This window comes from Cenococcum geophilum (assembly GCF_001692895.1).
Source record: "Cenococcum geophilum 1.58 unplaced genomic scaffold K441scaffold_15, whole genome shotgun sequence".
In the NCBI taxonomy this organism is placed as follows: Eukaryota; Fungi; Ascomycota; class Dothideomycetes; order Gloniales; family Gloniaceae; genus Cenococcum; species Cenococcum geophilum.
In genome coordinates this window covers 489,754-610,893 of record NW_027137573.1, presented here as the reverse complement: position 1 = coordinate 610,893, position 121,140 = coordinate 489,754, and the positions used below count along the sequence as shown (strand labels likewise).

Below are 121,140 nucleotides of genomic sequence, written 5' to 3'. Positions count from 1 at the left end.
TCCCTAAGTAGTCNTAANATTNTACTTAAAGCGTCCNTAANACCATCTCCCTCCTCTNTATNTTNNTCCTTAAAGATNNNAAATATCTCTAAGTTATTTACTAGAGGTATAATATCCGTCTAATTAATTTAGTTAATATTATTACTTATTATACCTAAAGCAATTTCTTCTTTACACGCCCAACGTTGTGCTCGCACTATTACTGTAATATTATCTCTTAGTAAGATTATACTATCTCTATATTCTCATTGTTCGAAAAAGGGGTTAGTTTATATTATATTGGCAAACCCATCTTTGCAATAACCGTCCTCTTACTTAAAGTGCACTAAAGTAAATATTTATTTGTCCTATAACGTTCGCTTTACGTCTAATACTAAATATACGCGACCTATTACTCTTAATAGCCGTCTAGTTCCCTAATTAATTTATCTTAGGGTCTTATATTTAATCTGCTGCTATATAGCTAGATAGTAAACTATCTTAAGCCCTTACTAAGTTAGAACGTTCTTATAACGTGAAATAGAAGGCCCTAAATGCTTAAATCGCGGCGTTTGCTTATTTACTTCGTCTTAAGAAGGTTTATAAGAAGGTTTGTTTTAAGGAGTAGAAACTTATAGAATAAGGTTTATAGGAACTTAGCAATAAAAGAATAGATTTTCTTTTAATAAAGAAGGAAATAGATCTAAGTAGCTTAGCAACTACTCTTCTTAGGTCCCCCTTAGGTGACTTATTCTTTAATAATCCTTCTTTATTAATACTGCCTAACCTAATCTCTTTTAATACTCCTATACCTTTCTTATAGCGTTCTTTAAATTCTCTAATAGCTCCTAGGTAGTCTTAGTATAGCCTATCTACTTAACCTCGTACTATATTTTATTGTTAATATCCTTATAACTAATAATCTTTAAAACTTACTATTTATCTTCCTTTTATCCTCTATATATGTCTACTTTATAAACTAGTGGCTTAATATTCCTATATACTGGCTCTAGTATTGCAATGTGCTGTATAGGGTAGATCTTCATTTTGGCTAGTAGGTTTAACTTAAACGTAACTAGTGAAATTTTCTACGTAATTTTAAAAGGTCCTAGTCTAACATAGTCTAACTTCTTGCTTAGTTATTAACTCTTAAAATTTTTATATAGTAGCTATACTTTATCTCCCTCCTTAAGATCTAGTCCCTTAGATCTCNTAGCATTATAGTACNTTTNTATTCNCTNTTATACTTTNTTTANTAATTNTATAAGGTCTATATAAAGATTTATTAACGTCTTTATCCTTTCTTTAGCTATGCTACTTATTTTCTTTACTTACCGTAGTAATAATGATGTTCTTAGCTTATATCCATAATTTACCTTAAATAGTAATATGTCTATTCCCTCTTAAGGTGTTATATTATATATAAACTATATAACTAATAATAGCAATACCTAATTATTCTATATATAATTAATATAATGCCTTAAATACTACTCTAGTGTCTAATTTAATCTTTCCGTTTAACCGTCTGTCTATAGATAATATATAGTGGAAGTTACTGCTTAAACTCCTTACTCCGCTAAGAATACTTCCTAAAATGCTACTATAAATCTTGGATCTCTATCTAATATAATCTTGCTTAGTACTATATATCTTATAAACACTTCTTTAATATAGATTCTAGTAACATCTTCTACTAATATTTCTTCTATATATGCTATAAAGTATCCCCACTTTATAAGCTTGTCTACTATTACTAAAATTATATTATAATCTTATCCGGTAATAGGATCTTTTAACTTTAGTAACTTAATAATAAAGTCCCATAATATAACCTCCTATAGTCTCTTTAGTATTTTAATAGGTTATAGCCCTCCGTATAGCTTATGCCTTATTAGTTTATTTCTTTAATAATCTAAATATTCTTTTATTACTTTTCTTGCGATATTCTAGATTTTATTAATAATATACTCTTCCTAGAGTCTTAATACTAAGCCTATAGCTCTATTATATCCTTAAGTTAATCCCTTATAAAATTCTTTTATAAATTGCTCTGCTATGCTTTTTAGGATATACTTTACTTCTTAATTTTCGTATATATCCGTCTATAGATCTTCTAGCTATGCTTCTAGAATTTTTTATGCCTAAAAGCTTTCTAGTATCTTGTAAACTTTCTCTAGTTTATTACTCTCTTAAGTTGCTATAATTTTCGGATAATTATACCTAATTAATCCATCTATATCTTTTCGCAGTAAAGCCCCTAATGGCTTTTTATTATTTTATAGTTTAGCTTTACGGCTTAAAGTATCTACCCACGTGTTGTCTATACCTTTAGTATACTAAATCTTAAAATGGTATTCTATAAGCATCTCCGCCTATCTAACCTATCTTTAGTTAAGTTCCTTTATTATTAGAAATCCTATTAGGTTCTTATAATCCATCTTAACTATAAATAGTTTCTCTATACCTTATAAGAATACTCTCTATTTCTTTAGTACTATAACTATACCTAATAACTCCTTATTATAGATGTTATAGTTTAACTCTAGTAGTATTATCTTTTAACTGTAATATACTATTAGGTGCTATCTATCCTAATGTTTCTATATAAAGCACGCCCCTAGTATATAGTCTAATACGTCTATTTCTACAACTATCTTTAGTCCTAGTTAATAGATTTTAAGAACTAGCTCCTAGGTAAATAATTTCTTAATTTTCTTAAAAAGTTCTTATTATTCCTCTCCCTATACCTATAGTTCTTCTTTCTTTATTAATCGCGTAAATAGTTTAATGTCTTTTAACCACTACGCTATAAACCTCCTATAGTAATTGCAAAACCCTAAAAATGATCTTAATTGCGTAACGTTCTCTAGTTTTTACTAATTTACTATAGCCTTAATCTTTTTTAGATCTATACTAAGTTGGCCTAGTTTAATAATAAATCTAATAAAATTAGTCTTCCTAGTAAAGAACTTGTATTTCTTAATTACTACTAGTATATATTCTTTCTATAGTTTCTTTAAGACCTATTTAACGTGTTCCCCGTATTCTTCCTTAGTTATTAAGTAGATAATAATATTATTAAGATATACCATAACAAATTCATCTAAGTATTCTCCTAATACATTATTAATACGCTTTTAAAACGTTGCTAATATATTTATAAGCCTAAATTGCATAACTAATAGTTTATATAGTCCTTCCTTTAACCTAAAGGCTGCCTTCTATTTATTGCCTTCCTTAATTCTAATCTAATGGTACGCCTATCTTAGATCTATCTTTATAAAGATTTACGCGTTACCTATCCTATCTTAGATTTCGCTAATTAAGGGTAAAAAATACCTATCCTTTCTGGTAATGCTATTTAACTATCTATAGTTGATATACAGCCTTAGTTTACCATTTTTCTTTAGTATAAATAGTACTAGATAACCCGCTAATAACTGTAATAGTCTAATATATCCTTTTCGTAAGTTTTCCTAGATAAACTCTTTTAATACTCTACCTTCTTCTTTGGTAAGCTTATAGATTGGAAAAAACTTTAGACTTATTTCTAGTTCTAATTCTATTTTATAGTCCTATACTATATATTTTAATAGCTTCTTACTTTCTGGTAACTATAGTTTCTTACTATACTTATAGTATCTCTTTAATATATAACTTAAGCCTCGCTTAGTCTCTTTATATATTACTCCAACTTAGTACTATACCATTTTAGCCTATTATTGTATTCTATGTTATTAAGTATCTCTAATATCGACCTAACCTGTAATCCAATTAATTTTTAGATTATATTCCTGTAACTAAGGCATTCCTAATACTGCCTTATTATTCCCTAATGGTAATATATTAAAAGACATCTTAATTTATCTTCCCTTAATAGTTAACTAAATAGGTCCTATTTTAAGATTAATAATTCCTCCTCCGTAGGCTATTGGATCTCCTAAAATTATAACTAATAGGTAAGGTTGTTCCTTCTATCTATAAGGTAATCCCATTCTTTTAACTGCTACTAGTAAAATATAGTTTTACATTACTCCACTATCTATTAGCGCCTTAAACTATTAATCTTGCTATTTAACTTATAAATTTAGGTGCCGTCCTTAAATTCCTTTAAGGGTCTAAGGCTCTACCACTAGCTCCCTCTAGTCCTGTAGGCCTCTACTTTTCTTAACTATTAGCTACTTAATCCTTATATACTTAGCTTACTCTTTAGCTAATGCCTAGTTCGCTTTTTATCTTTAATATACTATAAACACGTATTCTTTAGGCATTCCCACTACTATTATCCGTCTAAGTATTCTTCCGTAAGGAATTTTCCTAGTTAAAGTATTAAATCTCCTTCCTTTTAGACTTCTACTAGATGCTATCTATATATATATTTAGCATTCCTATACTATTACTTATCTATTATCTAGTATATCCTTATAGGGTATTTCTAATTCTTTTCCTTTAGATTCTTATATATTTTATATATATTGTCCACGTATATAATCCATAATAGCGTATAGTATACTAGGTGCTTTAGGTTAACTTTTAGCTTATCTTCGTCCTTAAGTTTAAACCTTTATTATGCTAATCTAAATGTTACGACTTTATTCGTAGGTACTAAGATACGTCTCTTATTTCTCTAGTTCTCTAATTGTTTCTCTAGATCCTTTAACGTTATAATTAAGGCTCCTTTAATGTAATTTATAGCCTTTTCTATAATTAGGTAGTCCTGGATAACCTTTTCATCTAACTATATATAGAAATCTTCCTACTTATTATTGTGCCTCTGCCTATACTACTTTTAGTACAGCTATTAAAGTGTATACGGCCTATCTATAAGGAAGTATCTTCTTATTACTGCATTATAACAGCCCTTTATGTGTCGTTCTTTAAACCTAGTAGGAATTCCTAAATCCTCTTTATTTTTTAGTTTGGTAAGCCACTTAGCTCTTAGTGTACCTATTCTAGGCCTATTAGTAATTCTTTATACTAGTGCTCTATCCTTTATACGTCCTAATATACTAGATCTCTTATCTAGTTTCTGTTCTTGCTATATAATGATTCTTTACCTAAACTCTTCTATAGTTTCTTTTAGTTTATGCCTCGCGCTCTAATCCTTAAAGTTCTCTTACTTCTTAATCTTGGTATTAATTCTTTAATCTTTAATTTAAACACTGTATTCTACTAGTAAGTCCTCTAGGTCTATATATCTGTCTCCTAGTCTAGTTGCTATTTATATTATAGATTCTCTAATCTATAAAGAAGCTCCTTGCCTCTTATCTATAGGTGTCCTAATTTATACTCTAAATTCTTGGTCCTTTAGATTCTTTAATCCTAAGCTCGCTTCTAACTTAAGCTTAGCTCTAGCCTTAGTCCAACTAGGCTTACTTAGTATTCTTATCTTATCTTAAGAGTCTTAAATTTTACTTATCTCGTTTTAAGAATCTTATACCTTTAGGAAACTTCGTCCTAAGCTTATTCGTATATTACTAAACTAAGCTACTACTCTGCTCTATCGGTTTTCGTCCATTATAGGTCTTTAAGCTTACCTTATCTCGTCTTAAGAATTTTAGTTGTCTCTTATCTTATCTTAAGAATCTTAAGCCTATGGCCTTTTGCCTTTATTAAGTGCCAAAGTAGTTTGCTATTCTACTTCTCTTACGTCTCGTAAAGCAATAGACATTATGTCTAGTGGGGTCTTAATCCCTACTAATATTCCTTACTCTATAGTGGAATTATCCTCTGCCTCTAGTATAATATCTCTAATAGCTATATATTCCTAGTAAACCGCCCTTATTACCTTATCGTTATAAAATATTTTGCCTATATTAAATTTATCGTCCTTAATATCCAATCTGCGAACTAGTTTATTAGTTCCTTTATATCTTGTAGGTGCTAGCTCCTATAGCTAGTAGCTTACGCTATACTTAGCGTCCTTATAAATTTGGTATACGTTATTATAATAAAACGTAAAACTCTTAATTAAATATTCTTTTATTCCTTATAGTATATTATCGTCCCTTTATATATATATATATCGTCTACTATTAGTCTAGTTCCCTTTATTATATAGTACTTCTAACCATCTTTATAATCCCTCGCGAAGTAACCTTGTTTTCTATAATTTATATAAGCTCCCTTTCTAAACTATTACTTTTACTATAGAGTCTACCTAAACGTCTTCTACTACTAAGATCCTTAGTTTGGCCTCTACTCCTTAAACCTTTAATTACTTAATCCTTATCCCCTAGGTTTCTACGGTTTCTTACTCTATCTCTTATAGGCTTCTCTAGTACCGCTTAGGTCCATTAGCTCTACGCCATACTATAGTTTTTAACTTAGCTTAGGTTATTACGTACTTTGCGCCTTATATAACTATAGAACTCTATTCTAACCTTTCTTAGCCTATTCCCTTTAGTAGATCTAATTATTAATCTTAATCGCCTAATCTATTAGTTCCCTTAGGGTGTCCGCATCTTCTATTAGAATAATTACGTCCTAAACTTTAGCCTTAAGTCCCTATTTATACTGTGCTATAAGCGCCCTATTATTCTACTTAACTTATATTGCCAACGTTTGGAACTATATTATATACTTAATTACTAAGGTTCGTTACGTAATATCTTAGAGTTTTCTTTCTACCGTAGTTACTGCCTCCAGGTCTCTAAATATTTGTGTAAGTCGCTTTATAAATCTATTCTAGCTTAAGAACATAAACCGTACCTCTTAGTTTGTAGTTGTTATTCCATTTACCTAGATTTCTATAAGGTAAGGCTTAAACCATTTAAGTACTCTTCCTATTAAGAACAATCCTGCGTACACTATTTAATCCATAAGTATTACCAGCTTTGCTCCTTCCTGTGCTACCTTAAAGTACATTTATATAAGGAATCCTTTAAGCTTTAATCTCTCTCCTAAGTATCTTTTAATTAATAGTAACTTAACCTTTACTACGCCTATCCCATTAATCCTATCTTCCAATATTGTATTATTTTCTATTAACTGGTTAACTATTTCTTATAGCTATCTAACCGTTATAGGTTGCTATAAGTTAGTGTCTACTATACTAGTGTCGTTACCTAACCTTAATATAGTTACCGCCGTCAATGGCGTTATAGTAGCTGCTTTTAGTAGCATATTATTCGACTTTTATACTTAATACTATAACTAGGTAGTAATTATATAACGGAACCTTGTAATAAGAACTACGATGGGTCCTATTATTAGGCTAGGTATATAGGTAATATAAGTTAAAGTTAACAACGTAATAATAACTAGTGGAGTAGTTGCCCAACAGATTAACTCTAATTATATTTTAAGAATTACTATAAAAAAGGAACTATCTAGGTAGGGATTAAGGGTCCTTAAATACACAACCGTACTCCTATAAAATCCTTTTTATACATAATATACGTCTTATATATAAGGTACGTAAGTTCCTTTTATTCCTCTTGTTTAATACGTAGCATATTATATAACCTTAGCTACTATTCCTCGTCACATGGTTTTATCGGTTCTATCCTAAACCGTGCCTAAATTAACTAACTAGCTTCTTCCGACTCTTCCCCAAGTAGTCGTAACATTGTACTTAAAGCGTCCGTAACATAGAGTAGGTATTAAAGGTAGAGTAGGTATTAGAGGTAGAGTAGGTATTAGCGGTAGAGTAGGTATAGGAGCTAGTTCTAGTAAGGACGTATTTAGGCTATCTAAAGTGCCTGTTCTACTATATAGAGCTTTATCTATAGTATATAGCGAAGGAGTAGGTAAATAAGCTTTACCCCACCAATTAAGAATACGGTGCTCCTATTATATTACCCTAATTATCTTCTATTATTAAGCTATTTTAGGGGTATTTTAACTGTTCTAGCCGCGAGGTAGGAAGGCGTTCTTAGTATTATTTTTAGGTAGAGTAGTTTGCTAGTGCCTTATAGGATAATTCTTAGTAGTAGAACCTAACTCTATAAGAGCTCTCCACTTATTTAAACTATATTTAGAGGCCTAGAAAAGTAAGTAGAAGTAGAAGTAATATATAGGGAAGACGCGCCTTTAACCGACATAACTGGCACAGCTTTAAAATCTTCTTTAAAGGGCCGTCTTTAATAAAGTTAAGGCGGGGCTTATAGATATAGCACTTACTATACTTAATTGTAGTAGGATCTGCCATGTATATAATATATATAGTAGTATTAATAGAGATGTTAACAAAAAGGAAGGTGCAATACTAAGATATTTTAATGTTTATAATATTTTAATGTTTGTTATATAAATTCTGCTATAACTTACCGCCCGCAACTTTTTTTCTAACTAATGAGAAGCTGGCTTTCTAACCAATTAGAAGCTGGCTTGGCGGGAGTTTAAATTCCAGGACACCCAATCCGAAAATATAGACCACTTGTACCTCGGGTTAATAACATAGCTATCATATATCTAGGGGGGTCATTTGGCGCGGTTACGACCCGGGTTAATACGAGGTTAGGGCCACCCCTACTGATAACGCGCCTGAACCCCGCACGAGGTCGCGCAGTGACCGCCCCTAAGTATTTTCGCACGCGATTTTGGGCGAAAAGGTACATAATTTAAGTTTAATCGATACTTCTAGGCGGTTGCGTAATGTTGCTCTAAATTTAAAACACTTATACTGCAGTAACCGAGACGCCTTAATATAGGACTATACTCTAGTGACCGAGACGTCTTAATATAGGACTATACTATAGTCACTATAGTCCTATATTAAGGCGTCTTAGTTACTATAGTCCTATATTAAGGCGTCTTAGTTACTGCAGTATAGTTATATATTAAGGCATCTTAGTCACTAGTGTAGTTATACATTAAGGCGTCTTAGTTACTATAGTAAAATAACTATTTAGATATTCTTATAAAGCCAATTTAAAGAATGCTAACCCTATAGCTGTTCTAGCTAGTTAATAGCCTATCTCTTATCTCTTGCCATACCGTCTTCTACGCGCCGTCTTATATCCTTAATTATCCTACGGCGACGGCTATAGAACATAGCCTCGCCGTTAACCCGCCAGCGCGCCCCCTAGCAGCAATTAAGAGCTTTAATTAACAGCCTACCCGCTAGCCCTAAAGTCTACTTAGCCTAGAGCTAGAACACCAAATTACCGCCCTAAAGCATCTTATATTTCCTTAGCGGTGCCTATAAGTTAAGAATAAATAGAAGAGGTTAAGCGTTAGCTTGCGGCAGTTATAGTAGGGGTATAGTAAAAGCTTACGGCAGCTGCTATAGGGGTATAGTAGACGTTATAGTAAACGGCTAAGTAGGCTCTACGGCAGTAGATAGTTAAGGACCCCTTAGTATCTTCCTAGGGGTCGGATATATAGGAGAGGGTTTATCTAAAGACGGAATCTAGCCGTTAACACGTTTAGGAACGGACATAGGTATAGGTACGGGTACGGGTATAGGTAAAGGTAAGGATATAGGGCCGTTTAAAGACGGCCGTATAGACTCCATAGGCCCTATCTAAATACCCGTCTTCCCTTACTAGATTTATATAGGTGCGAATAATACTAATAACCTTTTTATTTTGCTAAGGCGTTCTAAAATCGTCTATATGCGTAATTAAACCCCCTTTATTTCTAAGATCGCGGCCTTATATCTTAGCTTAGCTACGGCCTTATAGGCGGGCTAGTATTTCCGCATTATTATCTTATCTAGCATAACTATGCTAGCTAGCGAGCTTTTTACCCGCGTAGCGAACCTCTAGTACTCCTTATAGCTAAAAAGGGAGTCCTTCTATAGGGGGTAGAGCGGGAACTACTTATATAGGATTACTAAGTCCTATAATAGGATTACCCTAAGCGCGCGGAGGAGGCGTAGAAATCCTAAGCCTATAAGGTTAAGCCGTATAACCTTATTATTAGCCCTCTCTAGGTAGTAGGTCTCTATGCGTTTTAGCTAGACATTAGTCTTAGGCTATATCTTTAAGTAGAGGGCCTCCTCTAGCACCTCTCGCGCGTAGGGGAGAAAGTAGCCCTTTCCCTTCTTTAGGAAGCCGGCGATTAACCGTATAAACGCATAGGGTAAATAGCTAAGGTAGGCTCCCGTTATCGCGTCTGTATTTTAGCATCCAGCCTATCTAATTTAGGTCTCTTTAACGCCGCTAAGCTTAGTATACCGGACGTGTAACGGAGCCTTGTAGTAGGAACTACGGTGGACTTGTTAATAGGCTAGGTATATAGGTATTGCAAGTAAGTCAACAACGTAATAATAACTAGTGGAGTAGTTGCCTAATAGATTAACTCTAATTATATTCTAAGAATCACTATAAGGAAGGAACTATCTAGGTAGGGACTAAGGGTCCTTAAATACACAACTGTACTCCTATAAAATCCTCCTTATACGTAATATATATATTATACGTAAGGTACGTGTCATATATATCGTATACCGCGTATACTACGTATAACATTATATAACTCGCTTACTATTCTTCGTTATATAGTTCCACAGGTTCTATCCTAGACTGTACTTATATTAACTAACTAGCTTCTTCCAACTCTTCTCTAAGTAGTTATAATATTATACTTAAAGCGTTCGTAACACTATCTCCCTCCTCTTTATCTTTATCCTTAAAGATACCTAGTATCTCTAAGTTGTTTACTAGAGGTGTAATATCCGTCTAATTAATTTAGTTAATATTATTACTTATAATACCTAAAGCCTCTTCTTCTTTATAAGCACAACGTCGTGCCCGCACTGTTGCTGTAATATTATCACTTAGTGAAATAATACCATCTCCGTGTTCTCGTTATTTGAAAGAGGGGTTAGTCTATATTACGTTAGCGAGTCCTTTGTCTTAATAACCCTCCTCTTATTTAAAGTGCACTAAAGTAAACATTTAGTTGTCTTGCGATATTCGCTCTACTTCTAACGCTAAATATACGCGTCCTATAACTCTTAATAGTCTCTAAGTTCCCTAAGTAATTTATTATAGGGTCTCGTATTTAATCTACTGCTGCGAAGCTTAATAGTAAACTGTCCGTCGCCTTGGCAGAACTTCGTTATTCGCGTAATGCTAAGAAGGAGGCTGCCGATGCTTAATAATAGGCCCTTAATTCTCGTCTTGCTGCGTCTACTCGCTTAATTCATCTTAAAAAAGTTCGTAAAAAGGTTCGTTTAAAGGAGTGGAAACTTATAGAATAAGGTCTTTAGGAACTTAGTAATAAAAGAACGGATTCTCTTCCAATAGAGAAGGAAACAACTCTAAGTAGTTTAGCAGTCGCTCTTCCTAGGTCCCCCTTAGGTAACTTATTCTTTAGCAATTCCTCTTTATTAATATTACCTAACCTTTTCTCTTCCGATACTCCTGTACCTTTCCTATAGCGTTCTTTAAATTTTCTAGTGGCTCTTAGGTAGTCTCGTCGTAGCCTATCTACTTTACTTTGTACTATGTTTTATTATCTACGTCCTTATAACTAACAATCTTTAAAACTTGCTATTTGTCTTCCTCTTATCCTCTATATATGTCTGCTTTATAAACCAGTGGCTTAACATTCCTATATACTAGCTCTAGTATCGCGATATACTATATAGGGTAGATTTTTATCCTAGCTAGTAGGTTTAACTTAAACGTAACCGGTAAAATCCTCTATATAATTTTAAAAGGTCCTAGTCTAACGTAATCTAACTTCTTGCTTAGTTGTCGACTCTTAAAATTTTTATATAGTAGCTATACTTTATCTCCCTTCTTAAGATCTGGTCCCTTAGATCTCTTAGCATTATAGTACTTTTTTATTCTTTATTATACCACCTTAGCTATTTCCGTAAGGTCTGCATAAAGATTTATTAAACTCTTTATTCTTTACTTAGCTATACTATTTATCTTCTTTACTTAACGTGGCGATAATAAGGTCCTTAGCTTATATCCGTAATTCGCCTTAAATAGTAACGTGCCCATTCCTTCTTATGGTGTTACATTATATACAAACTATATAACTAGTAATAGCGATACCTAATTATTTTATGCGTGATTAATATAATGCCTTAGATACTATTTTAGTGTTTAGTTTAATCTTTCCATTTAGCCGTCTGTCTGTGGATAATATGCGGTAGAAGTTACTACTTAAACTCCTTGCTCTGCCAAGAATACTTTCTAAAATACTGCTATAAATCTTAGATCTCTGTCTGATATAATCTTACTTAGTGCTCTATATCTCGCGAATACTTCTTTAATATAGATTCTAGCGATATCTTCCGCTAATATTTCTTCTATATACGCTATAAAGTATCCCCACTTTATAAGCTTATCTATTATTACTAAGATCGCGTTATAATCTTGTCCGGTAATAGGATCTCTTAATTTTGGTAACTTAATAATAAAGTCCCATAATATGACTTCCTATAGTCTCTCTAGTATTTTAATAGGTTGTAGCCCTCTATATAGCTTATGCCTCGTCAGTTTATTCCTTTAATAATCTAGATACTCTTTTATAACTTACCTAGCTAGTCCCTAGATTCTATTAATAATATACTCCTCTTAAAGTCTTAACACTAAGCCTATAGCTCCGTTATGTCCTTAAGTTGGTCCCTTATAAAATAATTTAATAAACTCCTTTATAATAGATCTTGGTACATATATTACTTCTTAATTCTTATACTGCTCTAAGTCTAGATCCTCTGCCTATATATTCCGGATCTTTTATATCTAATTACTCTCTAGTAAATTATAGATCTGTTCTTCTTATATTACTATAATTTTCGGATAATTATACCTAATTAATCTATCTATATCTTTTTGTAATAAAGCCCCTAATGGCTTTTCGTTACTTTATAGTTTAGTCTTTCTACTTAGAGTATCTGCTTATACATTCTCTATACCCTTAGTATACTAAATCTTAAAATAGTATTCTGTAAGCATCTCCGCCTATCTAACTTATTTATAATTAAGTTCTTTTATTATTAGGAACCCTATTAGGTTCTTATAATCCGTCTTAACTATAAATAGTTTTTCTATACCTTATAAGAACGATCTCTATTCCCTTAATACTGTAACTATACCTAATAACTCCTTGTTATAGATGTTATAGTTTAACTCTAGTGGTGTTATCTTCCGACTATAATATGCCACTAGATGCCATCTATCTAGATGCCTTTATATAAAATATACTCCTAGTATAAAGTCTAATATATAACCGTCTCTAGTCCTAGTTAATAGATCTTAAGAACTAGCTCCTAGGTAAATAACTCTTTAATCTTCTTAAAGAGTCTCTATTATTCCTCTCCCTATACCTATAGTTCTTCTTTCTTTATTAATCGCGTAAGTGGTTTAATATCTTTTAACTACTACGCTATAAACCTCCTATAGTAATTACAAAACCCTAAAAACGATCTTAATTACGTGACGTTCTCTAGTTCTTGCTAATTTACTATAGCCTCGATCTTCTTTAGATCTATGCTAAGTTAGCCTAGTTTAATAATAAATCTAACAAAATCGGTCTTTCTAGTAAAGAACTTGCATTTCTTAATTGCTACTAGCATCTGTTCTTCCTATAGTCTCTTTAAAACCCATTTAACGTATTCTCCGTGTTCTTCCTTAGTTATTAAGTAGATAATAATGTTGTTAAGGTATACTATAATAAATTTATCTAAGTGTTCTCTTAATATATTATTAATACGCTTTTAGAATATTACTAGTGCGTTTATAAGCCCGAATTGCATAACTAATAGTTTATATAGTCCTTCCTTTAACCTAAAGGCTGCCTTCTATTTATCGCCTTCCTTAATTCTAATCTAATGGTACGCCTATCTTAGATCTATCTTCGTAAAGATTTACGCATTGCCTATCCTATCTTAGATTTCGCTAATTAAGGGTAAAGGATACCTATTCTTCCTGGTAATGCTGTTTAACTACCTATAGTTAATACACAGCCTTAGTTTGCTATTCTTTTTTAGTACGAATAGTACTAAATAACCCGCTAATAACTGCAATGGTCTAATATATCCCTTTTATAAGTTTTCTTAGATAAACTCTTTTAATACTTTACCTTCTTCTTCGGTAAGCTTATAGATTAAAAAGAACCTTAGACTTGTTCCTAGTTCTAATTCTATCTTATAGTCCTATACTATATACTTTAACAGCTTTTTACTTTCTAGTAACTATAATTTCTTGCTATACTTATAGTATCTCTTTAGTACATAACTTAATCCCTAATTAGTCTCCTTATATATCGCTCTAACTTAGTACTATACTAACTTAGTTTATTGTCGCATTTTACGGCATTAAGTATTTCTAATATTAACCTAACTGGTAACCTAATTAATCTTTAGATTATATTCCTATAACTAAGGCATTCCTAATATCGCCTTATTATTCCCCAATAGTAATATATTAAAAGACATCTCAATTTATCTCTCTTTAATAGTTAACTAAATAGGTCCTATTTTAAGATTAATAATACCTCCTCCGTAGGCTATCGGATCTCCTAAAATTATAACTAGTAAATATAGGTGCTCCTTCTCTCTGTATAGTAGTCCCATCCTTTTAACTACTACTAGTAATATATAGTTCCTTATTACTCTACTGTCTACTAATGCTCCAAACTGCTAATCTTACCATTTAACTTTTAAATTTAGGTGTTATCTTTAAATTCCTTTAAGGGTCTAAGGCTCTACTACTGGCTCCCTCTAGTCCTATAGGCCTCTACTTTTCCCAACTATTAGCTATTTAATCCTATTACGCTTAGCTTATTCTTTAGCCAATGCCTAGTTCGCTTTTTGTCTTCAATATACTATAGATAGGTATTCTTTAGACATTCCCACCATTATTATTTATCTAAGTATTCTTCCGTAAGGAACCTTCTTAGTTAAAGTATTAAACTTTCTTCCTCTTAGGCTTCTGCTAGATGCCAGCCGTACATATACTTAGTATTTCTATACTATTGTTTATTTATTATCTAGTATATCCTTATAGGGTATTTCTAATTCTTTTCCTTCGGATTCTTATACATCTTATATATATCGTCTATACATATAATCTATAATAGCGTATAGTGTGCTAGATGCTTTAGGTTAACTCTTAGCTCGTCTTTATCCTTAAGTTTAAACCTTTATTATGCTGATCTAAACGTTATAACTTTATTCGCAAGTACTAAGATGCGTCTCTTGCTTCTCTAGTCCTCTAATTATTCCTCTAAATCCTTTAATATTATAATTAAGGCTCCCTTAATATAAGTTATAGCCTTCTCTGTAATTGGGTGGTCTTAGACAACTTTTTCGTCTAACTATATATAGAAATCTTCCCACTTATTATTGTGTCGTTGCCTATACCACTTTTAGTACAGCTGTTAGAGTGTATACGGTCTATCCGTAAGGAAGTATCTTCTTATTACTGCGTTATAACAGCCTTTTATATATCGTTCTTCGAACCTAGTAGGAGTCCCTAGATCCTCTTCTTATTCCAGTTTAGTAAGCCACTTAGCTCTTAGTATACCTATTTTAGGTTTATTAGTAATTCTTCGTACTAGCGCTCTATCCCTTATACGTTTTAATGTGCTAAATCTCTTATCTAGTTTCTGTTCTTGCTATAAGGTAATTCTTGCTCTAAATTCCTCTATAGTTTCTTTCTTTTCGCGTCTTATAAGTGGATCCTTAAAGTTCTCTTGCTTCTTAATCGCTGTATTAATTTTTTAATCTTTAGGCTAAACTTTATATTCCCCTAGTAAGTCTTCTAGGTCTATATATCTGTTTCCTAGCCTAATTGCTATTTACATTATAGATTCTCTAATCTATAGTAAAGCCACTTACTTCCTACTTATAGGTGTTTTTATTTATACTCCAAACTCTTAACCCCTTAGATTCTTTAATCCTAAGCTTACTTCTAACTTAAGCTTAGCTCTAGCCTTAGTTTAACTAGGCTTTACTAGTGTCCTTATCTTATCTTAAGAGTCCTAGATCTTACTTATCTTGTCTTAAGAGTTTTATGCTATTAGGAACACTTATCCCAAGCTTATTTATATATTCTTAAACTAAGCTGCTACTCTACTCTATCGGTTTATATCTATTATAGGTCCTTAAGCATGCCTTATCTCTTCTTAAGAATCTTAGTCGTCTTTTATCTCGTCTTAAAAATCTTAAGCCTTTGGCCTTTTGCCTTTATTAAGTGGTAAGCTAGCACTAGCAGTTGTCTGCTTGCTTAATTGTTTCTAAATATTACTCCTTCCATCTTATAAAGCGATGGATGCCGTATCTAACGGTGTTATAATACCCGTTATTAAACCTTACTCTATGGCGGTCTCAGTCTTTACTTCTATTGCGTTATTAAGGTTTAGATACCCCTAGTTAGTTCCTTTACTATCCTCGTTACTATTAATTAATAAGTACTCTAACTCTATTGTTATTATTACCAATCATTATCCGTATATTACTATAATATCTTAATCTAGCTTATAAAGTCGATCTTATTCTTTATCTAACTCTTTAGTTCCTTTAAGTCCCTTTAACTCTAGCTCTTATGGCCAATAGCTTGCACTATACTTAGCGTCTTTATAAATTTAGTATACGTTATTATAATAAAACGCAAAACTTCTAATTAAACATTCTTTTGTTCCTTATAGTGTACTATTATCCCTCTATACGTATATATCACATACTATTAGTCTAGTTCCCTTTACTATATAATAACTCTAACCACTTCTATAGTCTCTAGCGAAATAACCCTATTTTCCGCAATTTATGTAAGCTCCGTCTTTAAACCATTGCTTTTACTATAGAGTCCGCTTAAACGTCTTCTGCTATTAAGATCCTTGGTTTAGCCTATACTCCTTAGTTCTATAATTACTTAATCCTTAACCTCTAGGTTTCCATAGTTTTTTACTCTATCTCTTATAGGTTTCTTTAGTACCACTTAGGTCTATTAGCTCTGCGCTATACTATAGTTTCTAACTTAGCTTAGGTTATTACGTGCTCTACGTCTTATATAACTATAAAACTCTATCCTAGCCTCTCTTAGCCTGTTCCCTTTAGAAGATCCTATTATTAATCTTAATCGCTTAATCTATTAATTTCCTTAGGGTATCCGCATCTTCCATTAGAATAATTACGTCCTGGACTTTAGCCTTAAGTCCCTATTTATACTGTGCCATAAGCGCCTTATTATTCCATTCGACCTATATAGTAAGTGTTTAAAACTATATTATATACTTAATTACTAAAGTTTACTACGTTAGGTCCTAAAGCTTTCTCTCTACTATAGTTATTGCTTCTAGGTCCCTAAATATCTGTATTAATCGTTCCGCGAATCCTACCTAGCTAGAAAACACAAATTGTACCTCTTAATTAGTAGTAGTTATTCCGTTAGTCTATATTTCCGTTAAGTAGGGTTTAAACTATTCTAGTGCCTAACCCGTTAGAAATAGTCCTGCGTAGGCTATCTAATCCATTATTATGGCTAACTTAGCCCCTTCTTGTATGACTTTAAAATGCATTTATATTAGGAATCCTTTAAGCTTTAATCTATCCCCTAAGAATCGTTTAATTAAAGGTAACTTAACCTTTACTGCTCTAATCCCATTAAGTCTTTCTTTAAGTGTTTAGTTGTTCTCGTTTAACCTATTAACAATTTTCTGTAACTGCCTAACCGTAACTGTTTGTGAGTTAGTATCTTATATACTTGTATCTCCACTTAACCTTAAAGTAGTTGCTGCCGTTAATGGCGTCGTAGTAGCTGCTTTTGGTGGCATGTTATTTGACTTATTAAAACCGTAACTATGGTAGTAATTGTATAACGGAGCCTTGTAGTAGGAACTACGGTAGACTTGTTAATGGGCTAGGTATATAGGTATTACAAGTAAGTTAACAACGTAATAATAACTGGTGGAGTGGTTGCCTAATAGATTAACTCTAATTATATTCTAAGAATTACTATAAGGAAGAAACTATCTAGGTAGGGACTGAGGGTCCTTAAATACACAACTATACTCCTATAAAATCCTCCTTATACGTGATATACGTGTTGTACGTAAGGTACGTGTCGTATATATCGTATACCGCGTATACTGCGTATAATATCATGTGACTTGCTTACCATTTTTTGTTATATAGTTCTACGGGTTCCATCCTAGACCGTGCTTGTATTAACCAACTAGCTTCTTCCGACTCTTCTCTAAGTAGTCGTAACATTGTACTTAAAGCGTTTGTAACAGAACGCTCTACTTATAGGCGCTATAGGTCTTCTCCTTTAAGTGAATTCCTACCCCCTAAAATATCTTCTTATTCTATTTAAACTGCGTATAATAGCTTAACGGCTATTACGGTACTTTAATGCTACTAGGGAAGATGTATAGGTTATAGTAGTCCTCTAGCTACTAAAAGAATAGGAAGCTCTTAGCGCCGTCTTTGCCTTAGTAGTTAAAGAAGTAAAAGGCTATTATAGAGAAAGGGCAGAGAATAGGGTTAGTATTACGTATACAGCCTATATACTTAACCTTACCGTGTTAATTCTACTTTCCTTATATTATTAATATAATTATATACGGCGCTAGCTTGTCTAGTTTAGGCCCTTTATTCTCCAGTTTAATAAGGATAAGGTTAGTAAGCTAAACGTCCCGTCTACTTTTACCCTAGGTAATAATACTATGGCCTAACAAACGGGTTAGAAAACGGTAGCTATATAGACTAGGTATCATTGTAGAGCGTCTCGCCACAGCTGTGGCTGTGTGGCTTATCAATGTCCGAGTGCCAAGAAGAGGTACCTTCTCCCTGTGGCGTAAATCATTAAAATGCTTCCCATAAGAGCGCACATTGTTATAAGGGCTAGTAGACGTGCCAGAAGTTTGATTAAGTTGATATTCATATTATAGAAGGTCTGCGAAAGTATAGATCCCTAAATTCATAGCGTACGTGGCTTGCAGAGTTTGAGGCTTCAGAGTGCATGTGCGCGAGATCGCGTAAACTACAACGGAGGCACCAAGAATCTCGTAATAAAGGAAAGAAATGAGATAAGAAATGGCGTAATAATATTTGCATGTATATGCGCTATCAAGACTAGGTTGGGTTGAATTGTTGTAGTGGTCTTCCCGCAGAGTACCTATGGTTTGTCCGGTTACGAGGGGTGTCCGGTAACGCAGGGGGGGATGTTACTGTGGGCGCTTCCGTTTACGTTATCAGCTTGAATTGCACCACGATTCGTCTCAGGAGACGACTATTTTCTGCACACTGGAATTTAAGAGGAACAAGGGCTTCGGAGGGAATAGCAGTACCTATCTATCCGCGCAACGTGAAGACGAAATGGCGTAAGGAAAGAATCCAATTTGTTATGCACCTCACAGGTTCTTGGAGACTTCGTCGTTATTCAAAGAGGCGGTAATTTTTTCAACTGGACGTGACTATCGTACATATGCACTGCGGAAACAGGTCACAATGCTGTATCCTCCAACCCCACTAGATAGAATTACTCTGCCGTAAACAACGCAGCACTGTGACCATCATTATCCAAAATAGTGAGCTCAATCTGCAGAAGCCAGACCAGAAGGCGCGCTGGACCCAGACCCAGACCCAGAACCAGAACCAGAACCAGAACCAGAGCCTGAAGCCTCCGCCTCTGTCTCTGCCTTAGGCAACTCAACCTTTTCTTTCCCCTTTCCTTTGCCGCCACTTGATTCACCTTCCGCATTTTGCTCCACCTCAACTTTCTCCTTATCCTTTTCTTCCTGCTCACTTGCCTCCCTCTCCCCCTCCACCCTCGCCTGATCCTCCTCCACCATTCTCCTCTCCTCCTCCCTCTCAGCCCTGATCCTATCCTCTCTTGCCTGGACCATCCTCTCCCCCAACCCGGGCCACAAACTCGCCACAAAAAGCGCCACCGCGCGCTCCGCAACCCTCACCCTCTCCCTCAGCCACCCTCTCTCGCGATCATCCCGCTCTCTCACGAGCCGCCTCGCTGCCTCCTCCGGCGTCGGCATCCTGGCAGCGTCCGCTCCCTGCCCAGCACCGCTCCGCCCAGCACCACCACCCTGCCCATTAGCCTGCTGCGGATTCGGCGGCTGCCGCTCCCTCTCCGGCAGTGGCAACAGCGCCTCGAAATGCCTGCGCAGCCGCTCGAACTGGTTCTCAAACAGGCCCAGCTGTGCGAGATAGACGACCGCGCCTGCGACGCACATCATGATCGGTCTGCGCCAGCCGCTGCCGCCGGCGAAGAGGTAGATGAAGCAGAGGAGCTTGAAGAGCAGCCAGAGGTGGCCGGCGGCGACGACCATGCGGTCGTTCTGTGGCTGCACTGGGGCTTGTGCTTGCGCTTGCGCGGCGGGTTGGCCCGGTTGGACTGCGGCGCCTGGGGCAGCTGGTGCGGCACCGGGAGCCGGGTTGGCGTTCTGGGCCTGGTGTGGCTGGTTGGGGTGCAGAGGCGGGGCGAAGGGCTGTTGGTGGTGTTGCGCCATCTGCTGGCCGAGCGCGGCGAGAATTTGGCGGTTTGCGACAAACTGCTGGTTGAAGGCGTCGAAAGAGATGGTAGGAGCGAAAGGGGCTGTGGTGTAAGCGCCTCGTTCGTCGAAGAGAACGCCAACAGGACCCTGAGGCCCGGAGAGAATGAAGAATTCGGGGCTAGGTGCATTCGATGTTCGCGTGCTTGGTGTGCTCCTCGTTGCTTGCTGTTGTGCTTGCTGTTGTGCTTGCTGTTGTGCTTGTGTACGCGTCCCCCCTGTTGCACCCTCACTGGTTGTCCCTGTAGTTGATGTATTGTTTGATGAAGTTGTGCCGTTCGTAGTTGCAGTTACCGTATTCCCAGGGCGCAGACGGTCAATGCTCTCGAGAAGACCTCCGGCCTGTGTTCTTAGGCTATTGTTCAACATTTGTAATGAGACCACATCTCTGTTGCGGGCTAAATCGGGATCGGCCACTAAAGAATTCAGGCCTGTTTGCAGTTGTTCGAGATTTTGCATTAGATTGTCCACATGTCGTCGGATTTGGTCGTGGCGCCAAGTAGGCGGTGATGTTCCGGTAGTTGCACCGTCTGCTGTGATCTCGCCTGAAGGTCCCTGTACAAGCATCCTAACATTCTCCATCTCTCGCTGGGCTCCCTGTAAGCTTGTCCGTATTCGAACTAATTCCCGGTCAATCATGTGAGTTGTCACATGGGCTGGTCTAGCGGCTCCATTGTTGAAAATGGATGGTGATGGAGTGCCCACTGGTGGCGTTCCAGTTCGACCGAAAGGAGCCTGGAAGTTAGGAGGATAGGGGAACAAACGGTGGATGTTCTGCGGCTGCGGAACGCCAGCTCGCTGTTCAGGAAGCGTAACGTTGGTGTTGTTAATAGTCATAGTCCAGCGCTCGCCGTTCGGACCAATTCCTTCATGCCTAATCGTGCTAGAAGAGTTTGGAGGAAGGTTGCCCAATCCCCGCTGTAATCCTGGCTGTCCTCTAGACTCGCCAGAAGCCTGATCTCTATTCTCGCTAGGCGATCTTCTCTCTCCATTTGTTCCGACACCTCGCGAACCTGCAGCAGCTCTTTGTTGCTGCTGCTGGGCCACTAACTCCTGGAATGCGTTTCGCGCGGCAGTTTCTCCTGTACCATTGCCAGTCCCTCCTTCGGGTACTCCATTCTGTTGACCCTGTGGCGGATGCATATGTCGGTGAGCTCCGTTGTGAGCATGCGCAGCGTGCACCTGTGCGGCTTGTGCAAATTGCTGCTGTAAGATGTTGTTGAACTCTGGAGGAAGGTGCAGATGCGGAGCACCCTGTTCTGGGTTCATCGCAAATGGAAATCCTTGTGGCGGGAATTGCGGGGCATGTGGGAAGGGATTTTGATGTATGTGCGGGAGATGGGGTGTCGAGTTTGGCCGTGCCTGTGGTGGAGCTCGGAAAGGGTTTGTTTGCGGCGGTACTGACGTTCCTGCTGCCGGCGAAGGAGGGCCGGTTCGGAATGGATTTGGAGGTGCAGTTGATGACCGAGGCGCAGGAGTTGCTGAGTTCCGAGGTGCAGGCGTTGACGAGGTGCTGGTGTTGGGATGGGTTGAGTGCCCGAATTCACGAAGCACGAGATGCAAGCTTTGCTCGGTAGACCGCTGGATCTGCTCGGATGATTAGCATAGATGATATAGGAGGTCCGAGAGATATATACATTGTCTCTACCAAAGACGTCAAACATGCTGTCTGTGTCTTTGGCCATTACCCGGCCTCTATAGATTAATCGCATGCGCTCAACGGCGGGCCGCGTAGCTAACTCATCCCGAATCTTGATTTTGAGCTCACCAACAGTGGTTACTGCCGGAATCTTTGCGAAGAAGAGGTCGCCATTGACCTCGGTCGACGGGGACAGGACCTTGAGGTCGATGAGGACCTGCTCAGATGGTTGCGGATCGCCCGCTTCGTCCATGTTGATGGGCGGAGAAAGTGATAAATTAATGAGAGACTGTGAAGGAAGTTGTTTTTGTGAAGAGAAGGCTAACAAAGAGTGAAGAGAGCGATGGAGGCCATGGCAATCAGTGAGCCATGAAGGTGCGATGGCCGAGGGGAGAGTGGTGAGGTAGTCGTGAGGTGGTGTTGGCAAGGGGGATAACTTTATGATCGAGTATGCACACGTTGCGTTCTCGTCGGCACACACAATCTGGCATAAGCTCGACCCACCCCCATGTCGATATCTTGGCAATCGCTTGAGATTGGCGTCATAGCAAGAAATAACGCTCTCATCTTCAATCCCCTGTACAATATTGATATACTGTTCTTGTAATGCCCTAGCCATGTCTACGGCCTGCTCACGTCGAGTTTATCTTTCCGTTCCAGCCAGAGTTCGCCCTCTTCGTACCGACGCCCTTGCACAATACCGACGAAGCACTGGTCNGCATGCCACTCTACGTATATCACAACCTTCGAAAAACTTTACATCATCGAGGCATCTATTCGAAAAGCAACAACAGCAACACAGAAAGGAATCCTTTCGGTCGAGATTAGGTGAAGCTCTTAGAAACACAAGGATTGAATGGAAGCCTATCCCGATCGGACTGGGAATTGGCTTCCTAGGGCTTTTACAGTTTTACCGGGTACAACAACGAGAACAGAGGAGACAAGAAGAGGAGAGCAGTGGATCTGGAAGCAATTCAGAACCCGGAGGCAAGCCGAAGAAGCGAGAGAGGATACGGCCTAGTGGTCCATGGTATATACCATCCCACACACGATACTGACCGTTAATTGACCAGACGATGCTGTTAGGCAAGTTCAGANCATGTCAACGTTGCCATTGAAGGCTCTATCAAGGTTATGGGGACGTTTTAATGAGTTGGAAATACCTTATTACCTTCGCGTGCCAGGTTTCAAGCTCTATTCTTGGATATTCGGTGTTAAGTAGATTTATCGATTCGCCGACCTATATTTCATCTAATATATTATAGCCTATCCGAAGTCTCACAGCCTGATCTCCACGCCTACCCAAACCTTGCCTCCTTCTTTTACCGCACCCTAAAACCTGGTGCCCGACCCTTAGACCCCAATCCAAACGCCTTGTTATCCCCCGCGGACGGCAGAATTATACAGTTCGGGACCATTGAACATGGAGAAGTTGAACAAGTGAAGGGCGTCACCTACAGCCTCGACGCCCTGCTTGGCTCCGTCAGGCCCAAAAGCCCGGGAGCTCCCACTCCGACATCAAACATCAGCTCGTCCCCCAACTCCCCCCAACCCAGCGCAAGCCGCGACCGCATCGGCGACGAAGAAATCATCCGCGCAGATGAGGAGTTCGCCAAAGTAAACGGCATCTCCTACACCCTCCCGAATCTGTTCTCCGGGCCCTCTCCCAAGGACGGAATACCGACCGAAATGCCAACCGACCAATCGACCGCCCCCGCCGCGTCCTCCGAAGCCGAAGTGCGCGCCGACCTCGCCCTCAGCGAGGCCTCCCGCCCCTGGTGGGCCCCCTCGCACACGAAGACGCCCACAGCGCTCTACTACTGCGTCATCTACCTTGCCCCCGGCGACTACCACCGCTTCCACTCACCGGTTTCGTGGGTCGTCGAGAGCCGGCGCCACTTCGCCGGCGAGCTGTACAGCGTGTCGCCGTACCTGCAGCGCACGCTGCCAGGCCTCTTCACACTCAACGAGCGCGTCGTCCTGCTCGGCCGCTGGCGCTGGGGCTTCTTCTCGTGCACGCCCGTCGGCGCGACGAACGTCGGGTCCATTAAGATCAACTTCGATCGCGAGCTGCGCACGAACTCGTTGACGACCGACACCGCGGCCGATAGGGCGGCGGAGGAGGCGGCGGCGCGCGGGGAACCGCATTCGGGGTTTGCGGAGGCGACGTATGAGGGCGCGAGTCGGTTGCTTGGGGGTCATGCGCTGAAACGCGGGGAGGAGATGGGGGGGTTTCAGCTGGGGAGCACGATCGTGCTTGTTTTTGAGGCGCCGAAGGGACGGCGGCCGAGCTTTGATGAGGGGTATGTGGAGGGCCCGAGGAGGGGGGGTTGGAGGTGGACGATTAGCCAGGGGCAGAGGGTTAGGGTTGGACAGGCATTGGGCGGGTGGACGAGTGAGTAGTTAGTGGGAGAGGATGTACTATGTGTAGAGATACCCATATGTCGCACGGGACGGCTGATAAAATGTGTATATATAGCTGACTAGCTCCGCTTTCTGGCAAGGACCATGAACATACGAAGTCGCATTGGCAGGACACTCGAATGTGATTTTGAGTCGGTGTGATTTGTGTTCACCACAAGAGATTCTGTAGAGGCTAGAATTTGCAGGTTTACTAATACTCACCTATTTAAATGAACTTAGCATTGCAGCTCGAGGATTCGATCTTTCTACTACTCCATTAGATTCCAGTTATGCTTATATTTTTGTCTTTCCTATACTCGCATATCACCTTCGGGCTAGAAAGTGACTACAACCCAGAGCGGCGAGACGGAAGCATGAAGTTATTCCAAAGATTTGGGGTTGAGCAAAACGGTATTGGTAGTCATCACCATGACGATATGAGGTCCTTTTCCGGCGCTCCGCCTTAGAGACGTGATGGCGAGGTGATAGCTACACCCCTCACTAGGGACGGAGTACTTGACCCTCCATCGCTCTCGCTGTTATTTCCAAAACAGGAGGAGAACATGCCTTTTCACCATCCTGCTCTTCGCCAATCCCTAATTGTATCCTTTCACCCCATAACCCAGCTCCTACAGCCGCGATGTCCCGTCCATTTCCGTCGGCGGGACGTGCATCTCATGCACAGGCTTCTTCAAATTCTCTGCCATCTCATCCCGTCCCTCCTCTTTTCCTACGCCCGCCTCATGGACTACACATGGCTGCAGCGCTTTCGGCCTGGCCCGCCGCCTACGGATAAAGATGAGGATTCCCGCCAAAAGCACTAAAACGCCACGCCTACTCCCGCCGCAGCGCCTGATGAGAGGCCGAACGAGGGATTAGAGATAGCAGTCGATGTGGTAGTTATGCTAGCGGTGGAGAGCGAACCTGCCGTCGTAACTGACCCCGCCCCAGTTATTCTCGAAGAAAGCGAGGAAGCTGTTGATGTCGTAGCAGATGTTGAAGTCTCCGGGCTCGCCTACCAAGCCGACAGCCCCCCAAACCCCCCCCAAGAATGCCCAGTTTAACCCCGGCTTTCTCCTCATCGCACCGGTGATCGTTGTTGAAAACGCCCCCACCATTGACAGCAGCCAGGCTGGAAAACAGCCAATGCTGCGCGGGCTCAGGCGTCCCCGTAGTCTCGGAACTCGTGAAGAGCGGGCTGCCCGGGTGGCAGTCCATACGGTAACCAGAGCCGTTCTTGACGTCGACGGACATGTAGCTCCCGTCGCCCCGAGGCTCGATGTCCCATTTCTGGCTGTCGTCGCCACCGGCCGGCTGCATGCACGGGCGCGTCTTGCTCGCGTTCGGCGGAGTAGCACACGGGTAGTTGGTTTATCAGGCCTTCGGACCGGCTGCGCACTTGGAAGGAGCTCTTGGCCACGGGGAAGATCTGCCAGTATTCGTTTTGTCCGCCGATGGCTTGGATGCCGAGAGAGCAGCCGCTGGATTGGAGGGAGGGGGTGAAGTTGACGCTATCCTCGGTCATTTGGCACCAGGTGTTTTGGTCTAGGTCAGCCATTACGACTGCTGGGCGCAGTGATTATGTTAGAATTGCTGGTATTAGGTGCTTATGCCTGTGACGGTTCCTGGCATCGCCGGTTTTAGAAGGGAATATAAAGTTAAAATTTTTCCAAATTCCTAAGAATTGCAATTAAAGCATATAAGATAACAGAGGGGCGAAAGCACAAATGAAGATTAAGAAAGAATTCATGATGCTATATAATGCAGAAGACAAGAGAGCGGAACGCGAGTTGAATAAGGCGGTAGGTGAAATGTAGGCTTCGCACGAAGGATTTTGTAATAGCTTACCGTGCAGCGATGATCACATTTAGCGTCACAGAAGGTTATCTACTAGACTGATCATGGATAGGGTTGTGATATATGTTCAATATTAACTGCATTTGTCCAGTTAAGATGCTGTTTTGGCGGTACACCTTTCATTACCAATGCATGCCATATTAGAAATCGTCAACGCTTTGACATGGAGCTACTGTACAATTAAATTAAATCCAGCACGAGGAGGACTTTAGATTGGGCGATGGATTTGATAACCCGACGTCACGGTCTAGACTGAGCGCGGGCTGAGCTAGGGCGTTGTTGGGGCTAAGACAGAAGCTGTCGGGGGTTGAGACGAGATGTGAACTCACGTGGAACAAGGCGCCCTATTCCCCCGCGCTTGGCCCGAGAGCAGTCTGCGTTTGCCATTTTAATAATGCAGCTTTGGCTATTAATGAACCGTGCGAGCATTAATGAGAGCATAAACACAGTGCATTTCGTGGCACCTACGTCGCTTGATTCTATCACTGTGATAGTGATCCGTGAACGACTGCATAGCTTTCATGAGATGAGAATTCAGTTTGACGGAAGTCTAGGATAAGTGAATATCTGACCCGACTGACCGCAAGTAGCTAGTAGTGGCCCTGAGTTGAACCATCTTGGACTCCCATGTCAAAACTATCCCAATTCACTCACCCTCACTAGACTCCTCATCCTCTGGTAGAGCTAAGCCTGCGACGAGACTCTTCTCCGTATACGCTTGGTCTCTCCGCCTTATAGCATCGATCTTCTCGAGTGCGTCTTCTAAATCAACATGCACCCTTAGCTCCTTCTCAATCATAACATTATACACCCGCCTCAGTTCCTCGAATGACAGAACTTCTATCAAGTGACTAAAAGCCAGCATCATATACTTCTTACACCAAGGTAGGTGTGTCAGGCCACGAAAGAACACTTGCTTCGCCCTCTCAACACCGGATGTTGGCACTGTCTTCCTCTTCAATTGCGCATCGGACGCTTGCACCGGTTGAGACAATTCAAAGAGTACATACGACGTCCAAAGCCCGGGGCTGTGCTTAACACTATCGCTTTCAACCGCGTTTTCAAAAGTCGCACGAATCGAGTGCGCGGTAGAACCGGCTATCTCGCCTCGCATCATCTCGGCAAAGATTGCAAAAGACCAGCCAACAATTGTGGGAAATTGGCCACGCTCGTCTTTCAGGACCGTATCGCGCATGATGGCCCGCACGCGATCATCGATGCGGAAGCGGGTCTCATTTGCGGCGTACGCGGAGAGGAGCATGGTATTGTTTGGGAAGTGTGTGATGCTCTCCGTAAGCTCGGTGCGAAGGAGGGATGGTTTGAAGCTGTGCGCGTGAGTGACGTGGTATGTAAGGAGCTGGGTAAGGGCTTGGTGGTTCAGCTCCGCAGCTATAGATCGCGAAAGGTTCCTTTTTGTTAACAGCGCAGAGGTCTGGTGAAATATGGATAGTGCAGCCGTAATATCTACACCGGTTTGCAGATAGGATAGAAGAGCTAGGCAGGTCGTGAAGAAAATTGCGTTTGTATATTGGGAAGTGGAGAGCGCAGAATCACGGCCTTCTTGGAGTATCTTTGAAGCATTAGCAAATCACCGGGAAATGCGACAGTATGTCATGGTATGGCTTGTGATTTAATAGGATAGAGTTAATAAATGCTAGACATACCGCTCTTGCTTTGAGGATGGCGGCTGGAGTGCAATCCGATATTTGCCAACCAGGGGCAGGCCGTGCAGTCATTTTGCTTTCGCCGATACATAATAGACGGTGCATGGCCGTTTCTTTGTCACTACGCCAGAGTGCATCCCAAGTCCAGGTGTGCCAGAGAAGGATGCTATCCCGCTGAGAATTCTCAGGTAGATTTTTACTCATACTAAGCGCAGTAGAAAAAACATGGTCCGAAACTGACAGATTCTCAGCCTTTGCCTCGATCAAACCATATGCATTATAAAGTCGTAGGCTTGATGGATTTTTCTTGAGCAAGAATTTGGCAGTTTTACGAGCTCTATGCAACGCGGACTGGTCAGTAGACTGAAAATTAAATGGAGATAATAGAAACTTACTCGGGAGCAAAGTAATGTAACTCAAATCCGAGTAAGTATTCTGCAATACGGTCGTCTGTTACAGACAGTGTCATATGCCGTAATGCGCGACGGATGAAATCTACGTCTATCGAGCATTGAGCTCTCGAAAATGCCACTGTGAGGAGGCTTTCGGCGGTCGTTTGATAATATTTGATGGGACAAGATTCAAAAGACCTCGAAGAGTGAGAAATAGAATCTATCGTAAGGCGTCCCTCTTCTAAAGTAGATTTTGGTTCTACAGCCGGCTTATTCCCAAGATACTCATCACGAAGGAACGGGTTAAGCCACCATAGTTGTTGATTGTTGTTATTTTCATGTGGTAATGGTGGAAGGTGGCAAAAGCAAATAAAAGCTTGTATCAGAGGAATAGCAGGTACAACCTGAGGTAGAAATGATATATACTCTTTGATATCCGAGAAGAGTACAAGGTGGAAAGGATCATCTTCTCCAGCTTCATCGGCAGTGCGGCCAGGGTACTTCAGAGCATTAGCATGTTCTATTTCTAAATCTCCGAAATCTTTGAAAAGCATGCGAGGGTCGACGGACTGCCGAAACTCTATGACAGCCGGTGGGGGTGCGGATCCCTCGTTGATGCAGAACTGCTTCCAACCACCAGCATCAGGTTCACCAATGCGAGGCACCTCACTTTCCCAGAATTCTTCAAAGCTATTTAGAAGCTCTTGCTTTTCCCATAACTTGGTCTGACTACTCGGCCTAAGCAAGTAGTACTCTAGAAGGGCCTGCCATGTGGCTAGAGCATGCTCTTGGTATCCGGCTTCTCTCATCATTGTCGTCATTCGAACTAGGACGTAGAGTTGAATGTCTAAGATAGCCGCTTGAGCAGTATCGCTCTGTTCACGGGCAGCTGCTGTCGCAAGGACTTCCAAGCAATTCCTGAACATTGCACGGCAACCTTCGTATTTGAAATCCACAAAGTTGGTTTGTGCAAAGTCGAGATACTTTGTCCAAATATCGATATTTTCTGCATGTTCCTTCAAAGTTTCCTGCCATTTCCTAGATAATTTTTTGGACTCCCAGTATTTTGACCCCTCGTTCATCAAACCGAGCACGAGTTGGATCCGATTATTTTTATTAGCACCGATTTCTCGAATTGCTTGCTCATACATGGAAATTCTGATATCCGACAGATTTCTCCGTTCGGAACTACTCAGTTTCTGTGCTGAACTGGGGTTGCCTAGCCGCACCATAGCTTCCTGGTGGTCAATAAGATCTAACCATGCTTGAAGATTGCGAGGTTCATCTTTGGTTTGACGCGAAAGTTGTGCATTTCTCCTCCTAATCTCATCCTCGAAATGCACAGCTCCCATCTCAGGCTCGTTAATAGAGTCATCTGAAGCATACTTCAGGTCTAGATCAGTAGGTCGATCTGTTAATTTGCGCTTTCCCTCGATCGAGCGGTAGTCAACATAGCTTTCATCGGAGGAATCTGGGGATTCCGAGCCACGCTTCCTTTTCTTACTATGCGACACGGAAATATAATTTTGTTGGCTGTCCAGCTGAGCGTCTTTGTCTGTTGGCTTCATTAACCGTACTGTTCGTGGCTCTTTTGTCAGACCGCGTTTTGATGTTAGCTGTCTCTCACGCCGGCCAAAATGTTGTCCATCACTAATGAGTATTCCTCGATCTGTAGTGAGATGCCTGTCAATTCTTCCGTTAGTGGAAACTCCAAGGACACAGCCGTTTCCGCTACGACGGTAAGCCGGGATATTGTAGCGATGTAAACTTCCGTATGTAATGTTGCCTGGATCTCCTTTCCTGTCAATTATAAAATACTCCTTTTCCTCATTCCAAGGGGTAACGATCGGTGGTATGGACCCGTATTCGGGGACATCTTTAGGCGGCTCCTTGTACTCGGGCTCTGACTCATGCTTTCGGTGATGTTTGTGCCTTTTGCTTTCTCGTGACCGCGAATGGCGTGCATGTTCTTTCGCGTGGTCCCTTGGCTCCTTATGCCGAGAACGGTGCCTTTCGCTATATTCACGATGAGGATGGTCTTGATTATTTTCTTTGGAGGCCGGGGCTTTTGGCGCCAGAGGCGGGACTTTAGGCCGGAAACTGGCAAACTTTGGAACAGACGGTCGATCTTTCTGAACCTTTGATTAATTCATGTTATGTAGAAAGGACAGTGGAGGGCGTTGCTTGCTTTCGAGTCATCCATCATCCCCGGTGAGCCTTGATTTCTGGTCTTCCTCAAGCTCTGGCTGGTAATCTATGCATGGCAGACGTATCGTTCAATTTCTGAAGCACTGTTCTTCCCAGCAGTGCCGCATGGTATCAATTGTGAATGTTTCGCAAGCTAAAACGAGCTAAAACGAATCCAGGATGTTGTAGAAAGCTCATTATTTTGCCGTGTTAGACCGCCCGCTTCACCGCTTTTCGAGACAAACTTCGGCACTAATTTTTTTTGGTTTCGTACCTGGTATGGACGCTGAAAAGCTGTACAGAACAACTTACAACCTCGGAATTAAGTTCCAAGTTTCTCTTTGGACCTCCCGAAGCCCATGGAGTATAGGATACTTTTCTGGAGCTCCGTATTCCTCGATCCGTTATGACCTCGTTGCAGAAACAGCTCGCGGCCATCGCCGCTTCGAGCACCCACCAGTTGGACCTAAAGGCCCAAAAAGCGGCCCATGGGAAATCCCTTCTCTTTGAGTCCAAAATCGCGGCCTCGCAGAATTTCAACTCAATCTACCAAATCTGTTATGAAGGATTCCAGGAATTATGTGCGCTGGATCCTCGATTCGCCGCCTTTTCGCGAAACTTGTTCAGCGAGCAAAGTAAATCCGAAGAGAGGACCCAGATGACGGCCAAGGAAAACCAGGAGCTTGATTCTGTTATAGAGAGCTTTCTTTCCCTTGCGGGTCCACGTCTATTGTTGAAGCCGGCAGTGAAAGCGGTAGAATGGCTGATAAGGCGGTTCCGGTGAGTTTATTATAAGAGAAATAATCCGAGAAGCCTGCTAATAAATGGCTTTCATTCTAGAGTTCACGAATATAATACCGAATTTCTCATCCTTACCTTCCTCCCATATCACTCTAGCCCAATATTTCCGACTATGCTCTCAATCCTTCCCGCAAAGATCTCGCCAACATTCCGCTTCCTACATCCATACATAAACTCATTGGCGAACCCACCTCGACAAACCGTTGTGTACACTGCCACGAACACCCCCGCCTTCTTCTCTGCTCTGGAACAATATGTTTTAAAGGTTCTTAGGGCTGGCCATCAATCATCAAGCCTTCTTTCATTTTGGGCGAGTGTAACAACGCAGGCCGTGGATGGAATGCTTGGTTCTGCGCGCTCTGGAAGGAGAGGAATACAGCAACAGCGAGAAGAAGAGTTATTGTTACGCATCCTACCTGTTCTCAATGAGTGTTTGACATTCGATGATGTGCCGGAAGCAATTTTGGGTTGCTACATGATAACAACCGTCCTCGTTACGAAGTCGAATCTCGAAGATAAAGTTCTGAACGCTTTGATGGAAGCCGTTGCTACCAGCCTGAGCTACGAGACCACTGATGGTTGTTTAGTCTGCTTAGCAGTGATTGCGGAAGAGAGAAAGGGTGCAAAACTGCCTAAATCCGCTGCGAAACGCATCATGAAGCTAGACGGACTAGCAGGTAAAATCGTTGCTCTATCTCAGGATTGTCGCATTGAACGCCTTGCACTTGGGTGTACGCTTGCAGCTATCGAAAGGCTCGAGACCCTTAGCCAGAGCCGGGATATTGTTCTTATTGAGAAAATTCTCGAATCAGACATTCTAGATGATCCGCAAGCGTCTGTCGTTATCAAATATTTGCTTCTTCTGATTGAACGTATGGACAATCCCTCAGTTTCTGCCTCAGAGATACGAAACCAGCTAAGCAGTTTAATAATACGATTGAATGAATCACCGGCCGTTGGAGGCAAACTCCAGAGAGTAATACAGGAGCACGAAATTGACATCGACGCCCTTGAAATGAGGCTAAAGACCATTTTGCGCTCTACTAATGCTGCGGCACTGCCTTCTATTAGAATCGAGCAGGACGAAGAGATGACCGATGAGGGACGGACGAGTGCTCCCTCACTGGACACAATTCTCTCAGCCCTTCCAGCTTATATGGATGAGCCTTCTTTCCTCACTGCGTCAAAGTTGCCTGTTTTTGAAGACCTTGCGCGGGCACTCACACAAATTGTGTCTCTAAACGCTGACCTCGACCAATTTACAGCTCTGCAAATACTGAGAAAAGATGAGGCGTCTAATAGCGTTCTTTTCCTGAGCTTTTTAGCTCGGGTGTGGAGCAGTACTTTTCCAGCTCTTGTACGCAGTGCTGCGCTCCAGTTAGCTACAAAATGGTTTCGTCATTCAAATGTCACAGTAGATTTACAAGCTCTCGTCCCGTACGCCATCTGCGCGTTATCAGACCCATCAATCACTGTTCGTCGATCTGCAGCCGAATTTACTCTAGCCCTAAGCCAATCTGCTGCCGTATCTGAGAAGACTCCAAGGCATAAGGCATGGGGCATGTCTTCTTTATACGGCAAAGAGACATTACGGATCCATTGGCTATCTGCGGACGAAGGTTCTAAGCTATTATCGTCTGTTCTGATACCTACTCTCGAAGAATGTGTCCTGGATGCAGATCATATTACCCAAGTCGTCCACACAGCACTGGATGGCTCTACTCGATTAAAACTTCCAGGATCAAAGACTGCCCATGCGGAATTAAAATCTTCTTACCGGATATCGATAGTATCGTTCTTGAGCAGTCAGGCCGTAGTTACACCCTTGCTTGCAGTCCGCCTGCGTCTTCTCTCAATCTTGAGTCTCCTCGGAAAGATTGCTTCTAACTCTCGCATCAATGTGGTGCTACCCGCCGTTCGCCATTGGTGTTCTTTGCCAGAGACAGATATTGCTGCACAATGCAACGCCGAAAACATCGAAATTCTCCAATCAGATAAGCAACATTTGGCGTTAATTTCTGCCCGAGACTCTGAGGGTGTGGATCTGCTCAAAAGCATTATCGCTGGCGATGTTGGTTCTGGGCGTCTTGCAATCCAAAATGCTGCCTTTGAACGGTTGCGGGCCATCTGGCCTTCTTTAAAGGCTGAAGTGCGACAATCCGTTGCCGCTCTTCTCCTTGATCTTGCCCTCACTGAACCTGATTCCGTTGATCCTCTCGGACAATCTCGACAAGCAGACGCCTTGGAGACGTTGCGTACTATTAAACTCCCGTCGTTTGTTTTAGAATCTTTTATTGAGAGTATTCCCAACGCTATTCACATGCCAGATAAACCGCCAGCTTCTAAGAGAAGGAGGACCAGTCGTTCCGAAATGGCTCGTGTTGAATTCCAAGATCCAAAGGACATCGCTAAAGCCCTACGGAGATTGACTCTCGTACTTGAGCTAGTAGAGATATCAGAACCGGAGGACCATCCCCAGCTGCTGAGAGGCTTATTCCATATTCTGGATGAATTACAACAATTCAAAATGCAATCGGGCTCAAGCCTTGTGTACTTACAAAGTCTTGTCATTGGATCTCTTCTATCTATCATCGATAAACTTAAGGCAAGCAAATTTTCGGAATGTTCTTGAATCATGAAACTGACCGAAATCAGGAAACCAAGGAGTCAAATGTAGATACTTCCGCAATTCGGGCCGATCTTCTCGTCGACTGTATACGGCATACAACCAACCCGCAGGTCCAAAATGCAGCCCTCTTGCTAATATCTAGCCTTGCTTCTTGGATGCCCGAGCTCGTTCTGCATAACCTCATGCCTATATTCACATTCATGGGCTCTACACTTCTACGGCAGAGCGACGACTACTCTGCACATGTCATTGATCAGGTATGCCTCACCTACTACATACTGCTCTTCAGATCTTGCGTGAATTTTTCTGACGAATGGATAGACCATTGCACGCGTTGTTCCCCAGCTTGCTGATTCTTTGAGAAAACGAAACAAGGACTTCATCATAGGGATGGCCGACTTACTGCTCAGTTTTACTGCTGCGTTCGAGCACATCCCACTGCATCGCAGACTAGGACTCTTTGGACAGCTTGCAAAGACATTAGGACCAGAGGATTCTCTCTTCGCTATTATTGCTCTCCTTGTCGATAGATATCCGTCTGTCGCCGGGGTGCAGCAGTTTGTATCGGACCTATTGACCATGTTTGACCCCATGGTTGCTGCACAGGTAATATTCAGACATAAACCTCCCTTTCCGTGTAAAATACTAATTATATATAGGCCTCAAAGAGATACCTCGAGCTTATTGATGATTTTTTGCAGCAGAAACGCACTGTTTCGGATATGCTTTTCGGTTTCAACGAGAAAGACGCTGGGCAGGTTGAAAACTCACTTCTCAATCTCTTGTCATCACTAGCACAACTACTGAACGATCAAAATCTGCATAGTCGGCTCGGCAGAGTTCTTCGACATGATTCTGATGCAGCGCAACTACGGATAGTCTTTACTGAAGCGATGGAGAAGATAATTCACATTTCGCAACAAGTGAGAGGGCGCGAAGTTCTACATGATGCCTGTAGCCGCGTCTTATCCAGTCTTCTCAATCTTTTGCCTACTGTTGATCTAATCAAGTCTGCCGAGATCCTTCTCGATAATCCCAATGACGAGGTTCGGCGGACAGCTTTGAAATCGGTTGAGGTCAAAGTACAAAGTATTAGTCAGGGCGATGATGTCTCTACGAAGGCAGTTTTGGCATTCCTGTCTCAGATTGGCACAATAATCCAACACTCCCCAGATGCGGCCTTGAAACATACTGCCGTAGCTTGCATCGACCAAATTTCTGAGCGATTTGGCAAGAAAGACCCGTCAGCAATCGCGGCAGCCGCTCAGATTGTCTCTGGGGTGCAATCACTGGGAAGCAGCGATGATCGGCTGCGTATTATTTCTCTTCTCTGCCTTGCATCTACGGTGGATGTTATTCAAGACGAATTCATCCCGTTGTTGCCTGCGGTGCTCCCGAAAGCCTTCACTTACCTGAGTCAGAGCCTGGACTCCCAAGAACCAAAGAACAATCTGCACAATGCTGTTTACGCTCTCCTTTGCTCCATTGTAGAACGGCTACCATTCATGTTTTCTGGTCAGTATCTGGATAGTGCTCTTCAATTGTCCCATAGATCAGCTGTTGCGGATCTTGACCCTGATGTGGATGAGAGTCGAAGCCAATTCTATCAGCTTGCGGCAAAGCAGATAGACGCCAAAGAATGCTTCAGCGCTATTGAAAGGAGTTGGACTGGAGCTGCGGAGATGGGTTACGAGGTAAGTTTTCATGCTTGTTCATTTGCTTCTGTATAGAGTCCTAATCTACGTCTAGGCGATTCACGAGTTAGTGAAGATGCTCAATCTAGCAATTAGTAGTCGACCAAAATCCGCAATCCTAAAAAATACCCAGGTCCTCTTCAATATATTCCTTGAGGCTTTTGATTTGCGTCGTAAATGCGTAGTAGATAACCTCGAAGAGAAGTATGGAGACTCGGAACTTGAGCAGCTAGAGGATTTAGTGGACGAGGCAGCTATATCCATGACATTGAAACTCAACGATGCAGCTTTCAGACCCTTCTTTGCACGACTCGTGGAGTGGGCTTCGAAAGCTTTGCCCAAGAGGGACTCGGAAGGAAAGATGCTTCGGTCCACGACTCTTTACCTGTTTCTAGGGACGTTCTTTGATCGATTGAAGGTAAGATAGTTATGTTCTTCCCACAGTCGCAAAAGGTCTAACCGCTGCAGTCAATTGTAACGGGCTATTCGAGCTATATCCTTGAGCATGCCGCGGAAATTCTCGATAACGTCTCTCCAACTGATGATATGGGTCTTAAGCTTAGCAAGGTTGTCCTTCATGCGCTCTCAAAAAGCTTTGAGCATGACCAGGATGGTAAGTAGAAACAATCGTAGTGATTTGGACAAGATCTGACTCTTCTTTTAGACTTCTGGCAAGCCCCTTCACACTTCAGCGCTATCTCAAGGCCACTTTTGAAACAGCTCACAAACCCGTCGAGCATTGCGATAGTGGAAGACATTATACCAACAATTACCGAGCTTGCTGCTTCTGCTGCATCGGCAGATCACCACAAGGAAATGAATGCGGTGATGCTGAAGTATATGAGATCAGACGATGTCCACACCCGGCTTGCAGCTGTCAAATGTGAGCAAAGTCTTACGGAGAGACTTGGCGAGGAATGGTTGGGCCTTTTGCCGGAAATGCTCCCATTTATAAGCGAGCTACAAGAAGATGACGATGACGTTGTGGAACGGGAAACGCAGAAATGGATCAGCATGATAGAAGAAATACTGGGAGAGAACCTTGATCCGATGTTACAATAGTACCGTGTATTTAGGGCTTGTGGATAGTGGTATTAAGAGTCTTGTGTTGGACATAATGAATCGTTTAGTGCTAGCGTGACAACCTCCGAGGTATTCTTGCGATACGGAGCTCACGACAACGCACCACCACACCATCACCGCATGTCATGTTCACTTCACACAATGTCGGAAACCAGCGATGCTAGCATGACCGATGTCGATTCGTTCACTAATGATGCGACACGGCCGCCGCCACTGTCGGCGCTGTTCCTAATCAAGTTCGACCAGAAGGTAGGGTGTGTATACGAGCTCCAGCAAGCCGCTAAACCCACAGATATGCTAATAAAGCCTGCGCAGGTATACTATCGCGTGGAAGCGGTCAACTATTGAGTGTATGCATGCCAACCCTTATCACCTTCAGTCGATCGCTTGCTCACGCAACATAGTGGAGCTAGACGGAGCAGTCGAGTTCAAATCATTGCCTTCGGGCTTACATACAGTCAAGGACGACCTGGTGTACGTTTCGCAATAACGGCTGGCTGTACTTATCACTAACGCTTTGCATGGAGATACTTTATACATGAGGGATATGCTGGGTTGAGTGCATTTGTTAACGGGCCGGCCTCAGAATCAGAGCGCAATGCGCATCTCGTTGCTGTGGGTATTTTGGTACCGCTAAGCTATGGAAGACTTGGGAGGAGCTGGCTTCATGCTCAAAGTCTTCAAGACCTAGCCGCGTAAGTGTCAACGTGTCCCAAATACGTTTTCGTGCGCCGAACCACCTGCTTATCAGCCAGCCTAGTGTGCTAGTAGATGACGTTTCGAAAACCGAACCCTTGGAGCAATTTTGGGAACAATTCCGATCAGACCATAAACAGGATGCGCACAACTCAAAATCTAACGTCCCCGAATCTTCAGTGCAACCAAGCCCATCGTGGAGGGGACACAGCAGAAATCGTGCTCTCTCCAGCCTTACTGCTGTCCTCCCTACCGACCAGTCTCTTCCACCTTTGCATCCAGCATTGTCAATTGTCAAATATATCGACACTTTTGGCCCTTTAGTGTTTCCATTACACCGAGAGGCCCTGCTCCGAAAACGAATTTTGTTCATTGCGCCCCCGCCTGTCCGGCTGACCTGCGAGTTTGGTACGTCCATGATACCGCTATTACAATCCTACAGTTCTTAGCCAATTCTAATTGCAGTTATATAGTCTATGATCTATCGATATTATCAAGCATTCCTGCGTCGGTGTGCGACCTTCTCCCATGTGTGTCAGATTCCCTCCATCGACTCCGCTCCTTTTTCAACCTTGGCATACACGACATTTCTCTTCTCAAGAAGGAAGCGATACCGCGAAGCTCACCGGATGCATCCCAAGGAGATGCAGAACCAGCTCCCTATGGCTGGTTGGCATGCACAACGGACGAGATCCTAGCAATAAAGAAAAACCTGTACGATATAATCGTTGAAATGCCAGCAACGTATGAGCATCCGCCACAAGAGCGTCGCTGGCCGACCATAAAAACATCTCAGGGTGCCCAAATAAAGGCATCCCAAAGGGACCTCAGGCGGTTTAAAATCCTCCATCAGGAACTGTGGAAGATTCGGCATGGCTCCCATATGGCGGACATTGAACCCGACGAGGATACAGATGACCGCACGGCATTACTACCACATGATTCAGGTAATGATAGTGAAAGCGAGGGTGATGTAGGCTACGACGACAAACTCATCGAGCCCATGACTTGGTCACAACTTGCCTATTCGGGCTTCATGTGGTGGGCATCGGCGGGAGAGAAAGACGCATATTTGAGCGAAGAGGCCGATCGGGATCGAGAAATGCTCGGCAACCTTTCTGACTTTGTTCCTGGTGGCATTCAGACGGAAGGTAACGAGGCCGATCTGATGACGGCCAGTGGACTTGCCAGTGCAGGACTGCATACAGCTATCATTGCATACTTCCACCGGCTTACTTCTCTCTTCGTATCCTCGCTAGCTGACCTAGTAGATGCAGCTGGCGATGAGGATTCTGGCGATGTTGAGGATGGTCTTGTTGTGGGGAGCGACCACATTACTCGCATGGGATTAGACGCCTGGAACGAATCCGATAAAGCTTTTGCGAGGGATTTCTTGTCGATTTACTTTGGCAGGGAAGCCGAAGTGCAAGGCGCCAGTCTCGAGTGCTGCGGCATAAGAATATGTTAGGATATTTAAAGGATTCGACTAAAAGATGTGCATCGGGATAACGGATGATGAATATTGTTACACATCTTTTATTTTATTTTTTCCGTGATGCGTGTAAGCTGCTTCCTTCGTTCCGTGATATCTGACCCACCGAGTAACCTAGATGATCCTTGTACTGTACGGTGAACGTGCCGATCATTTTCGTGTGAAACCCTGTGCTAAGCTCTCTGCTTATTGTATGCATATGCAACTACAAAGTGAAAGCACTAGCTAGCCAGGTTTCCGCATCAGCATACGGATCGCTTGTTAGATTCTGTCACACGGGAACGCAGGTGTATGGTGGTGGTGTGTGGAGACTCCATGAGGTGGAGTCGTCACGAAGAATCCATATACTAGCGAAGCTATCACGTGATCACAGGAGGCTCCTATGGATGTCTACCTACCCCCCCACTAACAGATTCACCTCAGGAACGTACACAAACCGTATCATCACTATGGGGGTAAAATACGTCTTACCCCCACATATTTTTCTACTCCAAGAGACACCCCAGAGCAGAGACCTCGGCGATGTCGGTCTTCAGCGAGTTTCATAGCCTCAACGCCCTAGTAGCCCTCTATTCCTTTCAATTATCTGTATTGTGGCCGTTCCATTTCTTATAATCCGAGAAATGTTCAAGCCAATCGATCAACGCAAAGCGCCGGCAGGAAAACAATGGAGACTACCACCCGGACCTCGAGGCATCCCCATATTTGGTAGCTGGCTTCAATTCCACAAGGCTCGCATGATTCAGCTCAGCCCTTTCAATGGGCCAGTATACATTTTCTAACAAAAAAAATTGATACCTTGTCAGCTCTCCTCCCTCTCTCAGTATGGCGAGATGACAACACTCCACCTAGGCCCCAAGACGTGGGTCCTCCTCAACAGCGGCCGGGCCATCTCCGAAATCATCGCCAAGCGCGGCGCCATCATGAGCGAACAGCCCTTCCCCATCGCCAGCGGGCTCGTCAGCCGCGGCAAACGCACCGTACTATGCCAAACCGCGCAATAGGCCGAGGGTCGACACGTCATGCACCACCTCATAAACGGCGCGGCATTGACGTACGGCGAGTGGCAGGAGCTCGAGAGCGCGCAGCTGCTAGCCGCCTACCTGCTGCAGCCCGCCCTCTGGCACAAGCACCACTTCCGCTACTCGAACTCCGTCATGCACTGGATCGTGCTGGGCGAATGCCTCCTCAAACCAACGCCTGAGCTCGACGCCCTGCTCGCCGTCACGATCCAGTTCATCCGTAGCATCAACGCCAGCACCATCAACTTCTTCCCGCAGCTCTCGCGGCTACCGCGCCCACTACAGTTCTAGCGCCCCTACTAGGGAGCCATAGGGAATACGCACTACGATGTCTTCCGCACGTGGTGGGGCCCCGTCCGAAGCGCCGTCGCGGCTGGGACCGCCCCGCCGTCTTTCATGCGCGATGCCTTGCTGCATCCTGATACGCGGTATACGGGGGATGATGAGATCGCGATGTACCTGGCGCTGTCGGTCATTTCGGCGGAGAGCGATAACACGCAGCTCGCGCTGAATACGTTCGCCATTACGGCGCTATGCCACCCTGCTGTCTTTGCCAGAGCGCGCGCAGAGATTAACGCTGTGTGTGGAGACGGTGGTGTGGAGGTCGGGCGGAGATGGTGGGGCGGATAAGGCGGACGGGGCGGACGCCGGGACTGTAGGTAACCCGCGCCTCCGTTTCCCCTGCATTGCAGACATGCCGTCCCTCCCCTTCGTCAGCGTGGTTGTGAAAGAGCTCCCGCGCTGGCGTCCGCTCGTCCGCACCATCCCGCCGCACGACCTCATGCAGGATCTAGCGTTCGAGTACTTCTTCCCGGCCGGGCCAACTTCGTGATTAACAGTGTTGCGGTGTGCGGGGCTGTTGAAGACCCTGAGGCGTTCCGGCCCGAGCGCTGGATCGATGGGAAGGGGGGTGAGGCGAGTGTGACGGAGGGGCTGTAGCAGTTTGGGGGAGGGGGAAGGGTATGTGTGGGTTACAGGGTTGCGCAGATGGAGTTGTTTGTTGTGGTGGCAAGGTTGGTTGCGGGGTTTGATTTTGTGGCAGTGAGTTTTCCTTCCTCCCTTTCTTCCCTTCTTCCTTCGTTTCTTCCATGTGTCGGTGGGTTTTGTGGCAGGGGAGGGTCTGAGATGAGCGGGAGATGAGGTAGGGTTTTGCGAGGTTGTACTGACCTGAGCAGAAGGGTCCGTACGACAGTCGTCGGTTGAGGCATGATACAATGGATGAGCCGTTTCCGGTGAAGGTGTCGGTTAGGAGCAAGGCGTATGAGGAGTTAATTGTTCGAGAGGGCGGCTGGGGGTGCTGCAGTCGGTGAAGGACGGATTTTTATGAACCGGTTTTGATTGAGGTAGATGGAAAAGGAGTCGCTGGGATACTAGAAGTAAGTGGATATACTAGGAACCTCGATGATTGCTCATGGACGGCGAAGAGTTAACAACGCACCCATCAATTTACCATCCAACACCAGACGCATTCAAACCAGCCAGAAATCTCCTCGCCGGCCTCTAATACCCACCCCCCAACCTAACCAGATACTGAGCAACTAACCCACCCACCATACATCCGCCCACCTCAAAAAACCCATGGCGGAAAAACCACGCGCAACTCGCCGGATCCCCCAAATCCACCTTCACCAGCATCCGCGCCGTCCCCAGCGCAGCCCCCACACAGCTCCCCGCAAAATACAGCGGGCCGAACCCCGCCTGCACGCCCACAATCACCAACAGCCCGAACTGCAGCACGCTGAGGGCCGAAGCGAGCAGCTCGGTGCGCGGGCCGAACCGCACGGCCATCGACTTGACCCCCGCGGCGACGTCGACGGCGGCGTCTTGGTGCGCGTAGACGGTGTCGTAGATGATTGTCCAGAGGACGTTAGAGGCGAAGAGGGCGGTTGTCGCGACGCGGTTGGCGGGACTGAACACCTCGACCCCTAGCGCGGAGCAAGCCACCAGCACGGCCCACGCAAACGGGAAGCCGAGGGCGGCCTGCGGGTAGTGTGTGACGCGCTTGGCAAACGGGTAGAGGAGCTAGAGCGGGGTTAGAACAGCGGCGTGCGGGACGCAGCTGCCTGGGAGGGCGGCGAGGACGGCGATGGAGAGGGCGGTTTGGGTCGCGGCGAAGAGGTGCGCGGAGCGGAGCGGGATGGCGCGGCGGGCGAGGGGCGGAGGCGGCAGCGCGGGACGAGGCGGTCGAAGGGGGCGTCGAGGGTCGTTCCAGGTGCAGGCGGCGCCGCGGGAGAGGATGGAGAAGGCGAGGAAGAGGGTTGTGAGGTGGGCTAGGTGCGAGGGGGTGGGGACGGGTGCTAAGGTTGGCGGCGTGGAAGGTCCCGAGGAGGAAGGGAACGAAGAAGGCGTAGAGGCCCGCGGGCTTCTCGAGCCGCATCAGTTCGCCGTAGGGAACCCAGGAGGGAGGGAGCACGGAGAGGATGCCGGTTGCTGGAGGTGTGTAGGCAGGGAGTGGGTCTGGTTGTTTCGTGCCGTTGGGGATGGGCTTCGAGCCATTGACTGGGGGGTGTCGGAGTTGAAGCCATTGCGTAGTTTAATGTCGTCGGATGAGGAAGCCATTGTGGATAACGGGTTGGTATGGCTCTTTACTGGGGGCTTTGGTAGTTGCAGGTGTAGAGTCCTCACGTTGACGCTAGCTAGGGTACCGATCGAACGCACAAGGAAAGACAGAAGAGGCGAAAATAGGAGGTTATATAATTTAAGAGAAAGGTTTTCCCGGCGACGATACACCGTGTTAATAAGCTAAAAATATTCCATACAGATTAAGCATATTCTCGTTTGTAAGTCAAGCTTACTCCAAAAAGCTAACGCTAGCAATGAGTATACAAGGGGGTAACACGTACGGGGCAGACGCCCTCCCTGCTAGTATGCTAGCAGAATAATACAGCCCAACCGTTTTGCAAGGGCTCACTTATTTTGAAAATATACTAGCAGGGAGGGCGTCTGCCCCGTTCTTGTATAAAGCCCTACCCGTGCTTTAATAAGGACAAGAATATATTATATAAATAGATAGAAGGGATGACAGTGCAGATGCATAATCGGTCAATGTGAGTAGAGAGGATATTCACCGCTAGACTTACGTTCCATGCATTTTAGCGAAGGATTTCGGCCAATGCGAAGGATATAACCGCATTATTATACTTATACCTATATTAAAAGCCTTTACTAACCCAAAAATAGCCTGTTAGCTTCTACAAGCTAATAGAGGAAAGAAGATATAAAGCGCTACTATTGCCTAGCGTACTACCCGCCCGCCACTAGCCGAAGTCCCTTGACGCAGGCCTCTGTCCCTTGCAGAGCTGCTTCCTTATAACTATATCAATCAAACCTGAAGCCGGTATATTGTACAGAGGCATGGTGGTGATGTGGTGAAGACAATCGGGCGTGGGAGGGTGGGCAGATACAATGGTGTCGTCGCGCGAGACGATAGGGCGGTCAAATCAGTGACAGAGTCGATCCGAATCACACCGAATTATCTTTTGAGACCGTTTCCGAAGATCTGCTGGCCATCACTGATTTCCTAGCTAGGTTTAGTGATCGTAGATGTGAGAGTTTGGCGAGCGATTGGGGCGACTGATTGAGCTTCGAGCTCTACTTGTTTTGCTTTTCCAACTGGCGTTGCTCACGGTCGAGTTGTCGCAGATGATCAGTGGCTTCTCGAGTATTTTTCTGAATGTCCATCTGCCTGCCATAGAGTCGGCCATGCGTTCGTTGAGGAGTCTCTTGAGGAGTCGAATTTGATCGTTGAATGTAAGATGTGGAGGAACCATAGTAGCCACGAATCTAGTATAGTAATGAGGGAACATCTAGTCTTCTTGCATCTGTAAATTGCCATTGTGAAGCTTTCGTTCTGCGTTAGCGATCTTATCTTTAAGGCGTTCGTCAAATATCAGTGAGATCTTGAATCACCTGCTTAGCTGTGGTGTAGCTATTGTCTGGTGTGGTTGGATCGCTTCGAGCCTTAATGATATCGTATGTGAAGCTCCTACAGTGATCTTGATTGTAGTCAATTTTGTCTGCTCGGTAGTGAACAGGCAGGCGCTCTGCCGAAGCTTTGATCGTAGGTGCAGGAGCCAAGTCCAAACGTCGCCCGATCGCGATCGCCGTAGAATGGAGGTGGGTCTGGATACTTCTTGTTCGTTCCTTCTGCGCGATCGCGATCACGAGTTGCTTAGTGAGGGCTGTCAGATCGAAGAGCTGTACGGTAGGAAACTCGCGATCGGCGCAGGCGTGCTACGTCACCCTGGAGTTGATTGGATTCGGCTGAGAGGTGGTGGATGAGGTTGAACCAAGCCCCGGGCTCTGCACGTACGACGGCCATAAGCTCTTGAGTTGTAGTAACTGTGGTGGTGGTATTTGTAGTTCTACTAAATATCGTAATAGTATTCTTATCAATGGATGCACCGTAGTCTTCGGTAGAGAGGCGTTGAAGGCCCGTAATGAGATTCTCTACGTCAGAGTCGTCTTCTGTAGCCATGCTGTATTTGGTGGTGACTTCTGTCACTGTCGACTTCTGTCGCTGTATCAAACTGCCTGTGGGCCTTGTTAAATCTCTCACAGTTAGTTAATTATCTCGCTTTCTAAATGAGGCTGTATCCAACATCTCTTCTGCAATCGCGCGTTCGGTAGGCCCGTGGTGATCTCTCACCGTCGACGCGCCCAGCTGAGCTTCCTACACTACCGTACCTCTCGTGGGCCCGTGGTAATCTCGCACGATTGATAGTGTTGTAGGAAGTGATGGAGGTACATGTAAAGTGTCAGGGACGTAGTAGAAGACTCGTATTGAGAGGATCTACGTATGGGCAAAGTTGTATATACAGAGAAGAGGTGTAGGCGAATCGATCTGTGGTGCAAGGCTTGGCATGCAAACAAGGCAAACACGAAGTAATATAAAGTTAAAACCAAGTTAAGTTAAAGAACCATTAAAAAAAGTTTTAAAAATACTATCTTTAAAAAGTTTTTTATTTATTTGAATTTATAAAGCCTAACTGGGTAAATTAGAAGGCTTAAGAGCTGTAAGAGTATACATATCGGGTCCCGCAAGAGTCGCGATAGACTCGCGATCACTCTCCGTCTTTTTGGCCGTACCATAGTACGGCGGGACACGTTACAAGAGCTTAGTAGTATGCACGGGCCATCTTGCTGACATTTTCTCAAGCGATCGAGGCTTTATTATAGTGGTCTGATTACATCTACCGAGATGTCTGTATGGCGTCCATCCGAACTCCCACGGTCTGACTCGATCTATAACCCAACTCTATTTACCCAGTGGATCAGCGCTGACGGAATTGCTGCTGCGGTTCTGGAGCACTCGCTGCGGCCTCAATGGGAATGTAAGCTACAATGGGAACACGATCACTTCATGTTAGGGAACCGCGCAAAAGTGGCTCTATATATGTATAAAGGCAGTCGTCTATTTATATTAGATTCTACACAGCGCAAATTGACAGATGTAAAGTCCAATTCCAATCTTGATATTCGATGGGGTTAAATGATCCTTTAGGACGAGATCAGGCTACTAAAAAATCAGAGCGATGCATATGCAGCACATCACAAAAGACGGTTAACAAGAATTATTGAAGTGGAATGGGACCACTCTGAGTGAATCCTGGGGGGAGCATATTCACAAGTGAGGTAGGAAATCTCAATAAGTAGCTTGGCTGACCTCTATTAAAACTAGAGTTCATGTATGCCAGACGACAGGATTTTTTGCTATGCTCAAAGCACAAGTGGCCTTGACCGCTGGGTGCCGGTACTGAAAGCCGCTATTATCGTAGGTAACTGCTAAACTAATCCTAGTTTTGTTCATTCGCTGGAGGGATGTCATGTCCATTCTGCAGATTCTGGACACCGATAGGCCAAGAATGCGCGAGCTGCACTAGGAGACTTCCCGATCACGCTGAAATAGACGGAATTCGTACTCCGGATTGGCAAGACGCTGCTGAAATTGGAGGGGCCCTTTTTTGGGCGGTGGCATCGTCTATACTCTCGCATATTTCATGCTCGAACTTGCGATACTCATATAAATATCTTTCTGACGTAGTATAAAGGGTTTTAGTGGAATAGATGGGTTTCTTATTTTTTAGTTATATAGTTCTTAAATAGGTATCTAGGAGGAACGTATCGTAAGCAGCATCCTATCCCTTAACCCGTCAAAATTAGTCCTTCTCTTATCGATAAGAATTAGGCCAATCGGAGAGGTTGTGTAAATACAAAATACCCAATCAATAATAATAGAGAATATTTATCGATAACATGTTGGCGCTGACAGGTTAAGGGATAATCCCAATCAGCTGTTTAGGCGCAGACAGTGTTGCCACTTTTATCTACGCAATTCAGATGCCTCTCTCCTTTGCAGCCCCCCGAAAAGTTGATCAGCATGGCGTAGTGGCACTTGGGTCTCGGTATTCCTAACATGAGAGATACCGATGTAATTATGTTCTGGAGTTGGCAACTTCTACTAACTAAATGGCTCTTTCAGGGTCATTCAGGAATTCCAATTTCACTCGCATGTCTTGGTGAGTCTTCCCTCCAGACATTAGCCATTATTATATATCAGATTATTCTAAAGCGGTGGAAACTGCTGTGATGATGTTGCCTTCTTGTAAGTCTCCAGTCAGTACCTTGAAAAGATGATTCAAGACTTCCTTCATAAATACTAAGCAACGAATGGATGTGTACGTTTACCCGTTTAGACTAGCGTCAGAGCGGTTCTCGAAACAACGGTGCTGAAACAACCAACAGTAAACAAACACTCCACTTTATCGCGAGTACAACTATAACGCTGCCATTTAGTAATAATTATATACAGATAAGCCATGGATGGTATTGTGATAATATACAAAATAATTCCTTATAGGCGTAACCCAAAACGTAACACAATTAAATGATGCAGTGTTTCTTAAAGCGGTATGAGATCAACCTATCGCACGAACCCTTACTCCATGCCGTAGGCAGCAATAATTGCACACATGGTATATTAACTCGAGCCTATCCACTCACCTTAGACTCAATTACTCTCAATTAACTTCAATTCCATCTTTCTTGCCTTTGGAGGCTTTAACATATATCTCCATTGTTACAACACATAACCCCCTACACAATCCCTAGCAGCAATGCCTTCCTCCCCTACCATAACGACCACTCTTAAACCTACTTTACTCACTCTCCCCCGCGAACTCCGCAACGAAATCTACACTCACCTCTTCCTCCCCTCTCACATCTACTCCACATCCCCACGGCCAAGCTCCTACGCCATCAAGCGCTTGACCCCAACCCAACCCACCTACATCGAAGACGAGATCTTCCTCCCAACCCGCCCGCCCCTAAACCTCCTCCACACCTGCGCCCAAACCCGCCACGAAGTCCTCGAGCAAACCGCCCTCGCATTCAACAACCCACCTGCGTGCCACCAGCCCCGCGGCACCGCAACCCCACCACCGCCATCATCATCACCGAACCCATCATCCGCCGCCCCAGCCACCACCACCAGCGACACCTCCACCCCCACCAACGTCAATGATGCCACCGCTCCAGTCACCCTAACCCTCCAACACCAAATCCCAGTCCGCGGCCCCTTCGGCCCCTACATCCCCACCCGCACCGCGCTCTCCCCGCACTTCCACGCCCTCCTCCCCCTCCTCACCCTCTCAAAACGCCTCCGCTTCACCATCTGGGCCGGCTGGGCCTGGTGGGACGGCCCGCCGCTCACGCGCACCTCCCCGCCGCCGTCCTCCGGCGCGCGTAGAGTGGCGCGGCCGGTCTCGTGCGACGGGACGGATTGCATGGAGGCGACGCCTCAGCCGGTGAGGGGTAGGGAGAGGGATACGTTGGGGGTGGTGCTGGGGAAGGTGCTGGGGTGTTTGAGCGGGGTGGAGGAGGTCGAGGTCGAGGTGAGGATGCTGGTGTGGGATTATTGGGATTGGGATTTGCCGGTGCGGCGGTGGGAGCGGGTGGAGGGGTGGTTGGGGGGGTCGGTGGTGGGGGAGGGGGATGGGAATAGGGATGGGGATGGCGGGCGGAGGAGGTGGAGGAGGGTCGAGAGGAGGTTGGTGGTTTGTGAGACGACGGAGGAAGGCGGAAATCAGATTGTGTTTTTTCGGAAGGAGGAGGTTTGGGGGGTTGGAGGGCGGGAGGGAGATGGGAATGGAGGTTTGGGGGCTGAGGTTTTGGTGACGGAGGAGACGGCTGAGGTGAGTTGATGATGCGGGTTAGGGTGTGTTGGCTGATGACTGACTTTGTCGACAGGTTCCGGATACTTACGATGAGTGGGATGCTGTCGAGCATATGTCGAGGACATACACAAGGAGGGAATAGGTGGTCAAGAGATGGTGTCAGATATTGACTTCCAATGTTTGCCCTGCTCTCTTTTTTCGGAGTTGGTTTCTTTAAGGTGAAACCACGCATACTCCAATCCCGTGTAACTATACAGATTGAGTAAGAAAATAGTGAGGAACTCTGCAAAAATACTCTCGAGAATCTGTTTGAAGAGAAGCAGAACATTGATCATTGACCAAAACTATACTGCTAATAACTAAAACTATTTGTCATCATGACCACTTAGACCGTATTCTCCAATGGTACCTTTCCTGGCCTTTCGGCATTTCCCGACCATGATGGGAAGAAGTACTCTGCCATTATCACTGGAGCAAATGGCATCACAGGTGCTCATATGGTCCGGGTGCTTGCGGAATCCCCTCAACGCTGGGAGACCATCTATGCCTTAAGCCGGAAACCACCTAACACCGAAGTGGCACCCAGTGTGAAGAACTTGGCAATCGACCTCCTCACCTCATCTGACAAGATTGCGAAGATATTGAAGAAAAACAATGTCAAGGCTTAAGCATTTTGGAGAATTAAAAAAAGAAAGCAGAATATAAGGACTGAAAAAAGTGTAGTAACCATGTATTCTTTGAATCATACGTCCAACCATCTCCAAAAGAAGGCCAGGGACTATGGTCCGACGTAGAATAATTGGAAAGAGTGAACAGTATTTTTCTCCAACACCAAACTCCATATCACCAACCAGCACACTAACCGCGCACCAGTGCTTCTCTTCAACAACTTCCTCAACGCCCTAACCGTCTCCAACATCATCCCCAAACGCCTACTACTCCAAACAGGCGACAAGCACTACGGCATCCACCTCGGGCCGACGCTCAGCCCGCAGGAGGAAACCGACCCGCGCTTCCACGGCGAGCCCAACTTCTACTTCGCGCAAGAGGACTTCCTGTGAGAGTGGAGCCGCGTCAACAAGGCGGACCGGAACATGACGCGGCCCGGCTTCATCACCGGCGCCGTGCGCGAGGCCGCCATGAACATCGCACACGGCCTGGCCATCTTTGCGAGCGTGCAGAAGGAGCTCGGGTGGGACCGGCCGTTCCCTGGTGAGATCGCGGCGTGGGATGTCGAGAGGAATCTCTCGTCTGCGAAGCTGATTGCGTATCATACCGAGTGGACTGTGCTGTCGGATGGGGCGGCGGACCAGATCTTGAATATTGCTGATGGCANCATGTTTACTTGTGGAAAGTTTCGGCCTGTGCTGGCGAAGCAGTATGGCATCGCGTATGGGATTCCTGAGGTGGACGAGTTGAAGCTCCAGACGATACAGATGCTAATAGCGCCACCGCCGAGGGGTTTGGACTAGCTGGGAAGGTTAAGGTTGGGTGGTCTTTTGAGGAGTGGGCGAAGAAACCCGAGGTTGTGGCGGCGTGGAAAACGGTTAAGGAGAGACACGGATTACTGAGCTGAAAGATCCATTCAGTAGGCACAATGTTAAGGACATGTTTGGGCTGCTGGATGGTGAGATTTTGGGCGGATAGCTTTGGAGCATGAGGTATGTTAATGTTAACTCACTCGAAAATGGTTGCTAACGAATAATTAGTATGGATAAAAGCAGGAAGCTAGGCTGGCATAGTGTTGTCGATACAAGGGAAGGTATCTTTGATGCGATCTAGGAGATGGAGGATTTGAAGATGTTGCCGCCTCTAGAGAAGACTAACGGCGGCGAGATCAAATATTAGGATATTGAAAAGCCACTGTAATTAATGAGATAGGGCAGTTTCAGGGGTAACCACCGTTCTTCACTACTATCCTGTTGGCCTTGGTATAATTAACGAAAAAATATCTATGACTACGAGGCACAAGTAAACCTTAACTACGTACTGGGCCTAAAGTGACAAAAAAGCGTTCAAGTAAGCTTCATAACAAAACTTGATCACTAACAAGCACTTCCGCTGACTGTGCCACCTACTCTGCTGTCACTCTTGCAGGATCGCTCCAGCCTAATACTGAGTTATTACTCAAGCAAGTGGTAGTCTGTAATTTAGTCGAGAGAAGCCTGTAAGCGTCTCATAAGCTCCGTATTCTTTGCTCGAAACTCTTGATTCTCTGCCTTAAGCTCGTCGCATTTTGTGTCTCTCCTTTTTATCTCTGCTTTTGCCTGCTCAATCCACTCAAGTAGGTTCTCAGGTGAGGCCGTTTCCAATTCTCTCATGATATCTGAGGAGACTCTAGGCTGGGGGGGTGTCGAAGGTAGTTCTTTAGATTCTCTGGCGATATCTGAGATGCTTCTACTTCGGAAGGGTCTTACAGGTAGTTCTTCAAACCCTTTATTGATGTCCGGAGCACTTCCGCGCCATGGGAGCATGGAAGGGGGTTCTTCGACTGCTTCATTGAGTAATTAGCAATGCAAAGTGCAAGAAGAAAATTAACGGTGATTATACCTTCATTTTCGACATTTTCCTCCAATACTTTGATTGTGGTCTGCATCTTTGTTTCCTCCTTGGGCTCCAGTACGCTCGCAGGCCACAGCTTGATGCGGTACAGAGCCGCCGCAATGCCATGAGGATCACGTAATGGTATGTTAGGGTTAGAAAGGCGCGACCTAATATTTCGTACTTGCGGTGCCCCTCAAGGAGCTCCGAAACTGTGGTGGCTGGCTCCCAAGCCTTTCACGCATCCTGATGTACAACACCTCAACCCATTCTATCACGTTGCTGAAGAATTTATTGAGTTCGTCCATGCGAGATACCAAATGCTGTACTTCATCTTCAGTTAATTTTGAGGTCTCATCTCTCCAATATGCCCCGGTTTGGTTCTCGTTAGCGTTCTCATCGGCCACCTGAGCGTCACCATAGCTGTCGCTATCTTCTTGACGAAGCCATATCTTCCAAATGCTCTCAGCCCTCTAGTGCAAGTTTGCGCAGTCTCTGCCGTACTCGTAGAACCGAGCCACTTTGAAGATTTTGCGGAGTGTGGTTAGTGCACCTCGGATTTTGGGCCAATTTTTGGCATAGCCTAAGCGGACATTTGTTGCCAGACGCTGCGATGGAACGTCGAGAATAACATGGATGGCAATTTTGAGGAGTCTGAGTGATCTACGCATCTCTAGAAAATTCTCGTTTGATAGCGGCTCGGATGCTAGTGATATTTTTCTGTATGCTTTATCATTACAAGATTTTTTACCGTTGTTGGTTCCTCCGGGAGCAGCCATTATTATCAGCAGTGCTTGGTAATAGGGTAATGTTCTTCTAACGAGGGTATTGAGAATAATGAATTGAGTGATGTTCTAGTATACAGAAATTCTAGAAATGAAATCTGGCAAATAGAATTTATACGAGAATGGTTTACTTCTAATGTGGATCATCACTTCATACTAGAAGGCACTACACTCTGTCTAACTCTTCCTTCCCTCGAGAAGGAAAACATCTCGTGATAGCTACAAGACAAAGCTTCTAGATATGTCATATCTAGTCTTTGTTATGGTGTGGAATAAATGAGACTAAGGAAACAGGTTGATTGATGATGATAAGCAAGTCCGACGATTTCGGAGTTGAAATCTGCGCTGGAGGACTTTTAGATCACCGTGCTACGGCAACCTACAAATCCATAGCTACAACCTCCATTTCGAAAACTTGAAGAAGCCGCAAAATGCTTGTTGTATCATGTCACTGTACTATGAGGCGGCTTCAGTGCTCACCAATGCGGAAAAAGCCGGAGGCTCGCTCAAGTCTCGTATCTATAACAAGAAGGACCTCAAAAACAACCCAGCGCAGCTCTTCGCACTAGTAACCGAGGCGTCGAAATGGTCAGGAGTTTTGAAGGAGGTAGTTGAGAGGAGTGGGGTTCTTAAGGATGAGAGGAAGGTACTATTTGTGTCTCATCATGTGCGAGATATTGGCTAGGATACTCTCTCGCTTTACACTGCTTGGCAATTTCTTTGTCACTATGCACTACATCACAAAATTTTCTACCTCTCCAATTGGTTTACCACGATACAAATGCTGACCACGATAATTACTAGCTCACACCTATTCTTGCCCTACTTTTAACGCATGACCTTCTCCTTTCCAAACGCGGTGTTACGGCCCCCGCAACCCATGCTCTCAAACTAGCAATCACACGACATAAAGCCCGCCTGAACGCAGAATTTATAAAAGCACGGCTCAGGCAGAGCTTCAGCACACTGCAAGCATTCCGGGAGCATATCAACAGTGGTAGCGATGGCACGGAGGATACAGCTGGGGGACATAATGGAGCGCAGACAACCTCGGTGCAACATCCACGCTGGATACGGATAAATACTCTGCGTACAACTCTTGAGGCGCAGCTGAATACTACGTTCTCTGAGTACTTGCAAACAAACACTTTGGCCGATGTAGTCTCAGAGTCTAGTACAGCGAAATTGCTCTACCTCGACCCGCACATCCCTAATCTCATCGCCCTCCCTCCAAAAGCCGACTTGAGCAGGTCGGTTGCATACGCGTCCGGCGAGCTTATCTTTCAGGACAAGGCATCTTGCTTTCCAGCCTACCTCATCGACCCTACAGTTGAAGATGGCGACGTGATAGATGCGTGCGCAGCGCCAGGAAATAAAACCACGCATCTAGCAGCCATCCTATGTGAGCGAAGAAACGATGCAGCAGAGAGTGGTCAAAAACAGACCATATTTGCATACGAGCGAGACAAACGGCGAGCGGACACACTTGAAAAGATGGTGAAGCTCGCCGGAGCAGACAAGGTGGTAAAATTAAAAGGGGGGCAGGATTTTTTGACCGCAAACCCTGAGACAGAGATGTCACGAGTGGGAGCTCTCTTACTAGATCCAAGCTGTTCTGGAAGTGGAATTGTGGGCCGAGACGACAGCCTCAAAGTATTCCTACCAGATCCGAAAGCGGTCGACAGCACAACTACATCCCGCAGTAAGAGTAAGAAGCGGAAACGCCAGCAAGCAGCTCCTGCAGTGCCTCTTCCAGAATCTACACCTGCAGAAATTGAAGAATTGCCAGAAGACAACACGTTGAAGGACGCTGCGGCTCTAGAAAACCGACTCACGGCCCTCTCGGGCTTCCAACTTCGCATCTTAACCCACGCCATGCGCTTCCCTGCTGCCCGAAAAATTACGTATTCGACGTGCTCTATCCATTTCGAGGAGAACGAATTAGTCGTTTTCCGCGCTCTTGCTTCTCCTATTGCAAAGGAGAGGGGATGGAGGATATTGAGGCGAAGCGACCAGGTTCACGGTATGAAGAAATGGGAAAGGCGAGGAGTATGGGAAGCGGAAAAAGTCGGAAATAAGGAGAGTATGGGAGAAGAGGAGAGACGAAACGTGCTTGAAGGTTGTATCAGGTGCGAGAAAGGAACAGAAAAGGGCACGATGGGATTCTTCGTTGCAGGATTTGTGAAGGATAGTGATGGTCCAGTTCCCACTAATGAGACCATCGAGTCCCCTGAAAACCAAGATACAGAAGAAGAGGAATGGTTAGGTTTCAGCGAGGACGAAGTTCAAGAGCCCGAGAAGAAAATGAGGGTAAACCACAGCGTTGCCGGATCGCCGACAACCAAAAACAAAAATATAAAAAAGAAGCGCAATAGATGAGGTCCCAGCCTTATACATCGTAACAAAAATACAATAAGACGAATAAAGATCATGGAGTCTCCTACCTCTATGTGTCTTCAAAACAACATTCACATTTGGCTGCGAGCATAAACGATCATCACATGTAGTCAACACCAAGACGCGGTGCAGACCGGGACGCGCAACCAATGCCCTACCACCATTCCCTGCTAAATGCGCGATCCCGATGTCTGTCCTTCCATATTCAGTAATAGATCACAAGCTAGTTGAAGATCACAGATAGTCTAAGCTCAGGGTCCCACTTTTCGCCGCATCTTACCGTGACGTAAATTTGATGTTAGTGAACCAGGCACCATTCTCGAGCTTCAAAAGGAGCCGCTGTGCAAATATTTGAACGTCAATATTTTCCATATACCAATTTCAAGTGTTGAATACCTCTTCAGGCCATTTTCAAAGCTTCAAAGCTTCAAAACATATTTTCTTTCAGCCATTCAATTGAAAATCATGATGAACGCGTCGCAAAATCCAGATTCTGTTGCCAACCAGCCCGGCGAGTTTCGTTCTCGTGTCCCTCCATCCGAGCCTTTAGAAACGAAAGGTATAAGCGAAATTTACTTTTTCAACTTTCTTACTATAAATTTCAAATCAAATCTACTATGCTAGTCAAGTCCAGGTCCATTGTATTGTCCTGTATTCCCTCAAGTTCTCCGCGAAAACCATGCTGCAACTCGTTCATATTTCTTTCAAAGCTTAATGCGCTGTTACAAATATACACGTTTAAAAGACACTCATGATTATCACGCATAATTTCAATCTCAACTATTTTATAATCTAGAAGCTCTCCAAAGGCTAACACTTTCACAGCATAAGCCAGGAGTCCTAGCTTCAGAGAAAGACCGCGCACCCGAATTCTCTGCGGAAACTCTCCCCGCAGACACCGACACCACCAATGCATCAATGTACCACCACGCCTCCGACACACTAAACGGCGCCGATTCAGGCAGCCTGCACACGGTCTCGGTCATCCTGGCCAAGGCCAGACGAGCCAAAAACTACGATACGATAGGAGCAAAGGCGGGGCGAAGCAGACCCATGGTCTCGCTGGAGTGGGATCTACAGTGGGGAACAAGGGCGAGGTTGTAAACGCACATGACCCTGCCTTTGCAGGTCAGAGAGCATTGGATAAAGATGTGCCGGCTGGTCAGAGGGGCAGTCTGGGAGGGTCAGTAGCTGAAGACAGAGTCCCGGAGAGTGCGGAGAGGGTGGATGTGAAGCTCTAAAAGGTAGGTGAAGGAATTTAACTGTGTTGTACGATCATTGTATTCAGCTGTGCGATTAGTGATGAGCGAACTTGGTTCGAGCCAGGGGAAAAATGTCGAACTGAGACGGATTTGCTTACTATTTTTCAGCTGCTTACTCTCGTACTTACCCTTGTATGTCTTACCACCTGCACCATGTATATATAGTCCCTTTTTCTTCACATATCAATCTACACACGAGTCCGTTCAACAAAAAGTGGTTGAAGACCATCGATTATCATGACCAATGAGAAGGTTCAACTTGGGATATGATTATTGATAGCAAGACGTTATTCAATGAGGATTTGCATTCCGTGAAGATACTGGATTAGATATCTACCGTTTCTTGTCTGCCGACGTTTTCTAGCAATAATAATATAACGGCTTGCTCATTTCACTTTTACCTATTTCCCCTTTAACCTCGATCATAGGTTGCATTTGCACTGAGCAGTTCCCTAAAATCATCACACCACTACTCTTCCTATCAATCTAGGAATCGATAATACCCCACTTTTCCGATATAGAAAATAATCAGAACATACCTTTTTAATTAGCTCAGAGCCCCGGTTACGCCAGGGTTGCACATAATCAACGTAATCGTAATCAGCCTATAGATTTTGATTATTATATAATCACCCCTTCTGATTATAATTGATTATATAAATGCTTTAAGATTGCAATTGTCTTGTGGATAGTCTCCTACTTATTGCTACTAAGCTAACGTGTTTCACCATCGAACCGGTCACCCCATCGAGCCGGTCGACTCCCCCACCAAAACGACGGCGCGTCCACGACGCATACTTTCTCAACACCACAACATGTCGCAACTCTATACTGAAGCAGATATAAACCTTACCCTATCTAATATTGCATCGCAGCAAATTCCAAGCCAAAGACGCGCTGCAGCAATCTATAATATCCCTTAATCGACCTTTAATAACTGCGTTACCGGGGCCCGCAGTTAACGCGACTATAAGCCGAATAGGAAACGCATAATAAAGCTAAAAAAGAAGGTAATTATTAAACGTATTCTTAATAAGAGTTCTTATAGTTTAGCAACGTTAAAAGATATTATACAAGATATAGCTAATAAATTACTAGAGGAGCGTAGTAGGGCACCCGTTAGTAAGAATTAGGTTAATTGCTTTATATAGCGAACTCCAGTAATTTAAACTTATTAGAGCCAACCATATAATCGCTAGTAAGCCGCCTATAAAGACCCGGCAATTATTAGTCCCTAGTTTAACGTTATAAGGTTAATAAAGAGGGGGTATAAAATTACTAATAAAGATATATACAACTTTAATAAATGTGGCTTTCTTATAGGCAAAATAGGGTCTTAGCTTATTATTATAGGCTTAAAGAAGCCTAGTAGAGTAAAGAAACTATAACCTAGTAATTATAAGTGGGTTACCCTAATATAAGCTATTAGTTTAACGGGGAAGATTATTCTACCCTTTCTTATTCTTGCGGGTAAGGTTCTTATTTTAACCTAGTTCTATAACTTACCTCGTAACTAGGTTATTTAAGTTAGTTCTACTAGCTAGATAAATAACAACCTAGCGCTTACCTAGCTAGAATACTTTAACACGTATATAAGGCCCGTCGGTACTATACAGCTATTTATTCTTAATAGGCATAAGAGCTATTACTTAGTTAATTTCTGGGATCTTTATAAGGAGAAGAATATAATCCCTATTTATATACCTCTATATTCTTTTTACCTTCTTTAGCTACTTAACATTAGTTACTTCTCGCCGTTAAAGCGCAATTACGGCAACTACGTGTTAACGTTAATCCGCTACCGCGTCCACTATATTAACAAAGACATCTTCCTACTAGCCTTTAAAGAAGCTTTTAATAAGACTTTTACATTATTAAATGTTTGCGTAGGGTTTTAAGGTACTAGGCTAGTTCTATTTAACCCAGACGTAGTATTATTAAAGCTTAATGTAAGGTTGCGTACGCTATCTCCGCCTACACTAGGTACTGCTATATGGGAGGTAAAGACACTACGCAACGCTAGTAAAATAGCGTTACAGTCTACACTTATTTAAAATAAAATCTAAAGGCGCCTAGGTTCTTCTCTAAGTTCTTTAAATAAAAAGGTTACGTAGTTAACTAAGGGAGCTTAAAAAATAGCCTATAAGATAGTGTTAATGCGTAAGGAAATTATATACCTATAAGAAGCCACCAAAGCGGCTATAAAGCGCAGGAGTTGTAAGCGGCGTTATATAGCGGTTAAAGAGACCCTAATAGTTGGTGTAGTAGCTGATTTAATCGCTATAAGTAAGGGTAGTAGTCGTAACGACGGCGAAGAGCCTGCGAGGAGGGTACGGGCAGCGAGACGCTGCGGCCGTTGCGGCGAAATTGGGCACAACTCCCGCACCTACACGAAAGAAATTAATAGTTCAGAAGATAGCGATGAGTCTAAATAATACTATATTGTTTTGCAATTTACAATTAATTGTGGTGGTGTTACGCAATATCGCTGCGCCGTCGTTTTAGTGGGGGGAGTTGACCGGCTCGATAGGGTGACTGGTTTGATGGTGAAACACGTTAATTCTTATATAGATTTATATAGTTCTTATTAATAAAAACTTAAATTAAGCTTTTAAGATTAATTGCTAACTCCAATATAGTAAGCCGCGAGTTCTACCGTATCTTATTATCGCGCGGTATTATCTTATAGGCGAGCTTTATAAAGCTTTAATATCGCTCCGTTAAAGCTCTAAGCTAAACGGCTATATTATAGATCTTGCCTAAGGCTTCCATCTCTTGCTACTTAGCTTATATAACTTTATCTTAATTATATTCGTTTTCTAACTTAATTACAAGCTTCTACTCCGTAGCTTAGAGCTACTCTACGGCTTATACTACGAGCTCTATAGCTTCTTAGTCTTTAGTAAAAAGGAAGGCTTACACTATAAAATAACGTAGCTAATATAGCGAATTTAGTAGTAAACAGCAATCTAAGTAGGGAAGCGCTTTTGTATAATTCAACAGAGCCTATTATTGCTGCCGTAGTTATTACCTATATTTAGTATAGTTAGTAAAGAGCTTAATAGTAGTAAAAGTAGAGGACGGAAATATACTAGTTATATAGCTAATTTGCTTTACTTTAATCTTATACTCCTTAAGCACCTTAATAAGCACCTCTGCCTATTACTTACTATTATAGCTTTCCTTATGCTCTTATAGAGCAAGTATTACCTTTAAGAGTTGCCTAGCTTTGTTAATAAAGTAAATAATTACTACTTAATAAGCTGTCTTATTTAGCGCTATCTAATAGTTAGTTATAAAGTAAAGCTTTAAGAGAGTTATAGAGAGCTTCTTTTTAATAAGATCTTTATAAACTATAAACGTTTTACTAAGTAGTAAAGGTATAGAATTTTATAACTTTGTAAGTAAGCCTCTAGGGCTAACTAGTATATAATTATAGAAAAGAAACTGTTGGGAGATCTTGCTGCACCTGGCCTAAAAAGACTAAAACTAACTAAAAGAACCCTAAAAAACACCTAGAGAATCCCCCTAAGATATATATATCGCAGGGGAGGTATATATTAAGCGACGGTAGTTTACATTCGCGCGCGTCCACCAGAACCACGCCTAGCAATAGACCTCTATAATAAGAATGGGCGATTACTATACTATAAAGCGGGAAGACCTCTATTAAGAAGGCATCTAATAAAATATAAAGCCTATTAAATATATCTAGTATCTGTAGTTATGGGGGAGTAACTATTAGCTATAACGAACTAATATAGCTAGTAGAATGGCTCCGCCAGTTTAGCAAACCTTAGGCGCCCCTTTAGTAAACCCTTAATTAAATCCTCTAACGGCTAAGTAAAATTAAAAATAAATAAAACCCCTCCTTACTGGCGAACCGTACCTAGGCTGCTATAGCTGCGCTTTTATAGTATAGGGTACCTACCCCCCTAAAGATAATAACTAGGTATATAATTATAATATAACTAAATATAGAAAAAGTAGAGGGGTTTAGGGGATAATTAGAAATAGAAGTCCTTATAAAGATTTATAAAAAGGTTTATAACGCTATTATAGTCCAATACCTTAGGAGTGGAGATATTAGAGTTACCCTAAGGGATTAATAGGTAAAGGAATGAGCTATAAAGGTAGGGGATAGGCTAGGAGAACGTATTGGCATAAAAGTACTCTATAAAGATTACCCAGTTAAAGTCCTAGTGGTCCCCCTAAGCTTTAGGGTAGAAAAAGGACGCTAGGTAGATAATATAGCAACTATATATAAGATAGTAAAACAAATAGAATGCCTTATACTAGGACTTAAGATTACCTAAATCTAATAGCTTTAATAGGAAAATATAAACTAAGTATATAATAAGAATAATAAGAGTGTTACGAACGCTTTAAGTATAATATTATAACTACTTAGAGAAGAGTTAAAGAAAGCTAGTTAGTTAATACAGGCACGGTCCAGGATAAAACCCGTGGAACTATATAATGAGGAATAGTAAGCAGAGTTATGTAATATAATCTATATAATCTATATAATCTATAAGATCTATAATAGAGCGAATAGAGTAGATAGAGTAAACAGAGCAACGACTTTCTTAGGAGTACGGTTGTGTATTTAAGGACCCTTAGTCCCTACCTAGATAGTTCCTTCCTTATAGTAATTCTTAGAATATAATTAGAGTTAATCTATTAAGCAACTACTCTACTAGTTATTATTACGTTGTTAACTTACTTATAATACCTATATACCTAGCCCATTAATAAGTCTATTATAGTTCCTGCTATAAGGCTCCATTATATAATTACTACCGGTAAAGAAAGCAGAAGAAGAATGGTGCCGCTTTAGGGCCTAGGCCTATATAGAGGAGGAAGGGAGACGCGCAAGAGGTTAGTAAAGACAATAGTAAGACAGAGAAAGGAGCTAAAGTAGAACACGCAAGAACGCCAGGAAACCATCTACCGTAATGCAATACTGGTTGGACCAACGCTGGAGAGGTAAATAGGAGTCGAAGGTATAGAGGCTAACTTAGGCAAGACGAACCTAAGCTATAGTATAGTTAACGCTATAGGGGGTAAATACCTAAGGGCTCTAAGAAGGCCTAATAAAGGTAGAAAACATAATAGCAACACTCTTAAGAACAGGAATAATAGGACTAAAAGATTGGCTTTACTGGGTAGGTATCCTAGTAGGTAGCCTAAGATGCGAATATGGCTAGCCAAGACAGACACCAAAACACGTAATACTGCTATGCCCCCTACGCACTAATTAAGAAATAATGCTCTTAGTAGCTGGCATAGAGAACTATAATACACTGCTTTTAATATAAAAAGGCCTTAAGGCGGTTACCTAGTGGCTTATTAGTTAAAATATGCTAAATTAGTTCTGGGTTATAAGGGAAATAGTAATAGAAGGCAAGGGGGCGAGTAGTAGGTGCCCCCTAGTAACTCTACAGTAGTAGAGTAATAGTTTGTAATACTAGCGCGTCCGTAGGCTTGTTACGGCAGCAGTGGTTCCTAAGGAGGTCAAATAGTAAGGTAGTAGAGCACCATAGGCGACTCGCAGGCGCTAAGTAGGCGAGTCCTAAAAGGCAGGGAGATGGATCACGGGGTTTTCTTATTTTTTCTTAAATAGAGTTTTCTCCCTATATGTAAATAAGGAGTAGTCCGCGTGGGCCTAATAGGGATCTAAATCGGACGTTAAGCAATGAATTATTATTATTATTATTATTATATAATTACTACCACAGTTACGGTTTTAATAAGTTAAATAATATGCTACTAAAAGCAGCTACTATAACGCCATTAACGGCGGCAACTACGTTAGGATTAGGTAATGATACTAGTATAGTAGATACTAACTTATAATAACCTATAATAGTAAAATAATTATAAGTAATAGTTGACTAGTTAACGGGAGATAACGTAGTACTTAAAAATAGGATTAATAGGATAGGAGCAGCAAAGGTTAAGTTACTATTAATTAAAAGATTCTTAGAAGAGAGATTAAAGCTTAAAGGATTTCTTATATAAATGCACTTTAAGGTTACGTAAGAGGGAGCAAAGCTAGTAATAACTATAGATTAAGTAGTATACGCAAGATTATTCTTATTAGGAAGAGCACTTAAATAGTTTAAGCCTTACCTTATAGAGATATAAGTAAATAGAATAATAATAACAAACTAAGAAGTATAGTTTATGTTCTTAAGCTAAAACGGGTTTATAGAGCGACTTATATAAATGTTTAGAGATTTAGAGGCAATAACTATAGCGGAAAGGAAACTCTAAGATATTACGTAACAAACCTTAGTAATTAAGTATATAACGTAGTTCTAAACGCTAGCTATATAAGTTAAGTGGAATAATAAGGCGCTTATAGTATAGTATAGATAGGGACTTAAGGCTAAAGTCTAGGATATAATTATCCTAATAGAAGATACGGACACCCTAAGGGAACTAATAGATTAAGTAATAAAGATTAATAATAGGATCTACTAAAGGGAATAGGCTAAGAAGGGCTAGGATAGAGTTCTATAGTTATATAAGATGTAAAGTACGTAATAACCTAAGCTAAATTAGAAAATATAGTATAGCGTAGAGCTAATAGACCTAAGTAGTACTAAAGAAACCTATAAGAGATAGAGTAAGAAACTATAAAAACCTAGAGGTTAAGGATTAAGTAATTATAGGACTAAGGAGTATAGGCTAAACCAAGGATCTTAGTAATAGAAGATGTTTAAGCGGACTCTATAATAAAAGTAATAGTTTAAAAAGGGAGCTTATATAAATTGCGGAAAATAGGGTTATTTTGCTAAAGACTATAGAAGTAGTTAGAGTTATTATATAGTAAAGGGAACTAGACTAGTAGTATATAACATATATATATAGAGGGATAATAGTATACTATAAGGAACAAAAGAATATTTAATTAGAAGTTTTGCGTTTTGTTATAATAATATATGCCAAATTTATAAAGACGCTAAGTATGGTATAAGCTATTGGCCATAAGAGCCAGAGTTAAGAGGACTTAAAGGAACTAAAGAGTTAGATAAAGAATAAGATCAACTCTATAAGCTAGATTAAGATATTATAGTAATATACGGATAATAATTAGTAATAATAATAATAATAGAGTTAGAGTACTTATTAATTAATAGTAATAAGGACAGTAAAGGAACTAATTAGGGGTATCTAAACCTTAATAATGTAATAGAAGTAGAGACTAAGACCGCTATAGAGTAAGGTTCGGTAATAGGTATTATAATACTATTGGATATAGTATCCATCGCTTTATAAGACGGAAGGAGTAATATTTAGAGACGATTAAGTAAGCAGACAACTGCTAGTGCTAGCTTACCACTTAATAAAGGCAAAAGGCTAAAGGCTTAAGATTCCTAAGACAAGATAAGAGACGACTAAGATTCTTAAGACGAGATAAGGTATGCTTAAGAACCCACAATAGACAAAAACCGATAGAATAGAGGAATAGCTTAGTTCAGCAATATATAAATAAGCTTAGGACGAAGTTTTTTAAAGGTATAAGACTCTTAAGATAAGATAAGTAAGATCTAGGACTTTTAAAATAAGATAAGGACACTAGTAAAGCCTAGTAAGACTAAGGCTAGAGCGTAGCTTAAGAAAGAAGTAAGCTTAGGGTTAAAGAATCTAAGGGGTTAAGAATTTGGAGTACGAATAAGGATACCCGTAAGAAAGAAGCAAGAGACTTTGCTATAGATTAGGGAATCTACAATATAAATAGTAGTTAAATTAGGAGACAGATATATAGACCTAAAAGACTTACTAGGTAAATATAGTGTTTAACCTAAAGATTAAAAAGTTAATATAGTGATTAAGAAGTAAGAGAACTTCGAGGATCTAGTTATAAGACGCAAATAATAAGAAACTATAGATGAGTTTAAAGCAAGAATTATTATATAGCAAGAAAAGAAACTAGATATAAGATTTAGTATACTAGGTCGTATAAGGGATAGAGCACCTATATAAAGAATTACTAATAGGCTAAGAATAGGCATACTAAGAGCTAAGTGGCTTACTAAACTGGAAAATAAAGAGGATCTAGGGATTCCTATTAGGTTTAAAGAATAACATATAAAAGGCTGTTATAACGTAGTAATAAGAAGATACTTCTTTACGGATAGACTGTATATACTCTAGCAGCTATATTAAAAGTGGTATAGGCAACGATATAATGATAAGTAGGAAGATTTCTATATATAGTTGGACGAAAAAGTTATCTAAGACTACCTAATTATGGAAAAAGTAATAAATTATATTAAGGGAGCCTTAATTATAACATTAAAGGATCTAGAGGAACGATTAGAGGACTAGAGAAGTAAAAGGCGCGTCTTAGTACCTGCGAATAAAGTTATAACGTTTAGATTAGTGCGATAGAGGTTTAAACTTAAAGATAAAAACGAGTTAAGAGTTAACCTAAAGCACCTAGTATACTATATGCTATTATAGATTGTATATATAGACGATATATACGAGATATATAAGAATCTAAAGGAAAAGAACCGGAAATACCCTATAAGGATATACTAGATAATAGATAAATAATAGTATAAAAATACTAAGTATATATACGGCTGGCATCCAACAAAAGTCTAAGAGGAAGGAAATTTAATACTTTAACTAGGAAGATTCCTTACGGAAGAATGCTTAGATAAATAACAATAGTAGGAATATCTAGAAAACACCTATCTATAGTATATTAAAGATAAAAAGCGAACTAGGTATTAGCTAAAGAATAAGCTAAGTATAATAGGATTAAGCAGCTAATAATTGGGAAAAGTAGAGGCCTATAGAACTAGAGGGAGCCAGTAGTAGAGCCTTAGACCCTAAAAGGAATTTAAGGACAACACCTAAACCTAAGAGTTAATTGGTAAGATTAATAGTTTAAAGCGTTAGTAGATAGTAAAGCGATATAAAACTATATCTTACTAGTAGCAGTTAAAAGGATAGGGCTACTATATAGGCAAAAAGAGCACCCTTATCTATTAGTAATAATTTTAGGAGATCTAATAGCCTACGGAGGAGGCATTATTAATCTTAAAATAGAACTAATTTAGATAACCATTAAAGGAAGATAAGTTAAGATGTCTTTTAATATATTACTATTAGGGAATAATAAGGTAGTATTAGGAATGCCTTAGTTATAGGAATATAATCTAAAGATTAATTGGGTTATAGGTTAAGTTAATATTAGAGATATATAATAATATAAGATATAATAATAAACTAAGTTAGTATGGTATTAAGTCGGAGCAATATATAAGGAGACTAATTAAGGATTAAGTTACGTACCTAAAAGATACTATAAGTATAGTAAGAAGCTATAGTTACTAGAAAGTAAAAAGCTATTAGATTATATAGTATAGGACTATAAAATAGAGCTAGAACTAGAAATAAGTTTAAGGTTCTACCTAACTTATAAGTTAACAGAAAAAGAGTTATAGGCACTTAAGGAGTTTGTCTAGGAAAATCTTTAAAAAGGATATATTAGACTATCGCAGTTATTAGCGGGATATCTAGTACTATTCGTACTAAAGAAGAATGGAAAACTTAGGCTATGCATTAACTATAAATAGTTAAACAGCATTACTAGGAAGGATAGGTATCCTTTACCCTTAATTAGCAAAATCTAAGATAGGATCAGCAACGCGTAAATCTTTATAAAGATAGATCTGAGATAGGCGTACTATTAGATTAAAATTAAGGAAGGCAACGAATAGAAGGCAGCCTTTAGGTTAAAGGAAGGACTATATAAACTACTAGTTATATAATTCGGGCTTATAAACGCATTAGCAACGTTTTAGAAGCGTATTAATAATATATTAAGAGAATACTTGGATAAATTTGTTATAGTATACCTTAACGATATTATTATCTACTTAATAAGTAAGGAAGAATATAGAGAATACGTTAAATAGGTCTTAAAGAGACTATAAGAAGAATAGATGCTAGTAGTAATTAAAAAATGCGAGTTCTTCACTAAGAAGACAGATTTTGTTAGATTTATTATTAAACTAGGCTAACTTAGCATAGATTTAAAGAAGATTGAGGCTATAGTAAATTAGCAAGAACTAGAAAATGTAATATAGTTAAGGTTATTTCTAGGGTTCTGCAACTACTGTAGAAGGTTTATAGCTTAATAATTAAAGGATATTAAGCCACTTATAAGATTAATAAAGAAGGAAGAACTATAGGTATAGGGAGAGGAACAAAAGGAACTATTTAAGAGAGTTAAATAGTTGTTTACCTAAGAGCCAGTTCTTAAAATCTATTAACTATAGTTAGAGATAGTAGTTAAGACGGATGTATTAAACTATATACTAGGGGCGTGCTTTCTATAGAAATATAAAGATAGATGGCACCTAGTAGTATATTATAGTTAAAAGATAACACTACTAGAACTAAACTATAACATCTATAACAAGGAGTTATTAGGTATAATTATAGCACTAAAAAAATAGAGATTATTCTTATAAGGTACAGAAAAACTATTTATAGTTAAAATAGATTATAAGAACCTAATAGGGTTCCTAATAACAAAAGAACTTAATTATAGACAGGTTAGATAGGCGGAGATGCTTATAGAATACTATTTCAAGATTTAGTATACTAAGGGTACAGAGAATGCACAAGCAGACGCTTTAAGTAGAAAGGCTAAACTATAAAATAATGAAAAGCCATTAGGGGCTTTGTTGCGAAGGGATGTAAATAGATTAATTAGGTATAATTATCTAAAGATTACAGTAATACGAGAAGAAAAGACCTATAAATTATTAGAAAGTAATTAGATATAAAAGATCTTAGATATATAAATAGAGGATCTAGACTTAGAGTAGTATAAAAATTAAAAAGTAATATATATACTAAGATCTATTATAAAGGAGTTTATTAAGTTATTTTATAAAGGACTAACTTAAGGACACAACGGAGCTATAGGCTTAGTGTTAAGACTTTAAAAGGAGTATATTATTAATGAAATCTAAAAACTAGCTAGGCAAATTATAAAAGAATATCTAGATTGCTAAAGAAATAAACTAACAAGGTATAAGCTATATAGAGAGCTATAACCTATTAAAATACTAGAGAGACTATAGGAGGTTATATTATAGGACTTTATTATTAAGTTATTAAAGTTAAGAGATCCTATTACCGAATAAGATTATAATACGATCTTAGTAATAATAGACAAGCTTATAAAGTAGGGATACTTTATAGTATATTTATAAGAAATATTAGTAGAAGATATTACTAAAATCTATATTAAAGAAGTGTTTATAAGATATAGAGCACTAAGCAAGATTATATTAAACAGAGATCTAAGATTTATAGTAGTATTCTAGGAAGTGTTTTTAGTAGAGTAAGGAGTTTAAGCAGCAACTTCTACCGTATATTATCTATAGATAAACGGTTAAACGGAAAGATTAAATTAAACACTAGAATAATATCTAAGGCATTATGTTAATTATGCATAGAATAATTAGGTATCGCTATTACTAGTTATATAGTTTATATATAATACAACACCATAAGAAGGAATGGGCACGTTACTATTTAAGGCGAATTACGGATATAAGCTAAGAACCTTATTATCGCTATGCTAAGTAAAGAAGATAAGTAGTATAGCTAAGTAAAGAATGAAGAGTTTAATAAATCTTTATATAGACCTTATGGAAATAGCTAAGGTAGTACAGCAAAAAATAAAAAAGTACTACGATGCTAAGAGATCTAAGGGACTAGATCTTAAGGAGGGAGATAAAGTATAGCTACTATATAAAAATTTTAAAAGTCGACGACTAAGTAAGAAGTTAAACTATGTTAGACTAGGACCTTTTAAAATTATATAGAAAATTTTATTAGTTATATTTAAGTTAAACTTACTAGCTAGGATAAAGATTTACCTTATATAATATATCGCAATACTAGAGCTAGTATATAGGAATATTAAGCTACTAGTTTATAAATGTAACGGAATCCCCTAAGAAGTACATATCTGATAAGACGGTAGGAGGTTTTATTTATATTCTATCTATATTCTAGAAGACATAGTTAGATAGGTTAGGGGCGAAAGGTTTTACTAGCGTCTTGGAAGAAAATATATAGGAAGCTGGTTCCCCTCTAGAGAAGAACTAGCGATTAGTCTCTAAATAGAAGTGGTTAAAAGCATTTATCCTTTAATATATAAAACTTATTCTACCTTTAACTTACCTTTAACTTACCTTCTACTTATTAGTAATACTGTTAATTAGATAATTATATATTCTAGTTAGGCTAGCCTCTTATAATTTTAATTACTTATAATCCGTTAGGAATATACGGCTATTAATTAATAATAACGGACTATACTCTTATACCCTATAAAGCAACGCCCTTACTATAAGAGGCTTAAAGAGTCTCCCTAAAGGAGCGCATTCCCTCTTCCTATAAAGAAGCTACGGCTAGTCCGTCTAACCTTATAAGACCCTTAAGAATAATTACTGCTAGGGAGTTATCGGAGCGATTGCTATACAAGACCCTATAAAAAATAAAGAAGTTAGAGATATAATTAAGATAAGTATATTAAGACTACTAAGAATAATTGTAAGGACAATTAGGGGAAGTATAGATACCCTAGATATAAAGCGGACTCAAAGGGGTAATGCCACACTATACTATAATGTTAGAAAAACCTAAATTCCGTATAAAGGAACCTAATAAGTATTATAGTAATAGTCTTTAGAACTATAATTGTTTTATCTAATAATATAAAACTAAGTTTTGGCTAGATTTAAAACGTTACTCTAATAAGTATAATTAGACACTAATTACTTCTACCTTCCTATGTGGCACCGTTAAGAGTTTATAGACACGCTATAAGAAGAAACTTACTATACCCCTTAAATTTAGCGAACTTAGGACCTAGTTAGTTGATTAGGTCTAAGACCCTACTAATTAAGGGATAGACTATAATTAGCGATACTATAACGCCAAACAGTGGGATAGTTAGACTGTAGTCTAGTTTATAAACTACTTAGAAAAACTAGAAGATAATATACCCTACTTAGATCTATAAGATAATACTATATAACTTTACTAGTTACTCGCTAAGCTATAACCTAAGATTTAATAGGCTATATAAGAGAAGGGCGAAATTTCTACCTTTTAAAAAAAGCTTATCTCTAAAGCTACTTAAATTAAGAGTGCTAAAAAAGACTATCTAGGTAAGTAAAAGAAATAAAATACTAATAATAAAGAGCGTAAAACTAGACCTAGCTTTAATAACAGGGGTAGATTTTAACCTAACTGCTCTATAGAGGGATAATATAAGCAAGCCTCGCAGCCCTAAAGTAACGCTAGTTAATTCTAAAATAATAATAGGTAGAGACTTAATTTATAAGAGGGGAACTAGGAGACACGTACCTATTATAACTGCGGTAAGAAGGGCTATATAAGCCGCTTCTACTAGTAGAAAAAGTAAGAGTTAGCCTAATTAGAAAAAGAGATAGCCTAGTAGATCTTTACTCCCTTATATTAGGCCAGTAAGAGAAGGAGGAAGTAAACTACTATATAGTTATTCCTGTTTCTATTTAAGTTAATAATAAATAGGTAATATAAGACTACCTTATAGACAGCGGCGCAAGTATAGGGTTTATTTCTTAATTACTAGTAAAAGAATTAGATTTAGACCTTAGCGGCTTATAGGTACGCACTATTTAAAGCATTAAAGGCTACTAGATTCTATACTATAGGGAATAGGCTTTTTCCGTGGCCAGCTAGAACCGCAATAGTCTATAAAACATGTAGGAGATATACTTCTATGCCGTAGAAATTAAGGGGTATAACCTTATTTTAGGATACCTATAGCTTTACTAAGTTAATCTAAATATTAATTAGCCTTTAGCCTTATATTAACATCGGAAGTCTTAACCGCGCATTATAGTTAAAGATTAAGAGATTTTCTTAAACTATATACAAGAAGAAGGGTGGGCATATACTATATATACCACTCTTAATACTAAAAACGGGGATATGGGATATTTATTTTTGGATATCCGGCTATACGCAGTTAAGGAACTAGAGATTCTATAGGAATATATAGACTTAGAGGATATTTTTAGTAAAGAGGCTGTATAAACCTTACCTAACTTTATATTAGTTAAGTACGAGATAGATATAGGGGACAAATAACTTCCTTTTAGACTACTATATAACCTATTAGAAAATAAGCTAGTGGTATTGTGTTAATATATAGTAGACAATCTTTAAAGAGAATAAATTTAGCCCTCTATAAGCCTAGTAGGGGTACTAATTATATTTATACCCAAGAAGGACAGGACCCTTTGCCTCTATATTAACTATTAGGTACTAAATAAGATTACTATAAAGAATTGCTACCCGTTACCCTTAATAGGGGAGCTTATTAATAGGCTATTAGGCGTAAAAATATTTATAAAATTAGATCTAAAAGATGTATACTATTAAATCCAGATTAAAGCCGGCAATAAGTGGAAAACGGCGTTCTAAACATAGTACGGCTACTTTAAGTACTTAGTAATGCTATTTAAGCTTACTAACGTATTAGCAATATTTTAGGCCTATATTAATAAGGTATTATTAGGCCTATTAAACATAATATATATAGTCTACCTTAATAATATTATAGTCTACTCTAATAACTATAAAGCATATATATACTACGTGCAAATAGTACTAGAAAGACTATAGGAATATAAGCTCTATATAAACCTAAAAAAGTACACGTTCTATACTACTAGCATTAATTTTTTAGGCTTTATTATTAGTGTTAATAAAGTGTTAATAGAGAAAAGTCGGGTGGATGCTATTAGGGAATAGCCCTACCCTATAATATTTAGAGAAGTATAGGTTTTCTTAGGTACGGCAAACTTCTACTAAACGTTTATTATTTATTACTTATAAGTAATACTCCTAATTACTAATCTACTAAAAGGATCTAAAAATGGTAAGAAGTTAGGACCCTTTATATTTAGGGAAGCTACTAAGTAGGCTATAAACTAGTTAAAGAATTTGTTTATATTGGCGCCTATCCTAATATACTTTTACTAGGAGCTATATATATACCTTAAAACGGATACATCCGGCTTTACCCTAGGGGCAATTATATCTTAATTAAAAGACGGAAAATAGCATCTTGTGGCGTTTTAGTTAAGAAAAATAACCCCTATAAAATAGCGTTATATAACGTATAACTAGGAGCTACTTGTAATAATCGCAGTAATAAAGTACTAGCAATATTATTATATAGAAAGTAATTATCCTATTAAAGTCCTTATAGACTATAATAACCTAGAATACTTTATAACTATAAAGGTATTAAGCGGTTAATAAGTAAGATAGGTAGAGGCACTATTATAGTATAACTTTAAAATTATATATTACTTAGGGAAGATAAATCCTATTAATAGGTTATTAAGACGTCCGGATTATAAGATAGGGAGAATCTAGGATAGCATAGGGGAAATAATCCCTATATTATAAAATTTACTTAAAAAGAAAAAATACTCTTTCCCTAGAACTATAGAATTTTGTAGTAGGGTAGAGGTCCTAGTAATATAGCTACAAAGCAACACAATTATAGAGCTATAGGATATAGTTATAGACTAGGTTATAGACTAAGTAGATGTTATAAAGTTAGCGTACCTTAAAATTAGCGAGAATTCTACGGGATGTGCTAGAGGTATTGCAGCATCTTTAACTTAACGGCGTATTAGCTGTAAGTTTTTAGATTTAAGGGGAATAGGCAAGATACCTATCTATAGTATAGCACACTATATAACGGTAGGAGAATCTACTAGCACTAATAGTTTAAAACGTCTTATACCACGCCTTAAGTCCGTAATAGTGGTAGGTAAAATGGAAGTAAGTAATCTATATAAAACCTTTCTGGATCTTCTTCTTTAAGCTTAATAAAGGGACGCCTTCGCCTCTAGGGGGAGGTGGAAAGATATAGTAGAGACTAACTTAGCTAAAGTTACTAAGAAGCTATAGCAGTAAGACTAAAAGGGTCTATTGCGCTTTAAGGGTGCTATATATATCCTAAAGAACTAAACAATTTAAGATAAAATTCTAAAGGTCTTCTATAATAACCCTCTTAAGAGTTACTACGGTGCTAATAGAACCCTTAAAGCTATTTAAAGGAAATACTTTTAGGATAGAATATCTAAAGAGGTTAAGAATTATATATTAAGGTATAATATGTACCAAAGGATATAGATATCTAGGTATCGCCTATATAGCGAGTTATTAGTGCTTCCTATTCCATAGGGACCTATATTAGAATTAATAATAGATTTTATTATAGGCTTACCCCCTACTAAAACAAAAACTAGAGAGGTTGCTAACGCTATTCTAGTAATCATTAATAGGTATATAAAGTTTTTAGGATACTTTACTATTATAATAACGATTACGGTAGCAGAACTAGCAGACCTATTTTTAGAATAGTGGCTCTTATTTAGCACGCTAAGGGGAATTATATCTAATAGAGGTACCGTATTTAACAGTGCATTTTAGTCTTTATTCTATCTCTTATTAAAAATATGGTAAAGGATAAGCACTACCTTTTACCTATAAACAGACGGGCAAACAGAGCATTTAAATGCGTTATTAGAACACTACCTCCGCTGCTATATTAATTATTAATAGGATAATTAGACATTATAGTTAGCTTTAGCGTAGCATATATATAATATAAGCATCCACAGCAGTATAAAAATAACCCCTAGAACATTAAGGACATCGTTCCTAAAAAAAAGGCACTAACGGCGTCTAAAAGAATTAAGTAAATAAGAATTCGTAGAGAGGAACTTAAAAAGCACTTACTAGACACCTAGGCTGTATAAAAAAGGTACTATAACGAAAAACATATGCTAAAAGAATTTAAGATAGGAAACAAAGTCTTACTATTTATAAAAAATATCCGAATAAAACGTATTAAGAAAAAGCTAGATCACCAGTAGCTTAGACCCTTTAAAATAGTTAAGAAAACTAAAGAAAACTAAGCCTATAAATTAGAATTACCAAAATCTTATTTAATATATCCTATATTTTATATTTCCTTACTAGAGCTATATTAAAGAAGAGATAGTATGGAACCGCCCCTACTTAGCAAAATTAATAGGGAACTAAAATAGAATATAGAAGATATTTTAGACTAAAGATGGCGCCAGAAGAAGCGCGAATTTTTAGTTTATTAGGAAGGATACTCTTAGGCGTATAATAGTTGGGAACCTAAGGAGTACCTTCGGCTGGGATATAATACCGCAATTAAAATCTTCCTAAGAACTAAAGGTAAAGACTTAAAAATGGTTCCAGATATACTATAGGTAAAGTAATAGGGAAGACCTTATAAATTAAAACTATAGGATTAAGCACAGACATTAAGAACAAAAATGTTTTGCTATTATAATAGGGATCCTAGAATCCTATAAGAGGAAGCCTATAGGGATCTATAGGAGAACTACTAGGGATACTATTTAAAGAAGACGCTGTCTAAGAAGGAGTAGTAGTACTATAAGAAGTGGCCTTGGGGATTTAAAGGGATCCCCTAGGGATAAAAGGAGAGTATTTAGCCTAGCACCGGAGATACGCAGTAAAGTTAATGGTATAAAGAGGAGCAAAAGAACAGCCTATAAAGAATTAAAAAATTTAAGGAATTATAAGGCACCTATAGGAATATTACCCGTTTATTATATATGGGGATTATAGTAGTGCACTATATTTATATAGATTGTCACTAAAGCTTAAAATAAAGGCATCCCTAAAGTATAAAGTTAATTCTTAATAATAGGGCATCTTAGAGGCACCTAAGAGGCACTATATAAAGCTATTCTATAAGAAGAAGAAAAGAGCTAGGTAATAACTTAAATACTAGTAGTAGTAATAGGAGCCTCCTCTTCCATCTTAACGTTATTATTAACGGTATTATTAGCTCCTCTATCCCTAGAAGTATTAGCACTTCTACTAATATTCTTCTTAAAATAATGGGTACTAAAAGGACTAGCACAGGCGGGAGACTGGCGAGGAAAACGTTTATCTTAACCTTTATTACTATCCTTAGTATCCCTAGGTTCTAAATTAGCGTCTAAGTAGAGATTAGAGAGATATTAGCTAAAGGAGTTAGTATAGTTTCTAAGTAAATTACTAGAGAAACTTACCTGGCTAAAGTAGCCCGTGTAAAAGTATAAATATTATTATTAATAAGGATAAGCTGTTTGTATATACGCTTCTAGACACTATATATCTAAGAACATTATATCTCTATAGTAGTAGAAACCCTTATAGAATTAAAGAGTCTATAAGTAAGGGAAGATACCTTCTATTCCTACCTATTACTATTAGAATATTAGCGGAAATCTTAAATAGCACGTTAGAGCCTATAAGTCTTATATATATAAACAGCGGGGATCTAGCATAATTAGCGAAATCTAAAATAGGATGGAATAGGAAATACTAAAACATAGGTCTTTTTTCTACTACAACAATAGGAGCACTTAGATTTATTTTCGCCAAAGCAAGGCATCTTATAGACGTGGGAAGGATTCTATATAAGAGCATAAATATAGCAACAACAGCATTTTAGGGAAACTGCCGCAGGAGTAATAGACGCTGTCTAGGGCGTTACCAGGAGATTAATAATACTACCGCCGGTCTAGGGACGCGCAGAAGGACCACAAGCCATTATAAGAGAATAATCTAAGAAGTTAGCATCGTTACAAAAGATAAGGTAGGGATCCTATTACTTATAAACGCGTTAAGAAAAGATAACAAGGTAGTAATAGAAGTACAGCTAAAGATATAGAAGCTAAAAGGCGAGATATAATAAAAACAGCCTATTTAAGAACAAGACGAATAGTATTGTTAATAAAAGAATAAGGGAAAGACGACGACTTATAAATAGAAAGAAATTAAAATAAAAGACGTCATTATTAAGGCCTATTTAGGTAAATGGGAATAGTAGTTAGTTAACGCGTCGCACTAAATAACCTCCAGATCTATTTATAACAAATTCCTAAAATTAAAGAGGTAAATCCCACCAAATTTTTATTACTATTATTAAAATCCTATTATAAAAACACTATAAGGAGCTAGGGTAGGAGAAGAGCAGAGGAATAAAAGATAAAGTAAAGTTCCGCGCTAGTAAAGAGCTGGCAATAAGTTGTATTATAGAGTACCTTTCTATTAAGGGTTTCCCCAGTAGTTTTAGCCGGAACTCTATAAAAACTTAGTAGAGGCGAAGTCTTAGAGGACTAAAACCCTAAAAGGGGAGGTAATTGTAACGGAATCCCCCAAAAAGTACATATTCGATAAAACGGTAAAAGGTTTCATCTATATCCTATCTATGTTCTAGAAGATACAGTCAGATAGGTTAGGGGCGAAAGGTTTTACTAGCGTCTTAGAAAAAAACATATAAGAAGCTGGTTCCCCTTTAGAGAAGAACTAGCGATTAGCCTTTAAATAGAAGTGGTTAAAAGCATTTGTCCTTTAATACGTAAAACTTATTCTACCTTTAACTTACCTTTAACTTACCTTCTACTTACCGGTGACACTGTTAATTAGATAATCATATGTTCCGGTTAAGCTGGCCTCTTACAATAAAGCAGATATATATAGAGGATAAGAGGAAGATAAATAGTAAGTTTTAAAGATTATTAGTTATAAGGATATAGACGATAAAATATAGTATAAAGTTAAGTAGATAGGCTATAACGAGACTACCTAGGAGCTACTAGAGAACCTAAAAAATGCTATAGGAAAGGTACAGGAGTATTAAAAGAAAAAAGGTTAGGTAATATTAATAAAGAGAAATCGCTAAAGAATGAGTCACCTAAGGGGGACCTAGGAAGAGCGACTGCTAAACTACTTAGAGTTATTTCCTTCTTTATTAGAAGAGAATCCGTTTTTTTATTACTAAGTTCCTATAAACCTTATTAAATAAGTTTCTACTTCTTTAAACGAACCTTTTTATAAATATATTCTAAATACTAAAGATAGGCATAAGCTAGACGCTAAACTTTAAGAATATATGCGGATTCTTCTAAGGCATATTAGACCGTAAACAGCGCCGAGGATAGCTTACTATTAAGCTTTATAGCGGCAGATTAAACACAAGACCCTATAATAAATTACTTAGGGAACTTAGAGACTATTAAGAGTTATAAGACGCGTATACTTAGCGTTAAAAATTAAGTAAATATCGCAAGACGATTAAACGTTTACTTTAGTGCACTTTATATAGAAAGAGGGTTGCTAAGATAAAGGACTTACTAACGCAATATAGACTAACCCCTTTTTTACGCAATAAGAATACGAAGATAGCATTACTTTACTAAGCGATAGTATAGAAGAGACTATACGCGTACAATAAAGAGTTAAAGAAAAAGAAGGTGCTTTAGGTATTATAAGTAACAATATTAACTAAATTAATTAAACGGATATTATACCTCTAGTAAATAACTTAAAGATACTAGGTATCTTTAAGGACAAAGATAAAGAGGAGGGAGATAATGTTACAAACGCTTTAAGTATAATATTATAACTACTTAGAGAAGAGTTAGAGAAAGCTAGTTAGTTAATATAGGTACGGTCTAGGATAGAACCCATAGAACTATGTAATAAGGAATAGTAAATAAAGTTACATAATATAATCTGTATAATCTGTGTAATCTATAAGATCTATAATAGAGCGAATAGAGCAGACAGAGCAGATAGAGCAACGACTTTCTTAGGAGTACGGTTGTGTATTTAAGGACCCTTAGTCCCTACCTAGATAGTTCCTTCCTCGTAGTAATTCTTAGAATACAATTAAAGTTAATCTATTAGGCAACTACTCCACTAGTTGTTATTACGTTGTTAACTTACTTACAATACCTATATACCTAGCCTATTAACGAGTCCATTATAGTTTCTGCTATAAGGCTCCGTTATAAAGAGGATATAAGGGTCGCTAGAGACTTGCTAGGGAGACGCCAGTTAAACGTATAGCTCCCTTATTATTAGTATATATATACTAGGAATATAAAAACTCCTTATCTAAAAAGGTATTATTATAAATAGCTTTATATATAACGTAAGGCTTTATAACTACAAACTTCGCCTAGAATAATGCTATTACTATATATAATAGGGATATACCTAATCTACATACGTAGTATAGGTGTGCTATAGCTATTATATAGGCCCCTACAATATAAAACACTATTTAAATTAAGACTAAATAAAATGCGTAAACTGCTACTAAAGTATATATAAGGTGTAGGAGAGAGAAGACTATATTAAATATAGGAGATAGAAGGTAAGGGCTTAATAGCTATAAGAATAACTATACGCTAGGTTATATAAATAGAAATAATAAGTAATAAGCTAAGGGGGCGTAGGTGCCTTTCTAGTGTTTCCTACCTTTAATACTAGGGGGCTAGGCTAGCTATCCTAAGCCTTAACGGGCTAGAAGTAACGCTATATAATATTACTAGACTATATAGGGATATAAGGGTTATAGGGGATATAAGGGAGAGAACGCCCTATAGGAAGACCTTTATAAATAGCTATAGCAAGCTTAAGACTAGGATAATTAAGAATTAGACTTAACGCGGTAAACATAATATTTATAGCTAACTTTTAAAGGGTATATAGCTAATTAGTAAAAATAGGGGAAGAACCGGAGGTAATAATAGATTTAGATATAGAAGTGCTAGTAGGAATATAAGATATGGGAATAGAAAGCTCTATATAAAATAAGTAGTAACTAGGGTATAGATATAAGAGATAGAAGTTCTAAATATTCTAAAGAGGGTAGAAATAGGAGAAGTAAGGAATAAAGGAAAGGCGAAGGACCCTTTATAAGGCAGTATTGCTAGGGTATACGGTAGGGAGTAGGCAAGCCGAGCATAAGTCACAAAGAGAGTCGATGGAAGAGGACGATATGGTAATGAGGGTAGGCAATAGCCTAAGTACAGAGACGAACCGATGGGGGAGGAAGGAGGCTGCAAGCCCGAGGTGCTTATAAGGAGGTGCTAAGGGCTAGCCGAAGGCTAGCCTTGGCGACCCCTAAGAGCCCCTAGGCGATGCAGCCGAGTAAGGGCCAAAATAACCCTTACACCCTTGCTGGGGGTCCGCTACCTATCTATTATATAGTATAACTACGGTAATACAAACTACTGTCTTATAAGGCCCTTACTAGATAGCCTAGACCTAGAAATACTATATCCTTACTATATAAGAGCCGTATTATAATGCCTATATATAATTAATATACTACCCCTAAGGATTCTAGCTCCTATATAAACTAAAAGCAGCTATTCGCATATGCTTTATAATTAGTAAGGCTATTAGCCTATTCTTATAGTTATAGTAGGCAGTTAACCTAGATATTATAGTTATAATAATATGAATATATAGGGGACCGGTATAGATTATTAACGTATATAACCCTAGGGTTAAAGGGGTTCTATAAATAGAGAATATTATATTAGTAATAAGCTTACTAGGAACTAAAGGTATAGAGTTCCTATTAGGAGATATAAACCTCTACTATCCGCGGTAGGAGGGTATCTATATTACTACTAAATAATAGGTAGAGTGCCTACTAAGAGCTATAGATACCTGGGGCCTTAAGCTAGCTACCCTTTTAGAAGTAATTATATAGTAATGAGGCACCGCTAGAAGTATAATTGACCTTATATTTATAGACAAAAGCCTATACTAGAGACTTAAAAGGTATAACCCTAAAGAAAAATAGGTACTTACTTTAGACTATATCCCTATCTAAATATAACTAGATCTGGATATTAAGGCGTAACTAAATAGCAAAAGATATGTAATAAGAAAGCTTAAAATAAACAGCTTCCTTAATATAGTTAAATAACAACTTTAAGATTTAGAAGAAATCCACTTAATATTAAATAAGCGAGGCTTATTAGCTACCCCTAAGGAAATCGACTAAAGACTAAAAAGAATTTAGGTAGTAATTAAAAATAAGCTAAAAGAGTACTGCCCGGTCTTAAAACTGGGCCCCTATATGCGATATATATGGTCTATATAATACATAGTTCTTATTACTAGCTAATAATAAGCAAGAAGAAAATATATAAGCAGCTATAATTTTAAAGATAAGAGATAATATAAAGACATAAGAAACTAGCTAAAGAATACCCTAAAAAAAGAAGTAAGGAATAGCTNGAGANGGTTTATAAATAAGNATANTANTAACCTAAGCCTNCCCTATAATAAAGGTCTNTAGANNATAGTNAAATAGGTAAAGANAAAGGCGGGACGNNTAGTAGAAGACCTATACCTTCCGCCCCTATAAAGACTAGGTAAATTACTAGCTATAAGCGATAATAATAAGAAGGTAAAGATCCTTATAGAAAGATTTTTCCCTTAACTAGTTTTAGTAGACCTTAGCAATATTACGGGTAAAGCGCTAGTAACTTGCCTAAGGGTTAACAGTAATATAACAACTAAAGAAATAGCCAGAACTATTAGCCGCCTTTTAAATAATATAGAACTAGAACTAGATAGGATTTTAAATAAAGCCCTAAAGACCTGCGGACTACTAATAGCACTTTAGCTTGCGGATATAGCTAGAGTATACTTTATAATAGGCTACTACCTAAGACTTGGAAGAGCTATAATAACGTTTATCCTATATAAAGAAGGTAAAGCAAACTACTTATTTCTAGGGAGCTACCGCCCTATTGTCTTAGAGAATACCCTTAGTAAGATCTTAGAAAGGGTAATAGCGGACTATATAATAGATACGGTTAAGAAATACGCCCTACTACTATAAAGCTAAATAGGGGCAAGAAAGAACCGCTTAACACTATTAGTACTTACGCTACTTACTACTACTATTAAATCTGCATGGGCGATACGAAGAGACTTTATAGTATTAATGCTTAGCCTAGATATTAGTGGCGCCTATAATAACGTACCCTATAAGCGCCTCCTATATATCCTTAGGGCAAAAGGCTTCTTAGAATAGATTATATAATTTATTTAAGGGTTTATAGGTTAAAAAGAAATATTATTAGTCTTTAGCGGATACTAAAGCCCCTCTATTATAGTTGCAATAGGAATACTATAAGGATTACCCCTCTTACCTATACTTTTCCTTTTCTTTATAAGCAACCTACTTAACTCCTTTAAAAAAGGGGCGACCTAGGGGATAGGCTTTGTTAATAATATAAACCTAATTATATACGGGCTAACAGCTATAGAGAATTGTAAAATACTAGAGAAAGTTTATAATACCTATATAAAATAGGCAAGGCGATATAGAGTTTAATTCTTACTAGAGAAATACTAGCTAATCTATTTTATAAGAAAACGCAACTAATCTATAGATCTCTAGTATATAATTCATATCTAAGGCTTTAGGGGTTAACTAGTTTAGGGCCTAAGAGTATTAGGAGTATGGGTAGATAGTAAGCTCCGGTGGAGCGTATATACGACGTAAGCGGCCTATAAAGGCTAAGTATAGTATAGCGTATTATCTAGGATTATTAATTCTATATAGGGTCCATACTTTTAGAGGTTACGCCTACTATATATAGTAGTTATCCGGCCAACTATAATATATAGGTCTAGTATTTAGGCCATTAGAGAATCTAAAAAAGGCCCCCCTAAATCGCTCCTTAAACTACTCTAAAAGGTCTAAATAGCCTGCCTTTAAAGTATAATAGGCGGATATAAGCGAACGGCTACAGTACTGCTCGAGAAGGAAGCTAATATTCCCCCCCTATAATTATATATTGAAGCCGCTGTAATATAAAGGGCATAAAAGGAATATAACTCTAATGTTATAAAGTATATTAAGATACGCCTAAATAAACTATAGAGGGACCCTAGGGCGCCTCGTAGGAGAATAAACTAATAACCTTAAAGCAGGGAAGATATATTAGAGAAATAGGTAAAGAAAGTAGAAGAAGAATAGTACTACTTTAGGGCCTAGGCTTATATAGAGGAGAAAGGGAAACGCGTAAGAGGCTAGTAAGGATAATAGTAAGAGAGAGAAAGGAGCTAAAGTAAAGTATAAAAGAACGCTAGGAAACTATCTATAGTAATGCAATACTGGCTAAACTAATGCTAAAGAGGCGTATAGAAGTTAAAGGTATAGAGGCTAACTGTTACGGGACTTACACGTTCTCACGTCCCTGCGCGTTTTGACGTTCTTAACCCGTGCTTACGTTCGTCCCGAGACACCTACGCACGTTCCCCTACAACCCCTATTTATATCCGTACCTAGCACACAAAGATTCTTCTTTATCCAAATGTCTTTGTATCAACCACGCATAGTTACGCGTACGTAGCCTTCTTTAATTACTACCCTGTTTAGTATATTGTATTCCAGCTCGTGCCTACTTCTGTGACACTAACTAAGGTAAGAGGAACCTAAGCCGTAGTATAGTTAACGCTATAGGGGGTAAATACTCTAGGGCTCTAAGAAGGCTTAATAAAGGCAGAAAATATAATAGTAATACTCTTAAGAATAGGAATAATAGGACTAAAAGATTGGCTCTACTGGGTAGGTGTTCTAGTAGGTAGCCTAAGATATAAATATAGCTAGCTAAGACAGACACTAAAATACGTAATACTATTATGCCCCTTACGCACTAACTAAGAAGTAATACTTTTAGTAGCTGGCATAGAGAACTATAAGACACTACTCTTAATATAAAAAGGCCTTAAGGCGGTTACCTAGTGGCTTATTAGCTAAAATGTACTAAACTAGTTTTAGGTTATAAAGGAAATAGTAATAAAGGGTAGGGGGCGAGTAATAGGCGCCCCCTAATAACTCTATAGTAGTAAAGTAAAGTTTGTAATACTAGCGCGTCTATAGGCTTATTACGGCAGCAGTGGTTTCTAAAAAGGTTAAAAAGTAAGGTAGTAGGAGCACTATAGGTGACTTGTAGGCGCCTTGTAGGCGAGTTTTAAAAGGTAGGGAGATAGATTACAGGGTTTTCTTAAATAGAGTTTTCTCCCTATATATATATAAGGAGTAGTCTATATAGGCCTAATAGGGATCCGAATTAGACGTTAAGTAATAAATTATTATTATTATCTAGGTATTTATATATAAGACTAATATTAATAGATATTTAACGAGATTTAAAGCTTGTCTTTACGCATAAGGTAATTTATAAGAGTTAGTTTATAAGGATACCTATACTATAACTTTAGCAGCAAGATTATTTAGAGCCTTAATGGCTATCGTTGCAATATTTAACCTAAACTGCTAGTAAGGCGACGCTATTAATGTATTTATAAACAGCCTAATTAATAAAGTCGTTTATATTAAGTATTTAGATAGATTTTTAATTAAGGGTAAATACCTACTACTTTAAAGAGCGCTCTATAGATTATAATGATCACCTCTGCTATCCCTTAACCCGTTAATTTGGGTCCTACGGTTATTGATAAGGGACCAGCCAATCGGAGAACCCGGTTCAATGCAGGTGCCCAGTCAAATCTAGTAGCGAATTCTCGAAGGACCCCAACGGGTTAAGGGATAGTATAGTAACTTAATAACAATACTAAAAAAGGAAGGCTTAAAGCTAGTAGCGGAGGAGCCTTACCTATATTATAACGATTAGCTAATAGTCTTTTTCTACATCAACAATATTATAGCTATATTTAGGAAGAAAGACCTATTTAAGCTTAAAACTTTTAAGGAGCACCTTATAAAAAGGTATAAAATAAAGAACCTAGGTAACTTTACCTAGTTCCTTAAAATTTAAATTATCCATAATAGAAAGAATAGGAAGCTTTAGCTTAGCTAAAACTCCTATATTAATAAGATTGCGGTAAGCTTTAAAGTTAAAGATTATCGCAAGATATATACACTAATAGGTATTAAGAAACTTAGGCCTAATCTAGAGTAAGCCTTTAAGTAGAATACCTACGCCTATTAGAGGAAAGTTAGATCTATACTCTATACAGCTAATATTACTTATTTAGATATAGCGAGAACAGTAAGTAAGCTGTCAGAATTCTTATATAATCCGTCACTAATTCACGACGTAGCTGCTATAAGGGTAATTACCTACCTTAATTAATCCAAGACTCTTACGATTAAGTACTTAAAGGAGAATATAATAAACTAGATCTTCATAAGGATAAGTAATACGTTATTTAGTAATAATTTAGTAAGCAGAAAGAGTATAGAAGGCTATCTATTTACTTTATTTAAGGGACTAATTAACTAGCAATCTATAAAGTAGAAGTTAGTAATAAAATTAAGTACGAAAGTAGAGCTTTTAGCCCTATTATATACAGCTACCGAGTTAATTTAGTAGTAGCGATTCTTTAAAGAAATTGGATTTAACCCTAATAAGAAGTAAATAATATATTGCGATAACCTATAGACTATTTAACTACTAACTAAAAGTAACGCGGAGCTTAATACTAAGCTTTAACACATTAATATCTATTACTACTAGCTCCGCTAGGAAGTTTATAAAGAAAGCATTAATATTAAATAGGTGCCTATTGCGGATATAACAGCAGATGGCCTAATAAAGGCTCTACCTTATTAAAAGCACGAGATATTCGTTTAGTAATTAAACCTCATTAATATTAAGGATCTAATTTAATTTAATTTAAATAATATTTAGGCAAGGTAAATATATAGAGGATTTCCTTTAACTTAACACCAAATTGCTATTGTAACTTTTTAGTATTTCTACAGCAGCCTAGAAGGCTCTGTGTAGCTAGGGGGGTGTATTAACCTAAATTAAAGTTCCTTACTACTATCGTAATACTGTCTAACGACCTAGATCGTCTATACGAACTATGTCTCAGTTGTCTTGTATCTTGAGCTCGTATGTCTTATCGAACGTCTCATTACCTATTTCTTTTAACTATGACCTACTATATGACGACGTCGTCGTCATTGTATTTGGACCTACCTGATGTATATAAGAGAGCTTCTAGAGCCCTCTTTAATTGTTGGTCACACAGGGTGACTTACTAATAACGACTACTCGAGTAGGTTACAGTGATGTTGGTTAAAAAGCTTATTCATTGGAATGAGGAAGGGCGAGGAGCCTAAGACTCCTCGCCACGCTAGTGCCGCGGCGTCACGTGACGACCGCTTGCCTCATTCCCGACATTAATAAACAGAGTTCTCATTCCTGATCGTCCGTTTAACACATTATATCCCCAACTAGTAACTTCTTCTGTCAAGTTGTAATATAAGACCGTGGGAACTTTTGTCTATGGTACCGTTAGTAAAAGAAGTCAAATATACTAAAATTTAGCCTACGCTGGACCTAGTTTCTGAATCACTACTGGGCCATATAGTAACAATATCTTCCTTGGAGTCCATACCATTAGAAAGGGCATAAGCTACGGCTGATTCAGTAGCCCCAAAATCTACAGCTACAATGATTCGACTTTTCCGGGCTTGTTTAGGCTGTATCTGGGGAGCTAACGGTGAATCTTGCGCTTGGGGAAAATTGTACGGCTGGGCAAGCGCAGTAGCTCGATTGGCCAAGTGTTGAGAGACATGCGGAGAATTGTGACCATACTGCTGTGAACCGGCGAGCGGCAAAGGAGGGATCAAGGCTGGTTTGTGGTGAAAGACGATTTTCTGGAGGGGTCGGTGATGGTATGGGCGTATATCGTCTTTGCGAGTACTGTGGCGACCCGCGAATTATTGGGTTAGGTTTAGTATCCTAAGCTGGAACCAAAGCAAAGTCTTGAGATAGATTATGCAAACCATGAATTCCAGTAGTTGTCTCTTTGGTGTTTTCTACGGCCATTTCTCCATGGGATTTCTTAGACGGGTTTTGATGGCTAGTACTAGGATGTGGAAAATACTAAGTCAAAGGTTTCGTCAGATATTCTAAAGGCGGAAGCTGTACCGGAGCACTGTAGCCAGCAGGGAGAAAGCTGCGGCATCCCTCTGCTTTAGCTGGGTCACCTTTAGCTTTGTATATATGCGTAAGCAGTGCCATTGACTTATAGAATTGTGCACCCTCTTTGCCTTTGATCCTTCGCCTTCCTATTAATGCTCTTTTGCAGTATCGAATGTGTTAAACGGACGATCAGAAATAAGAACTCTGTTTTATTAAAAAGGGCTCTAGAAGCTCTCTTATATATATTAGGTAGGTCCCAAATATAATGACGACGACGTCGTCATATAGTAGGTTATAGTTAAGAGAAATAGGTAATAAGACGTTTGATAAGACATACAAGCTTAAGATACGAGATAACTAAGATATAGTTTATATAGACGATCTAGGTCGTCAGATAGTATTACAATAGTAGTAAGGAACTTCAATTTAGGTTAATATACCCCCCTAGCTGTATAGAGCCTTCTGGGCTGCTGTAGAAAATACTAAAAAGTCATAATAGCAATTTGGTGTTGAGTTAAAGGAAATCCTCTATATATTTACCTTGCCTAAATATCATTTAAATTAAATTAAATTAGATCCTTGATATTAACGAGATTTAATTACTAAATAAATGTCTTATACTTTTAACAAGGCAGAGCCTTTATTAGGCCGTTTGCTATTATGTCCGCAGTAGGCACCTATTTAATATTAATGCTTCCTTTACAAACTTCCTGGCGGAGCTAGTAGTAATAAATATTAACATGTTAAAGCTTAGTATTAAGCTCCGCGTTACTTTTAGTAAGTAGTTAAATCGTCTATAAGTTATTGTAATATATCGTTTGCTTCTTATTAGGGTTAAATCCAATTTCTTTAAAGAATTGCTGCCACTAAATTAACTTAGTAGCTGTATGCGATAGGGCTAGGAGCTCTACTTCCGTACTTAATTTTGTTACTAACTTCTACTTTATAGATTGCTAGTTAATTAGCCCTCTAAATAAGGTAAATAGATAACCTTCTGTGCTCTTTCTACTTACTAGGTTGTTGCTAAATAATATATTACTGGCCCTTACAAAGATCTGGTTTATTATATTCTTCTTTAAGTACTTAATTACAAGAGTCTTAGTTTAATTAAGGTAGGTAATTACCCTTATAGCAGCTGCGTTATAAATTAGTGACGGATTTTATAAGAATTCTAATAGCTTATTTACTGTTCTCGCTATATCTAAACGAGTAATATTAGCTGTATAGAGTATAGATCCGACTTTCCTCTAATAGGCGTAGGTATCCTGCTTAAAGGCTTGCTCTAGATTAGGCTTAAGTTCCTTAATACCCATTAGTGTATATATCTTACAATAATCTTTAACTTTAAAGCTTATTATAATTTTGTTAATATAGGAATCCTAGCTAAGCCAGAGCTTCCTGTTTTTTTTATTATAAATAATTTAAATTTCTAAGAACCAGGTGAGGTTACCTAGGTCCTTTATCTCATACTTTCTTATAAGGTGCTCCTTAAAGGTTTAGAGCTTAAGTAGGTCTTTCTTCCTAAATATAGCTGTAATATCGTTGACGTAGAAGAAGACTATTAGCTAATCGTTATAATATAGGCAAGGCTCCTCCGCTACTGGCTTTAAGCCTTCCTTTTTTAGTGTTGTTGTTAAGTCACTATGCTATAGCAGAGGTGATCGCCTTAATCCATAGAGGGCTCTTTAGAGAAGTAGGCATTTGCCCTTAATTAGAAATCTATTTAAATACTTAACGTATACAACCTTATTAATTACGCTGTTTATAAATATATTAACAGCGTTACCTTACTAGCAGTCTAGGTTAAATATTGCGATAATAGCTATTAAGGCTCTAAATGATCTTGCTGCTAAAGTTACGGTATAGGTATTCTTATAAACTAACTTTTGTAGATTACCTTATACGTAAAGACAAGCTTTAAACCTCGTTAGATATCCATTAATATTAGTCTTGTATATAAATACCTAGATAACAGGTACTATTTTAGTATAGATTATCTCATTAATGACTTAAAACGTTCCTTGATTTTAAAGGTCCGTATATTTCTTTTAGGTAATAGCCGTAAACTCTTCCTTATATTAATGTCTTTAAAGCTCCTTTTAATTCCTAGGCGGCGGTAGGAGCTGATTACGGTGCAGCTTTTTATAAAATGTGAGCCCTATATTAAAGGCTAATCTTTAAGCTGGAAGGCTCTAGTTAGTAATATTAGTAAGAAAGCCTACGTAGATCTTTAATTATCCTTTAAGTCTCTTTTCTTTAACCACGTTTTGCTCTCTTATATTGCTATTAATCTTCTTTTTTAGCTTAGCTTTATTAGTCAGAACTAGGATATAATGCGGCTTCTTTACTAAGGTATTTAAGGACGGTGGTAGAGGCTCTAGTAAGTTAGGTTCTGGTGTCTTATTTAGAGTAGGAAGCCCTAAAGCTAAGTCGTCTTTAGAGCTTAAATCTTATTACTTACTACTCTTAATATTAGGCTCTTCCTTATTTCTACTAGATTCTACCTATTATCTCCCTTTAGTATTAACTTAAATCTCGTCTTAAGTCTTATTACTTTTATTAGATAATAATTCCAATTTGTTTTAGAGATTCTATATTTAATAGACATTAATAACTTCTAATATTTAGTTAGTTCTAACTTAGAGTATATTTACTAGATCTAGCTGTGAGTTATTATAAAGTAACCGCTTATTAAACTTTACGTCTCTAGTTCTTATAACTTTCTTTTAACTAGGAATATAGATTTAGAATATATTTATTAAATTATATCCTACCAGATATCCTATATAGGCCCTTGGCGTAAGCTTGTTTAGGCGTGGAATATTATACTTAAGAGGGTAGGCCCTATAGCCGTAGACTTATAGGTGGCCTATATTTGGTTTTAGTAGTGATATACCTATAGCTAACTAGATTCTCTTAAACGATGTCTTCCACCTAAGTCTTCTACTGGGTATTTGATTAAGTAGATAGGCAGCTACTTTATAGACTTTAGGACATAGCTCCTTTAGTAGATAAGCCTTAATTCTTATACACTAAGCCTTCTGTATAATTACCCCCCTAGATTATTCCGCTAGACCGTTCTGTAATTAAGTATTAGGTGCTGATCTTTTAATACTAATTCCTTATTCAGCTGCCTATTCCTTAAATTCGCCTATAAGAGATGTCTTTCTATCTGTGTAGATAATAGCTACCTTAAAGCCATATCGTTATTTAATAACATTGCAATATTTAATGACAATTTGGGTAAGGGACGACTTCTTAGCCATCGTCTCTACCTTATTTATTTACGTCACGTCGTTAAGGAAGTATACTGCGTACTTATCGCTATTAAATGCGACTATTCCGGGTATTAAATTAAGGTAGATTCTATAGAAAGGAACTAGCGACTAAGTTAGAGGTCTTCTAGATACCACCTTATAAGCTTTACTTACTCCACATGATTTATATTCTACCGTTATTAGGCCTTTTATAATCGCGCCTATTACTAACTAAAGTAGTTGCTTAATCGCGTCTTTTCCTACATAGCCTATTCGCTAGTGCTATATATGACCTTCTGCCTAATTTAGTAGAGGCTTTAATAAATGCTTTATTGGCTTTAATTAAGTCGCAAATAAAGCCTTAGGTGAGTCACTTTTTGGCTTATTATATTTAATGGTGTTTTAACTATAGTGGCGGCTATAATAGGCGTACGTCTTATTGTCGCTATAGAAGAGAGTGTTTTCTTTATTGTTCTAGTAGACTCCCTTATTATTAAGCTTGTTAAGATATACTAAGTTAGTATAGAAGCCTGGTATAAAGGCTACTCCTAAGAGCTGTATCTATCTCTTCCCTTTTAGGTTATTAATTATGACTGCAGCTGTACTATAGCCTACAATTTCTTCTATATATAAGCCCGTGTAGACGCGTTTTAATATAGGCTTAATATCACTAATAAACCTGGCTCTATTATTGAAGATATGTAGGCTGATTCCTAAGTTAAGAATTACACTATCGCGAAGCTCGTAATTGGAAGTTGTGTTATTAGATCCTATATAATAAACTACAAAGTTTCCGGTAGGCCCTTATAAGCTCTAATTACTGCCTTCCTTTAGCTTTTTATTGGCTTAATCGTCCTTATTAGCTTAATCGTCCTTTTTAATTTGCTTAATATAAGCCTTAATTTCGGGCGTTGTATTAGCAATCTTCTTATCCACCTTCTTCTGAATTTTATTACTTGGTTTAAACCATAATAGGTAAGGAATTAACTTTACGATGTACTAGTACTTGTTAAAGTAGTAACGTTTTCTATATAGGTACTCTGGCGGCGGTTGCCTTTCCTTTTTCTACTTATCTGCTGACGATTAAGGCTTTAATTTAGGCTTTAAATTCAGTAAGTTGTCTTTAAAGGTGACTCCAAATGATCCTCCTTGTGGGGTTTTGCCCTTCTAGGCGAGGTCCGTATAACGGTGGTTTTGGTATATTTTAACTAGTTTAAAAAAGGTAGGAAGCGTCTTCTTCTCCTACTTACGCTTATTAAGCTCGTTCTTCCAATATTCTAACCAGCTTAGTGTGATTAATTCAACTATATACGCGAAGTCTTTCACTAAATAATTACTATCTACCTTAGGTAGAGCTTGCTCCTTATACTTAGTATATACCTTCTCCTACTCTTATAACTAGATCTTAAAGTTCTGGTTTTAAGGCGCCTTCTTAAGCCTTGCATATTAAGTGGCTATTTAAAGCTTTTAGGTATGGTTAGTTAGAGCAATTCTCTTCTTAAGAGATACCAAGATGTTATAAGTAGTAGTGCATTTAAACGTGTAGATGAGGTAGGTACGTAAGATGGAGCTTAGGATGTGGCTGCGTAACGTATTAAGAGCTAATAACTGTTTTCTATATAGCTTTATATTGTCCCTATAATCGGCTTTAAGCGTATAGAGCTCCTCTTTCTCCTCCTTATCTAGGTCCGCGAGCTTTATCTTCCCCCGGCTATTAGCATCCTTAGGTAAGGCACGAATAGGTTCTTTAAGCTGTGGCAGATCGGTTTTAGGTGTTAATAGGTTAATATACTTCCAGAGATGATTATTATTCGCTTTTGACTTAATAACCTTAATCCATTTATCCCAATTGTTTGGGCTTATAAGGATAACGGATAATATAATAACGGGAAGGGTTTCTTATTAAGAAGTTATTGTGGGTAGTTGTCTACAATTAAGATAATAATTGAAATTAATGGGAATAAAGGCTTTGGAATTAAAGATGATGCAGTAGACGGCCTGGGCTTATAACTGTTGAACGGACGATTAGGAATGAGAACTCTGTTTTATTAAAGAGGGCTTTAGAAGCTCTCTTATATACATTAGGTAGGTCCCAAATACAATGACGACGACGTCGTCATGTAGTAGGTCATAGTTAAGAGAAACAGGTAATGAGACGTTCGATGAGATATATGAGCTTAAGATACGAGACAACTGAGACATAGTTCGTATAGACGATCTAGGTCGTCAGACAGTATTACGATGGTAGTAAGGAACTTCGATTCAGGTCGACAGAATGGCATTGTTATACGCACCCATATCAAATTTTCTGAGAGCAAGAGCATAGAGTCCGTAAAAAGCCATCGGATCAGCCGCTCCTTTAAGCGCTGCTAGACCAAGAAGAACTCTTTCAGAATCGTTCCAGTTGCCTTGATAGCCGTAGGTGTACACTTGCATAAGTTTCATCTTGGTCATATCTTCTGAAGGATCGCCTCGTGCTGACCGGTCGATAACCTTCACAAGAAATCGTTCTGCTTTAGGATAGCCTCCTTTAGAAAAGCTAGTGATCGCTAAATCTTGAAACCTTTTCAACATGTCTCTTTCCATATCAGAGTCAGCCTCAGAATCTCGCTCAGAGTCTTCTCCTGTTCCATTTAAAGGCACGTCATTAGATTGTGCTATTTGACCTGATAGTTGGCTTCCTTGTTGTGTCCGGTCCTCTTTTTCAATGATTGGCGGTGGCATCCAATCCTGTATATTTCGGTGTTGCTCATCACTCAAGGGATCGCCCATAACGGAACCGCCCCACACCGTTGACCCTGCTCCATCTGCTGTGATTGTGCTCGCACTTGAATGGAAAGATTCTGCTGCTCGAACAAAGAGCCTCAAATTACGTGAGATACGCTCGCTGTCCTCTCCGATATCAGATGAAGGTGGTTCAGCATCATTTCGTGCTTGAAGCGCAAACTCAACTCTTCCGATTTGAGATTTAAGTCCTGTTAGGACCTAGCCAATTGATTCCTGTGAGGTATTGCTATTTAGTAGCAGGCAGCTATGGTGATGATCAGCAACTCTCTGAGACGTTTTCCAATGTGCATCGGGCTTACATATTGAGCATTTGCAGCGCGCTTTGCATCGCACTGTTGTATGAGTGAATCTGTTGCTTGAACGTAGTAATATCCCTCATCCTCATATTTAATTTGATTGACATTGTAGGCTTTCGAAGAAATCCTCGCCCAAGAAAGCTGCTCTTCTGCACCTCATCAATCTTTTTCTCCAGCTTCTCTAACGTACTCTTGCAATCATCTAGCGACGCTCGAACGCTAATCCAGAGATTGCCACCGGTATTGGCCTGAGCGGCGACAAGTAACGGGTTCTGCTTCCAGGCTTGACTTACAGCCTCCAAAACTCGAGAAAGTCCTACTATCTCCTTACATAAGCTAGATATACTATCATCGACGCTGCGAGCATCGTCCACAAACGTATAAAGTATGCCAGAGACCTGAGTTCGAGCTAGTCAGTTGTCTGGTTGGAAAGGCCTGGGAAGAGTGCCTCAACCTACCCTGATGCAGAGACCTGCAAAGCCTGCAGCGGAAGAGGCAATTGACAAGGGATCCATGACGATCCATGGGCGTCATCAGCTCATTTGGAATTCCTGGTATTAAATTACGTAAGGGACAAGTCTCTTCCATGCAGGCCACCTTTAAAGTGCGCACATTTGGACGAGGGGCTATCGGTTATGAGGCTGAGCTGCACAAGGATATTTTAAGCATATCCGGCTGGTTGCGGCGGCGGAGATATCCGTCTTGACGCGTCGTTTGGCCTAGGTGCGTCCTCGCGCTAGCACCTGATCCTGATCTTTGGATGAACGACATCAAAACATTCCCGCCTCCGCTCAATGCTTCCCCTCCATCAAGCTTGTCTCCTTTTTAATCATGATTTGGAAACCCTTTCGGCCGCCGCTTCTCGTCCGAAAGTCCAGTGAGCCCCACCAGCCAAAGTCACAAGAAACCAACGCCACTGGCCCGCCTCAGAAGAAAAGACGAGTCTCTCGGGAGGCCAACGAATCCCAAAGCGCTTCAACAACGGAAGGAAGAACTTCACCATCACTAAATATAACACGGAACCACCTTCTAGTGCGAAACCCAGCAGCTTCGGACAGTGCCGCGAAACGGTCTAGTGATGGAGCGGAAGAATACTATACAGTGTTATGGTAAGTCGTGCAGGGAATATACATGAGTTATGCTAACACTCATTTCTAATAGGCGGAAGTTCACGGCTAAAAAGAATAAGACATGGGATGGAGATGGCGTGCTGTCTGTTAGTAATGGATACGTCCACCTTCAAGACGTTTCGGGAAAAGACATGGGAAAAACTGCATGGAACGCGCCATTACTGCAAGGTTCAACACTATCCGTTGGTGGAAAAGATGTGGAAGTCGACTGCCTTATCACAAAGGAAGATTTTCTGGCTGGCAAACCTTTCTTAGGTGGCATTCACAAAACACTCATACCAAAGCTCGAGGACCCGTTGAGGCTGAGCCTAAAAGTTCAGGCAAAGCAAGAAAAACTCGTAGCTCGGCAGGTCAACAAAGTCAACGTTTCCGCTCCAAGCAGCAAGGCTACCCAAGGGCAATTTAAAAGTCCCTTGCTTTCTAATACTGCCATGCCGAAGACCATCAACACCCAAACATCTCGACCTCGCCACGATCCAAATCAGCCGAATGCTCTGGTTATGAAGCGACCTACATCATGCCCTAAGGGCAAGCAAATCGTCGATGTAGTCGTGGATCCAGTGCTTTGCAAACACCTTCGTGAACACCAACGCGAAGGAGTGAAATTTCTATACGAATGTGTCATGGGCATGCGTTCTGGGGGCGAAGGAGCCATCCTCGCTGATGAGATGGGTTTGGGAAAGACTCTGCAGACAATCGCACTGCTATGGACCTTACTAAAGCAGAATCCCATTTACGAAGACGCGCCGGTCGTTAAGAAGGCTCTCATTGTTTGTCCAGCTGGACTCACCAACAATTGGCGTCGGGAATTCCGTAAGTGGCTGGGAAATGAGAGGATCGGAGTCTTTGTTGCTGAAGGCAAGAAGGTCCGCCTAGCCGATTTTACCATGGGAAGAAGTTACAACGTGATGATTATCGGCTATGAGATGCTTCGAAGTGTCCAAGATCAGCTGAAGAAGGGCAGTGGCATTGACATCGTTATAGCCGACGAGGGGCATCGACTAAAGACTGCCAATAATAAAGCCATGTTGGCAATTCAGTCTTTGAATACAGAGCGAAGGGTCATATTGTCGGGAACTCCGCTACAGAATGATCTGAGTGAATTCTTCACCGCAATAGATTTTGTCAATCCTAGTCTACTGGGCAAGCGGGCGACCTTCAAAAGAGAGTTTGAGAACCCAATTATGAAGTCTCGGCAGCCTGATGCAAGTGCAAAGGATATAGAAAAAGGCGAGGCTCAGTGGCAAGAACTTGTGTCCTTGGCTAGTCAGTTCATGATACGACGAACTGCTGACGTGCTTTCCAAGTATCTACCCCCCAAAATGGAATACATTCTATTCTGCAAGCCTACTACTGCTCAGGCCTCCGTCTATCGGAATGTTTTGTCCTCGCCTGTCTTCACTGCAGCACTTGGGAATTCTGAAACTGCCCTACAGCTGATCAACATTCTAAAGAAAGTCTGCAATAGCCCGTCTCTTTTAAAGTCTAGAGCATCTGATGAGGCACCATCCGAAATGCTTGCTAGCTTGATCACTACTATTCCGTCTTCGGTTCTCTCATCCCCAGCGTCTAGCACCAAGCTAAGAGTTCTCGATACCCTACTTCACCGCATTCACACGGCAACCTCGGAGAAAGTAGTCTTGGTCTCAAACTACACATCCACGCTCGACATCATCGGTCGACTCCTCTCATCACTCTCATACTCATTTCTTAGGCTTGATGGCTCAACGCCAGCCTCGAAACGGCAGGCCCTTGTCGAACGCTTCAACAAAACCGACGCAAAGACATGCTTTGCATTTCTACTTTCCGCAAAATCTGGTGGGGTGGGCTTAAACTTGATCGGCGCATCTCGCCTCGTCCTCTTTGACCTCGACTGGAACCCAGCAACCGACTTGCAGGCTATGGCACGTATTCATCGTGATGGGCAGAAGATGCCATGCAAAATCTACCGTCTGCTAGTCCAAGGCGCCCTCGACGAGAAGATTTTCCAACGCCAGGTGACGAAGCAAGGTCTCGCAGACGCGGTTGTGGACAATAAGGCAAGCGCTGCAACTTTTTCACATGAGGAGTTGCGGGATCTTTTTAGTCTGGATGATAAGGACCACTGCCAGACTCATGAGCTGCTTGGATGCGATTGTGAAGGGAAGGGCAATGATGCCGGGTTAGAACCAGCGACTCCTGCCGAGTTTTCTACAATGGGAGAAGTGACTGGTGAGTTGGAAGGCAACGCGGACGACAGCGGTGATGAGCTACCAGATCTGCCTACTTTGATCAAAGCATCCCAGGTCAATATGGAAGAACAGGAACGACGGATAAAGGAGCAAAAATTATGGAAGAAAAAGGACTCGATAGATGAGAAACCTAAGCTGAGATCACTGATGCAGTATCAGCATCTAGATGTAAAACATCTGTCATCTAAACTAAAAGAGGAAGTGTTCGATGAAGACCCGCCAGCGAGCGGCATGGATCCAGAAGCTCTAGTAGAAGACGAGATTCTGCTTGATTTACTGAAAGAAGATGGCTGCAGAGTTGGCTTTGTCTTTTCTAAGACTTCATCCTGATAGCCAGAGTGGAAGCTTGGGGTTGGAGCAGGACACAATCACGATATTCCTGCTTATGATCGAGGAAGGTTTTCAGTAGCTTCCAAGGGAGAGAGATTCAGGGATGTGAATCAAGGAAGACTAGCATTTTAAAGATATCCAATGAGAATCGTGGCTATATATGACAATGATAACAGTTACTCTAAGGAAAGTGCATCATTTAGAGTGTACTTTGTACTCCGTGATGCCCTCGCCTATCACCCAATCCACCAACACCCCGCATTTCTTGGCCAACCTTGGTGATCACTTGAGCCAAATCATGTCAGAGTGGCTCGTACTTCACTATAGCATACTAACACTTTTCACCAGAGCCAGGGAGAAAAGAGTCTGTATGTATGAGCGTGCTTTGAACATATTTTTTAAAGGCAAAGCGGCTGGGAGCGCGTTGGGTGGTATGCATGGGTCTTTTAGTCGATACCACAAATCCCCTAGCCCGTGTGAAGAACCAGAAAGCTCATGTATGGATCGAAATGCGGAGAATTATAGTACATCTTTAGGGCGGGAGGGTGCATATTTTGTTGTTCCGACGGCGGATTTAGTACTGATCAAGTCAATTTTAGCAATCGTAGTGATACATAGATATGCTAATGTCTGTACATATAGAGCGGGAAACTGTTCTGCCTAGTACCGACACACGACTAGTTCCGGAATATTTCTGCTTCAATCCGGAACAAAGACGTCCTTATTTAGGTAAAAGTCGTGTATCGCTTTAAGAGGCTGTACCGGAACAAACGACTCATTCCGGAAAAGATTTTTTATATAAGATCTTTAAAAGGCCTTTAAATTTAACCGATGGTAGCATCTTGACGGGGGCGTCCGATTGGCCACAAGTTGGTGCCCTTTGGAGGGCCTTTTTGGGGCCGATTTAAGCCTTAGTTATTTGAGCAATGGGGTGGGCAATGGGGTGGGCGATCACGTGATACCGCCGATCTAGGCCTAATTAAGGCAATTGTAGAGCCAAGAGCCAAGGTCCCACACGATTGCTTGAGTCAAAACCCAAAAACGACCCCAAAAAGACATCCCAAAGGACACCAGCTTGTAGCCAATCGGACGCCCCCATTAAAACGCCAATTTAAAGCTTTTTATATTAAACCTTTGCCAGATAAGGCAATTAATCCGGAATTAACCTCTAAAGACGATTTATTCCAGGATGAAGTAGAAATAATCCGGAACGAATCGTGTACCGGTATAAGGCGGAACAAAACTTAGATGTCTGTCTTCCCAGCGCTGGAGAGGATGATTACTAGAGGCATAATGCATAAAGATACGCCTTCAGTTGATACGAGTTAGCGTGAAATTGAAGTTTGAGCTGATGAGGAAAGTGCGCAAATCCCCTCATCTTCTATCGTGGAGACTGATACCAAGAAGCGAGGTCCAGGCGCGCGATAAAACCCGCGCGCGCCGCACGTTTATAGTACCTGTTCTTAGTATCTGCTCTAAACTTCTCCAAGTTCATCAGACTTCTCCAAAAGGAACTTACGGGAGACGCAACAGAGATGATTATCTCAAACGGCAAACTCCGTCAGCATCGTGGCTTGTGACCACACATTGGCCAATGGTGACGATTCCTAAGAAAAACCAACCGTATGAGATGTCGAACACAAACCGTATTACTCGCTTTGTTGAATGGGGAAAAACTCACTAGGCATTCATTTTTTAACTTTATTCATTATGCCAACAATTTCTTCGAGTTCCATACGTCAAATTCAAACTCCAATGGAGTGCCTCTAATTAATGTCATTCTGCCCGGTCGCTTTGTTGCAAACTTATCAAGCCATCGGAAGACACCCATTCAGCTCCGTTTTATTTCACCCAGCGGTAAGTGGCGCCGCACGTGCACTTAGGCACTTCGGATAAAAGGCTGGACCCACATGATAACACCATGGTTTGTGGATCAGCTGTTTCACCACCGACTGCTGAACGCCGAAACAGTCGTTTCTGCTGCAGCTTTATATGAATTGGCGGCCATTTCGCCATCTCAGCTGTCGACTGCAGCTTACAAGCGCCACCACATTCTTCCATCCTCGGATTTCAATGAAGAATGTATGCGCAGGGGCCCGTGCTTACATGCCGTAAGACTGCGGAGAGGCCGCTTCAGCGATCAAAAAATATGGCTTGACAACTTCATGTAAACGCACCGCCGGAGTCTTGTCCTTTTGCATTATTGGGCGTTTGAACCCCACTATGGTGGAAGTGTTCAGCCAGCCCGGGCGGGGCCAGACTTGTCCCTCCCCCTCTATTTCTTATTCCACGCGCTCTCCAAAGCTGCAGCTAGTCTGAGGGCTACCTGAGACCTTCCGAAGTAGCACAGAATGATACTACCAATTTCGCATGGGCACCAACGAGCACAAATGTGGCTTTTCTCGACCTTATTAGGCTACTCAGCTGAAGTGCCTGGAAAGTATTGGAATGCCATGTCTCTGCCTCGACTGTCACATAAAGCCGAGAAGCTCCTCAACCAGTATTTCATGACTAAATCCACTACTCAAATCAAGTCTACTCAATCCTCTCTAGTCAGAATCAAGTTTTTATTCGGTTCCAGTGCATACTGTAGGCGCTAAAACAGCTGGTCCGCAACAACTATGGCGAGCTCAAACGTGGCCACTACTGGTGTTCCTACTACTCCAGCCGCCAACGGTCAGCCTCGCAATATGTCCTGTTGACCAAGTATCCTAATTTCAAGCAGGCGCCGTCCCCCTGAGGCGTGAAGTTCGGGATCTTCAGAAGAATTTCCCAGATCAATGGAATCTGTTCTTGCTTGGTCTTGTCAACTTCCAACAGGTAGACGCAGATGACCTGCTTTCGTACTATCAGCTAGCTGGTATGTCACATGCGCTAAGGATCTCTTCCTCCACTATTCTAAGCCGGTGGAACTACATTCCTTGCTGACCATTCTGAAATTGCCGGAATAGGCATCCACGGCGAGCCATTCATCCCTTGGGATGATGTAAATGGGGTCTCCAACCCCACATTTGGGGGATATTGCACGCACAGCTCGATCCTGTTCTTGACGTGGCACCGTCCTTATCTTGCTTTGTACGAGGTTTGTGTTTCTAAAATCCCAAACTTTTCATCCCAAAATACAGGCACTATGGAGCTTAACAAATGCACTATTAACCACAATCACAGCAAGCGCTTTACGCCATTATTCAGCAGGTCGCAACTCAATTCCCCGCGGCAGTCCGTGGTCGCTACGTTGCAGCTGCACAAACCTTTAGAATCCCTTATTGGGACTGGGCTGCGAAAGGACCAGGAAGCGCATTCCCTTCTTCTATAAGTTCCCCGCAAGCAACTATCATTGATGTTGATGGGGCTACGAAGCGAATCTCCAATCCCTTATACAGCTATCAATTCCCCGCAAGAGCAAGTCAAGGAGATCTAGATGATAGGGTAAGTCGCCTTTTTCAAGACCTTAAGGTCTGGAATATTGTCAATGGATTGCGTGCATTACTCCCTAGATTAATCACATCATGGAACAAGAATCCAACAAGCATTGCTGATAATCAATAGTGGAGCGTCTTTCCTGGCACTCTCCGGTACCCCGATAGCAACGATGCCAGTGCACAGTCTCGGGATGACCGAGTATCCCGAGTGATTTCAAATGAAAATGCCTCTTTGAGAAACAATGTTTCTCTTATCCTGCTTTCATACAAGCAATTTGATGCATTCAGTAACAATGAATGGCTGCGCAATGGACGGGCTGGCACCTATGGAAGTCTTGAGGATATTCATAACGAGATCCATGACAAGACTGGAGGCAATGGTCACATGAGCGCACTAGAGGTTTCTGCTTTTGACCCTGTCTTTTGGCTTCATCACTGGTTTGAGCTGCCTCCAACCCCTTGTGAAGGTTCATACTAATATCTCTTAGCAACGTCGATCGCCTTGGGGCTATCTGGCAAGCTATGAACCCTAACAGTTATGTAACGGCGAAAGCAAGCGAAGGGAACTTTTTCACCGCTCAAGGCGCAACGGAGGACGCTAACAGTGGGCTCAAACCCTTCTGGGATGCATCGGGGACCAAATTCTGGACCTCAACTCGAGTGAAGGAAACAACTACCTTCGGCTACGCATATCCTGAGACTCAAAAGTGGAGTTATCTCAGCACGCAGGCGTACCAGGCCGCTGTCCGCAATATAGTGGTGAAAGAGTATGGAGCCAACGCCTTGAACAATTTCTTTTCAAATGCCAGCGCCAATATTGCAGCCGCCGTTACTCCTAGCCCTGCTCTTGCGGCTGCGTTCACAAAGAAAGCCGTTGCTCATCCAGCACCTCCATCCGCGCAACATCCCATCCAAGCTCCCAAAGCGGCCAATCCTGGACCCGCTGAGCATCCGCCACCACCTGCTTCAGCGGAGCCGGCTGCGAAACCCAAAGAAGTAGCCGCACCAGCAGTCGCGCCTCTTGAACTTCCCGAGCAATTTGCTCACCTTGCGCTCGATAACACCTACACGGAATGGATCACCAACATGCGCGCCGTCAAGCACGGTCTCTCGCAAACCTTCCGTGTCCTCGTCTTCCTTGGCGAATTTAGCCCCGATCCCAAGACCTGGCCTCTCGAGCCCAACCTCGTCGGCCGCTTCACGGTACTGGGTCGCGCACCCAACACTGAATGCGCCAAGTGCAAGACCGACCAAGAAAACGAGCTGGTCGTCACCGGCACCGTGCCACTGACGACTGCGCTGCTAGGAGAGATTGTGGCGGGCAGGCTGGCAAGCCTGAAAACAGAGGACGTAGAGCCCTATTTGGCGAAGAACCTGCACTGGCGCGTTACAATGTTCAACGGCGAGGAGAAGGACAGGAATGAGGTGCCGGGCTTGAATGTCTCGGTTGTGAGCACCAATGTCAGAATCGGAGACGATGGCGTACCTGTTTATTCTGACGTTTATACCGTGCACCCAACCATCACGGACGGGAAATCTGCGGGCCACAGCCCCGGCGACCAGATCTAGGTCCCGGAAGAGTCAAAAGTTGGTTTGTTCGGTTTTTGTTGCAATATGAAGCTTCTCTGCACTCTCATTTGACCAAGCGATAATGAATTAAACAATATTCGACTTTTCTTACTTCCTGACCTTGCTTACTTCCTGACCTTGCTTCCAGACCTTGCTTCCACAAGGTTGATCGTATCTGAATCACCCTTCTGAAGTAGCCTTGGATGATATTCGAATTATCTGTGGCTGATATTCTCCAATAGACGCATGCTGTAGCATGCATAACATGCAAAGCTAGCCACTCATACATCAACATGTGGTGTGTGAGATAACGCGGTAGTTGCTACCGTGAGTGGCTAGTGGAGCTAAGTGCCGCACTTCCGTTTCCAGGTAGCTCGTTATTTTGGTCAGCGCGTTCCTGAACCTTAAGTTAATTTAGGTGCGAAGTCTGTCAACAGCATTCTCGGTTTTCACCCCCGAGCAAGCAGTTCATTGCTCAACCTCTTTGCGAACCCGATTCAAGACAACGCCATGTCTATGAAGTATAAATATGCACCACTTACGGAACCAGATGGCATACGACTGATTGAATTGCAGCCAGCTCTAGAAAGTTCTGCTCCGATACGGTACAAATTGGTCCACGCAAATCTCTCAAGATTTGGTGGCGATGACATTCTTAACCATTACATGGCGCTGTCTTACGTTTGGGGCTGTCCTGACAAGACTAGGAGAGTTTGGATCAACGGGACGTCTTTAGAAATAACTGCCAATCTCTTCTCGGCGCTCTGCAACATACCTGATGAGACGAGGGCCCTTTTACTATGGGCCGATGGTATCTGCATCAACCAGAGCGATAGCGATGAGAAGAGACTGCAGATTGCTATAATGGGGCAAATATACAGTGGGGCACTCCACACTATCATTTACCTCGGCCTTGCAGCCATCGATAGTGCTGAGTTCCAATGTATTACTGCACTACGTCAAAGTTGCAATTGAGCCAACATTAGCCTTAACTTACCGTTTGCTTCAATACTAAGGAACGAGTGGTTCACCCAAGTGTGGGTGTTCCAAGAGTTGGTATTTTCGACCAGTCCTTAGATACAGTGTGGCCAGGCAAAGGTTACGTCAGACTTGCTATCAAGCAAGCTGGCTTAACAGCTTGCTTGGCTTGTTTGATTAGTAAATATTTAGTTAAATCTACGCCTTTAAGTTATAAAAGGAAAGCTTAATTAGGTTAAAGTCTAGGTAGTATAGAGGAAGATACTTAATAGAGACGCTAACGGCGGCGTAGAGCTCTATAAATTCCTATATCTAGTTAGATTATATAGTTATAATATATATATATATATATATATAATAATAATAATTCATTACTTAACGTCTGATTCGGATCCCTATTGGGCCCACGCGGACTACTCCTTATTTACATATAGGGAGAAAACTTAACTTAAGAAAGACTCAACTTGAGAAAACCCCGAGATCCATCTCCCCGCCTCTTGGGACTCGCCTGCGAGGCGCCTACAAGGCGCCTGCGAGTCACCTATGGTGCTCCTACTACCTTACTTTTTAACCTCCTTAGGAACCACTGCTACCGTAANTAGCCTACGGACGCGCTAGTATTNNANACTTTACTCTACTNCTATAGAGTNATTAGGGGGCNCCNNTTNCTNACCNCNCTACNNTNTATTANTATTTCCTTTATAACCTAGAACTAGTTTAGTATATTTTAGCTAATAAGCCACTAGGTAACCGCCTTAAGGCCTTTTTATATTAAAAGCAGTGTCTTATAGTTCTCTATACTAGCTATTAAGAGTATTACTTCTTAGTTAGTGTGTAAGGGGTATAACAGTATTACATATTTTAGTGTCTGTTTTAGCTAGCTATATTTATATCTTAGGCTACTTACTAGAACACCTACCTAGTAGAGCTAGTCTTTTAGTCCTATTATTCCTATTCTTAAGAGNGTTACTATTATATTTTCTNCCTTTATTAGGCCTTTTTAGAGCCCTAGGGTATTTACCCCCTATAGCGTTAACTATGCTACAGCTTAGGTTCCTCTTACCTTAATTAGCCTCTGTACCTTTAACTCCTATATACCTCTCTAGCATTAGTCTAGCCAGTATTATATTACGGTAGATAGTTTCCTAGCATTCTTTTATGCTCTACTTTGGCTCCTTTCTCTCTCTTACTATTATCTTTACTAGCCTCTTACGCGTCTCCCTTCCTTCTCTATATAGGCCTAGGCCCTAAAGCAGTACTATTCTTCTTCTGCTTTCTTTACCTATTTCTCTAATATATCTTCCCTACTTTAGGGTTGTTAGTTTGTTCTCCTATAAGGCACCCTAGGGTCCCTCTATAGTTTATTTAGGCGTATCTTAATATACTTTATAACATTAGAGTTGCGTTCCTTTTACGCCCTTTATATTATAGCGGCTTTAATATATAGTTATAGGGGGGGAATATTAGCTTCCTTTTTAAGTAGAGCTATGGCCGTTCGCTTATATCCGCCTATTATACTCCAAAGGTAGGCTGTTTAGACCTTTTAGAGTAGTTTAAGGAGCGATTTAGGGGGGCCTTTCTTAGATTCTCTAATGGCCTAGATACTAGACCTATATATTATAGTTAACCGGACAACTACTATATATAGTAGGCGTGACCTCTAAAAGTATAGACCCTATGTAAAATTAACGATCCTAGATAATGCGATATACTATACTTGGCCCTTATGGGCCGCTTACGCCGTATATACGCTCTACTAAAGCTAGGTAGTTATATAGTAGAGTTTAATATGCCTACTTATCTAGGCCTCTACCTTAGTTTTTAAGTAGCTTTCCCTTACTAAGCCCTAGGGCTTAGGGCTTTTTATAAGCAGTTAGCTGCTACCACTAATAACACGGGGAATTTCACTAGTTCTTTTGGGTATCTTATAATAGGATTAACCTAAGTACTAGTCTGCCCCCTAGCAGTCTATATAAGAGTCTCCTTTTAGAGTTAGTACGCTTTCGCACAGCTTAGGAGCCTTCTATAGCCTCTAGTTTTACGCCTCTTATTATCATTTTCGCCGGCACAGGCTTAAGCTGCTATTTACAGGGGTCGTAACTCCTATCTTACGCGCCTACTGACGTAATCCTATAAGGGCGTCGTAGCTATATCCTGTAATGTGGAAGCCTTAGGTACCTTCTACAGTTAAGGCCTAGTTAAAAAGCCTCCCCCGCCTAAGTAACTCCTGTTTGCTCCTTAAGCGTACCGCAGTGTAGGCGAAAATAATCCGACGGTCAATATTATTGGCCAATATTTGGTATTGGCCAATATCGCTAAATTACCCAATATCGGCCAATATCGGCCAATAATTCTTGGCATTCCCTACAACTCTAAATTTCTTTTATAATATTTATTATATATATAATAAAATGGCTTCTAATAATGAAATATTAAATTCTATACTATCTACTAGTACGGAGGGATTAAAAGACAAAAGGAACCCCAAAATCTAGTGCTATAACGTGACACACGGAGGCTCTGCACGAAGCTCTGCGGAGGCTTTGCACGAAACTCTGCGCGAAGCTCTGCACGAAGCTCTGCACGAAGCTCTGCGTACGGAGGCTCTACACGAAGCTCTGCGGAGGCTTTGCACGAAACTCTGCGCGAAGCTCTGCACGAAGCTCTGCACGAAGCTCTGCGTACGGAGGCTCTGCACGAAGCTCTGCGTACGGAGGCTCTGCACGAAGCTCTGCGGAGGCTCTGCACGAAGCTCTGCGTACGGAGGCTCTGCACGAAGCTCTGCGGAGGCTCTGCACGAAGCTCTGCGTCGGGAGGCTCTGCACGAGGCTCTGCGGAGGCTTTGCGCGAAGCTCTGCACGAAGCTCTGCACGAAGCTCTGCGCGAAGCTCTGCACGAAGCTCTGCGCGAAGCTCTGCGTACGGAGGCTCTGCAAGAAGCTCTGCGTACGGAGGCTCTGCACGAAGCTCTGCGGAGGCTTTGCGCGAAGCTCTGCGCGAAGCTCTGCACGAAGCTCTGCGCGAAGCTCTGCACAAAGCTCTGCGCGAAGCTCTGCACAAAGCTCTGCGCGAAGCTCTGCACGAAGCTCTGCGCGAAGCTCTGCACAAAGCTCTGCGCGAAGCTCTGCACAAAGCTCTGCGCGAAGCTCTGCGCGAAGCTCTGCGCGAAGCTCTGCACAAAGCTCTGCGCGAAGCTCTGCACGAAGCTCTGCGTACGGAGGCTCTGCACGAAGCTCTGCACGAAGCTCTGCACGAAGCTCTACACGAAGCTCTGCACAAAGCTTTTATATAGAGCCTCCGTAGTAGAGCCGTCCAGAACCGTCGTACGCAGAGCCGTTCTGCAGAGCCTCCGTATGCAAAGCTTCGTACAGAGCTTCGTGCAGAGCCTCGGTACGCAGAGCTTCGCGCAGAGCTTTGTGCAGAGCTTCGCGCAGCTTCGTGCAGAGCTTCGCGCAGAGCTTCGTGCAGAGCTTCGCGCAGAGCTCGCAGAGCTTCGCGCAAAGCCTCCGCAGAGCTTCGTGCAGAGCCTCCGTACGCAGAGCTTCGTGCAGAGCTTCCGCAGAGCTATGGCGATTGGGGCCAAATTCACCAGCCAATTAAGCCCTAATATACTAGAAATCGACTTTAGATAGACTTATAAATATATATTTATTACTTTAAAACTCCTTACTAACAATATAATAATTTGTGATGGTTAAATGTATTTTAATGTTGCGGAAATATAATTTTCCGGTCTATATTGGCCAATAACCCAATATTGACCAATATTTTATTGGCCAATAAGCGATATTGGATCGACATCGTATTTCCTTATTTTCGCCAAGCCTGAGCGTACCTTACTAGCGTACTACCCTAGCAAGCAGTCCTATCTATTAGTACACTAACACACGCATCTATTCTTTTAAGCCACGTAGTAGTCTCTCTAGCTAGGACATAATCCTACCTACCTACTAGGTGTACTAGGGGTTAGAGCTTAGCTAAGGGGTAAGGTCCCTAGAGCTAGCAGTAGCTATTACGCACTACGCCCTATAGGAGGCTGTAGTAGTATAGGGGCGCTACACCCTATACTACTACCAGTTCCCATTTCGCGTTACCTATAAGAGTCTTCTTATAATAGGCCGACCGTATCTTATAGGAGGGGGCTATAGAATAGGTCCCGTGCTAGGTAACCTATTCCCCCCTCTCCTACTAACTAAGCTTATGTCCCCCCTTCTTATAAGCTAGCCTATATCTCTAACTGTCGCAACCTCGTCTAACTAGCCTATGTTTCCCCTATAGCCTCCCCTATATATATGTATTAGGTTACGTACACTACGCCTATTAAAACCCTCCTATAAGTCGCCTTATATATATATACGTTAGGTTACGTACACTACGCCTATTAAGACCCTTCTGTAAGTCACCTGCGACTATAGGTTAAACGCTATAAGGCCGTCAAAGCTGGCCTGTGTTTTCGCTACCTAGAGCTTTGCCCGTGTTTCTACCTTGTTAAGCCGTCTAGTCGCCGTCGCGTCGCTATTACGTCGCTGTCGCGTCTCTGTTCAGGTCGCGCGTACTATACCTATTAAGACCCTCTTCTAAGTCACCTGGGTGTCGGATACTAGATAGGCCTTAGTAGGGGGGCCTTAATAAGTTCTCTAAGTAGGGCCTTAATAAGTTCTTTGCGGTGGCCTTAGGGCCTTAATAAGTTTTATATAAGATATCTGCGACGCGTTAACCTTAATAAGTTCTTATAAAAAGAGGTTCCTTACGCTCTTACTATATCCCTTTACGATTTTAGAGCTAGTGTAAGCCTAAGGGTGTCCTGTTATATAACTAGGACGTATTTACATTAACTAGCTATAATAAGGCCAGTTTTAGGCCTAGCTATAAGCCAGGTAGTTATATATTAGGTAGTTTTTATATCCCAGTTTCCCTTAATAGGCCTCCCTAGGTAGTAGAGTAGGAGCCTTAAGTGGAGGCAGTAAGGCTTCTGGTGTTATTAAGGGTAATATATACGCGTCGCGAGCTTAACACTATAGAACCGCAGCGACAGCGCGCTGTACGCGCTGCGACGGCTCTCTACCATCGCCTCTGTACTTGGCTATTAAAAGGAACGATTTCCTAATGATGTTTCCACCCGCGGCAACGTGGATGTGTATAGTAGGGCTTCGCGGGCTATATATATATATATATAATTACTTTCTTACCTAACTCTTATATATTAAGGCGTTATTTAACACTAAGATAATATAACTAGGAATATACTACAGTAGAATAGAAGACTTAATCTAGGTATTAAATAATTTAGAAGTAGTTAAGCCCTACTATATAAGAGTCCTAAGAAGAAAGCCGTTAAGTAAATATGTAGATAGAATACTCTACCGCTCTAAGCGCTTAATTAATACTATATTAATTATAGGAAGGTTTATAAAACTCTTGCTAAACTTTCTATAACTAGTCCTTTTATTAGTGCCCGACTCGTTAATAAATATAAGGCGATTAGAGTCCTGTATATATTAGTATAACTTTTTATAAGAGTATAGGTATTAGGTCCGTAAGAGTCGCGATAAGTTCGCGATTACTCTTTGTCTTTTTGGCCTTATGGCGACGTGGAGCGGGACACGTTACACCTTTAGATAGTATAAAGATCTTTAGATTACTTCTATATTCTACGCTATATAACCTTCTTACTCTACCTATTATACTTAAGAGCCCTTTATATTAACGGTATTAATACTATAATATTATAATCGTCCTATAGGAACTAGGCTATCTGTTAATTAATATAACAGAACCTTATAGCAGAAACTATAATAGGCTTATTATTAGGCTAGGTATATAGGTAATGCAAATTAAAGTTAATAACGTAATAATAACTAGTGGAGTAGTTGCCTAATAGATTAACTCTAATTATATTCTAATACAAAATCAACCTTTTTCTAAGTTGAATAACTTAATAACAACGCTATAATAAATTATTAAAATAATATCTTAAACAAAAGGAGCTCTTGCTGTACCTGGCCCAAAAAGACTAAAACCAACTAAAAGAACCCTGAAAAACACCTAGAGAATCCCCCTGAGATGCATATATCGCAGGGAAGGCACACGTTAAATAACAGTAGCTCGCACTTGCGCGCGACCGCTAGAACTACGCCTAGCAATGGCCCTCTATAATAAAGATGGGCGAATACTATACTATAAAGCGGAAATACCTCTATTAAGAAGGTATCTGATAAAATATAAAGCCTATTAAACGTGTCTAGTATCTAAAATTGTGGGGGAGTAACCGTTAGCTATAACGAACTAATGCAGCTAGTAGAATAGCTCCGCTAGTCTAGTGAACCTTAGGCGCCCCTCTAGCAAACCCTTAATTAAATCCTCTAACGGCTAAGTAAAATTAAAAATAAGTATAACCCCCCCTTACTGGTGAACCGCACCTAGGCCGCCGTAGCTACGCTTTTATAGTATAGGGAACTTACCCCCCTTAAGTTAATAACTGGGTATATAATTATAATATAACTAAATATAGAATAAGTAGAGGGGCTTAGGGGATAATTAGAAATAGAAGTCCTTATAGAGATACGCAAAGAGGTTTATAATGCTGTTATAGTCCAATACTTTAAGAGTGGAGATATTAGAGTTACCCTAAAGGACTAATAGGTAAAGGAACGAGCCGTAAGGGTAGGGGATAGGCTAGGAGAACGTATTGGCATAAAAGTACTCCGTGAGGATTACCTAGTTAAGGTCCCAGCGGTTCCTATAAGCCTTAGGGTAGAAAAGGGATGCTAGGCGGATAATACAGCAATTATATAGGAGATAGTAAGATAAACGGAACGCCTTATACTAGGACTTGAAATCACCCAAATCTAATGGCTTTAATAGGAAAATGCAAACTAAGTATATAATGAGAATAATGAGAGGATATAAGGGTTGCTGGAGACTTGCTAGGGAGACGCCGGACGAACGCATGGCTCCCTTATTGTTAGTATATATACACTAGGAATGTAAAAACTCCTTATCTAAAAAGGAATAATTATAAATGGCCTTATATACAATATAAGGCTCTACAACTATAGACTACGCCTAGAATAATGCTATCGCTATATATAATAGGGACACACCTAATCTATATACGCAGCATAGGTGTACTGCGGCCACTGTGTAGGCCCCTATAATATGAGATATTACTTAAATTAAGACTAAATAAAATGCGTAAACTGCCACCGAAGCATATATAAGGCGTGGGAGAGAGAAAACTATATTGAATATAGGAGATAGAAGGTAAGGGCTTAATAGCTGCGGGAATAACTGTACGCTAGATTATATAAATATAAATAATAGGTAATAAGCTAGGGGGACGTAGGCGCCTTCCTAGCGTTTTCTACCTTTAATACTAGAGGGCTAGGCTAGCTATCCTAAGCCTTAATAGGCTAGAAGCGACGCCGTGTGATATTACTAGACCGATTAGGGATATAAGGGTTACAGGGGATATAAGGGAGAGGACGCCCTGTAGGAAGACCCCTATGGACAGTGACAGCAGGCTTAAGACTAGGATAATTAAGAATTAGACTTAATGCGGCAAATATAACATTTGCAGCCGACCTATAAAGGGCATATAGCCGACCAGTAAGAATAGGGGAAGAACTGGTAATAATAATAGATTTAGATATAGAAGCGCTAATAGGAATATAAGATATGGGAATGGAAAGCTCTATATAAAATGAGTAGTAACTAGGGTGTAGATATAAGAGATAGAAGCTCTAAATATCCTAGAGAAAGTGGAAATAGAAGAAGCGAGGAATAAAGGAGAGTTAAAGGACCCTCGCCGGGGGTCCGCTACCTATTTATTATATAGTATAACTACGGCAATACAAACCACTGCCTTATAAGGCCCCTACTAAACAGTCTAGACCTAGAGAAATACTATATCCTTACTATACAAGAACCGTATTATAATACCTTTATATAATTAACATACTGCCCCTAAGGATTTTAGCTCCTATACAAACTAAAAGCAGCCATATATGTGTGCTTTATAATTAGCAAGGCTATTAGCTTATCCTTATAGTTATAGCAGGCAGTTAACCTAGATATTATAGTTATAACAACCTAAACATATAGGGGACCGGTACAAATTATTAATGTATATAACCCTAGGGTTAAAGGGGTCCTATAAACAAAGAATATTATATCGGTAATAAGCTTACTGGAAACTAAAGGTATAAAGTTTATCCTACTAGGAGATATAAACCTCTACTACCTACGGTAGGGGGGTATTTATATTGCTGTAGATTAATAGTTAGAGTGCCTACTAAGAGCTATAGATATTTAGGGCCTTAAGCTAGCCACCCCCCTAGAAGCAATTATATGGCAATAAGGCACCGCTAGAAGCATAATTGACCTCATATTTATAGACGAAGGCCTATACTAGAGACTTAAAAGGTATAACCCCAAAGAAGAATAGGCACTTACCCTAGACCATATCCCTATTTAAATACAGCTAGACCTAAATACTAAAGCGCAACTAAATAGAAAAAGATATGCAATAAGGAAGCTTAAGATAGACAGTTTCCTTAATGTAGTTAAATAACAACTCTAAAACCTAGAAGAAATCCACCTAATACCAAACAAGCGAGGTTTATTGGCCACCCCTAAGGAAATTAACTAAAGACTAGAAAGGATCTAGGCAGCGATTAAAAATAGGCTAGAAGAGTACTGCCTGATTTTAAAACCGGGCCCCTACGCGCGATATGTATGGTCTATATAATATACAGTTCTAGTTACTAGCTAATAACGAGTAAGAAGGAAATATATAAGTAGCCATAACCCTAAAGATATAAAAAACTAGCTAAAGAATATTCTAAAAAAAGAAGTAAGGAATAACTAAAGACGGTTTATAAACGAGCACACTTTTAACCTAAGCCTCCCCCATAATAAGGGCCTTTAGGCTATAGCAAAATAGGTAAAGAAAAAGGTAGGGCGTCTAGCAGAAGACCTATACCTACTACCCCTATAAAGAGTAGGAGAATTATAGGCTATAAATGACAATAATAAGAAGGTAAAGATCTTTATAGAAAGGTTCTTCCCCTAACTGGCTCTAGCAGACCTTAGTAATATCATGGGCAAAATACTAGTAACTCGCCTATGGGTTAATAGCGATATAATAATAGAGGAAATGGCTAGAACCATTAGCCGCCTTTTAAATAATATAGCACTAGGATTAGATAGGATTCTAAATAAGGCCCTAAAAACCTATGGGCTACTTATAGCACCTTAGCTTGCAGATATAGCTAGAGCATACTTTGCTATAGGCTACTACCTACGACTTAGAAGATCTATAACAACGGTTATTTTATAAAAAGAAGGTAAAGCAGATTACTTAATCCTAGGAAGCTACCGCCCTATTGCCTTAGAAAACACCCTTAGCAAGATCTTAGAAAGGGTAATAGCGGAACGCATAGCAGACACAGTAGAGGAACATGCCCTACTACCATAAAGCCAAATAGGGGTAAGAAAGAACCGCTTAACACTATTAGCACTTATGCTACTTGCTACTACTATTAAATCTGCATAGGTAATGCGAAAGAACTTTATAGTATTAATACTTAGCCTAGACATTAGTGGTACCTACAATAATATACCCTATAAGCGTCTCCTATATATTCTTAGGGTAAAGGGCTTCCTAGAATGGATTATATAATTTATCTAAGGGTTTATAGGCCAGAAAGAAACATTACTGGTCTTTAGCGGATACCAGAGCCCCCCTATTATAGTTGTAATAGGAATACCATAAGGATCACCCCTCTCGCCTATACTCTTCCTTTTCTTTATAAGCAACCTACTCGACTCCTTTAAGGAAGGGGCGACCTAGGGGATAGGCTTTATTAACGATATAAACCTAATTATATATAGGCTAACAGCCGCAGAGAATTGTAGAACACTAGAGAAAGCCTATAATACTTATATAGAATAGGCAAAACGTTATAAAGTTTAATTCTTACTAAAGAAATACTAGCTAATCCATTTTATAAGAAAACGCAACCAATCTACAGATCTCTAGTATATAATTTACATCTAAGGCTTTAGGGGTTAACTAGTTTAGGGCTTAAGGGTATTAGGAGTATAGGTAGACAGCAAGCTCCGGTAGAGCGCATATACGGCGTAAGCGGCCTATAAAGGCTAAGCATAGTTTATCGCTTTATCTAGGATTGTTAACTCTATATAGGGTCCATGCTTTTAGAGGTCACGCCTACTATATATAGTAGTTGTCTAGCTAACTATAATATATAGATCTAGTATTTGGGCCATTAGAGAAACTAAAAAGGGCCCCCCTAAATTACTCCTTAAACTACTTTAAAAGGTCTAGATAGCCTACCTCTAGAGTATTATAGGCGGGTATAAGCGAACGGCTACAGCACTACTTAAGAAGGAATCCAATATTCCCCCCCTATAGTTACATATTAAAGCTGCTGTAATATAAAGGATGCAAAATAAACGCAACTCTAATATTATAAAGTATATTAAGACACGCCTAAGTAAACTATAGAGGGACCCTAGGGTGCCCTGTAGGAGAATAAACTAACAACTCTAAAGTAGGGAAGAGATATTAGAGAAACAGGTAAAGAAAGCAGAAGAAGAATAGTGCCGCTTTAGGGCCTAGGCCTATATAGAGGAGGAAGGGAGACGCGTAAGAGGTTAGTAAAGATAATAGTAAGATAGAGAAAGGAGCCAAAGTAGAACACGCAAGAATGCTAGGAAACTATCTACCGTAATATAATACTGGTTGGACTAACGCTAAAAAGGTAAATGGGAGTTAAAGGTATAAAGGCTAACTTAGGTAAGATAAACCTAAGCTATAGTATAGTTAACGCTATAGGGGATAAATACCTAAGGGCTCTAAGAAGGCCTAATAAAGGCAGAAAATATAATAGCAATACTCTTAAGAATAGGAATAATAGGACTAAAAGATTGGCTTTACTGGGTAGGTATTCTAGTAGGTAGCCTAAGATGTAAATATGGCTAGCTAAGACAGATACTAAAATACGTAATACTNCTATGCCCCCTACACACTAATTAAGAAATAATACTCTTAGCAGCTGGCACAAAGAACTATAATACACTACTCTTAATATAAAAAGGCCTTAAGGCGGTTACCTAGTGGCTTATTAGTTAAAATATGCTAAATTAGTTCTAGGTTATAAGGGAAATGGTAATAGAAGGCAAGGGGGCGAGTAGTAGGTGCCCCCTAGTAACTCTATAGTAGTAGAGTAATAGTTTATAATACTAGCGCGTCCGTAGGCTTGTTACGGCAGCAGTAGTTCCTAAGGAGGNTAAATAGTAAGGTAGTAGAGCACTATAGGCGACTTATAGGCGCTAAGTAGGCGAGTCTTAAAAGGCGGGAAGATAGATCACGGGGTTTTCTTATTTTTCTTAAATAGAGTTTTCTCCCTATATGTAAATAAGGAGTAGTCCGCGTAGGCCCAATAGGGATCCAAATCAGACGTTAAGCAATGAATTATTATTATTATTATTATTATTAATTATATTCTAAGAATTACTATAAGGAAGGAACTATCTAGGTAGGGACTAAGGGTCCTTAAATATATAACCGTACTCCTATAAAGTTCTTCTTGTATATAATATACGTATACTTTATCTACTTTATTACGGATTATATAGATTATATAGATTATATAAATTATATTATATAGTTCTATCGGCTCTATTCTAGACTATACCTATATTAACTAACTAGCTTCTTCTAACTCTTCCCTAAGTAGTTATAATATTATACTTAAAGCGTCCGTAATACTATCTCCCTCCTCTTTATCTTTATCCTTAAAGATTTCTAATATCTCTAAGTTATTTACTAGAGGTGTAATATCCGTCTAATTAATTTGGTTAATATTATAACTTATTATACCTAAAGTAATTTCTTCTTCCTTAACTACTCGTCGTATTCGTACTGTTGCTGTAATATTGTCTCTTAGTAAGATTATACTATCTCTATATTCTTACTATTTAAAAAAGGGGTTAGTCTATATTACGTTAGCGAACCTATCTTTATAATAACCGTCCTCTTATTTAAAGTGCACTAAAGTAAATATTTATTTATCCTGTAACGTTCGCTTTATTTCTAATACTAAGTATATACAACCTATTACTCTTAATAGTTGTCTAGTTCCCTAATTAATTTATCTTAGGGTTTTATATTTAATCTACTGCTACACGGCTAGATAATAAACTATCTATTACTCTAGCGGAACTGCACTATTTTTATAACGCAGAATAGGAGGCTGCTAATACTTAGCAACGGGCCCTTAAGTCTTATCTTATAGCGTCTACTTGGTTAATCTATTTTAAAAAGAGTTATAAAAAGGTCCGTTTTAAAGAGTAGAAACTTATAAAATAGGGTCTATAGGAACTTAGTAATAAAAAAACGGATCCTCTTCTAGCTAAGAAGAAAATAGATTTAAGTAGTTTGGCAACTACTCTTTTTAGGTCCCCCTTAGGTAACTCATTTTTTAGCAATTCTTTTTTTATTAATATTACCTAACCTAATTTCTTCTAATACTCCTATACCTTTCCTATAGCGTTTTTTAAATTTTCTAGTAGTTTCTAGGTAGTCTTATTATAGCCTATTTACTTAACCTTATATTATGTTTTATTATTAATATCTTTATAACTAACGATCTTTAAAACTTGCTATTTGTCTTTTTTTTACCCTTTATATATATCTACCTTATAAACCGGTGGCTTAACGTCTCTATATACTAGCTTTAGTATCGCGATATGCTATATAGGGTAGATTTTTATCTTAGCTAGTAGGTTTAACTTAAACGTAACTAGTGGAATCTTTTACTTAATTTTAAAAGGTCCTAGTCTAACATAGTCTAACTTCTTACTTAATTATTAACTCTTAAAATTTTTATATAGTAGCCATACTTTATCTCCCTCCTTAAGATCTAGTTCCTTAGATCTCTTAGCATTATAGTACCTTTTTATTCTTTGTTATACTATTTTTACTAATTCTATAAGGTCTGCATAAAGATTTATTAATATCTTTATTTTTTCTTTAACTATACTACTTATTTTCTTTACTTATTATAGTAATAATAATATTCTTAGCTTATATCTATAATTCGCCTTAAATAGTAATATACCTATTTCTTCTTATAGTGTTATATTATATATAAACTATATAACTAGTAATAGCGATACCTAATTGTTCTATATATAATTAATATAGTACCTTAGATACTGTTCTAGTATCTAATTTAATCTTTCTATTTAGCCGTCTATCTATAGGTAATATATAGTAGAAGTTACTACTCTAACTTCTTATTCCGCTAAGAATACCTCCTAAAATGTTACTATAAATCTTAGATCTCTATCTAATATAATCTTACTTAATGCTCTATATCTCGCGAATACTTTTTTTATATAGATTCTAGCGACATCTTCTACTATTATTTCTTCTATACATGCTATAAAGTATCCCCACTTTATAAGCTTATCTACTATTACTAAAATTATATTATAATCCTATCTAGTAATAGGGTCTCTTAACTTTAGTAACTTAATAATAAAGTCCTATAATATAACCTCCCATAGTCTCTCTAGTATTTTAATAGGTTGTAGCCCTCTATATAGCTTATACCTTATTAGTTTATTCCTTTAGTAATTTAGATATTCCTTTATAACTTTTCGCGCTAAGCCCTAGATTCTATTAATAATATACTCCTCTTAGAGTCTTAACACTAAGCCTATAGCTCCATTATACCCTTAAGTTATTCCCTTATAGAAATCTTCTATAAATTATACTTTACCTCTTAATTTTTGTATATATTCATTTATAGATCTTTTAGCTATACTTTTAGAATTCTTTATATCTAAAGGTTCTCTAGTGACTTATAAACTCTTTTTAATTCTTTTTAAGTTGCTGTAATTTTTGGATAGTTATACCTAATTAATCCATCTGTGTCTTTTTATAGTAAAGCCCCTAATAGCTTTTCGTTATTCTATAGTTTAGCTTTTTAACTTAGAGTATCTACTTATATATTATCCGTGCCTTTAGTATACTAAATCTTAAAATAGTATTTTATAAGCATCTCTGCCCATCTAACCTATCTTTAGTTAAGTTCCTTTATTATTAGGAATCCTATTAGGTTCTTATAATCCATCTTAACTATAAATAGTTTCTCTATACCTTATAAGAATACTCTCTATTTCTTTAGTGCTATAACTATACCTAATAACTCCTTATTATAGATGTTATAGTTTAACTCTAGTAGTATTATCTTTCGACTATAGTATGCTACTAGGTGCCATCTATCTTAGTATTTCTATATAAAGTATATAAGGCTCCTAACGATAACGTTATTTATAAGCTTATCGCGATATGCTTATCGTTATAAAGCAATATAAATACGATATTGGCTTATAAATATCTATAAGCTTATAAATATGTGTTAATGCTTTAAAGCTTTGGTGGTAGTGGTGTAAAAGGGTAGTAAGGCGTTTACTAGGACCATAAATACGCCGCACGTCCCGACATATACCTATATATAGAAGTTCCTCCCCCATTTCCTCCTAACTACCCCCAATCTATCCTTACGGCTCCATCTACTTTAGAATCTCTTCTTACTTACTCTGATAGCAAAGGAGGCGGAGGGTAAATAATAATTTAGGAGGACTCTAAGGATAATTGCTAACTTAACCTTACTAAGACTAGTGATATGGCTTATATAAGCCATTATCGCGATATTATCGCGATAATGAATATCTTAAGGCTCTTAATGATATGAATACGATAATTGGTATAAATATACATTCATTCATTATTGGGAGCCCTAAAAGTATACCCCTAGTGCGAAGTTTAATATATCTGTTTTTATAACCGTCTCTAGTCCTAGTTAATAGATCTTAAGAACTAGCTCCTAGATAAATAATTCTTTAACTTTTTTAAACAATTTTTATTACTCCTCTCCCTATACCTATAGTTCTTCTTTCTTTATTAATCGCGTAAATAGTTTAATATCCTTTAACCATTACGCTATAAACCTTCTATAGTAATTATAAAACCCTAGGAACAATCTTAACTATATAATATTCTCTAGTTCTTACTAATTTACTATAGCCTCAATCTTCTTTAGATCTATACTAAGTTGGCCTAGTTTAATAATAAATCTATCAAAATTGGTCTTCCTAGTAAAGAACTTATATTTTTTAATTACTACTAGTATCTGTTCTTCTTATAGTCTCTTTAAAACCTATTTAACGTATTCTCCGTATTCTTCCTTAGTTATTAAGTAGATAATAATATTATTAAGATATACTATAATAAATTCATCTAAGTATTCCCCTAATATATTGTTAATACACTTTTAGAACATTACTAACGCGTTTATAAGCCTAAATTGCATAACTAATAGTTTATATAGTCCTTCCTTTAACCTAAAGGCTACCTTTTATTTATTGCCTTCCTTAATCCTAATTTAATAGTACGCCTATCCTAGATCTATCTTTATAAAGATTTGCGCGTTGCCTATCCTATTTTAGATTTCGCTAATTAAAGGTAAAGGATACCTATCCTTTCTAGTAATGCTGTTTAACTATCTATAGTTAATATACAGCCTTAGTTTGCCATTTTTCTTTAGTATAAATAGTACTGGATAACCTGCTAATAACTGTAATAGTCTAATATATCCCTTTTATAAGTTTTCTTAGATAAACTCTTTTAATGCTCTACCCTCTTCTTTAGTAAGCTTATATATTAAAAAGAACCGTAAACTTATTCCTAGTTCTAATTCTATTTTATAGTCTTATACTATATACTTTAACAGCTTTTTACTTTTTAGTACCTATAGATTCTTGCTATACTTATGGTATCTCTTTGCCCGCGAAGCCCTACTGCACGCGTCTACGTCGCCATAGGTGGAAACATCATCAGGAAATCGTTCCTTTTAATAGCCAAGTGTAGAGGCGATGGTAGAGAGCCGTCGCAGCGCGTGCAGCGCGCTGTTGCTGCGGTTCTGTAGTATTAAGCTCGCGACGCGTATATATCGCCCTTAATAACACTAGGAGCCTTACTGCCTCCGCTTAAGGCTCCTGCTCTACCACCTAGGGAGGCCTATTAAGGGAAACTGGGATATAAAAACTACCTAATGTACAACTACCTAGCTTGTAGCTAGGCCTAAAACTGGCCTTATTATAGCTAGTTAATATAGACGCGTCCTAGTTATATAATAGGACACCCTTAGGCTTACACTAGCTCTAAGATCGCAAAGGGATATAGCGAGGGCATAGGGAACCTCTTTTTATAAGAACTTATTAAGGTTAACGTGTTATAGATACCTTATACCTTATACGAAACCTATTAAGGCCCTAAGGCCACCGCGAAGAACTTATTAAGGCCCTACCTAAAGAACTCGTTAAGGCCCCTCTACAAGGGCCTATCTAGTATCCGACACCTAGGTGACTTAGAAGAGGGTCTTAATAGGCGTAGTACGCGCGACCTGGATAACAGACGCGACAGCGACGCGATAGCGATGCGACGGCGACTAGACGGCTTAATAAGGTAGAAATATAGGTAAAGCTCTAGGTAGCGGAAACATAGGCCAGCTTTAACGGCCCTATGGCGTTCAACAAGGTAACTTATAGGAGGGTCTTAATAGGCGTAGTGTACGTAACCTAACGCGTATTATATGGGGGAGGCTCTAAGGAAATACAGGCCAGTTGGACGAGGACTTAATAGTTAGAGATATAGGCTAGCTTATAAAAAGGGGGGATATAAGCTTAGTTAGTAGGAGGGGGGGAAGTAGGTCGTCCGGTGCGGGACCTAGTATCTCTACGGCCCCCCTCCTATAAGACACAGTCGACCTATTATAAGGAGACTCTTATAGGTAACGCGAAACGGAACTGGTAGTATATAGGGTGTTACGCCCCTATATTACTACTAGCCTCCTATAGGGCGTAGTATATAGTAGCTACTGCTAGCTCTAGGGACTTTACCCCTTAACTAGGCCCTAACCCCTAGTGCACCTAATAGGTAGGTAGGATTACGTCCTAGCCGGAGAGACTACTACGTAGCTTAAGAGAACGGATGCGCGTGTTGGTACATTAATAGATAGAACCGTTTCGCTTCGCTAGGACAGTATACTAGTAAGATATACTTATAGAGCAAACAGGAGTTACTTAGGCGGAAGAGGCTTTAGCTAAACCTTAACCGTAAAAGGTATACCTAATTATATTATAGGATGCAGCCACGACGCCCTTATAAAACTACGTTAGTAGGCGCGTAAGATAGGGGTTGCGACCCCTAAAAATAGCAGCTTATACCCGCGCCGGCGGAAACAATAAAGAGAGGCGTAAAACTAGAGGCTATAGAAGGCTCCTAAGCCATACAAAAGCATACTAACTCTAGGAGGAAACTCTTATATAAACTGCTAGGGGGCGGACTAGTACTTAGGCTAACCCTATTATAAGATATCCGTAAGAACTAGTAAGAATCCCTATATAATTAGTAGTGGCAGCTAACTGCTTATAGTTGAGACAAAGCACTAGAAAACTAAGGTAGAGGCTTAGATAAGTAGGCATAGTAAACTCTACTATATTATTAGTACTACTAATATATATAACTACCTACCTACCACCTAGTATATGCAGGAGTAGGTAATATAAGGGTCTGCTTTTATATAAATAAGGCTATTAATATAAATAAGTGGGCGCCTATATACCACTTAGCGGACGTATATATAATTAAGCTAGAGGGCTATAAGAGGACTATCCAGATTTATAATATTTATAACCCCTAATAGATAAATAGCAGTATCTATATACTACCAGAGCTGCTAAGGGCCGAAGGAGAACATATATTATTAGGTAATTTTAATCTACACTACCCCTTTTAGGGGGGTATAATAGTAATATACGCGGACAACGCGGCGGACGACCTTATCCGCGCTATAGAGGCAGCCGGCCTAAGCCTAGCCACTAAGGCGGATATAGAGACGTGGGCAAAGGGTATATTAAGGAGCACGCTAGACCTAGTATTTACCTCCCCCTAGATTACTAATAGGCTGCTATAGAGTTAAAGATAAAACCACTAGCATATAGGGTCTAACCACTTTCCTATTATTATAAAGGTAGACGTAGAGGCGCTAGAGGGGCCCCCCTTACCTAGAAGACCGCTATAGAAGAAGGCTAATTAGAAGGTAGTATAGAGCGAGCTAAAGGGCTAACTCTAGCCTCTATATAAACTCCCATGCGATATAAGAGATAAACTAAACGCACTAGCAGAGGCCATATACTAAGTAATTAAGAACACTATAGTAAAAATAGTACCTAACGCGCGGCCCTCGCCGCAAGCCTCTAAAGTATAGTTAGAGGAATATATAGAAGTAGTAAAAGAAACCTAACAGGCCTTCTAGGCGTAAAAGGTCTCTTAGTTAATGCCTAACTGGATTAACTATAGAGTCGCATAAAATAAGAAGAAAAGGGCAATCTAATGAGAGGCTAATAAGCTATAGAGAAGGACCGTTAAAAAGCTAATAAATAACCCTAAAGGGATATAGAGGATAGTAAAATAGGCGCGTATAGCGGACGGGAAGCCAAAGGCCCTACTATAGTTTCCTCCTATTAGCAGACTAGGAGAGGAGACCCTACACCATAATAATAAGGAGAAGGCTACTATCCTTATAGAGCAGTTCTTCCCGCTGCTAGTAGAGGCGGACCTTAGTAATATACTAGGGTTTGCATACCCAGAGCCACAAATAGTAAAGGAAGTAGTTAAGGAGGAGGACATTATTACGGCCCTAAAGGGGCTTACCCTTAATAAGGCCCTAGGTCTAAAAAAGATTACTAACTAATTTCTTAAAACGTGCGGAGAGTAGCTAGCCCTAGTGCTAGCTAAACTCTTTAGCAGCTATATAGCAATTAGATATTACCTAAAACCGTTTAAAGACTCTATTATAGTAGTTCTCCAGAAACTATAGAAGCCATCCTATACTACGGCAAAGGCCTACTAGCTAATTGCGCTACTTAACACTATTGGGAAGCTACTTAAGAGAATAGTAGCTAGCTAACTATCCAAAATTACGGAGGAGATAGGTATGCTACTGGCTAGTTAAATAGGAGTAAGGCTAGGGCACTTAATATAGACAGCACTAGAGCTACTAACCCAATAGGTATATATGGTGTGGAGGAGTAACCTAAACCTAGTAGCCTTATTACTTAGCCTTAATATTTCTAGGGCCTTTAACCAAGTCTTTTATAAAAGAATAATCTATAATATAAAGGCCTAAGCTATACCCTACTAGATAGTACAGTTTATAAAGTCCTTCCTTAAGGATTAAATAATAAGGCTTTTAATTAGAGGATATATAGCATAAATAATATAAATAAACACTGGTATACCCTAAGGCTTAGCGCTATCGCCAATCCTATTCCTCTTTTTTACCTATATACTCCTACCAGAGTTATAAGGGGGAACTACTACAGCATTTAGATTTGTTAACAACTTTAATATACTAACATATAGTAAGACTATAGAGGAAAACTATAGAACTATAGAAAGGGCGTATAAGGTATATATGGCGTAGGCACACCGGTATAGGGTAGTATTTACCCCTAAAAAGTACTACCTTATCTATTTTATAAGGAGCTATAAGAAGTTTAATATAAAGGCTATAGCTAATATATATAGCTTCACGGAAGGCCTAGTTAGTAACCTATATATATTAGGGGTATAAGTTAACTTAAAGCTTAAATAGGGACTGTACGTTAACATTATTAAGATAAAGGCGATTACCTAAATAGCTATACTAACCCGGCTTACGGCCTCTATATAGGGCGCCTCCTTCTAAAAGGCGTGGATAATATACTCCGCTATAATCCAGCTAGCAATCTTATATAGATATAGTATCTAGTACTTGCTACTAGAGTAGACGAAGCCTAAGAAAATAAGCAAAACTAAGCTGCGCCAGCTGGGCGTAGTATAGAACCTATACCTCCGCACTATTACGGGGGCGTATAAATTAACGCTAATAGTAGTACTAAAGCACAAGACGGGGTTTCCGCCGCTTTAGATACACCTTAAAGAGCTAGCTATAGCCTACGCGGAAAGAACATGGGAAGGACTAGTAAGAGAGCATATTAAGAGGGAATATAATACTATACGGGCCACAATAGCCTACTAACTCCGGCCTAGAATAAAGCTACTAATATGGCCCACTAGACGGTATAAGCTTAAGAGGATAGCGGCCGCTATCTTAGGGACAAATATATAGCTAATAGACTTATCTAAAGCGCAGTATAAGAGAAGTAGAAGGGCTAGGGTACAAGAGGCGTTTAAAAAGCGGTAGAAAAGGGAATAGAAAAAGTACTAAAGCACGCTTACCTACTATACAACGGCCTAGGCCGAGCTATAGAATAAGAAAGTCTTTAAACGCCACGTAAGGCTTATAAAGGTAGAGAGCATAATTAATACGCTACTTAGAACTAAGCATATAGGGCTTAATAGATACCTCTACTACTAAAAAGTACCAGGGCACCCAACCCTGGCCTACCTATACGGCTATAGCCAATAATTAATAATATATGTAGTAGTATTCTGCCCCAGACATGCTGCTAGCTAGGCGGAAATATATTACTATACTAAAACATCCTTATATAAAGAGCTCCTAACTAAGCTAAAGGCTACTAAGGTAGTTACGGACTAGTTTATATAGACAAACCTCTTACTACACCTTTTATTTGCTAGAGAGCTAGCTAGGGTAAAAAGAGAAGGCTAGGAAGTACTTTAAGAGGTAGAGGATAAATACTATAGGGATAGTAGAATATAGTAGAATTTTACAGATAGCAACCTAGTAAAAGTTAGTAGAACTCTAGCAACCTAGTAAAATTCGGCAGAACTTATTAACCTGGTAGAATTTAGTAGAATTTAGCAACCTAATAGAAGTTAGCAGAATTTTAGCAACCTAATAGAATTTAGTAGAGTTTTAGTAACCTAATAAAATTTAGCAGAATCTTAGCAACCTAGCAAAATCTAATAACCTAACAGAAGTTAGCAGAACTTTGGCAACCTAGCAGAATTTAACAGAATTTAGTAACCTAGCAGAATTTAGTAAAGGTTAATATCC

The 121,140-nt window shown here is 40.2% G+C and overlaps 23 protein-coding genes across 23 annotated transcripts; 15 read left to right on the top strand and 8 right to left on the bottom strand.

Moving 5' to 3' along the window:
• Positions 1–19,284: 19,284 nt before the first annotated feature.
• Positions 19,285–22,491, bottom strand: K441DRAFT_633648 (uncharacterized protein). Its single transcript, XM_067646380.1, has 2 exons — positions 22,041–22,491; positions 19,285–21,990 (listed from the first exon to the last, which is right to left on the bottom strand). The coding sequence occupies exons 1-2, from the start codon at positions 22,293–22,295 to the stop codon at positions 19,432–19,434; spliced, it is 2,814 nt and encodes a 937-aa protein (XP_067505375.1). The 5' UTR covers positions 22,296–22,491; the 3' UTR covers positions 19,285–19,431.
• A 99-nt stretch (positions 22,492–22,590) lies between these two features.
• Positions 22,591–23,185, top strand: K441DRAFT_657861 (uncharacterized protein). The gene has a single exon (XM_067648251.1). It carries the CDS (start codon positions 22,660–22,662, stop codon positions 23,098–23,100), a length of 441 nt encoding a protein of 146 aa, XP_067505374.1. The 5' UTR covers positions 22,591–22,659; the 3' UTR covers positions 23,101–23,185.
• Positions 23,025–24,665, top strand: K441DRAFT_657858 (phosphatidylserine decarboxylase; the record flags this gene model as incomplete). The annotated part of the gene is made up of 2 exons (XM_067648250.1): positions 23,025–23,260; positions 23,308–24,665. Coding segments are annotated over exons 1-2 (1,253 nt in total), but the record flags the coding sequence as incomplete, so codon positions are not given.
• A 409-nt stretch (positions 24,666–25,074) lies between these two features.
• K441DRAFT_676251 (uncharacterized protein) lies at positions 25,075–26,003 on the bottom strand (the record flags this gene model as incomplete). The annotated part of the gene is made up of 4 exons (XM_067650936.1): positions 25,075–25,231; positions 25,387–25,420; positions 25,465–25,759; positions 25,845–26,003. The coding sequence occupies 4 exons, from the start codon at positions 26,001–26,003 to the stop codon at positions 25,075–25,077; spliced, it is 645 nt and encodes a 214-aa protein (XP_067505372.1).
• A 799-nt stretch (positions 26,004–26,802) lies between these two features.
• K441DRAFT_704713 (DUF1740-domain-containing protein) lies at positions 26,803–30,682 on the bottom strand. Its single transcript, XM_067653546.1, has 4 exons — positions 30,547–30,682; positions 28,362–30,490; positions 27,967–28,303; positions 26,803–27,872 (listed from the first exon to the last, which is right to left on the bottom strand). Exons 1-4 carry the CDS (start codon positions 30,562–30,564, stop codon positions 26,949–26,951), a joined length of 3,408 nt encoding a protein of 1,135 aa, XP_067505371.1. The 5' UTR covers positions 30,565–30,682; the 3' UTR covers positions 26,803–26,948.
• Positions 30,683–30,839: 157 nt separating this feature from the next.
• On the top strand, positions 30,840–36,785 carry K441DRAFT_608391 (uncharacterized protein). The gene is made up of 8 exons (XM_067645466.1): positions 30,840–31,325; positions 31,386–33,951; positions 34,002–34,232; positions 34,297–34,581; positions 34,635–35,669; positions 35,725–36,087; positions 36,138–36,282; positions 36,334–36,785. The coding sequence occupies exons 1-8, from the start codon at positions 30,952–30,954 to the stop codon at positions 36,729–36,731; spliced, it is 5,397 nt and encodes a 1,798-aa protein (XP_067505370.1). The 5' UTR covers positions 30,840–30,951; the 3' UTR covers positions 36,732–36,785.
• Positions 36,786–36,893: 108 nt separating this feature from the next.
• Positions 36,894–38,916, top strand: K441DRAFT_554662 (uncharacterized protein; the record flags this gene model as incomplete). Its single annotated transcript, XM_067643239.1, has 7 exons — positions 36,894–37,006; positions 37,068–37,102; positions 37,157–37,226; positions 37,280–37,447; positions 37,513–37,856; positions 37,922–38,581; positions 38,645–38,916. 7 exons carry the CDS (start codon positions 36,894–36,896, stop codon positions 38,914–38,916), a joined length of 1,662 nt encoding a protein of 553 aa, XP_067505369.1.
• A 410-nt stretch (positions 38,917–39,326) lies between these two features.
• On the top strand, positions 39,327–41,272 carry K441DRAFT_686252 (cytochrome P450; the record flags this gene model as incomplete). Its single annotated transcript, XM_067651975.1, has 9 exons — positions 39,327–39,367; positions 39,506–39,707; positions 39,747–39,899; positions 39,945–40,182; positions 40,276–40,557; positions 40,622–40,763; positions 40,802–40,881; positions 40,915–41,003; positions 41,138–41,272. 9 exons carry the CDS (start codon positions 39,327–39,329, stop codon positions 41,270–41,272), a joined length of 1,362 nt encoding a protein of 453 aa, XP_067505368.1.
• Positions 41,273–41,462: 190 nt separating this feature from the next.
• On the bottom strand, positions 41,463–42,487 carry K441DRAFT_686251 (uncharacterized protein; the record flags this gene model as incomplete). Its single annotated transcript, XM_067651974.1, has 3 exons — positions 41,463–41,963; positions 42,003–42,259; positions 42,463–42,487. The coding sequence occupies 3 exons, from the start codon at positions 42,485–42,487 to the stop codon at positions 41,463–41,465; spliced, it is 783 nt and encodes a 260-aa protein (XP_067505367.1).
• A 1,066-nt stretch (positions 42,488–43,553) lies between these two features.
• K441DRAFT_676246 (uncharacterized protein) lies at positions 43,554–44,439 on the bottom strand (the record flags this gene model as incomplete). Its single annotated transcript, XM_067650935.1, has 3 exons — positions 43,554–43,745; positions 43,872–44,159; positions 44,275–44,439. The coding sequence occupies 3 exons, from the start codon at positions 44,437–44,439 to the stop codon at positions 43,554–43,556; spliced, it is 645 nt and encodes a 214-aa protein (XP_067505366.1).
• Positions 44,440–46,851: 2,412 nt separating this feature from the next.
• K441DRAFT_61174 (uncharacterized protein) lies at positions 46,852–48,456 on the top strand. Its single transcript, XM_067645588.1, has 2 exons — positions 46,852–48,154; positions 48,210–48,456. The coding sequence occupies exons 1-2, from the start codon at positions 47,078–47,080 to the stop codon at positions 48,276–48,278; spliced, it is 1,146 nt and encodes a 381-aa protein (XP_067505365.1). The 5' UTR covers positions 46,852–47,077; the 3' UTR covers positions 48,279–48,456.
• Positions 48,278–48,553, bottom strand: K441DRAFT_657843 (uncharacterized protein). The gene has a single exon (XM_067648249.1). The coding sequence runs from the start codon at positions 48,469–48,471 to the stop codon at positions 48,283–48,285; it is 189 nt and encodes a 62-aa protein (XP_067505364.1). The 5' UTR covers positions 48,472–48,553; the 3' UTR covers positions 48,278–48,282.
• Positions 48,554–48,921: 368 nt separating this feature from the next.
• Positions 48,922–49,206, top strand: K441DRAFT_657842 (uncharacterized protein). The gene is made up of 2 exons (XM_067648248.1): positions 48,922–48,951; positions 49,010–49,206. Coding segments are annotated over exons 1-2 (189 nt in total). The 5' UTR covers positions 48,922–48,950; the 3' UTR covers positions 49,198–49,206.
• On the top strand, positions 49,110–50,043 carry K441DRAFT_61171 (uncharacterized protein). The gene is made up of 2 exons (XM_067645584.1): positions 49,110–49,797; positions 49,846–50,043. Exon 1 carries the CDS (start codon positions 49,231–49,233, stop codon positions 49,606–49,608), a length of 378 nt encoding a protein of 125 aa, XP_067505362.1. The 5' UTR covers positions 49,110–49,230; the 3' UTR covers positions 49,609–49,797; positions 49,846–50,043.
• Positions 50,044–50,099: 56 nt separating this feature from the next.
• K441DRAFT_657841 (uncharacterized protein) lies at positions 50,100–50,527 on the bottom strand. The gene has a single exon (XM_067648247.1). It carries the CDS (start codon positions 50,455–50,457, stop codon positions 50,287–50,289), a length of 171 nt encoding a protein of 56 aa, XP_067505361.1. The 5' UTR covers positions 50,458–50,527; the 3' UTR covers positions 50,100–50,286.
• A 1,368-nt stretch (positions 50,528–51,895) lies between these two features.
• Positions 51,896–54,143, top strand: K441DRAFT_608387 (S-adenosyl-L-methionine-dependent methyltransferase). The gene is made up of 2 exons (XM_067645465.1): positions 51,896–52,108; positions 52,267–54,143. Exons 1-2 carry the CDS (start codon positions 51,908–51,910, stop codon positions 53,839–53,841), a joined length of 1,776 nt encoding a protein of 591 aa, XP_067505360.1. The 5' UTR covers positions 51,896–51,907; the 3' UTR covers positions 53,842–54,143.
• Positions 54,144–54,210: 67 nt separating this feature from the next.
• On the top strand, positions 54,211–54,963 carry K441DRAFT_695311 (uncharacterized protein; the record flags this gene model as incomplete). The annotated part of the gene is made up of 2 exons (XM_067652801.1): positions 54,211–54,418; positions 54,656–54,963. The coding sequence occupies exons 1-2, from the start codon at positions 54,325–54,327 to the stop codon at positions 54,961–54,963; spliced, it is 402 nt and encodes a 133-aa protein (XP_067505359.1). The 5' UTR covers positions 54,211–54,324.
• A 2,344-nt stretch (positions 54,964–57,307) lies between these two features.
• Positions 57,308–57,556, top strand: K441DRAFT_554706 (uncharacterized protein; the record flags this gene model as incomplete). Its single annotated transcript, XM_067643243.1, has 1 exon — positions 57,308–57,556. A coding segment is annotated over one exon (249 nt), but the record flags the coding sequence as incomplete, so codon positions are not given.
• A 32,109-nt stretch (positions 57,557–89,665) lies between these two features.
• Positions 89,666–90,874, bottom strand: K441DRAFT_695310 (uncharacterized protein; the record flags this gene model as incomplete). Its single annotated transcript, XM_067652800.1, has 4 exons — positions 89,666–89,684; positions 89,759–90,229; positions 90,363–90,757; positions 90,818–90,874. The coding sequence occupies 4 exons, from the start codon at positions 90,872–90,874 to the stop codon at positions 89,666–89,668; spliced, it is 942 nt and encodes a 313-aa protein (XP_067505357.1).
• A 272-nt stretch (positions 90,875–91,146) lies between these two features.
• Positions 91,147–94,237, top strand: K441DRAFT_608384 (DNA repair and recombination protein RAD26). Its single transcript, XM_067645464.1, has 2 exons — positions 91,147–91,468; positions 91,521–94,237. The coding sequence occupies exons 1-2, from the start codon at positions 91,191–91,193 to the stop codon at positions 94,048–94,050; spliced, it is 2,808 nt and encodes a 935-aa protein (XP_067505356.1). The 5' UTR covers positions 91,147–91,190; the 3' UTR covers positions 94,051–94,237.
• On the top strand, positions 94,131–94,811 carry K441DRAFT_61111 (uncharacterized protein). Its single transcript, XM_067645559.1, has one exon. The coding sequence runs from the start codon at positions 94,211–94,213 to the stop codon at positions 94,712–94,714; it is 504 nt and encodes a 167-aa protein (XP_067505355.1). The 5' UTR covers positions 94,131–94,210; the 3' UTR covers positions 94,715–94,811.
• Positions 94,812–96,210: 1,399 nt separating this feature from the next.
• Positions 96,211–99,385, top strand: K441DRAFT_608381 (tyrosinase-domain-containing protein). The gene is made up of 6 exons (XM_067645463.1): positions 96,211–96,726; positions 96,776–96,910; positions 97,002–97,132; positions 97,219–97,479; positions 97,600–97,910; positions 97,961–99,385. The coding sequence occupies exons 1-6, from the start codon at positions 96,672–96,674 to the stop codon at positions 99,039–99,041; spliced, it is 1,974 nt and encodes a 657-aa protein (XP_067505354.1). The 5' UTR covers positions 96,211–96,671; the 3' UTR covers positions 99,042–99,385.
• Positions 99,379–100,133, top strand: K441DRAFT_657835 (HET-domain-containing protein). The gene has a single exon (XM_067648246.1). It carries the CDS (start codon positions 99,552–99,554, stop codon positions 100,014–100,016), a length of 465 nt encoding a protein of 154 aa, XP_067505353.1. The 5' UTR covers positions 99,379–99,551; the 3' UTR covers positions 100,017–100,133.
• The last annotated feature ends 21,007 nt before the right edge of the window (positions 100,134–121,140 follow it).

Bases quoted from the DNA above. Each gene is read 5' to 3' on its own strand.
- K441DRAFT_657841 (XM_067648247.1), bottom strand. From the start codon at position 50,457: ATGAGAGAATTGGAAACGGCCTCACCTGAGAACCTACTTGAGTGGATT.
- K441DRAFT_608381 (XM_067645463.1), top strand. From the start codon at position 96,672: ATGGCGAGCTCAAACGTGGCCACTACTGGTGTTCCTACTACTCCAGCC. The intron at 96,911-97,001 runs GTATGTCACATG...TTGCCGGAATAG, and splicing joins TTCGTACTATCAGCTAGCTG to GCATCCACGGCGAGCCATTC. The intron at 97,480-97,599 runs GTAAGTCGCCTT...GATAATCAATAG, and splicing joins AAGGAGATCTAGATGATAGG to TGGAGCGTCTTTCCTGGCAC.
- K441DRAFT_608387 (XM_067645465.1), top strand. From the start codon at position 51,908: ATGTCACTGTACTATGAGGCGGCTTCAGTGCTCACCAATGCGGAAAAA. The intron at 52,109-52,266 runs GTACTATTTGTG...GATAATTACTAG, and splicing joins TTCTTAAGGATGAGAGGAAG to CTCACACCTATTCTTGCCCT.
- K441DRAFT_704713 (XM_067653546.1), bottom strand. The intron at 28,304-28,361 runs GTAAGTTTCTAT...CGCGTTGCATAG, and splicing joins TTACATTACTTTGCTCCCGA to AGCTCGTAAAACTGCCAAAT. The intron at 27,873-27,966 runs GTATGTCTAGCA...AATGCTTCAAAG, and splicing joins CCATCCTCAAAGCAAGAGCG to ATACTCCAAGAAGGCCGTGA.
- K441DRAFT_633648 (XM_067646380.1), bottom strand. From the start codon at position 22,295: ATGGACGAAGCGGGCGATCCGCAACCATCTGAGCAGGTCCTCATCGAC. The intron at 21,991-22,040 runs GTATATATCTCT...TCATCCGAGCAG, and splicing joins ACGTCTTTGGTAGAGACAAT to ATCCAGCGGTCTACCGAGCA.
- K441DRAFT_657843 (XM_067648249.1), bottom strand. From the start codon at position 48,471: ATGATCAATGTTCTGCTTCTCTTCAAACAGATTCTCGAGAGTATTTTT.
- K441DRAFT_608384 (XM_067645464.1), top strand. From the start codon at position 91,191: ATGATTTGGAAACCCTTTCGGCCGCCGCTTCTCGTCCGAAAGTCCAGT. The intron at 91,469-91,520 runs GTAAGTCGTGCA...CATTTCTAATAG, and splicing joins GAATACTATACAGTGTTATG to GCGGAAGTTCACGGCTAAAA.
- K441DRAFT_608391 (XM_067645466.1), top strand. From the start codon at position 30,952: ATGACCTCGTTGCAGAAACAGCTCGCGGCCATCGCCGCTTCGAGCACC. The intron at 34,233-34,296 runs GTATGCCTCACC...ACGAATGGATAG, and splicing joins CTGCACATGTCATTGATCAG to ACCATTGCACGCGTTGTTCC. The intron at 34,582-34,634 runs GTAATATTCAGA...AATTATATATAG, and splicing joins ACCCCATGGTTGCTGCACAG to GCCTCAAAGAGATACCTCGA.
- K441DRAFT_657835 (XM_067648246.1), top strand. From the start codon at position 99,552: ATGTCTATGAAGTATAAATATGCACCACTTACGGAACCAGATGGCATA.
- K441DRAFT_61111 (XM_067645559.1), top strand. From the start codon at position 94,211: ATGACAATGATAACAGTTACTCTAAGGAAAGTGCATCATTTAGAGTGT.
- K441DRAFT_61174 (XM_067645588.1), top strand. From the start codon at position 47,078: ATGCCTTCCTCCCCTACCATAACGACCACTCTTAAACCTACTTTACTC. The intron at 48,155-48,209 runs GTGAGTTGATGA...CTTTGTCGACAG, and splicing joins TGACGGAGGAGACGGCTGAG to GTTCCGGATACTTACGATGA.